At 41.3% G+C, this 144179-nt stretch overlaps 1 protein-coding gene across 4 annotated transcripts; it reads right to left on the reverse strand.

Moving 5' to 3' along the window:
• Positions 1–29658: 29658 nt before the first annotated feature.
• Positions 29659–112901, reverse strand: NETO1 (neuropilin and tolloid like 1). Of its 4 annotated transcripts, none has more exons than XR_012638109.1 (11): positions 111996–112901; positions 105667–105720; positions 103031–103171; positions 95535–95783; positions 59072–59113; positions 58836–58963; positions 51125–51353; positions 35555–35668; positions 32515–33073; positions 31222–31310; positions 29659–30038 (listed from the first exon to the last, which is right to left on the reverse strand). XR_012638109.1 is itself a non-coding variant. In XM_074944717.1 (11 exons), the coding sequence occupies exons 1-10, from the start codon at positions 112021–112023 to the stop codon at positions 31236–31238; spliced, it is 1605 nt and encodes a 534-aa protein (XP_074800818.1). In that variant the 5' UTR covers positions 112024–112901; the 3' UTR covers positions 29659–30038; positions 31222–31235. The 4 variants fall into 4 exon arrangements, 3 of the variants coding, with proteins under 3 accessions (XP_074800818.1, XP_074800817.1, XP_074800819.1); XM_074944717.1 differs by having other exon boundaries at positions 31222–31296; XM_074944716.1 differs by having other exon boundaries at positions 29659–30497; positions 31222–31296.
• Positions 112902–144179: the final 31278 nt, after the last annotated feature.

The raw sequence follows: 144179 nt of genomic DNA on the forward strand, positions 1-144179 counted from the left end.
AGATCTCACCACCTCTGTCTCATCCAAGTTCAAGTCCTTGCAAAGCAGTGGGAAAACAAAAAAAAACCTCACACCATCTGGATCTGATGAAAACAAGACTGATCTGCATGTAGTTTGCATACTGATCACTGGAATAGATACAGGGTTCACATATATTTGCTAGAATAAAAGCCATTAATTTCTTTTGCTGTTGCTTACAGATTTTTTCAATTTACAGATTAAGGACATAGCAATGATTGGTGAGATCACTAGATTCAAGAAACTGCTCACTGAGCAAGGATGTAACAACTGCTGGCTTCAAGACTATCTAGCTCGGGGCGGGCAAATTTTTTGGCCTTTGGGCCATATCCGGTTTCGAAAATTGTATGGAGGGCCGGTTAGAGGAAGGGGGCATGGCCCAGCCCCCAAACCCTATCTGCCGCCCCCCTGCTTCTCGTCCCCTGAAAGCCCCCCTGCCGGGACTCCTGCCCCATCCAACCCCCCCCCCCCCCGTTCCGCCCCCGGAACCCCTGGAGGTTTTTCTGTCATTACAGCCCCCATCCAACCCCCCCTTTCCTTCCTTACTGCCCCCTGGGACCCCTGCACCCATTCAACCCCCCTTCTCCCTGTTCCTGACTGCCCCCAGAACCCTGGCCCCTGACTGCCCACCACCACCCCATCCAACCGCCCTCCTTCCTGACTGCCCCCACAGGACCCAAAAGCAAAAAGCAAAAGTGGATGGGAATCTGGGAGGCAGTGACCATGAGTTGGTTGAGTTCAGGATCCTGACGCAGGGAAGAAAGGTAAGCAGCAGGATACGGACCCTGGACTTCAGGAAAGCAGACTTTGACTCCCTCAGGAAACAGATGGCCAGGATCCCCTGGGGGACTAACATGAAGGGGAAGGGAGTCCAGGAGAGCTGGCTGTATTTCAAGGAATCCCTGTTGAGGTTACAGGGACAAACCATCCGGATGAGTCAAAAGAATAGTAAACATGGCAGGCGACCAGCTTGGCTTAATGGTGAAATCCTAGCGGATCTTAAACATAAAAAAGAAGCTTACAAGAAGTGGAAGGTTGGACATATGACCAGGGAAGAGTATAAAAATATTGCTCGGGCATGTAGGAAAGATATCATGAGGGCCAAATCGCACCTGGAGCTGCAGCTAGCAAGAGATGTCAAGAGTAACAAGAAGGGTTTCTTCAGGTATGTTGGCAACAAGAAGAAAGCCAAGGAAAGTGTGGGCCCCTTACTGAATGAGGGAGGCAACCTAGTGACAGAGGATGTGGAAAAAGCTAATGTACTCAATGCTTTTTTTGCCTCTGTTTTCACTAACAAGGTCAGCTCCCAGACTGCTGCGCTGGGCATCACAAAATGGGGAAGAGATGGCCAGCCCTCTGTGGAGATAGAGGTGGTTAGGGACTATTTAGAAAAGCTGGACGTGCACAAGTCCATGGGGCCGGACGAGTTGCATCCGAGAGTGCTGAAGGAATTGGCGGCTGTGATTGCAGAGCCCTTGGCCATTATCTTTGAAAACTCGTGGCGAACGGGGGAAGTCCCGGATGACTGGAAAAAGGCTAATGTAGTGCCAATCTTTAAAAAAGGGAAGAAGGAGGATCCTGGGAACTACAGGCCAGTCAGCCTCACCTCAGTCCCTGGAAAAATCATGGAGCAGGTCCTCAAAGAATCAATCCTGAAGCACTTACATGAGAGGAAAGTGATCAGGAACAGTCAGCATGGATTCACCAAGGGAAGGTCATGCCTGACTAATCTAATCGCCTTTTATGATGAGATTACTGGTTCTGTGGATGAAGGGAAAGCAGTGGATGTATTGTTTCTTGACTTTAGCAAAGCTTTTGACACGGTCTCCCACAGTATTCTTGTCAGCAAGTTAAGGAAGTATGGGCTGGATGAATGCACTATAAGGTGGGTAGAAAGCTGGCTAGATTGTCGGGCTCAACGGGTGGTGATCAATGGCTCCATGTCTAGTTGGCAGCCGGTGTCAAGTGGAGTCCCCCAGGGGTCAGTCCTGGGGCCGGTTTTGTTCAATATCTTCATAAATGATCTGGAGGATGGTGTGGATTGCACTCTCAGCAAATTTGCGGATGATACTAAACTGGGAGGAGTGGTAGATACGCTGGAGGGGAGGGATAGGATACAGAAGGACCTAGACAAATTGGAGGATTGGGCCAAAAGAAATCTGATGAGGTTCAATAAGGATAAGTGCAGGGTCCTACACTTAGGATGGAAGAATCCAATGCACCGCTACAGACTAGGGACCGAATGGCTAGGCAGCAGTTCTGCGGAAAAGGACCTAGGGTGACAGTGGACGAGAAGCTGGATATGAGTCAGCAGTGTGCCCTTGTTGCCAAGAAGGCCAATGGCATTTTGGGATGTATAAGTAGGGGCATAGCGAGCAGATCGAGGGACGTGATCGTTCCCCTCTATTCGACACTGGTGAGGCCTCATCTGGAGTACTGTGTCCAGTTTTGGGCCCCACACTACAAGAAGGATGTGGATAAATTGGAGAGAGTCCAGCGAAGGGCAACAAAAATGATTAGGGGTCTAGAGCACATGACTTATGAGGAGAGGCTGAGGGAACTGGGATTGTTTAGTCTGCAGAAGAGAAGAATGAGGGGGGATTTGATAGCTGCTTTCAACTACCTGAAAGAGGGTTCTAAAGAGGATGGCTCTAGACTGTTCTCAATGGTAGCAGATGACAGAACGAGGAGTAATGGTCTCAAGTTGCAATGGGGGAGGTTTAGATTGGATATTAGGAAAAACTTTTTCACTAAGAGGGTGGTGAAACACTGGAATGCGTTACCTAGGGAGGTGGTAGAATCTCCTTCCTTAGAGGTTTTTAAGGTCAGGCTTGACAAAGCCCTGGCTGGGATGATTTAACTGGGAATTGGTTCTGCTTCGAGCAGGGGGTTGGACTAGATGACCTTCTGGGGTCCCTTCCAACCCTGATATTCTATGATTCTATGATTCTATGACCCCTGCCCCCATTCAACCCCCCTGTTCCCCACCCTCTGACCACCCCAACCCCTATCCACCCCCCGACCACCCCCCCGAACTCCCCTGCCCTCTATCCAACCCTCCCTGCCCCCTTACCGCGCGGCACAGGGCACCGGGTCAGGCCGGGCTCTGCAGCTGCACTGCCCCAGGAGCTCACAGCCCCACCGCCCAGAGCATTGAGCCGGCGATGCAGTGAGCTGAGGCTGGGGGGGAGGGGGAACAGCAGGGGAGGGGCCGGGGGCTCAGGGGCCGGGCAGGAGGGTCCCGCGGACTGGATGTGGCCCGCAGGCCGTAGTTTGCCCACCTCTGATCTAGCTTGACTAGTGAAATAATGTAGAGTTATTGGGCTTATTGGGAGACCTTCGTCTACAACCCCACTTCTTTCTACTAGCCAAGAATTGTAAGATTCCAATTCCCATGTCACAAGGTTCCCCAGAAATCTAGAACCTCAATGAGTGACACTGCTTTAAATTCAGCCAGTCCAGACCTAATCCAGTCAGGTTTGTCCATGTAGCACAATAAATAGAAAACTTCTCCCAATCAGAATAGTCCAATATTTTTTCCAAGTGGAAACAGTAAAAATTTACCAAGTTGTCAGCCACCTGGAATAGTTCTGCTGGCAGGACTTCACATACACATTGTTGTGCTTGAGAACTAGATAGTGTGGCAGAGGTTAAGAAAACTAACAGCATAGGATTTTAAACGCTTGTCATGCCATAATTAATTTTAATTACTGCATTATCCCTGAAGGATCATACTGAAGGACCAATGCCTCCACAAACTGCAAAGTATAGGTGATCTGTCTCAATCTTATTTTAGGCTAATTTCAAAATTCTTAACACTTATACCAAGGTATCAGCTGCAGCAGTTCTAAAACATTCAATGTTAATAACAAACTTGACACTTTCAGAGCAACAATTAGTGTCTCCCAAGGACCTAGAGAGGTCAATGAACAAGGCCACAACAAATTCAAATACAGCAATATAATTAGGCACTTTGAAAGCATTCAGTAATTACATTCTCATAAAGAACTGGTGTTGCTATCACGTACATAACATAGGTTAATATTCACTCTTGGAATGAAAATATATCATACTACAGCCTGGAGTTGTAGATGGATGAAATGATGCAATGTTGTTACAGTTTAAACCACTAAGGTTGCATAACATTTTGTTTGTTTTTTTCCTGCCCATACCAGAGCAAGACAAATTCATTTAACATGGCTAGATGTACAGCAGATTTTATCAGGTCACATTTTATCAGGTTTCAAAACCATTTCTGGGATCAGTACATGAGAGGAGAAATTCTTCATCTATATCCTCAAACATTTATTACAGAAGATGGGTAGATTTGATTTGAATGCTTACATTTTCTGAAAAAAGAAAAGGAGTACTAGTGGCACCTTAGAGACTAACCAATTTATCTGAGCATAAGCTTTCGTGAGCTACAGCTCACTTCATCGGAATGCATCTGATGAAGTGAGCGGTAGCTCACGAAAGCTTATGCTCAAATAAATTGGTTAGTCTCTAAGGTGCCACAAGTACTCCTTTTCTTTTTGCGAATACAGACTAACACGGCTGCTACTCTGAAACCTACATTTTCTGAGGTTCTTTGAGTTAAAATTGCAGTGGTCTGTATGCGCAAAAGGTGAATAGACAATAACCACTTCACCACTTATTTGCAAGAAAAGAGTTAAACTAACAAACAAATCACACTATGTAATTTAATATAAAAAATTACTCCAGTGACATTGATGTTCCAATACCACTAACCTGGATTTCCCGTTTATACATGTGACAGACATTTCACATAAGATAAAAAGCAGTTGAACTGTGCTTCACCAGTAGATGATTAAGAATTGGTTACAAAACAAAATTTCAAATGAGGGAATGTCCAGAATAAATATCATGGGGGGGTAACAAATGAAACTGCAGAATCAGTACCCGGGCTGTGTCCTGGTGCAGGAACCATTGACGATCTATTCTGTTCTATATAGGTTTTAATATACCATGCTTCTCACAGTAGTATCTGTGCACCGTCCAGTAATGCATTCAGCAACGTGACTGCATATCTGTTACATTATTTGTTCTCTCATCCTCTCCCCAGAAGTAGCTGCATGTGCAGCGCGGTGGAGTGGAGTGTCTTTTTTGGTAGTGTGTCTTTTTATATATATATATACACATATATATATATATATATATATATATATATATATATATATATATATATATACACACATATATATATATATACACACATATATATATATATACACACACACACACACCTGTTGCTATATATTTATGATAGAGAAGGCAAGGTAGAAGAAATGTACCTGCAATTAGAGCAGAAAGTAGTAAGATTTCTGATGGTCCTTAGTGCGGGTCCTTACTTACACTAATAATACACCTGGCTGCACAAGAAAGAAGGAGTTCCTAGATTTCAGTCATGGTCACTCAGCACCAGTGTAGTCAGACAAAGTCATGATTTGCATAAGTGTAGTTCACCCCTGCTTGAAATGGGGAAAGATACACAAGTAGAGCTGGCTGAGTTTTTTCACTCAAATATTTTATCTGAAAAATAAAGTTTTGACATGATTTGTGAATCTAACCCAATTAATTTTGGATGGGAAAAAATTTTTCAGGGCCAGCTTCAGAAGGGTGTGTGTCTCTGTATGCATGTGCACGTGCGCACACGCATACACACACACACACAGTCCTTGTAGCCTTTAGCCCAGTGATTAAGTGAGAGAGCCACATGGTTGAATCTCCACCCCAGTGCAGTAACTTGACCTCAGCTACCCACCCCGGTGAACATTCTGCTCTCAAGCTCTTGTGTTGAAGCTGTTCCGCTTCCCATAAGTACAGTAATATTAATTAGGCCAAAGAGAGAGAATGAGAGTGATTTATAGCCTGGTGATTAAGGCACTCACCTGGGAGGTAGGGTTCAAATTCAAATTCCAATTTTCTGATGAGTGCCTTAATCAAAGTCCATACAGATGCTCTCATTCTCTTTCACATTGTATAAATATTTAAATATGCTTTCGCTTCAACAGAAGTGACTGAGAGTAACTGAATCTACAACAGCTGGTAGCCTGGGGTTTAGGATATGCACCTAAGAGGGGAGAGAGCTGAGTTCAAGTCCCTGCTTGATTCAGACCTGGATCTTCCACATGCTAGGCAAATATCCTGTCATCTAGGCAAAAGGTTACATGGGAATATACACTTCTCCAAATCTAACCACACTTTTCCAATTTGCCAAAAAATTCAAACCTTTTTCTGAACTGAACTGAATATTTTTTCTGATGGCGGGCGGGGAGAGGGGGGGGAAGGCAGGGATTTGCTGGTCAATCAAATTTAAAAAAATCAACAATTCACCCAGCTCTATGCAGAAGTGTATATCTCAGTTTATAGTGGCATTGCCTATCTCAAGTTTGCACCAATGCAGCTGTCCCCGTGTTTTGTCACCAATGCCTGTAACCAGAGCAAATCTCTAGAGTTAATAAGGACTAAGTGAAACGCAAAAGAATTCACACTTGTTCTACAAGGGGGTTAACTCACACCCCATACTGACACACCCATCAAGGGGCAACCAGAATCCCAGCATCTCTGGGGCTAGGGTATCAAGAGCTAGTGCTTAGGGAGCATAAGAGTTCCAGGATGTAGTAGTTGATGCTCTTATATTTGCTTCCCAATAGGTCACAGCAACATTCTTCCTGCATCTCTCCCTCTGTAGTTTCATCTGAAGCCATTGTCCCCAATGCAATGCCGTCTCCCACAGCAGTTGCTACTAGCACCACAATCTGGCTCAAAATGCATTTATCTTGGCTGGCACCAATTTGGAGTAATAATCTCTGGTCTGAAGGGTTTTCAGAAACAAATGAGTGAGTTTAATTAAACAAAGTTTTGAAAACTTTTTTTTAAAAGAAATTCAAGGTTGACAAAAATGTAATCCTATCATTTGCAAAATAGAAGTTTTGTCTGAGAGAAAATGAAATACTGTCGGGGGTGGGGGGGGGAAACAGACAGTTAACATTAATTTGCACTCTATAATTTCATAGAATCATAGACTTTAAAGTCAGAAGGGACCATTATGATCGTCTAGTCTGACCTCCTGTACAACGCAGGCCACAGAATCTCACCCACTCACTCCTGTAACAAACCTCTAACCTGTCTCTGAAGTCCTCAAATCATGATTTAAATATTTTGAGGTGCAGAGAATCCTCCAGCAAGTGACCCGTGCCCCATGCTGCAGAGGAAGGCGAAAACCCCCCAGGGTCTCTGCCAATCTGCCCTCGAGGAAAATTCCTTCCCGACCCCAAATATGGCGATCAGCTAATCATGCCCTGAGCATGTGGGCAAGACTCACCAGCCAGATACCCAGGAAAGAATTCTCTGTAGTAACTCAGATCCCACCCCATCTAACATCCCATCACAGGCCACTGGGCATATCTACCGCTAATAGGTGAAGATCAATTAATTGCCAAAATTAGGCTATCCCATCATATCATCCCTTCCATAAACTTATCAAGTTTTGTCTTGAAGCCAGAGATGTTGTTTGCCCCCACTGCTTCCCTTGGAAGGCTGTTCCAGAACTTCACTCCTCTGATGAGTTTCAGAGTAACAGCCGTGTTAGCTAACAGAAAACCTGGATTTGTGCTGGAAATGGCCCAACTTGATTATCATACACATTGTAAGGAGAGTGATCACTTTAGATAAGCTATTACCAGCTGGAGAGTGGGGTGGGGGGAGGTATTTTTTCATGCTTTGTGTGTATAAAAAGATCTTCTACACTTTCCACAGTATGCATCCGATGAAGTGAGCTGTAGCTCACGAAAGCTTATGCTCAAATAAATTGGTTAGTCTCTAAGGTGCCACAAGTACTCCTTTTCTTTTTACTCCTCTGATGGTTAGAAACCTTCATTTAATTTCAAGTCTAAACTTCTTGATGGCCAGTTTATATCCATTTGTTCTTGTGTCCACATTGGTACTGAGCTTAAATAATTCTTCTCCCTCCGTGGTATTTATCTCTCTGATATATTTATAGAGAGCAATCATCTCTCTCCTCAGCCTTCTTTTAGTTAGGCTAAACAAGCCAAGTTCATTGAGTCTCCTTTCATAAGGAGGTTTTCCATTCCTCAGATCATCCTAGTAGCCCTTCTCTGTACCTGTTCCAGTTTGAATTCATCTTTCTTAAACATGGGAGATCAGAACTTCACACAATGTTCCAGATGAGGTCTCACCAGTGCCTTGTATAATGGTACTAACATCTCCTTATCTCTACTGGAAATACCTCGCCTGATGCATCCCAAGACCGCATTACCTTTTTTCACTGCCATATCACATTGGCGGCTCATAGTCATCCTGTGATCAACCAATACTCCGAGATCCTTCTCTTCCTCTGCTACTTCCAAGTGATGCATCCCCAGTTTATAACAAAAATTCTTGTTATTAATCCCTAGATGCATTACCTTGTACTTTTCACTATTAAATTTCATCCTATTACTATTACTCCAGTTTACAAGGTCATCCAGATCTTCCTGTATGATATCCCGGTCCTTCTCTACATTGGCAATACCTCCCAGCTTTGTGCCATCCAGAAACTTTATTAGCACGTTCCCCCTTTTTGTGCCAAGGTCAGTAATAAAAAGATTAAATAAGATTGGTCCCAAAACCGATCCCCGAGGAACTCCACTAGTAAACTCCTTCCAGCCTGACTGTTCACCTTTCAGCATGACCCATTGTAGTCTCCCTTTTAACCAGTTCCTTATCCACCTTTCAATTTTCATATTGACCCCCATCTTTTCCAATTTAGCTAATAATTCCCCATGTGGAACCGTATCAAATGCCTTACTGAAATGGAGGTAAATTAGATCCACTGTGTTCCCTTTGTCTAAAAAATCTGTTACCTTCTCAAAGAAGGAGATCAGGTTGGTCTGACACAATCTACCTTTTGTAAAACCATGTTGTATTTTGTCCCAATTACCATTGACCTCAAAGTCCTTAACTACTTTCTCCTTCAAAATTTTTTCCAAGATCTTGCATACTACAGATGTCAAACTAACAGGCCTGTAGTTACCCGGATAACTTTTTTTTTCCTTTCTTAAAAATGGGAACTATGTTAGCAATTCTCCAGTCATATGGTAAAACCCCTGAGTTTACAGATTCATTAAGAATTTTTGCTAATGGGCTTAGGGTTTGAAAGATTTAGCCTATCCTCAGTCTACCATACATGGTAAAAACCATAGTTACTTTACCTAAATATTAAATAATATGGCACAGGAGGCTGGACTAGGTCAAGGGTTCTTTTTCTTTCTGAGCGCCCCCACGCTATAAAAATTCCACAACCCACCTGTGCCATACTAACTGTTTTTCTGCATATCCAGTACATTAAAAACCAGGGTCAATATTAGGAGGTAGCAAGCAGGGCACTTGCCTGGGGCCTCATGACACATGGGACCCCGCAACGCTAAGTTCCTCAGGCTTTGGCTTCATCCCTGGGCAGCAGGGCTTGGGCTTGGGCTTTCTGCCCTGGGTCCCAGTAAGTCTAACACCCACCCTGCTCTCTGGTTTATTTTGGAAGACCCCTGAAATTTGCTTGTACCCCACCCCAGGAAACCCCAGACTCCTAGTGGAGAACCATTGGACTAGATGACCACTTTGAGGTCCCTTCCAGCCCTACATTTCTGTGATTCAATAAGAGCCCAAGTTGTCTTACAAATCAACAACACTACTCAGGTGAATATGGCTTCAGGATTCAGGCCCTTATTGGACAAAATGAATGCTGAGAATTCCTAATATATCTGTACTATAGTAAAAATATTGAAACCATATTCAGCAAGAATTTACTTAAAATTAATTAATTCATTGGACTGGGTGCAATCATTGTTACTGGGACTGAAAGCTGGATGAAGGGTAGAAGGACAGGCAATGATGGAAGGATGACAACCATACAAATCTTGGGGGTGTAGCACTCGTTCTGGTTTTATTTAATATATTAATCAGTTATCTGAAAGAAAGATGAAATTACACATTAAGGGTCTGGTCCTACTGCCATTAAAATTAATGGCAAATTCCCCACTGATTTCAATGGGTAGGATCCAGATCTAACGAAACAAACAGACTACTTTAGAGGGAACAATTCCCTTTTTACAGTCTTCCATGCCAGTAGAAAAAGTAATATAAAGGAACTTACAGATGTTAATAATATAGACAGGAAATAAAATGGGGCTCAACCTGGATCAAAGCAAGCAAATATATCTGGGGAGAAATAATTTTTTATGAGGCTTTGCTTAATTAACACTGCTGGAGACTGGACACTACAAAGCAGTTACAGGATATGCAGTAGCAGTTCTAACTAGAGTTGGTCCGATTTTTTTTCTCAAAACACTTTTTTTGATGACAGCTATCATGTTAGTTGAAATAAAAAATGTCAATTTTGATGACCATTCCAGCAGACAAATTCCAACCAAATCAAAAATTCTTTTCAGAAAACTTTTATTTTACGGGATTCTACATTTTCATTTTGACTATTACTGGCATGTTATAACATGACATAATGTAGTGGAAAATCTAATTTTTATTTCAATGTGTAAAATAACTAAGATCAGCTGCTACTTAGTATTGATAAACATTTTTGTCTTTTTTTTTCCAGCTAAAGTAGCCCCTGTTTGTGTTGTAATAAAACAGTTTGACACATTCAGGAGACACTGTGGTCTAGAAAAGACAATACAAATGTTTCAGTCAGTATTAAGAAGCAGCTGACCTTTATAATTTATAGTTTATTTTATGTTTAAAATCAATGACTATTTAAATTATTATACTCGGTCATATTATGACATGTCAGTAGTAATTGTAGATCTGACTCTATTACTGGCATCTTATGAAATAATGAAAAAATAATATAAAATGTGAGGGGGGGGGACAAAATGAATGTTGAAACAAGAATTTAGAATCTCAAAATGATTTTTTATCAAAATCAATTTCTGTTTCAGAAATTCTGATTCAGAGGAAAGTTGGGAAATCTCTTTTCATTCCACTTCAACCTAATTTTAATTTTCAAAATGTCTGTTTCCTGTGAGCGAGAACTTCTGAGGTTTGATCAGTTCCTGCCCCGTTCAAGTGTCTTACCCAGACGTGTATGGATTCCCTGTTGGCAAGAGGTAAGCTCAGACTCAATGGCTCAGAGCCTCAAAGTGATTAGGCACCTTGCTTTAATGCCCTGGGCTAAGTCAAGGACATTTTTGAAGCACATGTAGAATTGTGTGAGACAGGGGAGACCATTCCATTGTGCTTGCAATCCCCACTGCAGATTGACCACCCACCCTTCACATGCCACAGATCCCACTCATTCCTGGCCCTCCAGCCACAAAGGGTATGTCTACACAGGAGAGAAAAACCCACATCTGTCCCATGCCAGCCGACAAGGGCTCACGGGGCTCAGGCTGTGAGGCTGTTTCATTCCTGTGTAGATGTCTGGGCTCAGGCTGGAGCCAAAGCTGTGGATCCCTCCCACCCCACAGGGTCCTGTAGACTGGTCCAAAGACTGACTGCCAGCATCTGTTCTTTACAGCAGGAGGAGTCACCTCTATGATACCTTCATTTTCCCTTCCCCAACAGAACTGTAGCATGCCCCGGGGTTCCCTGGTCCCTCTCCAACTGCTTCTTGTAGTGTCTGAAGTGATGAGTCTCATGACCCAGTGATTTAGATTTAAAGTAGATGTGCTGCCTACACCTACTGTTACTGGTCAGTGCTATGTTACCACCCCATTATCAGCCTTCCTAGCTAAGGGGCTCTTCTCTTATATCTGGATTTGTACCTCTTAGGAATGGCATAGCTGACACAACTGATGCAGTGTTTGGAGCTACCTTAAATGGGGGATATGGCTTTACAGGAGCAGTGAGCTTTTGGAAATATTGCCACCTGAGCACTCATTTTTGTCCCAGTATTGCTTTGGGCATCCAGCACTTGGAGCAAATTTTCAGAGCTAAGCATTACCCATATTTGGCTTTGAAAATGAGTCTGAGCACCCAATACATATGATGCCTCTGATTTTCAAAAGTGCTGAACACCCACACAGCCTATGAACTTCGACTGGTGCTCACTGTCTCTAATATCAAGTTCACTCCACACACCCAAACAAGAAAATCCCCCTCCACTTAAATGCTTCTTGAAGCCAGTCTCAACTGTCATCTGCTAGGTAGCTTTGCTTGACAGCTTTTATAATTAAGTGGGACTGGGTTAGAAAAACCAAACCCAATGACAAAGGAAAATCAATGCTGATTGTATTTAATCTCAGTTTTGTATAACAGATGTTTTCTGAATATTATTGCATTGTAATTGGATAAGTTTTTGTCTGAATAGAATGTGAACAATATCCACAGCAAATGGACTGGTAAATCCTTTTAAGTTATGTTCTTTATCCCAGCAGATGAAATACATTTTGTAATGTCTAGTGTGAAATACCTGAAAATGGATTAAAGCTTTCGTTTGCATCTCTCTGTTCCAACTTCTGCGGGTAGTACCAGTCCAATCACTTGCAGCACTGGCTTGGGAACACTTGAGGTTTTCAGTGAGCGGATGACAGTTTATTGCTTTCTGGCGGATGCAAATTCATATGTTCAATTTAAGGAACCCGTGTGTCCTGGAGGCATGCATAGTGAGTGACAGAATATCAAACTCCAATACTGGTGTGTCTCTGTGGTCTAGCAGTAAAATCCCACTGGATAATACTTTCACTGATTGTAAACAGTATGTAACAGAATGTGTGCCATGGCAGAAAGCTGACAAGTTCCACAGCACTAACGTATGCCCAGAATTTTTAAAGAGATTTCTACAAATTGAAATGCATTAGCATCCACAATGTTTCCAGTATATGAATGATCTATCTGGAGATCTTTGCTCAAACTTTAGTTTTGAGCACAAAATCTTATTTTTAAATAAAAAAATTACTCTCTGCCTCACAATGGCATGTGCAAAATGGTTCAGCGCACAGCACCCTGTGCACTCAGCACAGGTCCCAGGTGTCAGCTGCAGTGTGCATCCAGCCATGACATGTGAGCCCACTAATTAGAAGGTCATTGCATGCACAGCCCATCTGTACCTGCTTAAACATGGTCAGGCTATGACAAGTGTGCCTTGCTTTCCACTGGCCCAGCTTCACAGACTATGCGTTTGGGGATGCCAAAGATAAAAAGGGGGCAGAACCAACTTTTCCCCTTCTGAAATTATATTAATTATTGTGGCCATTGTGGTGACATCCAGGAGCCCCAGTGATGGCCTATGACCCTGTTGTGCTAGGCACTGTGCAAACACAGAACAAATGGATGGCCCCTGCCCTAAAGCGCTTATAATCTGAACTAAGTTTATAGGAATCTGTTTGCTATATGGGCATAAGGGGGCCAATTCTGTGAGGTTCTGAGAACACTTTAGAATGCTCAGCACCTTTCAGAAGGTGTTGTCCACCTCACAGGATTTGGTTTAACTAATCTAACTGGAGAGATTAGAAGCCAACTCGCCATCTGGGCTCAAAATTTATCCCAATTAATTCAATAGGAGTTTTAAAATTATTTCAATAAGATCAGAAGCAGTTCCTTTGTGTGAACATATTGTAGTGTGTGTTCATTACTTACCACATTTTAGTTTTCTCATTCCAAGCCAATATATTGCCTTTCTTCCTCATTCTTCTCTTAGGTTGTGCTACTATCTCTTCCTGCTTCGTTCCTGTAGCCTTGAATTATGAGGTTGTTTTCACACAGGAGAAATACATCTACAGAATAAGGCTAGCAGGCTAAAACTTCAGTATTTTTAGCTGTGTTGCTAAGATTGTGAATGCTCTAGCTGGGTCATATTCCATATTGGGAAGGAACTTTTAAATATATATATTTTTTAATATTCAACATGAAGGTTTACACCTTCCAGCCACATCCAGCACTTGTGTCACTGTCAGAGGCATGGCCCAAACTAGATGGGTTAATTAACTATTTGCCATTGTAGCCACTGTAATGGTATCTGAGGTTCTGTGTATTCTTAAGAGTAAATGAAAATTCTACAAGGTGACTTTAAAGATGTTAAGCTGTGTCTACATTAGATAGTAAGAGGTGTTCCAACTTGGGTTAGCTATCTTGAGATACCCAATTTGATTTTTAATATCTTAGGAAGACCAAGCCTGATCAGGTCTGATTCTCCATTACCCTACACCTTGTGCGGTCATCCACACATGTGCAAATTGAGTTTAAATTACTAGTAAATGGAAAAGTGGGTCTGATCCTAGAAGATGCCAAGCACTTTCTGAGGGCCTTCAACTCCACTGACATCAGTGGGAGTTTAGGGTGCTGAGAAGCTCACTGCATTAGGACCAAAGAGCCTGATCTTGTGCCTGCTGAAGTCAGCTGAAGTCAATGCAAAGTCTCCTGTTGACTTCAGTGGGCACTGGATTCATTTTTCATCAGCAGCACCTTAAGTTGGGTACCTCAATTTAGGGGAAATAAGGGGGATATTACTCTTTTCATTTTGTCATTATGGTCTTTTACATTTTATTAGTGTTCACCTGCTAGTGAATACTATAGTTAAAGCTGCTAAACAATTTTTGGTATGACCCTCTGTTTTCACTTGCTCATAAAAGTTTTTTAAAAAAATATTTGGGGGCTGAAATTTAATATGCTTTCTCCTCAACTGAAAAGTGTTGGCAGGGCAGGCTCCACTGAATGGTGACTACACAAAGTCCATCGGGCCATTTTTGAGAGACTGAAAGTCTATGGATTTCCCAAATTCATTTTTAAAAAAATTGCTAGACATTCCTGCTCCCTACTCCCTCAAGCCACTCCAAACAGACAAATGTTGAAAACTTAAAATAAGATATCTAAGAAGCACATGTTGAGGTTTCTGTCAATCTTTTGATCAAAGCTGATTAGATAAAAAAGTTCTAAGTGACTGAAAAATTATTTCGCCTTTTCACAGTTCTATTCTGTTCTGCATAGGTTCTATAATATCTCAGGCCAGATCCACATACAGACTTACATTGCTATAACAATGTCACTCAAGGGTGTGAAAAATCCACACACCTAAGCAATGTTGTATTGGAAAACCCGGGAGGTGGGTGGGCACAAGCCCACCCACTGCTAAAGGCCCCTCCCCTAGCCTAGCGGGAGGGACCACTGGACCCAGGGACCAACTGATTGCAGGGGACAACAAATGAAAAACAGGGGTCAGAGTGAAGGTCATAGGTTCAAAATGAGGATACCGGATGGGGACACAAAGCAGAGAACACCGGACAGTGCCCACTGCTCCTCAAATCTGTCAAGGGAGCCAGCAGATGCTGCCCAGTGGAACTCTGCCCAGATGCATGAAACTAGAGAGGAACAGAAATAGGCCCCACAGTAGCAGAGCACCCCCTCATCCAACATCCTCCTCCTGGTATTATAGATGGAAACTTTGGCCAGGGCCAAGAGGAGGTTGACGAGGAGGTCTTGCGACTTTGTGGGGCCACGGATAGGGTATGCAAAGAGGAACAAGTGCGAGGAGAAGTGCAGCCAGAACCTCAACAAGAGTTTCTAGAGGAGCCAGAATAGGGGCTGCAACCTGGTGCATTCAAGATAGGTGTAGGCCAGGTTCTCCCTCACTCCGCAAAAGGGGCAGGCCTCGGGTATAGGGGTGAACCATGCCAGGTGCATGCCTGTGCTCATGGCTCCATGAAGGAGCCGCCAACCGATGTCCCTGGCGGTCCGTGGGACTAAGGTGGAATAAAGGCTGGCCCACCGGGGCTCCTCACCCTCTTTAGGTGGAAGATAGTCCCGCCATTTGGTATTGAGGCGAGATGCGAGGGTGAGGAAGTGCAGTGTGTGGAGCACAAGGGTGTACAGATGGTTTCTGGGCGCGGTTCGAAACCAGACCAGCTGCAGGGTATGCAGCCAGCTCGGGATGTGGGAGCGGGGAGGCCGGGGGGGCACGCTGGTGGAACAGGCACCCAAGAAAAATGTCCGGAGGGCCAGGGGTGAGGGGTGGGCGGGGAGCGCCCTCTTACAGGGCTTGCCACAAGAAAACGAGAGAATCGGGTGACAAGGTGGCCTCCACCTCCTGGAGTACGCGCCTACAGGTTGGAAGGGTGGAAAGGGTCTCGCGGAAGACCTGTCGGATGGAGGAAAAAGAGCTGCCGGTCATATCAGAGCCCTCGGAGGTGGCGGAGGAAGGTGTGTGCCAAGTGCTCCACCCCGGACTACTGACACCATAAAGGAGCCTCTGCAGGGCCTGGAGGCAGAAGACATGGACCTGGCTGCGCAGGCAAACCAGGCCCTGTCCTTCCACCTCCAGTGGAAGACTCAGGACCCCTGCGGAGACCCAGTGCAGCCACCGCCCCCCCCTTGTTGAATCCGCCCCCAAGGAGGCCTCTGTGGGAGTTCCCCCATCCCCTTTGCCACCTGTGCCCCCCGCCACCGCTGATACCGGGGCTATTACTGCCCCAGTTGCTGGCAGGGAGGACTCTGGGGCCGTGGGGACTGAATTTACATCCATATTTGAGGAGATCGAGGCCCTGGGTATGACCCCAGTCACCCAGGGGGAGGATGACCCCCCGCCAGCTGGCCTTGATCTGGGCAGTGGCTCAGTTCTGCCGCCCCCTCCTCCTTCTCTCTGCCCCTCACTCCCAGCCGTAGCCCCCGCTCCAGTCCTTGGGGTGCTCCTGGCTCTCTCTAGCTTCCTGTCCATGGATGGCACTTCATCCGAGGCTGCCAAGACCCTAGGGGTGACGGCCGGTGCTGAGCGGTTGGGCCCCAAGCCTGTGGGTGCACCCTCCACCACCCGGAAAGAGCAGTTAGCCTTCCTTCCGGAGGGAGGCCCCACTGAAGTTTCCATTGTGCCTGACACCGTGGCTGCGGGTGACATATTTATCACAGCTCCCGTGCCCAGTGTCAGTGAAGGCCCCCCTCTAACTACCATCCCCTTGGCCCCCAATCCCAGTCAAGAAGAGCCGCACCCGGCAGCCCAGCTGCCGGGGACCATGAACCCACCCTTGTCCCTGCTCCTGCCCCTATTCCTGCTCCTGTCCCAGTCCCAATATCAACCCTTGTCCCTGCTCCCGCCCCTTCTTCTGCCCTAGTCCCTGTCCCTGTTCCTCCCCCTTCCCCTCCACCTCCCATGCTATTGCCACCCCCGAGGTTGTCTCGTTCCCACTCCTTACGGACAACCCTCAGGGGCAGTTTTCATGTCCCCTCTTTCTAAGACTATGGGGGCTGCACTATTCCCTCCATTACCCCGTTCCGTACCAGGGTTGGGGACGGGCCGCCCGGCGCAACTGTGTCAGGGCTCCGCCCCTTGCTTGCCCGTCTCCGCAGGCCACAAGGATCTTTCAGGGGCTCCACCAGAGGACGGCAGCGGGTTGGCTGGCGTCTCCCTTTGTGCTGAGGGAAGAGCTGTGCTGTTTCCTACTGGACACACATGGCTCAAAGGGCAAGGTGCAGCTCGCCCTCCGGCACTGGGGGAAGTTCCATCACATCCTCCAGGCCGTGAAGGCCCTTTTGGGGGAGGGGAGAGGGACCAGGAGGCAGGGCATCACAGCCTACCAGCAGGCCCGCAAGTTCCGCGATGCCCTGATGACCTTTGGGGTCGAACATGGGTTGTTGTGGGGCCCACTGGAGACTGTCGATCACCCTGCCCATGAGGATTCGCCCCAGCCTCCCTATGAAGGACACCATCTTTGCTATATTGAACACCAGGGGTTGTAGCATGAGTCTCCACTGGAGCCAGGTGCTCTCCTTCCTTTGGGAGGGGGGGTACTCTGTGATCTTCGTGCAGGAGATCCACATGGCTCTAGCCATTAAGGAGAGGTAAATACGCTGAAGGGTAGGGATAGGATACAGAGGGACCTAGACAAATTGGAGGATTGGGCCAAAAGAAATCTGATGAGATTCAACAAGGACAAGTGCAGAGTCCTGCACTTAGGACGGAAGAATTCCATGCACCGCTACAGACTAGGGACCAAATGGCTTGGCAGCAGTTCTGCAGAAAAGGACCTAGGGGTTACAGTGGACGAGAAGCTGGATATGAGTCAACAGTGTGCCCTTGTTGCCAAGAAGGCCAATGGCATTTTGGGATGTATAAGTAGGGGCATTGCCAGCAGATTGAGGGACGTGATCGTTCCCCTCTATTCGACATTAGTGAGGCCTCATCTGGAGTACTGTGTCCAGTTTTGGGCCCCACACTACAAGAAGGATGTGGAAAAATTGGAAAGAGTCCAGCGGAGGGCAACAAAAATGATTAGGGGACTGGAACACATGAGTTATGAGGAGAGGCTGAGGGAACTGGGGATGTTTAGTCTGCGGAAGAGAAGAATGAGGGGGGATTTGATAGCTGTTTTCAACTACCTGAAAGGGGGTTCCAAAGAGGATGGCTCTAGACTGTTCTCAGTGGTAGCAGATGACAGAACAAGGAGTAATGGTCTCACGTTGCAGTGGGGGAGATTTAGGTTGGATATTAGGAAAAACTTTTTCACTAGGAGGGTGGTGAAACACTGGAATGCGTTATCTAGGGAGGTGGTGGAATCTCCTTCCCTAGAAGTTTTTAAGGTCAGGCTTGACAAAGCCCTGGCTGGGATGATTTAGTTGGGGATTGGTCCTGCTTTGAGCAGGGGGTTGGACTAGTTGACCTCCTTGAGGTCCCTTCCAACCTTGATATTCTATGATTCTATGATTCACCTTGGTGCTCATTCGGCTGGGGTGGCCACCTTGTTCTCCCCCGAGCTACAGCCCGAGGTGCTGGGGGTAGCCAAGGTCGTGCCGCGTCGCCTGCTCTACGTCTGGGCCTGTGTGGAGGGGTTGATATTAAACCTGGTCAATGTCTGCACCTTGAACGCGGGCCCAGAACAAGTGTGTTTCTATCGGCAGGTGTCAGCTTTCCTTGGCACCCTGGATCCTCATGAGTGCCTAGTTCTGGGTGGAGACTTCAACACCACCCTCGAGGACCAGGACCGGTCAGGAGTCGAGACATCCTAGGCAGCTGTGGGCATCCTCAGGGAGATTGTGGACCATCACTCCCTGGTGGACGTCTGGCACGACCACCACCCGGACAATGATGTCACCTTTACCTATGTTTGGGTGGAGGAGGATCGGTCGCGCCACTCCTGGTTGGACCACATTTATTTTTCACGTTTCCATCTGGCACGAGCCCACGCCTCCGGCTTCCAGCCGGCCCTGTTCCTGGATCACCACTTGGTGACCGTGACAGCCTCTCTCAGTTTGGAGGGGCCGGAGGCCAGCCTATTGACATTTTAACAACAGCTTGATGGACGACATGAGCTTTGTGGCGTCCTTCTGGGAGTTCTGGCTGGCCTGGTGGGGGCAGCAGCGCACCTTTCCCTCGGTGAGGCGGTGGTGGGATGTGGGGAAGGTGTGTGCACGGCTCTTCTGCTGTGACTACACCCGGGGCGCCATCTGGTGGAGGGATGCAGTGATAGGGCAGTTGGAGCGGGAGGTCTTAGATCTAGAGAGGCATCTGGCCTCCAGCCCTGAGGATCCACCCCTCTGCGGAGAAGTGGGAGGAGCTCTGGGCCCTGGAGGACCATCGAGCCTGGGGCGCCTTTGTTAGATCCCGCATCCAGATCACGGCTCTCACTTCTTCTATGCCCTGGAGAAAAGGAGGGGGACCAAAAAGCATGTCACTTGCCTCCTGGTGAAGGACGGTACCCCCTCATGGATCCAGAAGAGATGCGTGGAAGGGCCAGGGCCTTCTACTCTAGCCTTTTCTCCCCAGATCCGACCGATGCCGAAGCCTGCAGGGTGCTCTGGACTGAACTCCTGACGGACAGCGCAGGCGACCGAGACCGGCTGGAGCTGACTCTCTCTCTGGCCGAGCTCTCGGAAGCCCTCTGCCACATCCCCACCAATAAATCTCCAGGCATAGATGAGCTGACAGTGGAGTTCTACCGCGTGGTCTGCGACGTCCTTGGCCCGGACCTTATCATTGTCTGGGCTGAGTCCTTGCATAGCAGGGTCCTCCCTCTTTCATGCAGGCGAGCCATGTTTGCCTTATTGCCAAAGAAGGGGGACCTCCATGACCTACGGAATTGGTGTCCCATCTCGCTCCTCAGCATGGACTACGAGGTCATAGCGAAGGCCATCTCGCTGCGGCTGGAGTCCATGCTGGCGGACGTGGTCCATCCCAACTAGACCTACACCGTCCCGGGCCGGTCCATATTTGATAACTTGTATTTGGTCCGGGACCTTTTGGAGCTGGGGCGTAGGGATGGTCTGTCATTCGCCCTCCTGTCCCTGGACCAGGAGAAGACGTTCAACAGGGTGGACCATGGGTATCTCCTGGGCACCCTGTGAGCATTTGGCTTTGGGCCCCAGTTCGTGGGCTTTCTCCAGGTGCTGTACGCTGACGCGGAGTGTCTGATCAGGCTCAACTGGACCCTGACCGAGCCGGTCAGCTTCAGGCAGGGAGTACTGCAGGGGTGCCCCCTCTTGGGCCAGCTGTATGCTCTGGCGATCGAGCCCTTCCTCCATTTCCTCCGCTGGAGGTTAACGGGATTGGTGCTTTGGGAGCTGGAGCTGTGGCTGATCCTGTCGGCATACACCAATGACGTGCTTCTCGTGGTCCAGGACCCGGACGACCTGGTGCAGGTGGAGGCCTGCCAGTCTGTTTACTCAGCAGCCTCCTCTGCTCAGGTCAACTGGGTCAAGAGCTCTGGCCTGGTGGTCGGGGAAGGGTGGCAGGCAAGCTCCCTCCCATCCGCGTTTCAAGCCATCCGGTGGAGTGTGGGTCCGCTGCTCTATCTTGGCATTTATCTATCCGCCACGCATCCTTCTCTGCTGGAGAACTGGCAGGATTTGGAGGCCAGGGTGGGTGAGCAGCTGCGGAGATGGACAGGACTGTTCCAGTGTCTCTCCCTGTGAGGGAGGGCGCTGGTGCTGAACCAGCTAGTCCTGTCCATGCTCTGGCACCGGCTCAACACCCTGAGCCCGGCCCCGGGGATCCTGGCCAGGCTCCAGAGGATGGCTCTGGAGTTCTTCTGGCCAGGGCTGCACTGGTGGCGTCCTCCAAGATGGAGTTGGAGGGCTGGTTGGCAGGGGCAGGGCCAGGGGACAAGGGTTCTGGGGCACGGGATGGCAAGGGTGGAACAATGGGGAGAAGGGATACCTCCCCCTGGGGAGGGCCCTCTCCCTCAGCCGACAAAGGTCTTGCTGCCCTCTCCTCCACGGTGACAGGGCTGGTGCCCTCCCGGGGTCTTGGGGGTACTGGACATCCTTCCAGGCAGGGCCAGGGGGCAGTCCCTCTGGATGTGCCCCATCGCCTGGCAGAGGAAGCACCGGGCCTCCCCCATCGAATAATGAACCCGGTAATGGGACCCCTGATAGGGCACCAAGAAGGACCCCTTGAGCACCACCCTGCCACATGTCGCCGGCAGCACTTGGATCTGCACCTGCCGGCGGAAGGACAGAACGTGGTGGAGGGTGGGGTTCTTGCAGCCCAGCAGGAGAGGGCTGATGATGGAAATGGGCTTCCCCAGGCAAGGCAGGAGAGGGCAGGCAACAGGGCAACTTTGGGCAAGAAGGGCGGGATGGAGGTCAATACCACCTATATGACCAAGTCCTCCAGAGGTTCTACGGGGACAAACACACCCCCCCACCGCCAGGCCCTTCCTGAGCTGCGGCCTTCGAGGCTAGGAAAAACATAACTTTAACATACATCTTGGAGGCCACCACGATGGCCGTGGGCCCCACCACCTTCGCCAGAGCCCTCACGTATGTTTCAACATGGGGCCAGGCGGACACCAAGAGACAGCGAACGCTGTGCCTCCTGGGCAGCGAGGGGAAGGGACCCCAGCAGCTAGGGATGGTACCAAAGGCGGCAGTCGGGGCAGATGGTGCGGTGGCACACATGGGGGCGGCGGCAACCTGGGCGTGCTCTCTGGGGCCTAGGGATGGAGCACCCCTAGAGCTGGTGGAGGGAACGGCTGGGGAGGAAAGGGCCACTGCAGATGTCGGGGCCATGGCAGGGAAGGCACCCCTGCCAACAGGAGGTTTTGTTTTCTGGGAGGGGCCTTTTCCCTTTTTATTCCCCTGACCCTTTTTACCGGTGGAAGGGGCGGCCATGGCAGCAGTGGAGTCTAGGCTAGTGGTGGCCGAGAGGTCAGCCGCTGGGGCGGGCAGGGGCGGTGGCAAGGGCGGAACCATAGTGTCAGCAGGGGTAGGGGCAGGAGCAGGGGCAGGAGTTGGGGCAGGAACAGGGTCCTCCTCCATGATGGTGAGAGGCCGGAGGAGGCCCTAATATGGGGTGGGCTCACAATGGGCAACTGCTTCTTCCTGCTAAATAATGCGCAAGGGAGGAGGGTCCAGTGGGAGGAGCAGGGGCATGTGGGGGAAGGGGCTAACCACTCCTCCCTGTTAAGCTGTAGGCAGGGAAGGAGGGTGTTCCTAGGGTGGGGTGGGAGAAAGTGACCACTCCTGCCCGCTAGGCTGCAGGCAGGGGAGGAGGGTGCCAACAGGGGCGGAAAAGGGACACCTTTATGGAACAGGGATACCAGCTCCTCTGGCTGCACTGGGAGGGGGAGGGACTACAGTTTCATCAGGAGGGCTGTGAATGGTGGTGGGGGTAACTGAAAAGGACACAAGCGCTTATGGGTGGATCATGGAGTGCACGTAAGGAGAGCTGAACCGGGGGGGGGGGGCAAAGGAGGGCAGGGGGAAAAGGGAAAGCTAGGCAAATCACACATGGGAGCTACAAATAAAAGGGTGGGGCAGGCAACCAAACTGAAACCCAAAGTTTGGGGCAGGGCAGGTAGCAAACACGGAAGGGCCGGGCCTGGAGAGGCAAAACTAACAGAAGGGGAACTCCCAGGGGAACAAAGCAAGTAGTGAGTGGGGCGGGCTGCGGAGGGTGTGGGGAGGCAAACTAGCACAGGCGGGCTGGGGGGCACAGCAAGGAGGGAACCCCACCAGCCAAATACAGACGGGAGGGAGGGAAAGTCCAAGGTGAGGAGACACATGCACCCACGTGCACTTGTGTAACCCAGTCTATTGCTGCTCTCTGCTGCAAACAGTCCCAGGTGGTGAGAGGGGTGAAAGGGAACAGTCCCAGGTGGTGAACTACTAAGCAATGTAGTTACAATTCCCTAACCCTGAGTGTAGACAGCGCTATGTTGGTGAAAGCACTTCTCCTGTCAACATAGGGGAGGTGGCTTAACTACGACGATGGGAGAAGCTCTCCCGTTGACGTAGGAGCATCTTCACTTAAGCGCTACAGTAGAACAGCTGTAACAGTACAGCTGCACTGATGCAGCATTTTAAGTGTGGACCTGCCCTGAGTAGCACCATAATAAACATTTTAATTTTCCCTCTTGAGCCTAAGGGACATAATTTGCTGCTAGAATAATTTGCAAAAGGGATATTTATTTTATAGAAATATACGCAGCAGAAGTCTGCCTTCAAATAAAATTAAATTAAAAAGTCCTGGAGGGAAGGGATAGCTCAGTGGTTTGAGCACTGGTCTGCTAAACCCAGGGTTGTGAGTTCAATCCTTGAGGGGGCCATTTAGGAATCTAGGACAAGAATGGGAGATTGGTCCTACTTTGAGCAGGGGGTTGGACTAGGTGACCTGAGTTCCCTCATGATCTATGAACACAGGGAATCAAATCACAATTTTTAATTTTAGCACCTTTATTTTAAGGTCTCCACAATTATTGCTACCTGATGAAATTTCTCCACTTCCATCTTTCTCAATTGTCAAGATGCATCCATTGTAGGGCTTGTCTAGAGTAGAGTTGTTTTTAAGATGATTGCCAATTAACTCAAATTAACTAATAGTTGTATGTGCTAGTTTGGATACTGCAATATTTCTAAAGCTAATAAGACTATTTCTGTGAGTAAAACATATGATAGTGCCTGTGGACTCAGGGCCTAGACCAATGCTGTATATACCTATATGAAAGCAATCAGATTAGGCTTTGAGTATTTCTCTTGTAGACGAGTCTTTGATATAGGAATTGTTTCATTACTCCCTAGATGCCAAATTTGCCAAGGATTATTAGACAAAACACACCACCAGTGCGTTCCATTGAGATTTTAGTGGAACATCAGAACAAAGGAATGTTTTTTTTTGCGGATGATACTAAACTGGGAGGAGTGGTAGATACGCTGGAGGGGAGGGATAGGATACAGAAGGACCTAGACAAATTGGAGGATTGGGCCAAAAGAAATCTGATGAGGTTCAATAAGGATAAGTGCAGGGTCCTGCACTTAGGATGGAAGAATCCCATGCACCGCTACAGACTAGGGACCGAATGGCTAGGCAGCAGTTCTGCGGAAAAGGACCTAGGGGTGACAGTGGACGAGAAGCTGGATATGAGTCAACAGTGTGCCCTTGTTGCCAAGAAGGCCAATGGCATTTTGGGATGTATAAGTAGGGGCATAGCGAGCAGATCGAGGGACGTGATTGTTCCCCTCTATTCGACACTGGTGAGGCCTCATCTGGAGTACTGTGTCCAGTTTTGGGCCCCACACTACAAGAAGGATGTGGATAAATTGGAGAGAGTCCAGCGAATGGCAACAAAAATGATTAGGGGTCTAGAGCACATGACTTATGAAGAGAGGCTGAGGGAGCTGGGATTGTTTAGTCTGCAGAAGAGAAGAATGAGGGGGGATTTGATAGCTGCTTTCAACTACCTGAAAGGGGGTTCCAAAGAGGATGGCTCTAGACTGTTCTCAATGGTAGCAGATGACAGAACGAGGAGTAATGGTCTCAAGTTGTAATGGGGGAGGTTTAGATTGGATATTAGGAAAAACTTTTTCACTAAGAGGGTGGTGAAACACTGGAATGCGTTACCTAGGGAGGTGGTAGAATCTCCTTCCTTAGAGGTTTTTAAGGTCAGGCTTGACAAAGCCCTGGCTGGGATGATTTAACTGGGAATTGGTCCTGCTTCGAGCAGGGGGTTGGACTAGATGACCTTCTGGGGTCCCTTCCAACCCTGATATTCTATGATTCTATGATTCTATGAATGTGAAAACAAAAATGCGGGAGAGCAAGTAATAACATCTCCCTTGGCACATGAAACACACACAGTGCAGTGGCCTTAGCCCTGAGAGTAAAGAAATTAAATTAATCCAATCAGCTGAAGAGAACTTAATTTGAGTTCAAATACTTAAACAGTAAGGGTAACCTCTTGTTTTGTGTAGCATCAAATTTAATTTTTAAGTATGGTCTATGCAGCGTGTGTGTGTGTGTAAATGTAGGACTGCATACTTCCCTCAATCCACAACAGAACTCCCTCTAATGTCAGTAGGATATTTAAACAAAGATATGGGATAGAATATGGCTTTTATGCAGTAACTAAAACTTTCCATTGCTATCAATATTTGTTCAGTATCTTGGTGCAGCATTCAGCATCACTCAATGAGAAAATATGCTCACCTTAAGGTTACTGCTACCTCTGGTATTGGTCCTCTTCCTTCCCCATTCTCAGGGGAATAGCTAAGCAGGGGGTGCGCCAGTACACCACTTAATTGGTGATTTTACAAGTGAATGGAGAGAGTAGCTCAGTGATACCTTCAGTGACAGTTCAAAGTCCTTCGATATGGAGCAAGGAAATAAAAAAAAAAAAACAATTATGTTTCCTCACTCCCCAATATAAAACTATATTCTGCACCTCACCAAGAGAAGCAAAACAAAGTCATTAACTTGTTTAATCTCTTTATATCCAGACTCAGACATTCTTTTCATTATAAATATCATTGAACTCAAAACAACAGGATCCAGGGCCAGATCTGGGTTTTTGTGGTACTCTTCTGCCAGGGTGTATCATGGTTTGGAAGTGTTTTGGAGGGGTTTTTGTGTGCAATTACAGCTGTTAGATTTGTTCTTCATTTACACAGTAGAATTTAGGGGCTGGAGAAAAATTGGAAGGAACAGACAGGCTGCAGTTTTTACTCAGATTCTTGTGTTAAGGAAACAAAGTTTCCCCTGCAACAATAATGGCAGCAACAATGCTGCTGCTTTTCACTCACATCACAATAGTACATCTAAGCATTCGATTTATAACAGACAGAGGAAGCCCCCCCCCCCCCCCAACAGTCATGCATATGCACTGTCCCTGGTATGGGAGCTCAATAGGTCTGACAAACAATATATTTAAGCAAGTGTTGCAGACATGGACATTGCCAGACTGCGTGGTAGTGCTGAGACATCTTCAACTCCATCTGAACCTTGAGCTCTCTGTGTGCACACAGACCAGGTCTTTTAACTTACCTGAGCAATTTTCCTAGCTACTTAAGTATAGCATAGACAGCATATGTAGTTGTGATGTCCCAAACTCTGGAGCTGAGCAGGTCCCTAGGTGTTTTAAGCCCTGACATGATTGACTTCTGGTGCAAGGGAAGCTTACTGGGTGAGGCTGGCAGTAAGGGCTCTCCCCCAATACTGGAGTCTGAGGATTCCTTTTCCTATCTCTTTTGTCCAGATTTGCAAAGTAGGCTTTCCTCTGCAGCTGCTGGTTCCAATTTGTTGGTGATGATTGCTTGGACATGAGAAAGAAGAGAGTTGGCTTCTCTATGGCTTTGGTAGCTGAGGTTTTGAGGGCCAGCTAACAAATGGGGTTCACCCCTAACGAAGCTGAGCGCTTCACATTAACTGGGCTCCTCTTGCTGAGAAGCAAAATGGTGGGGGGTTTCCCCCTCCTATCCCTGCAGAGAGAACTGGGGGGAGTGGCTGCGTCTTCTAATGCTGCTCGAAGCTGACTCCCTTGCTTCCCCCTCTCCCCTCCCAAGCACTGTGCTGATTTGGGCTAGCTGCCCATGTCTGGGTGTTCTTTACCCCATGTAGGCTATTCTGGGTGTTAGGCTGATTGTCTAGGCATGTCCGTCAGGCTCCTATCCCAGCAACAACTTCTCCCTTTCTCCGCTTCAGCTCCCACTGACAGCCTGGGTCTCAGTCACACAGGCTAGGCAGTTTCAGCTTCCCCAAGCTCAGATCCGGTGCTTCTGTCTGTCTGATATGGGAACTGCTTTTCTCAAGAACCTCAAATGGAATGTGGGTTAACAAATGGGTTTACATTTATTTTTATATATTGTGGTAGCGTCTGTGGGCCCCAGTTATGAATCGGTAGATGCAGTAACATATGAAATTAAAAAGACACAATCCGTGCCTCATAGAACTTACCACCTTATAATATAATGAGAAACAAGAGGTGGAAAACACAAACAGGTCCAAATTTACCATGGTATTGTGATGTTTAGTACAATAAACAGCAATCACAGAATCTTGATTCCCTAGTCATTCTCAATTGTTCTGTAGGCTTCCCATTAGAGGTGAGTTTTAAGAAAGGGTGTGAAGGAGGTTAAGATGGTGGCTTTACAGATTTTTATGGGGAGCTACTGCAAGTGCAAGGTGCAGCATGGGAGAAAGCATGAAGGCACTTGTGGAAATATTGGTCTAATGGATGATGAAGACTGGAATCACTGGCTGAATGAAGATAAGGCCAGATCCACAGCTTGATAATGCATTGCACTTTATACAAAGGGTAAGGTGAAGCAGTAGAATTTTGAGGCGACTCGAGAGAGACAAAATTTCATTTGCTGAGTCAAGAACGGAGGAGGTAGTGGTAGTCAAGATGTAAGATGGCAAAGTCATGAAGGCCTGGAGAGCAAGGGAAGAAAAAATGCTGAAGGAGACAAGGTAATGGTCAGAAAGAGAATTCTAGCACCAGTGGAGAGTGGGCAGGTGAGCTGATCCCAGTTTGTAGGTTGCATGAGTAGGTGAGGGTGAGGAGATAGGCTTAGTAGTCAGATGGGAAATTTCTTTGTACAAAGTTCTTGAATTGCACAATTTTATAAGATCCGTGATAACTCAGAAAACTCTTCATTTTTGCTACCTTAACTGGAAAATTCTTGGGTGTCAACAGGGACCTACCATGTAAAGAGGGACAGAGGCCAAGCAAACATAAAACTAAGGCCTGATCCTTGTTTGCAAGACAGTCATTCTGCAAAGCACAACAAAAGCAGATCTATACACAATTCTGAAATGTTCAATAGTTTCCTTCATGTTGGAGGGTTAGAGAGCATCTTAACACAGTCACTGGTGTGTTAACCAACTTATTACAGGAAATGAGTGACACCTACACATCTTCCCAACACCCTCCAGTAGTTACCCAGCCTATCCTCCCTTCATTGTTCCTCTGCGTGTTCCCCATATCTCCACCTTTCTTCCCTCTACACTTCCTTTTCTCCAGCATCTCCCAACCCTACCCCATCTCAGTTCCACCCACTTAGAGATAACACCCCAAATATATTCATGGATGATGGGATAGTCACACATCTCAGAGCGATTTTTTAAGTTGTCTGAAGAACCAGGGAATCAGATGGAATCCATTTCCACCTTGCTCCTATTTGGATGGCTTACTTTGCAACCATGAGTCCTAGAAACTTGCTTCTTTTGTAGTGACTTCTTTTATTTTAATGAAAGCTGAGATTCTGTGGACTTGGAACACGTTGTTTGGGCCAGAAAAATACATTGAAAGCGGTGACTGGTTGACACTATCACCTAAAAGGAAAAGGAAGTACAAAGCACTACATGCAACAAAAACAAAAACCCCTCAACCCTATCGTCATTCCACTTGGGTATAAAAAAAAAACCACAATGAGAAATAAGCAAGTTGGGTTGAGATCTTCTCTATATTAGAAAAATTGCACTGAGTTAACTAAATTGATTTAATTAAACTAGTGCAAACCTAAAATGTAGACACACACAAATCAGTTTAACCCTTGCTTATATCAGTATAGCGTACATCAGTAAGCTACAGAATTAAGTAAACTGATTTACCCAGAAGTTAAATCAGGTTAAGTGCATTTACATTAGGGTTTTACACCACTTTAACTAGATCAGTTTGAACTCTATTTAGTCAAACAGATGAAACTTTATTAATATAGTCCAGCCCTCAGTCTAGTTCTAAAAGGACAAGTTTCAAGTTCACAAATATCTCCAACGCCACATTTAGCACTCTTGTAAGTATTAGCAGAGAAGCATAGGCAATCTTTCACTGCTGTCGTTTGTGTTGTACTTGTATTGTGGATGTTGTATGTACAGCTGGTTGAAATGTTTTAGACAGAAGTTTTCTGTCAAAAATAGGCAGTTTTGTCAAACATCAAAGGTTTTTGTGGGAAAGTATGGATTTTGATTAAACTTTTGAAGGGAAAAAGGTGAAACATTTTGTTTTGGCAACATCAAAATGTTTCATTTCATTTCATTTTTACTTTTACATAATATGAAAATATTTATATCAATATACTATATCATATTTATATATTATACTTAATATTCCTTGTATATAATATAACCTTTTAATATATTATAAAGGGTGAAATGTTGGAGGGCAGGGGCAATTCTAAACTATTTGTTTGGTTTGATTTTTAGTTCATGAAAGCTGAATATTGAGTATAACCTTGTAGAAACAGGTTTGGTAAATTTCTGTGTAAGGTTGTTTTGCTTCAGTGAATGAAAACATTATCTTAAAACTCAAGGTAAGAAATTATTATACATTGTTTTATGTATCTTTATATAAAAAGTTACAAGTAGCAAGCATATGACACAAAGAAATGGAACAGTAACAACAGTAATTGTGAATGCATGCTTTTTACAATGTATCTAATAAAAGGGATTTTTGCCAACTCAAATAGTCAGTAACATACATGCAGATTATTTTCTCAGTGGTCAAATTCAGTCATTTTGCTAGATGCATATCCAACAAACATTTCTATTGAAGTGATTATGAATGGCTAAATACCTGATTTCAATAAATTGTTCCTGAAATTGGGTATCTTACTTCGTAACTTTAATTTAAAAAGAGGAAAAAAACAAAAAGAAAAATGACCAATTATGATAATAATTAGAGTCTTATTGCCATCTAGTAATTTTACTCAATACAGTTTGCTGAACTTTATCATGATATGAGAATAGGTGGTCAGAGAGTCCATAAAACCTCTAGCTGGTGTTTCCATGGTCCATAGTTTCACATTTCATTGTAGCATGTTCAAAATCACTCAGGAGCGCACTATTCTCAAGCAGTCTATATAATGAAAACAATGTACATATAACAAAAGTTCAATGTAAATTCATCTTCTTTCACATATCACACAATAGACAAGCTGATAAAGACATAAAATGTATCAACTGAAATAATACTAACATAAAAAATAAAGCTAGGATAGTTTCAGCCAGGAACTAATTTCTTCTTCAAGTTTCCAGTAAATCTCAAAATGTATTTAAAAACTAAGGAGCACTTTGTGGCCAGCAACCAAATTACAAAAGAAACATGTTATTGTGCAATGGGAATATCTTGCTGAGGAAGTAAGAAACGTCTGTAACTCTTAAGTTTGGACAGAGGCAGTGGAATGAAATTTAGAAATATATCCCCTTTTTTTCCAGACAGTTGAAATAATTCACTCTAGATTTTTCTTTTCATAGTCCCCATGTTTGCATAAATAGTTCTTCTCTGAAAACAAAACACTGTTAAAATATTTTCTCCCTATAAAGGAAAATATAGGTAGACAAATATATTTATCTACATAAAAAACATTAAAGCATTTACACTTTCTCCCTACAAAATAGATATAAACATCTGTATAACAATTGTATAAATAACATATGTGTATAGCCTATGATCTAGCTGTAACTTCTTTATGAAAGTTGAGATGATATTTATTCAGATAAATGGTGGTGGTAATAAATTAATTTCAAATGAACAAGTAAAATGACAAGTAAATGATTTGTAAATGGTAAATATTAAAATGACACTACTAACTCCCAAAACTTGAATGATTCAAATGAATTGACAACAGGTTGCTTCATATCTTCATAACTAAAATAAGTTAGGCTGCCAGGTTTTACATGCTGTATCACATGATAGGACTTTTAAAACGTAATTTTCATAAATGAAACATGAAACACCACATCCATGCAAAGCATCTGTCTTTATAGTGTGTTAAAATGCAGATCACATTTAGCAGTGGGATGTTACAAAGCTATCAAGTATAAGGATTTTAATAGATTTAATGTTTAGTTTATATCGTTAAAGAAGTCATCTGCAATTTTAAATTCTCTCTATATATAGATATTCAAAACTGACTCTATATACAAAGACTTTAGCTAGCTAGCATATATCTTGAAAACTATCAAACTTTTTCAAATAAAACAACATATAATGAAATGCAACAGATGGTGCATGTGGCATTCATGTAATGTTTACTTACCTTGAATTTGCCTTTTAGACCCTAGTTGTGTTGTACTCAGACTCATGTTTGCTTAGAGACCCAATGAGGCAGAACCTGGAATGTTATGGCTATTTCATTCAACATAATAATGTTTGCATAGAAGAAAAGAAATATATGCATACACACACTTAATAAAAAGTATATATCTTGCTAATTTGATCAATTTGTACCAATAGCATCAAGCCATTTACACTGACATGCAGCTAGATTAAAAAAACTGATGAGTTTTTCAGAGACTTAGCTAGCTTAAATGTGTGCACACACAAACACACACACACACACACACACACACACACCAACCAACCAACCAACCATGTAGGGCATATAAAACACAAAAGCACAACAATAATATATGCACGGCAAAACACAAATACATATAAAAAGTTTCTGAGTGCTCTTTTCCAAATAAGTCATTCATAGGTGTTTCTGTTTTCCTTTTTTTTACTTGTAAACTTTTAATCATTCTTATTTACAGGCATTCAAGATGCAATACACAGTAAAAATAGCTTTTGTATTTAAAAAATGCCAGACTTTACTTTTTTTCATGGATTAGAAAGTCTCTTCTCAACAACATTTTTATATGTAAATATATAAGAATATTCTATAAGTACTGAAATGCCTCATTTTAAAAGAGAGAGAGAGAGAGAGAGAGAGAGAGAGAGAGAGATTAATGACAAGCAGTGATCTCATGGTTAATAACAGAACAAATATTGTAATATTTTGAAAATATTTCATTCAATTTGCAGAAAACAGTGTTTCATAAGAAAGGGGGTTTCCTTATCTCTGAAGTGTGTTTTGCATTGGTCTGTCATGCACCAAAATAGGTCAATACTCCCCCTTTTTACTAATTTGGACTTTATTGTTTTCATGGATTATGGGACAATACTCAAGGCCACCTCTTAGCTATAAGGAAACCACATGCATGTAGCTCTTTCAAAAAACTAGACTTGATCACAAACTTCTTTGGGTTTAGTAAAAATTGTGCCCACTCTTAGTTGAGGGGTGTGTGTGAGAGTGTGTGTGACTGTAAAAGAAAGAAAGAATGAAAGAATAAATGAATGAACAGGGGTGAGGGGCTTCAGGAAGGGAGAAGGTGGAGATAGAGAGAGGGAAAGAAAAAGAGAGAGAGGAGAGAGAGAAAGACAGGAGAAAATATTATGGCCAAACCTACAAATAAAAAGAAATGTATAAAAAAATGAGGAAAACAAGAATATTTTAGGGGCAATCAAGTCCTTATGCAATAGTCTTCATCAAAAATCTATTGATACTGACCGCTGGACAGCTTTATCATGTCTTGACAGCCTGTGACTTGTAGTTGGTACCTCTTCAATTTCATCTATCTCACACGCATCTGCAGCATCTTGTGAGTAGCTATGCTTCATGACAAGAATATTTCTCCTGTTCATGGGCTGGATGAGGGGCTTTACAGGCTGGGGTTGTATTTCTGTCAAGATAGAAGCATCTCTTGTGCTGAGGTTACTACGGCTGCCCTTAGTGCTAGACAGTTGTGATCCACAGTGATGGTCATGAATGCATTTTGAAGATGATCTCCGCAGTTTATGATAATTTTCAAAGTCATCTGCAACATCCGCAAGGTCAGCTGCAGCCCCTGTCCCTCTAAGAGTACATAACTCATAATGAGGAGGCTCAAACACCTCCTGGAATACTGTTTGATCAAAGTCTGTTTTCCTTTGGACAAATTTTTTACGAGGTTGTTTGATCTGTACTATAACAGAGATAATAAGGAGGATGATCACAATGCAAGAGGTCACCCCAATTACAGTCCCACTGGTATTGGTAAGTTGGTCCAAAATGTTAGCCTTTCTTTTTTCTGTGTAAAGAAGAAAAGCACAGCATTAATATCCAATTAAAAAATAAACACAGCCATGACTGTTTTGATGCTTAGCATAACATTGTTTCTATTCTGTGTTTGAGTTTACAGAAGCAATTTTGTAAAAACAAATAAACAATGGTATTAATAAAAGATAGAGCAATCATATACCAATACCACAACCTTTCCCATTTGCCAAGTGATAATCAGAACGTAATCAAACTCAAAGATATGAAAGGCTAGTTTAGTTTTTAAACACTGTCTATAGTTTCATCCCCAAATCCCATTGTATTGCAAAACAAATCATGAGTCTGCTACACAACACTTCTGTTTTACTTCCATCTCCCCTCACTAGATATATGAGATTGGGAAAGGAGATCAATGAAAGCAGGACTAGTTTATGCGGATTTAAAAATAAATATTTCTTTGCATTTGGAACTCATCTGAACTCCTAATATTATTGAGCTGAGCTGATGGTATTCAAAGATTGAGCTGAATCAGGAGAAAACGGAGGAGCTATTCAAAATAAGGTTTCCAGGAAAAATCCTCTATCAGCCTTTATTTATTTTATTTCCTAGAACCATGTTAATGAATATGATTCTTCAGAACACCACTGGCTTCAACTCAAAGGTTGATCCTACACACTACCCATACCTTTCTATGGGCTGCCAAGTGCCAATCTCGCCCATTGTTAATATAGGGAAGAAAGAGAAATTCTCCCTGCCTGCTAAAATATCTGTCCCAGCATTAAAAAGGTTCAGTGAACTCTCAGAAAGAGAATTTAATGTCATCTCCCTCTTCTATGTAGTTCTCTGTGGTTTGCTTCCTAATTTACAGGTGCCTGGGTGGGCTGATGGTGGCACTCAATGGGAGCTGAAAGAGTTCAGCACCTCTCAATAACAGGAACTTTAGGTACATGACTTTCAATGGGAAATTGTGAATAATGTTTAACTTTTAATTCAGCCTCATTTCTACTGTCAGTCTAATGCATAACAGATTGGTGTTACTTCAAAATCAAAGGCATTCACAACGAATCAGTGACACCCACTGCTTGGCCTGCAGGCACCTTTTCTTGTGGCCTTCATGGTATTTAAAGTGATGCTTCACTCCCCATTGGACTGCTACTGGAGATTGGTTCCCGGGTCCTCCAACCAACTGATGAAGACCTGGCAGCAGCACCAGATTCAAAAAGCAGCAGCACTGCAATCAGCCTATTTGTTTGCTGGAGCCAGCAAATCTATTTCTCTAGTAAGAAATATAATGGGAAATAAATAAAAAATATGCCTTAGAGGTAATGGTACAGCTTCAGCACGGCACTTAAACGAGGGTAGATGAGATTCATTCTAGAAATTAAAAGGGAGGAGTGGGTCCCCCCCCCTTTTTTTTTTAATTTATGAAGAAAAAAGAAAAACGATATAGCTTTCCCTCAACTGTAAGCCTAGCTTCTGCAAGGAATATTACTCATTTTAAGTGCTTCATTGTGTTTGTTGCCGGTATGAGTTCATTTACATTTTATTTTCTTTCCCTGCTTGTCAGAGGATTTTACAGACTTCAGTGGACTTATAAGCTGACTGTTAAGCCACCCTCATTTTTTCCCCTTGATTGGTTCCTAAATTTGGCTTATCTCATGTTTGCAGGATCAAATCTGCAGTGGCAGAATAAGCAAATGGTGTCCACAGCCTCAAAGGAGAGTTAGTTAAATCATCTGAAGAAAACAAATGCTGAATTTTTCAAAAGTAAAGGGAATCTGACATAGGCCACTTGGAAACCAGTGCCACCACCTGATCAAGAGTGCCAGTCTGTCTCCACGACACAGACGTCATGCCTGCTTTCCTGTATCTATTCTTTACATTTCAACTTGACTGGGAGATTATACATGGATTTGGCTGCTTGATACAGAATTACTCCTGCTGTGCCTGGGGTTTCAGTGCTGCTGTTGTTAGCAACAGGCATCACAACTGGAAAAACTGATTTCAAACATGATAAGGGATGCTTTTCCCCTACTTCCCCAGCCATCCACACTGATGTCAAAGTAGCTAGTGATAGCCTAAAGCTTTCTTTCTCCTCCTCACCCACTTCATAAAAGGGCAAATAATGTTTATGCCCCACCTCCTGCCCCACTACTGTAAAGGTATCTATGACATGGACTCCAAAGTTGAGTAACAGGCTAAACCTCACATATACATGCAAGAAAGCAGGGGACACAGAGCCCAAGAAATCAGAGAGCCAGCCAATGGGTCATAACCTATACAACCAAGTCAAAAGCAAAGCAAAATGGCAACATTTTAGGCAAGTTCACCAGTGTTTCCATCCCTTTTCTTTCTCTCAGTTGGCTGCTGTATACTGCCCCTTATTTGCTCTGGCTTGAAGCCTTAACCCATAGGTCTGGCACATAGGTTAATAAGTCACTGAGAATAATCATGCTGTTCTCTACATAGTTAACTATCTTGACAATTCCAGTTCCATATACCTATAAATTACCTTTACAGTGGTTCTCATCCCAAGGATACACACAGTTCTGGAGTCCATTGCAGACCAATGTATTATTAATACACATATTACTATGGCAAAAAAACGAGTTGGCTTCACAGGGGGCTAAAAACAAAAAGAAGGAAAACCAATATTAAGCAGTAAATCACTGACCTTCCAGTATTAAGAACACCTAGGAATGATCATAGAATATCAGGGTTGGAAGGGACCTCAGGAGATCATCTAGTTCAACTCCCTGCTCAAAGCAGGACCAAACCCCAATTTTTTCCCCAGATCCCTAAATAGCCCCCTCAAGGACTGAACTCACAACCCTGGGTTTAGCAGGCCAATCCTCAAACCACTGAGCTACCCCTCCCCCATGCTGTAATGTTAAACAGCAATTAGCTATATGACAGAGGATCCTCAGAAGCAGTAATTCTTTATTATACTAGTCGCACTACTCAGCTCTCAAGTCACACACAGCCTACTAATCTGGGGCACAGGATTTCTCTCATGTTTAACATGGATCGGACTATTGCCCAATTTTTTTTTATTCTAAGAAATATTTCTGTTTAGAATGTGTAGAAACTCAGTTCTAGATACAATACTGGTGTCAATGAATTAAGAGATTGATCTACCTATGTACTTATTTGACTCATATTACCAGCATCTGAACATAGACATTCCACAGGAGATAAAATACCCTGAATGATAAGAAAGGAGAACTACAAGGCAAATTCACCCTTCTGATAACACATGTACAAAGATTACAAAGCTCTATGAGCCAGGAGTAGTGCATAGTTCCCCAAAGGTGCATAGGCTGGTGAAATCAAGTCAATATTACTACTAAAGCCTCAGGATGAAATTTGATCTGAAGGCCATATACTATCAGTCTGCACATGCAAAATCAGTGCCATCAATAGAAATTGTACATGCTTATCAATGAACTATGTTGTTCAACTGCTGAAAGTCCTCGGGTATTAGGCTGGTAAGAATTTTCCTTCAAAATGCTTTAAAATGGTAACATTAAAAAATGTTTAATGCTACATATATTGTGTCATTTCAGTAACACTCCTTTTATTAAAAAGAAGACATTCAAAGAACTATTCAGCATTTTTTAATGGCAACTGTTTAGTTATATCAGAGTAAAACCAATATAAACACACTGGTTTCAGCAAATGTTTGTGCTTACATAACATCGAAATCATTTGCTTAAAAAACCTGAAAGTTGTTAAATGATCTAATCATGTTGATTAATCTGAAAGGATTGTGATGGGCACAATAATGACTTTAGAAGTCAACTGCTGTTCTCGTGACAGCATGTGTCCTATTTTTTTTTTAAGTAGGACTTACGGTCACACACATGCTTGGCATTGAGACAGACGTATTTTAGAGCAGTTGCAGATTTACAAACTCAGAACAGTACAAAGGATTTATACTGTGGAACTTCATGGCTTCCTATATCACACAAAAAGAAATCCACTATTTAAAAAGTGCCTAACTGCAGATTTCCATAATTGACTGTCACGGCTTCTTCAGAGCTGTTACAGTCTGTTAAGCAAATAATAAATGTTATCACAACTTGTACATTTCCCAAAAAATACAGTCACCCAATAGAACATAATAGCTATAATGTGTATTTTCAATTTTAGCACATACACCAAAAGCCACTTAATTAGCCAAGCAGATTGAAATGACTCCAACAGAGCAGGTATGCTCCATCAGCTAAATAATATGCCTTTTAAAAAAGAATAAATATTTATCTGTCTGATCACTAATATGTATTTCTGTGATAGCACCTTAATGTTTTAAAAGGTCCTTCATGTTTACCCTCAGACTTTCCCTTCCTTGTTTTCATCATTGTATTGCTCTTTAAAAAAGCCAACCCTATAAATTGGTAGAGTTAAATGTATAATACATGTCAAAGTACAGCTGGGTGAAAACTTGGCCTATTTGGCTTACAGGGTCTCCAGAGGTTGGGGGATCTATTCTTCTGTTTGAATCTTTGACGGTTCCACCCCAACGACCATTTGAGTTTGGAATTTAAACACCACATTTCAAAACCAAAGTTCAGCTAAGCTGAAATGGCTGGATTTCACCTGGCTTCCACAGAAAACCAACAGACCGGAGCAGCTTTGCTAACATCTCAGCTCAGTTTGCTCAAAAGGCTGGGGAAAACTTCCCCAACCTTGCCATGGCCCCAAGCTGATTTTAAGTTTGTTACAAGAAGGTTGATCTTCTGAATTAGACAGAAACATCACAATAGCTGATCGTCAGGCTTGAGAGCAGCAAGAGAGAGAGACTGTGTTACAGTAGCACATGCCTGCTGGTAGGGATGCACACCTAGCAGCAGATATGTGCTACCTCCGCAGTCTCTCTCTCTCTCTCTCTGCTGCTAACCGTTGTTGTGGAGCCACTTGGCGGTGAGGGCTGGTGGAGACACCATGTTATGTCGAACACTTGCCTCCATATGAGATATTACTGCACTTGTACATTATAACATCAGCCAGAGATCCCAATCAGAATAAGGCACCCTGTTGTACTGTGAGCTGTACACTGTATATATACAAAGACAATCTCTGCTTCTAAGAGCTTGTGCTCCAAGGGAAAAAAATTCACACAAGAGAAGTCTGAGCAGCCAGTCATGCTGAGGTGTGTGGATATATGGCAAGGAGGAAGTAGAACACTGGGAAAGGGGACCAAAAAAAGAATAGATGGGGAGAGAAGAAAACAGAAAGGGAAAGGAGAGACAGTAAGAAGTTTGAAACAACAAATTAGAATAATCAAAACCTGTGGTGAGAAAGGAACAGAGAAACTAGTCTCAGAGCATGGAGAGAAAGGTCTGAAGCAGCATTCTGTCCCTGAGGGTGTAGAGACACTTAGACACCTATGTCTTTGTTCTGGCCTTAGTAAATCCTAGCTGTTGTGGTCCTAAGCACCAGAGAGGAGACTAATGATGGAAAATCAACCCCCATAAGGGAAATATGAGGAGCGGTTTGAAGGAAGAACAGTATGTCACAATGCACAGAAATAGAGGCAGATCCAAATGTGAGAATGTGGGGGAGGTGGACGGAGGGCAGGGGGAAGATAAAGACTACCAGGAGGAGATAAAAGCAGCATTAAGGGGTGAGAGGAGAGCATGGGGTACAACAGAAAAAAAGCTAGGTAGAAGTGGCGGCGAAAAGAGGTGAGAAACATGGAGGCTAGAAATGAATAGGTTACAGTTGTCAAGGGATAGACAAGACAAGCCTCAGCGTTCTCAGCAATAAGAAAGAGGAAGGTAAGGAAGAAAGTGTGGTTTAGAGAAGTGGCAGCAGATTTTAGAAAAAGCAGCAGAGCCTGGATATGTGGGGGGAAGGATAGTGAGGGATTAGAGGACATCAACATTAGAAACTTTCATGACAGGGAGGGTGGAGGAATTCTCAATTTTGAGAAAGGTGGTAGAAGATAGTTTTAGAGGAAAGAAAAATTCACTTTTTAATATATGTAAGGTTGACATAGTGGGACACTCAAAGGGACATTTAGGAGATATGGAAGTGGATGAGATCACCCAGGGAAAAAGTGAAAAAGGAATAGATCATGGACAGAATCCTGAGGGATGTCAACTGAAGTGAGGATGGAAGAAATGAAGAACCACTAAAGCAGGAGTAGGACAGAGTTTCATGACAGGGGTTAGTTCATGGTGTTGAAGGTAACAGAGAGATCTAGAAGGAGGAGTATGTAGAAGAGACCTTTAAACTGGACAGAAAGGACATCATTAGTGATGGCCCTACTGAGGGCAGTTTCAGAAAAGCAGCAAGGGTGATGAACAGGTTAGAGGCTTTCAAGGTGAAGGTGGGACTTCGGTGTATCGAGAACCGATATGTTAAGAAGCTTAAAAGTGAAATGGAGGAGGAACTGAGCAAGGGTTTCTTAAAGGCAGAGGAGACAAGAACAAACAAAGGAAAAGAGAAAGGAGTAAGAGGTTGAGAATAAAAGAAAGAAAAGCTGAGTGATGGAACTCTGGAGGAAGGAGGAAGCAGGTGGAGGATAGGTCATGGGGCTAAATGTATAGAGAAGCAGGACAGCTTCAGAGCCAGTCTGGGTGAAGATGAACATAGTAACAGCAATCAGAAACCCAAATGTAACAAACTCATAAATCTAAAAAATAAGAATATACACCATGTTTTAGATGTTTAAATTAGTTTGCTCCTCCTCTGCTCCCCTGAACCTTTGGGAAGGGGTAAAACAATAAATTAACCTTTGGGATTTTTTAATTAGCGGTTCTTGTGGGAGCAAAGGATGGGCTCTAGCAACACTGAGGGCATATCAGTGCCCCAGTTCACAGGGGAAGTTGCTCCAGAGCAACTTCTGCATTTTAAAGAGACACAACAGAGGAGTTTCTGACGCTCACTACTCCAGAATGTGGGCATCTCAGTCATTCCAGAAAGTAACAGAGTGGACTAGGGATGACTAGTGAAGAGATTTAGCTGGTCATTAGCGTCCCCTGAAGAACATGGCACAGAAGACAGAATGAAGATGGCATCAGGTAGAGTGGGATGGTTGATTATAGGGTTTGGTGGGATGTCTAAAAGTTTCAGAAATTGACCATGAAAAAGATCAGAGTTCAGGTTGTGTCACTAATGTTAGGGGAAATTTTAAATTCAGGACTAAGGTTTATTGCTCACAAAAAGTAGCTTTTTATATCACTGGCTATAGCTAAGTGCAATGTGAGAAAACATAGCACACACTTCTCCACACACCTCTGAAAATGCTCCTGCAAAACGCTTGCTATTCCAGACTGGAGCCTCTCTCAGCAAACGTCCAAGTTAGGTGTAATTTCATTACCATTCAAGAGTTTCATTTGGGAACTAGACTGACATACCCACACTCATTTTTCCCCTGCATCTCAGAGCAGATTTAGATAAAGATCCCAGAAGGAGACTGAACTAGAAGTTCGTAATGTACACTCATTCAGCACAATGACCAAACTATAACACAACCCATCATAGAATCATAGAATATCAGGGTTGGAAGGGACCTCAGGAGGTCATCTAGTCCAACCCCCTGCTCAAAGCAGGACCGATCCCCGACTAAATCATCCCAGCCAGGGCTTTGTCAAGCCTGACCTTAAAAACCTCTAAGGGAGGAGATTCCACCACCTCCCTAGGTAACGCATTCCAGTGTTTCACCACCCTCCTAGTGAAAAAGTTTTTCCTAATATCCAACCTAAATCTCCCCCACTGCAACTTGAGACCATTACTCCTTGTTCTGTCATCTGCTACCACTGAGAACAGTCTAGAGCCATCCTCTTTGGAACCCCCTTTCAGGTAGTTGAAAGCAGCTATCAAATCCCCCCTCATTCTTCTCTTCCGCAGACTAAACATCCCCAGTTCCCTCAGCCTCTCCTCATAACTCATGTGTTCCAGTCCCCTAATCATTTTTGTTGCCCTCCGCTGGACTCTTTCCAATTTTTCCACACCCTTCTTGTAGTGTGGGGCCCAAAACTGGACACAGTACTCCAGATGAGGCCTCACCAATGTCGAATAGAGGGGAACGATCACGTCCCTCGATCTGCTGGCAGTGCCCCTACTTATACATCCCAAAATGCCATTGGCCTTCTTGGCAACAAGGGCACACTGTTGACTCATATCCAGCTTCTCGTCCACTGTAACCCTAGGTCCTTTTCTTCAGAACTGCTGCCGAGCCATTCGGTCCCTAGTCTGTAGCGGTGCATTGGGTTCTTCCGTTCTAAGTGCAGGACCCTGCACTTATCCTTGTTGAACCTCATCAGATTTCTTTTGGCCCAATCCTCCAATTTGTCTAGGTCCCTCTGTATCCTATCCCTACCCTCCAGCATATCTACCACTCTTCCCAGTTTAGTGTCATCTGCAAACTTGCTGAGGGTGCAATCCATACCATCCTCCAGATCATTTATGAACATATTGAACAAAACCGGCCCCAGGACCGACCCCTGGGGCACTCCACTTGATACCGGCTGCCAACTAGACATGGAGCCATTGATCACTACCCGACAATCTAGCCAGCTTTCTATTCACCTTATAGTCCATTCATCCAGCCCATACTTCATATTAGCTAACTTGCTCTATTTTTCTTTTATAACTTTAAATCTTTACAATTTTAACTCAAAACATAAGAAAATTCTAGTTTTAAATAGTCCATATCAAATTAATGCACCAGTTAAAGGCAGTTTTTAAAACCATCTAATACTTTTTCCAACTGCCATTTGAATTGCTGCCCAATCATTGAAGCATTATTTCATGACAGTGTATGCCATGTTACAAACACAGAGAATCTTTGCTTTCTGCTTGATTCACATTCTCTAAGCTATTGAAAATGTTGGACACAAGATGGTGCACTAAGACCAGAGGATCTAAAAACACATTCAGCGCTCAGAATATGAAGTAAATGGGTGATCTCACGGAAAGAAAAAAAAAACTGTTTCTTCTTACAGCACACGTTAGGGACAATGACTAAAACCCCAATATATAAAAGATACCCTGAAAGCCTACCATTTGGGGGCACTCATCTGCAAAGTTCGACATCCAACTTCTAATCTCTGCTCCAAATCAGGCACCACCTCCTTCTGTTTTGTAAATGGAGCCTAAGTCCCCTTGTGAATCTACTCTGATGTTTTCCCCAAAAAACTATTCAGTAAATTTGTGTCAAATTCTTAAATAATTTTAGTCAACATCAAACTGCACTTTTCAGCAAATAAACCAATTGTCCAAAATTTTTTGCACAGCTCTAATTGAGAGTTATTCCATATGCCCAAATTATATAATACAAAACAAACGAAAGCAGTATTTTTTTATTTGTTCAAAGTCTAATTTGCTGCTTTTACCTATAGAAAAGGTAAAGTAAAGCAAACAGTCCTCTCAGCAAGCAGCAAGAAACATTTTATATATAGTTCAAGCAACTATGATTCAGGAATAGCCCAAACCTCTACTACAACCCCCAAAAGGGTATATGATACACACACATTTATATGCAGTATATTTGATGTCTGTGTATAATATGAGTGAAATATACTATTATTTACCTTCACCAAATTTCTGTAAGCTTACATGGCTATTCTAAAAAACAAACACTATTATACAGCAGTGTCAAAATATTTGTATAAGGTCAAATCCCAACTTGTCATTGAGCTGGTGAGGCCAGAGCTTCACAACCCAGCTGAGCTCAGTTACCATGGAATGGTTAGTGAATTCTCAGAGGCATGCCCTCTTCAGGAACAGCAATGGAGTAGCTCTTCCCCGTCCTCCCCCTGCCACATCTCTTTCCCTAGGATATTTCTTCACTACACAGTTAACCCAGACTCTTACCTGTTTTCTACCCCAAACCTCCCTCCTAACCATCCACACAGAAAAGCCTCTGACTCAGGTTTGGAGGTGATTTCATACCGGGCCAGCTGTGGGGGTGTGGGTTAGAATCTGTGCTCTGTTTAAACTCAGGCTGGAACCCACCCACTAGGTGATGAGGATGCAGGTGAAATCACTCAAGAGCCGATGGTCATCCAGCACCTTTATACAATTCTCCTGAAGGGTAGACCAACTAGTTCTCTTGCAATGGATAATTGACTGGAAAAGAATCAAAGATTCTTAACACAAAGAACCATGGGATATTCCCTGAGACTGTGTGTAGAATGAATGTAGAAATAATGAGGACACACTAATAAGGGTAGGGTTTTGCCATGGGGATGCCCATACTCAGGTACTCAAAGCAAGGTGTTGATCACCAGTGTGATCTCTGCAATGAAGATGAAACACCAGAAGCTGAGCTAGTGACTCTATCCTCCACGACAACACATAGCAGTGAGGGTGTTGGGAAGTGAGTTCACACTTCACACAATCCCCCTGAGCGTCAAATAAGTCACAGCACTGTGAGCAAGATATTTACATTTAGCCAACGGCTCAGTTGGGACTGTTTATTCCCCACTCCTCCTTACTGAAGAACAAGGACTTTCTTTTTACAAGATCATGAGAAGTGACATCTTTCAGGTATTCTTCCCACCATCCTTGAAACAGTGAGAAAAGATTTTTCCTTCAAATACTGGAGAAAAAATGCTATACATCTTCCACTTCATTTATGCCATTAAAAATGTTAAAATAGCACACACTACAATACACTTGTTATTAATCATGAAGGTGGCATAATGTGTACTTTCCTTTCCTAACATTAATGACAGCATAGTACCAAAAAACAAACAAAAAGAACCAACCCACCCAACACCTTCATTGCCATTAGGAACTTGTCAATAACAATATTTTACTTAATGCTATTCTGTCTTGTTTATGGCTACCCTGAAGCACATTTGGTCAGTTTACATATTATTTTATTATTGGTTTTATAGTACCCCTCAGAGCCCCAGTCAGGGACCAGGACCCCATTGTGCTAAGTAACGTACAAATACAGGACAGAAATACTGTGTCTGCCCCAAAGAGCTTACAATTTAAGTAAATGGGAATTTTGCTAAGGGTTAGCAGTAGATACACACCAGTATTAAGGGTTTTTTAAATTTAATTTAATTTCTAACTGTTTGATTAACATTAAATAATGTGGATTATGGTCAAGATTCTGCCACTCTTAAATGATAGGTCAAGTATCAACTTTGGTGGCATAAATGGGCCCAAAGAATCAAAGGTGTTAACATGACTCTGTACAACACTTTTAAACAAGAATCAGGGTTTGGTATAGAAGACCTCAGCCTGCTTAGTGCCATGGCAAACACATCATGACAAATCCTTTTAACCCTTTAATAAAGATCAGAAAAAGAAGAAAAAACAGTTAAAACCATCGAAATGTAAAGTATTAACTAAGGTTTTCATCTTAACAACATCCCTTATTCCCTATCCCTCTTGTTATGGAGAAATTTTAAAAGGAAACCCTGCTAATCATTTTAGATGGTGTTAAAGATGATAACTTTATTTTGGGGATGGGTGGGAGAGAGAGATGAAGTTATTTGAGATGGAATGGAGATGTTGTTATTCTTGCTGTTGTTAAAGTTCAGTCCAAGTTTCCAGAAGACAAAACAAACACAAAGGGAAGAGAAAAGACAGTAAATGCAGCTTTTGTCTCTGGTGTTGACCCATTTTCAACATTACTACTAGAAAGCCGGAGGCACAGCACTCAGCCTTAACAGCCACTCCAGGGCCTGGAAAACTTGTACTCGCATCAGGCTATTTAGAGCATTGCTTTTAGCTGCCTCTTTTTTTTTACAGGCTTTCAGAAATGTTGCAAAATATACAGTCTTGGCTGGCTAAACCAGACTCTTATTAGACAGAAGGCAAAAGGAGAAAGATGGGAAAGAGAAGAAATTAGATAAGGAAGGAAAAGGACACATGGAGGTGGGGGAGCAACAAAGTCTCACATCCCAGATGCTGTTTGCGATTTAGCAAGAGCTAGTGGTGTCATCTGGGCCCCTCTTTCTGACTCACTTGGGTCAGGACATCCCTCAGGATTAGGGTGAGGAAGGTCCAACATTTTTACAGTGTATCTTGGGGTCCCAGGAAATCGCAGAAGTGGCAGCCATGATGGTGAAGCTCAATCTTTTCCCATATTTCAGTCAGCAATTGTTGCATTAGCTTTCACCAATTTTTCTTCCAAGTCTCCTTTTTGGAGAATCACAAAAGGGATTGATGGGTGGAATAGGTCATCTTCCCTTTCTTTTGTCCACCCATTAGGCCTATTTTCTAACACACCAATTTTGGTTCATTGACTTCCAGTCCCACATTTGTCTTGTGTACCAGGCAGGATTAACATAGTCCTTGAATTATATCAGTAGGCCTTTTTGTTTAGACTAATTCAGTCTGTCTCTGTTTTGCACCTTTTCCCACCAACATTTATCATCCCTAAAGGGCCAACAAAATGTCCCTAAAGGGCTAAAAATCAGTTGAGAATCAGCGTGGCAAAGGGTGTCCCAAATATTCCCTCTTTCTCCTACTATGCTAGCGGGAAGGAGTGAGAGTAGCATGAGTTCTGTCTATTTACCACTAAGTTCTTCATGGCAGAGACTTTTCCTTACTATGTATATGTACAGTGCTTAACACACGGTTGGTTATGAACTAACATAATAAACATAACAAATAATAGAGTCCCTACACTGTCTCAATCCCATTGGAGGATTGCCTTTACACTAGACAATCCTCTTTGGGCAGGCTAATTTGGCTGGAAGGATGGATTTAGCTGGTAGCACTGTGCAAGTAAATCTAGTCCTATATTCTACAAATCAGAATATGTTTGGGTTTAGAGAAGGAAACTAGGAAGAATCGTAGAGCCTCCTTTAAGACAGCCAAGCATAATAGGACTTCTAAAAGGCTCAGTGCAATCTTTTTTTAAACTGAGGATGGTGATAAAGGGAGGTAAAAGAATGATATTTTCTGATGGGGGTTGGATGAAGGAGATTCCCTTATTGGCAAGCATGTCCAGTGCACTCAGGATTATGGATAGAGGGATGAAGTACTAATAAATAGCTGTCAGAAGTGATAAAATGAGCATCTTGTCTGTTGTGCATACAGAGGGATTTTGGGTTATCCATATATCCAGGTTCTGAGAGTCTGCTTTTAGGTTAAAGCGCAGGTGTGGCTTTTCCGAAGCAAAGCTCACTGAAGGGGCTATAGCTCTATACTATACTATAGATAGTATGTCTGTCATTAATCAGGCTGGAGATCACTGTCAAGAGTTAAGGTAGGTGAAGTGAACAGTTAGTAAGTGGGGAAGGAAACACCTATAATATTTATAAGGATAGTTCAGGGAAGAATAATTTTTCAAGTCTCATCTGAACGTAAAACAAACAGCTTTTTTTTCTTTGTTGCCCTTTCCTTACGCTCCTGTTATTCTGATTTTAAATATAAATTAAAATTCATATTTAAAGTATGCTGCAGTCGCTGACTATCACATATAGGAATTATTAAGTACTATTGGGGCATGGTAAAAGGGCATTTTAAAATGAAGTTGTATTTTGAAAGAACACAAAATGGGATTGGACCATAGCCAGATGAATTGAACAGACAGAGCTTAAATGGACAAAATGATATTTGATACAGCTGATGATTCTACTCACTGAATACTGAGTTAATACTGATGTGTTAAGAGTCTCTGCTACTATTTCCATCATATTAGAATCAGTCACTGAGTTTTGTTGGTACAATCAATTTAGACTCACTTTGTATGATACTGTTGCCCTTACTTCCGACACTAGTGTCCAATTGTGATACCATTGTCATTCCTCTGCAGAGCAATAGCAAATGTCCAGGTTCTTGCAGGACAGCTTCCCACTGGAGGAGAAACCAGTGATGCAGAGTTTGGGAATATTCTAAAGCATAAACTTGTTTTAGTTACACATATACACCAGTCCTGGAACACAGGTACTTAAACAGCATTCAGGCAAAGCCTTCTTTCAGATTTCTCTACCTAGAATTAATGCCCAGTTCCCAGGGAGATACTGTGCCTAAAGAATGGATTCTACTGAGAAACTGAGGCAGAAAGCAAATTCTCCTGCTAGTTGCAAACCATCAGGACCACTGTCACGACACAAAGCCTTGCATAACAAAAACTAATACCATCATAGAATGTGTTCCAAAGCGTGAACATTGCACTCTAAGAAATGGAACTTGGAAGCTTTGTGTAACAGTGCCACTTGGTGACACCTATCACAATATGTAAGAACATTCTACTTTGCCACTCTTTCATAATTGTATTTTGTCTATGCACATGTGAAATAAATACTACTAATAATGCGAAACCCTTACTAAACTCCACTCCGAATACCACCATGGACATTTCAGAGCCCAGTTCAACAAGGCGGGAGGAGGAGGAGCAGCAAAGTGGGAGCGAGGGTGCTGAGATGGAGCACTCCAGACAGGAAGGTTGAGTATGATAACAGGACATACACAAATCTGTGATTGTACCATTCCCCACCCCACCCCCTTTCCCTTTCTGTTTCCCAAGCAGTTGTGTTTCTTTTCAATAAATGGATTTTTTGGCTTTGAAAACATTCTTTATTATTGCATAAAGTAAAAGATACCTTCTCCCAGGAAAGAAACAGGCACTGCAAGTCAGCGTAGCAAACACAGATTCCTACTAACATTGGATCCACTGCACTTCAGTCCCGTGCAGGGCACCAGACATTACTGGTGGCTTTCAGCCTCAAATTGCTCCCTCAAGGCAACCCTAATCCTTGTAGCCCCGCGCTGGGCCCCTCTAATAGCCCTGTTCTCTGGCTGTTCAAATTCAGCCTCCAGGTGTTGAACCTCCGATTTCCATGCCTGAGTGAATTGTTCACCCTTCCCTTCACAAATGTTACGGAGGGTACAGCACACGGATATAACCGCGGGGATGCTGTCATCGGCCAGGTCCAGCTTCCCATACAGAGAATGCCAGTGGCCCTTTAAACGGCCAAAAGCACAATCCACAATCTTTCTGCACCGGCTCAGCCTGTTGTCGAACCGCTCCTTGCTGCTGTCAAGGCTCCCTGTGTAGGGTTTCATGAGCCACGGCATTAAAGGGTAAGCGGGGTCTCCAAGGATCACAATGGGCATTTCGACTTCCCCTATGGTGATCTTCTGGTCTGGGAAAAAAGTCCCGGCTTGCAGCTTCCTGAACAGGCCAGTGTTGCGAAAGATGCATGCGTCATGCACCTTTCCGGGCCAGCCTGCGTTAATGTCAATGAAAGACCCAAGGTGATCCACAAGCACCTGGAGAACCATAGAGAAATACCGCTTCTGATTAACGTACTCGGAGGCTAAGTGGGCTGGTGCCAGAATTGGAATATGTGTGCCATCTATTGCCCCTCCACAGTTAGGGAAACACATTTGTGCAAAGCCATCCACAATGTCACGCACGTTACCCGGAGTCACGGTTCTTCTGAGCAGGATGTGATTAATGGCCCTGCAAAGTTGCAACAACATGATTCCAACGGTCGACTTCCCCACTCCAAACTGGTTAGCGACCGATCGGTAGCTGTCTGGAGTTGCCAGCTTCAAGACTTCAATAGCCACCCGCTTCTCCACCGTCAGGGCAGCTCTCAATCTCGTGTCCTTGTGCCGCAGGGTGGGGCGAGCTCCTCACACAGTCCCATGAAAGTGGCTTTTCTCATCCGAAAGTTCCGCAGCCACTGATCGTCCTCCCAGACTTGCATGAAGATGTGATCCCACCACTCAGTGTTTGTTTTCCGAGTCCAAAAGCACCGTTCCATGGTGAGCATGTCTGTGAATGCCACAAGCAAACTCGTGTCATATGCGTTACTCGAGTCGACATTATCGTCGGAGCCCTCATTGTCACTTTGGATCATAAGGAATAACTCGACTGCCAAATGTGATGTGCTGGCAAGACTTGCCAGCATACTCCTTAGCAGTTCGGGCTCCATTCCCGCAGACCAAAAGGGAAGACAGAGCGCGCAGTACAAAAAACGTTGAAAGATGGCGCCAAATGTGGACGGAAGCACAGGGATTGCTGGGATGCAAACCGATGCATCATGGGGCTTTGAGACAGGGCCCAGAATGCCCCACACCCCCCACCCCCTTCCCACAAGCCACAGCGCCAGAATGGGAAGAGGTGCTCTGTGGGATAGCTGCCCATAATGCACCGCTCCCAATGCTGCTGCAAGTGCCACAAATGTGGCCATGCCAGTGCGCTTGTTCCTGTCAGTGTGGACAGACTGCAGCGTTTTCCCTACTGAGCTCTCCGAAGGCTGGCTTAAATCAAAGCGCTCGACATCTGCAAGTGTAGCCATGCCCTCATATATCTGCGTTAACTTTGAACTCAGACACACAGCAATAATCTTCTATGTACATAATCATCTCTGGACAACTGATGTGGTAGATGCTTCTGATGGCAGAATTTAGCCTTTAATGTGTGCTAAGATTTTAACATGTCAGTGACAGTTTAGAGGAAATTAACCAGTTAATGTGACATGGAAAAATTTTCAACTGTCCTGCCAGAATATGGTTTAACACATGATGTTTATTATAAAGCGGCTACTCACCAGCTGTTGTTGGATATGTTTTGGTTTCGGGGGGGGTGGAGGGGGTTTGGCTGAATAACGTTTACAGAACTGTTTCCAGGTTTCATGGAATACAAATTTTAAAAAATAGTTTTCCATGGATATGATTGAATTTTGAATTTCAAAGCCTCGTAAACATATATTTGCTCAAATCTTGGTCATAAGTTGATGATCGTATGCATTACTCTTTGGTTCTTTAGAAGCAGTGAATCCTCAATGCCTATTTCTCGGATTCTAAGGTAACAGAGAAAGATTTTTTTTTTCTTTTTTCCAATCAATCAGACTTTGAATATTCAAGACTTCTCCAGACAAGGAAACAAAGCAAAAAACAGTATAATCTCAACAGAGGATTCTCTCTATATTTTACACACAGGCTTGATTTATAGACAAGAGAAACACAAACTACCCTTAAGGCTGCAATGTGAGAGAACTGTGACAAACATAGTTGCAGGTCAGTAGAGCGTCAAGAATATTTAATCAGAGTCAAACTAAGGAATTACAAAGGCTCACCTCTACAGAATCATTGCTTCATCATAGCATACATACAGAATGCAGATGAAGAATGTATTTGATGGGATTATGCACACATTCTAGTCACTGATGGCATTCTGGTAAACCAAATCTTTTTATTTGTGGAACTCTGTCTATCTGGCTACAAGTTATTGCTATTGCCTATATTTGTGTTACCTACCCCTTCCTCCCCAGGACACTTATTACTTACTTCACTGTACTGTACATCAGATGCGAGATGCATAGCACTGAAGATTATATGTTTAAATATAACAATAATCATTGTTCATAAATAAATAAAAAACATATAGTCCTTTCCTAAAAAACAACCATGTTATTTTCATTAAACAAAAACATATGCTTTTATCACAACTGGTTTAAATTAATCATTTTTGGCAGCTGGCAGTGTTGACTGTATTTTCCTCTTACTCTGAGTGCAGGAGTTGTTGCTGTTTTTAGTCTACAGATTAAACAAGAGGTTGCCAAAAATGAATATTATTCAAATTTAGGTTTTTGTATCTTTTATAAACCATAACTTCATGTAAAGTTTCTGGATAACTTCTATGGTTACTAAAAAATTAAATAAAAGAATTTAAACCATCATCCCTTACTTAACAGGATATGATGTACCTGCTTATTAATATACACACATCATCTAGTGATAAAATAATCATATTGCAGTTCTCCAGTGCCCTTCATCTTAATATCTCAAAGCACTTTGTAAACAGTCAGTAATTAGGCCTCACAGAAACCTCTGTTCAGTTTGATCACCCTCACCTTAAATAAATGGAAACTGAGGTGGACAGAGGTTAAGAGACTTGCTCGAGGTCATAGAACAATTGAGTGTTAGAACTGATATCCAGACCTTCTGCTTCCCAGTCCTGTCGTCTAACCACTGTCTCACAAATCATCACACAGTGTAACATATGAAATAAAAACCTGGCTTGCGATTTTAATAGCTTGTTAAGGAACTTCTTTCAGTTCTTACTCTGTATGAAGAAAGTGTCATTAACAGTTTATGAGACTTGTATCATTTGACATATTGAAAGATAGAGTGCTTAGAGTCTTACGTTCTTGGAAAGATGTGAAGAGCATCTGGAATCGGCTGTTTCGACTGCCTTCGTCTGCCCACATGCGGATTACCCCAAGACCTGTACGCAGCATCACATCATTAGCAACAGTGCTACAAAATTTAGCTTTTAAATCCTCCACTGAGCTACTTCCATCATAGACAGCCACAAAATTCCTTTTGCATTCATTTGAATTCTGCATTTCATAGTCCAAGAATCGTAAATAGATCTACAAAAGAACAACAACAACAAAATAACTGTATAAACCAAAATAGGAACAAGAACAATTAAACAGCACTTTTCCCTGTGGTGAAAAATAGACACTTGAACTATAATCAGATCACCATCTTTTTGCTTTTAGAGGTGACAAAACACAGGCCACTTTTATTGTTTTTACATCAATACACTAACTGAGTACTGTTTATTCTTCATCACATTTTGCCTTGTTCTAAAGTCTAGTCCAAAGGAGGTCCAAATGCTTCTTTTCTTCCCTATTCTGAGACCCCGAGCTTCCAATTTAAACTCCTAAATGTATCCCTTTTAGGAGAAGCAAGTGTGTCCTCTAATCACCCAGCCTGATGACAGGTCAGAAACTTCTTCCTGTACTGACACAATATTGCTCAATTACTCACCCAGCCAGAAGAATAATAAGGCAAATACTTGCAGCTCCCTCCAGACAGTCAATGTGTGTCATCCTTGTGACATGGCTAAGCTCCACTGACTCAGGAAGTGAGAATCGAGAAGCCATTCAGAACCCAAACTTTAATCTCTTCATGTTTCCTCAAGCAGTCTGGCCACCATCTCGGTCTTTATCAACAAAGCCCTTATCATTAAGTCAAAGGGATGAAACCAACCGTGTTTCAGAGAAATTAAGCTAAAACCCTATGAGACTTTAATAAAAAAAAAATATTTTTTTCTGGAATTTTAAGCCATCTTATCAAATGTAACTAAAATAATCATCCTGGCTAGAGAATCCAGTAAAACAGTTTATTCATTTTAAGGAAAACTTATTCTCCATTAAAATCTATATGACCTCCAATAGAGGAAGCCATATTACTGATTTGAGAGCCTTTCCTAATAAATTAAAGCAAAATCAAACATACCAGTGTTACAGAAAGTAAATCAGAGGTTAGGCAGGCACATGATATACAATTAGACCATAAAGGATAAGCAGCACACCTTAGGAAAATATTGAAGAAAGTTAAATTACAGAGAAAAAAAATCAATCAATCTATACATCTATACATGTATTTGAACCCAATGATTGAATGTATCCCAAAGCTGCACCTTTACTTCGAAAGAAAAAACAAAAATAAAACCCCATCCAACTGACGTAGCAATCAGCATTACTTCTCTCTCCAATGAACTTTCTGCACAAAAAAATCTTGACTTCAAATAGTTCTTCCCATGAAAAGACAGAAGGGGAAGAGCACGACCTCTCTATTTTTGTGGCTTTGAGAAAGTATATAAGCACAACTCCTCCCAGATAATATGGAGGAATCTACACTCATGTTTCAAAACTCCTACTGCTTAGAATGAATGGACACTATTGAACAGCCTGCCACTTCACAGTGTATATTTCCAAATTACCTATTAATTTTTTAGATACAGTATTGAATCCATTGGTACTTTTTTATCCCTGACAAGTAGTCTCTCTTTAGAGAATGCTATTAATAGGATTTGTGATAATCAAGCCAGAGCATGAAAATAGGGTTGCTTGATTTCATTATGTTCACCTAGTCCTTATTTTAATAATATTGTGCATTATTTTTTATTTACATAGTATGTTTCACCCCAGGTTTTAAAGATGGTTTACAAACATTAATTGAAAGCCACAACACTCTTGTGAATGTGAACATTCTCATTTTACAAATGAGGAAACCGGGTCACAGAGCAGGTAAGTGACCAAAGTAACAGTGTATCAGTAGCAGAACTATGAGCCAGAAATCCTGACCTCCAATCCCATTCTCTAGCTACTAGCTCAAGTTCTTTCCCAGTGGATGTACTGGAGTAGTCATACACTGATGAGCATGACTGAGAGGGTTGTGTTCCAACCAAATTGCTCTAATGTGATTTTTACTCCTGAACAGTTAGTGGATTTTATAAGAAACCATAAGTTGAAGAGACTTAATTTGTGTTGATCTATAAAAGTGGAACACTTTGCTTTTATCCATAAACTCTTCTGTCTGCAAAATGTTATTTCATTGAGTTCTATCTACAGTACTGTACTTGCATGTAACACACACAATTAAGAGTTGAAGTTGACAGAAGAATTATTACATTGCTCTTTTTCGTGTGTTGTCAAACTTTCCTCACCGTACTGACCTTTTTAAAGGCACATTGTCTTGGGGACCACCTCTGCTATCACTCATGAGTATATATAATTCATCCCTGGGGCATCTATAGCAATTACTTACATGGCAAAGTAGAAAATAGGAGCTATTTATGTATAATAAGTGTATTTTTTAAAAGTTAATCTGTGTTTTGCTTTTACTGTCACCTCCCTTACTATCTGTTCTGTTCTTCTCTCTTTCCCCGGCTACCTTCTCCTGCACATGAATGCTGCCCAAACACCTCATCCTCTTCTCCCTCTGGTCCTCAACTTCTTCATTCTCCTCCTACTTCCTCCCTCACCCCAACTACCCCAGATGTTCCTCTGTTACTGACAGCTGGTTTCTCTAGTCCCATAGGAGATTCCAGTCCTCACAGTAGCTCCTAATTCCTCTCCTCCACTTCTTAAATAGCATTAGCCCCTGATACAGACTACTTTGTATCCAGTAGTCTTTTACAAGCTCCAGGCTTCTCTTTGCTGGGAAGATTCGGCATATCTGTAGGAGGAGCTGGAAACAAGCAAGAGAGTCTCCAACAAGCACTCAGCCAGATCTCTACAGGCCACCAGCAGATGACTGTGAATTCTAGGCAATTACTTTTCTTTTAAAGGGCCAGATTGTGAGTGTCTCCTGGCATTCCTGTGGAGCAGGGAGAGGCAAACAGGAATATTTCCTCCTCCTTGCATCGTTGTGCAGGGCCTCTCCACAGTAGCAGCCCATATGCTCGGGGAAGCATATGCCCCTGCCAAAGCAAGACTCTGAAAAAAGGGGTGGGTGGGAAAGACAGGGTCATGACACTTCTGTACTGATGGCTCATATGCTGTGGAGTACAATCTGTCACATTCTACTGAATAGAGCAGATTGCTCATTCCCTGTGCGCAAGGAGAAGCACAACAGACATTGAAGCAAATCCCCGCCCCCCAGTGCTCGTCCTGCACTGGTGCAGCTCTGCATAACATCCTGCGCTAGATGGAGACGTAAATGTTTATCTTACTTTCCTATGCTCCTTAGATGGGCACTATGGTTACAAGTTATGGTAAAGGGGGATGGCGGAATACATGGCTTTTTCTGAGGTCAGCCCCAACATCATACCGTGATCTGGCATTTGTGACAAGCAGTGTCACCCACATCCTCTCCTGGGGACTGCAACCAGTGTTTTACCAATATACCAGTTCTCGAGAAAGTGCGGAGTATGGATCTACTCTCACAAGTGGATCTCTGATAGGGAACCCCAGAGGGCCTTCACCACTTCATTGAAGTTAATTACTATATTTATACCCCAACTGCACTCTCCACAAGGAAGGAGCATTTGAAAGTATGGCTGAATCTTTCATGCCAACTACACTCCCATTCCAAAAAACACACAAATGCATTATTCTAAAAGCTGAATAATAATAGTAAGACTAGTTTAGGAGTAACAGCTTTCATTCCTGACAAAATAAATCCAGGGCAATTTTCATCACTTTTACTTAATACCATTCTCACACTATATTGTAACACTGGGCGCAATTTATTCATCCATTCACTATAGGCATTCACTTCACACATTCCTCTTTATTTCTGCAGGCTTCTGTTTTGAAGACCTCCGGTGGTCTACCACCCTTTAATCTTATAAAACAGTAGCCTATTTCTGAAAGTAGGTTAATATGACAGCAGACAAGGAACAAACAGGATGATAATGTGGATTTTCACCTCTCCGTTGTTTGCAAACAAGCCAACAGTCTGAAGTTCATAAATAAAATATATTTGTTTCCTAGTCCCAATTCTATTTTCAGTCACAGGACTTCAGCTCTGGCATTACCTGGGAGCACAGTTTGGTATAGTAAATATAGATTTGTCAGAACTCAGCATTGATGCATTGGATTCAAATAATTAGCGTAAACCTGTGTGTCAAGCGTGCAAAAGAAAGAGAGCCGCTCCAGAACCAAAATGTAGATTTGTACATTCAAGCCAAGGAAGACCTGATCCTGTCAGTTTCCATGTACTCACAACTCTCAGTGATCGTCACAGGAGTTGAGTGCATTCAGAACGTCACACAAGGAAACCAAGCCTTGATCCAAAGCGTATTGAAATCAATCAGTGCCTTTCATTTGACTTCAGTTGGGTTTGGATCAGTCCCACAATGCTTCACAAGATCAAAGACCTAATTCAGTGCATTACTAAAAATTGAATCACAATTAAAAGGACTCTGACAAGTTGGTATCTGGTCAGCTTAAAAAAAAAAAAAAGAGCTAAAAGTAATCTCAGGTACTATACCTGCTCCTTCATGCCTCTGCCAATTTGTGTAGTTTTATCATTATATATTCCTATATTTCTCTAACCTGATGATGTGTGAAACACCCACACAAATAGTGGAAGCTGACTAGCAAACTGATTATGCTGGAAGAAAGAGTAAAACTGACTGTGCTAATTCACAACGCTCATGATCGAAAACCCAAGTCAGCAGCAAGATTTTTACTGAACTTTGGGTCAGGCTTAAAGTGATCCAACTTAAAATGAGAGCATTTTTTCTAATTTCATTTATTCTGATTTTAAGTGCTATTTGTAATGCCAGTGCATAAGAGACTTTCACACAAAAGTTAACTGAGTCCTTTAAAATAAATGTAAGGCCTGTTCTAGCCCTCATTCAGGTCTTTGGGAGTTTTGCCACCGATTTCAATGTGGAATAACTGAGTTGCTAGTATTTGAAGTAAGCACTTGCACATGACCATATTCAGCATTAGGAGGTCTTTCTTATTTAACTATATCACATACTATAAAGTAGAAACATAACCACGGTATCTTCTTTTTCCACATTTATGTCAGAAAATTTCAATGAAACCCTTTTCTTCAAACCACCAATTCCACGTTATATTGGGGGGGGATGGGGAGCAAAGGACCAGCACCGTTTTAGAGCATTCGTTTTTACAGAGCTTTGAGATGCCGCTGCAAATGCCAATGCTATTACCAACAAAAATGATAAAGCTTCTCTGCAGCTGTGGCATATATAATTTATATCCGCTGATCTCATTGTGGTTTAAATAATTGTCTCGTCACCTTTCAGGTTTGTATTTTTATCATAATAATGAAAAACGAAATGCTGGTTAAATTGTACTATTTTTTATTTAGCTTTGAAATTAACAAAAAGCTCTGACTGACTATATTAAAGGAAAAGAAAGATTGTAAACTATGAATAATATATAACTTCAGTAAAACAGTCAGATTATAATCTCTTCATTGTGAATCACTTTTGATGAGTTCTTCTTTTTTAATCATTCACCAAAAGTTTGAGCTGACAATGTGATTGATGAGGCAGGTTAGGAAAAGCTTCAAACCACTTCCCAGAATAACTGCCTTAATATTTGTGTGCAAAAAATCAGTTCTTTATAAGGCACCAAAACAAAGCACATAATAAAGAAAGGATTTGTTCAACTGCCAAGAATAATGTGTGTGAAAGAAAAGCTCCTTTCGCTCTAGATCTGACTTCAAAATCCTGTTCACCTGGACCCCTGCTGCAGCTAATTCCCCTGGTGCCTAGGTGGTGTAGGTAGGCCTATGCCACCCTCCTGTGCAGCTCCTGAAATAGGAGCATATCAAGGATGAGGAGGGGTGCGTGGCTGGTGCACTTTGCATTCTGGCTATTCTGAACTGTGGAACACAACAAAGACATCTGTGCAAAGCTGTTATAAATCAGAGCAGCACTGGGCGCTGCCCTAACTTATTCTACAGGCTATGCCAGCTCCAAAAGCAGCCCAGAATTAGGGAAGCACAAATGTTGGGTTTTTTGCTGATACACCTATCAATAACTAATTTTGCAGTATGGTGCAATAATCGTTTTCAGTCTACACATTCAACATCGGTCATAGCTCTTTATTCTAGCAGAGAATGGGAATCCCGTCTATTTAGTGGAAAGCCTGTATTTATATTGCAATTATATGAAAGTAATCTAATAAATAGGAGCTTAAAGTAGGTATTTGCAATAATCCTGTTCTATCCTTTGCCACACAACATTCCACATTTCCTTCAAACTTTCATTGAATAGAGAAATGCTGCCACAAATCTGTCATCTAATGTTATGTAACTCTCAGGCACCTTTTCCTTTTGGGTACTGAATGCCAAAATGTTATAAAAGATAGGCACATTCTGTTCATTCTGCTCTGTAATAACACACAAAATGATGTATCACCCAGCTTTCTAAAGTTGGTGTGCACACAGACTCTAGTTTGCAAAGCCTGTACTCTGAGGCAGTTCTGCCGAGGGGGTAGTGCCCTCACGTCACTGGTAAAAAACATTTTTTGAACATCAACTGCTGCACTGCCTTTAGAAAATGTGTGTGGAAATAGGTAAGGAGCGCAAAGTTATTCCACTCCGGAAGAGAGGAGAAATGGTGTGCTATCCATCTGTAATTAATCCAAGTGTTCATTGCAGAGTAAAGCTGCAAAAAATAATGTATTTTTCACTTGGTGGCTGAAATAAAAAACCAAAAAAAAAATGTTTCTGGTCAAACCCTAACTGAAATTTTTATTACTATTTTGTTTCATTTTAATCATTTTTTAAAAATAAAACTAGCTAAATTTCAAAATGAAACATTGGCTTGAAACTAGAGAGTCAAGATGTTTCATTTCAAAAACATTAAAATGAAGCATTTTGACTGAAAAAAAGTCATCAAAACTATCAGTTGAATTCAATCTAAATTTCTGAATATTTTTGTTGATCTCAAACTGGGTGAAGAAACCATTTATCTGAAAAAATTTGCCCAGCTTTACTGAGCTGGCCCTGGACAAATGAGACACTATAATAAAACCAAAGAAGGGAACGATTAGATTAAGGGGAAATATCCCTTTGCTATATTCTATTGAAGAAACAATGACAAAAACTTTGACAGCTACAGAGGAAAAATAAGAATGGGGAGTCTATTCATCAATGGGACGCTCTCAGAAGTATAGGGCCCAGATTAAAGATATATGAATTTACCGTGGCTCTGTTTTCACTAATTTCCAGGATGACAAACAGAAGATGATACTATTGGATTTGGCAATATTTTTTAAACATTTCATATACTGGACACATGATCTTAGTGTCAACATAAAGATGGGGAGTAAAATATGGAAAATAAAGGGATACATCACCTCACAGTTAACTAGATTTGCTGATTCTTTGAAGCTCAGAGCAAAGATGTGTTGGAGAAAATTACCCATTATGCTGCCCACATTGTTATTTATAGCAAATGAAGGTTACTGTGACAGCAAGGTGATACATCACATTCCAACACTGAAGAAAAATAATAGTTTAAAAGTTCAACACTGCAAAATTGCTAAGCAAAACTCGTGTGTACAAAAAAAATACACCATATTTGTATTCTTAAATTAAGTGCCAAATCAGTGAGTAGATGCAGGACTGACCTTGGATCGTGGTGGTGCTCGGATGTACCATTTACAGTCAACTGCCTCCATATCAGAAGCTTTTCCTTCCTTCACAATTTGCACAGATTCCACAATTCCTTCAGGTCCTCCCATCTCAAACTCACAAACTGAATAACAAAATACCACAAAAATGAAACCTGAACAGCAAGCAAAAAATATTTTCTACAGCAGAAGGCAAAGGCCTCCAAGTTTTATGAAATATCTATCATACCAACCTGGCAATGGTTTCAAAACTCCCAGGTCCTTAAAGTCCGGATCTTAAAAATTTAGAAAGGAGAAAATCAATATTCAATATTTTTGTTATAACATTTAGTTGAGTAGAATATTACAAGCAATTGTGGGAGAATATCTATACACTTATTTCCCAGAAATTTTTAAAGACCACAGCAACAATTGATAATGCAAAACATGTTGCCATTTTACTATTAAGCTCTTTTTATTTTCCATTATGAAAATCTGCTACGGTCATAATTGTCTTTGTCTCCATCCCTATTTCTTATTAGTGAACACAAAAGATGTTTTCAGGGCAAGCGCACCAGACAGCCATCCCTTTGGTGTTTTGATGCAGCAAGCTAATGCAAGTGGTTATCTTTCCAGACATTGCACACTGGATCCCCTTGTCTACTTCACAAACCCTTGCACGGCATGGTTACTATGGCTAGAGGAACTTACACTGCAGTTCATGATATCTGAATGGTCTGCAACCCCAGTTGATAGTTGAGCCACTGTCATTGTCAAAAATCAGCCTCGTGGATGTTAATAACAATACCAGTTTTCCAGGGGATACGAGTGAACAAATTTAATGAATATAATGCAGCTTGCTGTTTTAGTGCATACACACACACACACCTATCTTTAATTTCTGAGATACGTTGTACCCTATTTATAGCCAAGCGCGTGACTTACGTGAAACGAGATTGGTCTCAGCTCTGTGCCCTAGTAGACAAGTGTCCACATTATACAAATCAGCATTTCACAAGGTTTGGCACAGTCTGAAGACACTGTTCAAGAGAAGCCCAGAACTGAAATGTGAAAGGGACTAAAATATTTCAAGAAAGGATGATCTCTTGAGATTAGATTAGTCATTGTTCAGGAATCACAGTGTATCACATCATCATTCTCCTTGACATGCATATTCCAGCTTCCAACAGGTTGTCTCTTTATCTTCATGAGAAAGAAAACAAGGGAAACAAAGGTGCTGGTCTTGATATTTTTGTCAAAATTCATAAGATTTGGTCTCCCCAGATTGGTGACAAATACATATGACACATACTTTGTCACAACTTCTCCTGGACTTTTTAGAATTCTGAGCCACCTTTTCCCCAGACTTCACTGGGATAGTTCAAGATATAAGCCATGATAGAGTTTGGTCCAGTGCATCTATGTATTCAATAGATTTTATTTTATTGTCTCAGAAGTAGGTCACTGTATCAAAAGCCTAAAAGCATGAAAAAAATTCTTCAGAAATATGGAAATGCTGCACAATTTATGCAATGCCATCTCAACCAGGACTAGTCAATGCAAGGAGAAGAAGAACAAGAAAGAATGTTCAGTTTATTGAATCGGTTATGATATATTGGCTTTAAAAATTAAATCCGTAAAATCACCCTGTGACACTATGTGTCTATACACTTTAGTGTGCATTTATGTTCTTTGCAATTATCTGTTGTTGTTTCAGAATATAGGTCTTAGTTAAATGCCCACAAACTAAAGGGACTGCAGATATATCTGAGCAGACAATCAGCATTAATTGTTAAGCAGAAGACATTTTAAAAAACAACCCTAAATTTAATTAAATATACCAGTTAATGAATTTAGATACCAATACCTATAACTGAAAGCAAGACATTTATATAATTGGAATCTATTTAATTTAACTACAAACTCAAATTAACATCCAAACCACAGAATCCTACATACAATGCAGCCATTCAGTTTTCTCTAACAGTTGGTTTAAACCTTCATGGGCTGGATTCTCAGGTCTGCTGAGGCAACTTTAAGGCCACTTTGTGTTGCTTATGTGGTGCACTGTGCCAGGAGAAAGGCAGTAGAGAGTTCTTCCTGTACCAGTTAACTCTTGAGTGGTAGAGGTGGCTCTGTCACCTGCTGCTCCAGATGCCCCGTCACAACGTAAGGGGGGGAAGGGGGAGATGATGTAGGTGGGAGAGTGCCTGACAAAAATGAACTCTGCTGCACAAATCCTTGTAGGCATAAGTTACGGCTGCCCCAATGCACAAACATCTCGCTTCAGGGCTGAGATGCTCTGAATCACAGAGCCACAACAACGTCCCCATAGCCCCTATCTCAGATGGAGTGGAGACTCAGGCGCAAGCTGTTTTATTCATTTTAATCTATAAGGCGGGGGGCGGGAATTTGGAATATTCATAATAAGATTTAAATAAGTTGGGGCAGTACAAGTGCAAGGCCTCATCAATTTCTTGTCTTCAGTTAGCAACAGGGAGCACCTTCATACCCACACATACACCCTCCTTGAAGGTTGCCACAGCTTCTCCGAGAAGGAGGGTCATTCTGGTCATGTGTTATGTTTGCTGAGGATAGGGGACATGCCCTTCAAGGCCTCTCTTGCCCCCTCCCCAGAGTCTCTGGACATTTCCAGAGACTTTTACACTGGGGGAAAGAGGCAGGAATGTGGCAAGTGGTGATAGCTTCCTAAGAACAAAGTATTGAATGAAGGAATAGAAAATATACTCTGACGAACTAGGAAACAAAGGTTTCAATCTATAAGCCCTTGACAGGAGCAGAATTGGAAGAATTCTTGTACTTTGAATAAAAATCTAGTGAAGATTTCCAAGCTGGAAGATATTTTTTGTTTCCTTTTTTTTCCAAACTGAACTTCTGAAGTGGAAGACAATAGCACAGATCTAAATGCACCAAGATAAAGTGGGACACATCTGCTGTAGTTTCTTGGTGTAAAACTCACTTCACATCCTATTTCACTAGATGACCTTCACCTGTGTAACTCGTTCTTTCTTTCAAGTGGCTTGTAGATTTTAAGGCCAGAAGGGACCATAAGGATCATCTAGCCTGATCTGCTGCATAACACAGGCCCAGTAATCTCACCTAGTAATTCTTGTATCAAGTCCAATCAGAGCCAGAGTACAGGCTCACTTGGTCCAACAGGATGTTAATTAACTAATGTGGAAGTTCCTTGGGCTTGATTTTCAGAGTTGCTGGAGACCTCTATCTCCCATTGACGTCTACTGGGGATGTGGCTGCTCAGGACTTTTGAAAACCTGTCCTTCTGAAGCTTTTCTGTAGCACAATAATGAGGTTGGATTTTGAGACTAAAGAAAAACTAAGGTGCCCAGATGCTACTCCACATAGGCTCCATAAAATATAAATATTGGATACACAAATACATAATAAATAAATAAAGCAACAATCTAGAATAGAAGTTATACATTATAGATGAGGCTGAATTTGAACCATGTTCAAACAGTTTGTTATTTGAATAACACATAGCTAGGCGATTTGTTTGTTTTTGAAATAATATAACGCTAAATGGTTTATTTTAGAAGGCTGCTGTTTATGATTTTAAAAAAACAGATGGTGCATGTTTTATTATTAGTTCTGCTCAGTCATAGTAAAGCAGTGCAGAACCTTTGTTAAGTTATTTATATACTGGGTGGCTAAATCTTCTGATTGGTGACAAACATCCTGTTGCTAGCAGCTGGAGGAAACAATGGGCAAATCCAGGAGGATCTACAAGGCAGCAAAACAGGATAGGATAGAGGAACCTCTAAGGGAAATTGGAGTGCATCAGAAAGTCTCTGGAGGGAATCTCCAGAAGGGGCAGATGCCTTGCAATCTCTATAAAGATAGCATGGAGAAAAGCATGAAGAATTTCCATGGGAGGGTGCAGGAATACATTTGAATCTATAAATGGAAAGTTTTGTAGCATATTTGGTTTGCTTTTAAAAAGATCATATTGAGTATTTACAGGAGCAACAAAGGTCTCTGAAAGGAATGAGAGATGTCAAGGCATCTTTAAAGTGGATGGTGTTGCAGCCCATTTCACAATTAATGGAATTCCTAAAAATCAAATACATATAAAACTCACTGGAAAGACTCTGAGAAGCAGAAGTACAGCAGAGGCTTCTTATGAGAGAGTAAAGGAGTGCATTGGGATGTTTACAGTGGGTTGCAGGAAAACAGGAAAGATGTGGGAGTTCACTGGGATCCATAAAGAGAGGGCAGGGGTTATCTATGGCATTTGTAAAAATGGATGACATCTCTTACATAAGGGGAGTATGAGAGCACTGGGGATCTCAATAGGAAACAGGGGAAGAGAACATTAAAGGTGTTTCCACGGGCAGGAGCTTATCAAGGATCACTATAGTGGGCATGTCAGTTAATTCTTCAAAAAAGTAAATCAACATCATCATTTTTTCCAGACAGTTTAAGCAAACTGTAGCCCCCCCGTGCAGCTATATAGCCCCACACAAGCACACCCATTAGCCCATTGAAGGTCACTGCAGCCTGGCCAATAACTAAACTACCTAGTTAATGTTTTGGTCAGACAACTTACGAAGTAATGCCTGATTCACTTTTTCTTACTCATAACAAAATAAATCTGGGGCCAAATCCTGTGCGGTGCTGAGCGTTTTCAACTGGCACTGACTTCAGTGAATGTCAAGCACCCTTAGCACTTCACAAGAGTGTTATAAATTAGCAACTTCACACAGTTTCAAACTTCACATGCTTATACCAAGAAGACATGATGGACAACGCTGTTATTTACTTATTATTTAAACATATATGTAGCAAATTGTGCAACAAAAATGTACAATTACTATAACGTTGCAATATGTAAGCAAAACAAACTCTCCAAAACATGTTCAAAATAATTCTGCACCAACTCAACATTCTGGAAAAAAAAGTACAAAATATGCCCAATATTACTTCTCAGTGGACACACAACACAGATTCCATAATGTCTACTGTAGATATTTCTCCATTGTGCTGAACTAAAACCAAAGTTTCACATAACACACACCACTTCAAAGGAGACATCACTCATGACAACAAACAGCATAATACCAGATTCCATGTTGCATACACATTTGGAAAACAAGCATATTTCACATTGCAGCACAGATGTCACAGACTTTCCAAATTCAAAAACAAACATTTGGTATATATTCTGGAATTTGTGTAACTGAATGCTTTATGTTAATGTAGGATGTATTTGGAACATGTGTTGGGAGAAAGTAGAAACTATTTTGCAACTGCATTGTGGAATGTATCTTGCTTTTATTTCTACATTCTTTCCAATAAGAAAGCAACACAACTGGCTTCTTAAATGCTTGGAAACTATGAAATTTAAATACAAGGAATGTTAGCAATAAGCCAGGCCAATGGCTTGGAGTTAGAAGGGTGTGGTCGTACATGAGATTGTGTTGCTCAGACATCTTATGAAATACCTGGTTCATCATCTCTTATTTGTAAAACTCTAGGGACAAGTGTCCTTAACTCCCATTGACTTCAGTGTGAACAGTTTGGTTCTGTTCACATAGTGACTAGCGCCCTTCTGATAATCAGGGTATGGAAGACAGCTTCCTGCTTATCTTATGTGGCTGGGGAGGAGGGCGCTAAACACAGATGAATGGTCTGGTTAATATGAAATTGAGAAGCTACTTTAGGTAGAAACTTAGAGTGTGGTCATAATGAGACCTTGTCCTTGAAGAACATTGTGATGGCTACCAAGAAAGCAGTCTTCATAAACAGATGCAGCAATTCACACACATCTAATGGCTCGAAAGGATGTTTCGTAAGGCAACTAAGAATAAGATTCAAATCCCATATTGGAATAGGTTCTCTAATCTGTGGGAAAAGATTATCAATCCTCAGAGTAATCTTGATATTGTGGGGGGAGTAAAAACGGAAAAGCCATCAATAAGATCAGGAAAGGCTGTTATAGCTGCCAAGTGAACCTGATAGCAGACCTGAATTTTTTTTTAATTTCAGCAGATAGTTTAGGATGGTGGGAAGAGAAGAATGAACAGGAGAAATCTGTCAACTGGTACACCAAAGTTGATATCTCCTTCACTTCAGAAGATGAGTATATCTCAGACCCTTTGCTGTTTAACACAACCTGTTGCACCTCTATTGAACAGGAAGCGTCAATCATCAATTTGCAGAACTTCCAGATTTGGGTGAAGTGTCTGTCTGGCATGCTGAAGCAACAAATGGCAAATGACTAGAAGTTTCATTGGTGGATGAGAAACAATTCACATGAGGTAGGGATATAAACTTGTCTCAACCAAGTTGGTGCAATTAAAATGACCTTGGCTTTGTCCAGCTTGATCTTGTACTTTCAAGAGTAATGGAATTGGTGGATATGTGTAAAGAAGGCCATTTGTCCATAAAATAAGGAGGCATCCCCCAATAATTGAGAGTCCCATCTTGAGAAATAAATGCACTGTGTGTTGATGGCAGCAGCAAAGAGGTCCACTTTGGGAAACCCCTATGATTGAAATATGTTGCTGAAGATCCATGAGTCCAACTCACATTTGAAATTCTATTAGAAATGTCTGCTGAGGTAGTTGGCCATGTTACAAGGAGGTAGCAAGTAGAGATGAAGATCTGGTTGGCTACACACCAATTCCAGAGAATTTTATTGCCTTAGCACAAAGCAAGAAGGAGCAAGTGCTGCCCTGGCAATTGATGCAGAACATGCAGGCCACATTGTCTCTCATGACCTTGATGGACTTGGCTGTGATCAGTGGGAGGAAATGAGTGCAAGCATTTTGGACTGATCTCAGTTCTAAAAGACTGCTGTGAAGATAAAGCTTTTGTGGAGATCATTTGTCCTAGATAGTGTGTGACCCTAGATGTGCAGTGCATCCTAATAGGTATGTGTTCAAAATTATAATGATGGTAGGAGAAGCCATAATGAAAGGGACTACCACACAAACCTTGGAGAGGTCTTTCACCAGTTGAGTGAGTCCAGAACCTGACAGGGAAAGTTGCTAGTCCAGATTGGGATTCTTGGTTGATAAATTGAAGCTGTAACTGAAGCAGCACTGAAGATGTAACCTGTCATGTTGGGTTACGAAGGTACAAGCTGCCATAGGACTGAATAGTTGGAGACAATTTCTTGCTAAGGTTTGAGGACTTATCTGAATCCTTGAAATTGGATTTTTTAGGGGCAGGAATCTGTCACACAATCCAGTGAAACTCCTATCAAATCTATCTGGTGTACTGGTGTCAAAGCGGACTTTTCAAGATGGAGTCAAATATCTAAACTGTGGAACAAAGACCTTGTAATTTGTATTGCCAATAGGACCTCTTAGTAAGATTGACTCCTAAGTAGCCAATTGTTGAGATAAGAGAAGACAATTATCCCTAGTTGACCTAGGTGGGCAGCTACAACTGCCGTGATCTTTGAGAATACCTTTGGGGCAGAGAAGAGGCCAAAAGGGAGCACACGATACTAGAATGGTTGACTATAAAATGAAGAAACTTTATGAGAGGAGTGAATCACAACATGAAAATATGCATCCTGAAGATTGAGATGTGCAAACAAACCCTGGAATCCAGAAAGGGAAACATACCTGCAAGAGTCACCATCCTGAATTTCTGCTGTTCCACATAATTGTTTAGATGACTAAGATCTAATATTGGTCTCCATTCCCCATGCTTTTTTGGGGAACAGAAAGTACCTCGAATAGAAACCCTACCCCTGTACTGGGCTGGAACTGGTTTTGTGACTCCTAAGTGTAGAAAAGAGGCAACTTCCTGTGTCAGCAACTGATCATGAGATGGGTTCCTGAAAAAGGATGAGGGGGGTGGCAAGGAGGGATGGAAGTGAAATGGATGGAATAACCAGATGTTATGACCGTCAAAACCCGTTTATCAGATGTTATTCTCTCGCATGCAGGTTGGAAATGGGAAAGATGGTATCCAAAGAAGGGGAAGGAAAGTGGAATGGTGCAGCAATAGATTCCTGGAGGGTGGATGGTTTGGACTCTTGACCAAGTCATCAAAACTAGCATTTAGATTATGTGGATGGCTGAGATGAAGTAGTCGTTACAGAAGCTGACTTCCTTTTTTTTTTCTTTTTTTTAATATTGTGGTCTCTTAGATGATAGTTCAGTTGGTCTACAGAAACTAGAGGAAAGAGCTAGGTGAGATCTCTATGCTGTTTGAGATCTGCTAAATTCTTTTATTTGCATAAAATAGGTGTATAAATCCTGAGGCATTTAAACATGGGCCTCAAATACTTCAAAATATGAAGAAAGTGGTCCGTAGAATCCCAAAACAATTGGGATCATCAGAGTACTCTGCACCTCCCTAGGGAAGCTGGACAACTAGAGCCAGGATGCTTTCTGCATCATTGCCATAGTGGAAGTGGACTAGGCTGCAGTATTGGCTTCATCTAAGGAGGCCTGCACAGATATCCTTGCTAAGATTTGCCCTTCATTTTTGATGACCTTATTGTTGACAGCACTCCTTTGGCAAAAGTTCAATGAAGATGTTGAATTTATTCTAATTCAGATCGTCGTATTCGTACATAAGCACTTGTTTGCTATTCTGAATTGCATCATTGCAGAACAGTGACTCTTGTGACCAAAGTGATCAAGTTGCTTTTGGTCTTTTGCTGTAAGGGGTAGATGTTGTGTTATGCATCCACTGTGTTTATTAACCACTTCTACAACCAGAGAATTTGGTGTCACATGTTAAAAAAAAATCTCAGATTCCTTGGCCAGAACATAATGTTTTTTGTTGGCACACTTACAAGTTGGAGGTGCCACAGCTGGAGTCTTCCAGATAGTTTTAGCAGGCTCTGGTAAAGCTTCATTTACAGGAAGGGCCATATGTGCAGAAGCTGAAGTATGTAAAATCTCAGGAGCTAATGATAACAGTCCTGGACCTCCTCCAGAGGAATCTGAAGCATATCACTGATGCCCTTCATCAGCTCCTGGAATTCTCTAAAGTTGTTTACTATGGAAGGTGGTCGAGGCATTACAGCCTCATCTGACAATGATGGAGAAATATCTGTGTGAGGAGTTGCATCCTTTTCAGTTCTTCCCTCTTACTCCTCAAAGTGCTCCTCCACTGGTTCTGGTAGGTGAGGTGGGAGTGAAGTATGAGGAGAATGGGTCTGCCTATGATCCCTGCAAAAATGACTGGGGGCCCTTAGAAATTGCTGACACTGTATGGCCCAGAAGTCCCAAAAGGCTACTGGGGGGCCCACCCAGAAAAGGAGGTGGCATCCACTGCTGGTCATACCATATAGACAGAAAATGAGGTTGTCTTCCCTACATTCTCTCAGAATACGTATGAGGGTGATCTCCCACAACATAGACAAGAAATCCCTGAACCAAAATCTGTGAGTCTGAGGAGTCTTCCTCAACATATTCCAGGGGAGGTGATCACTATTCACCCTGGATGGTTGAAATCGATGAAGTAGTGGGTCTGAATGAAAAACGTGGAGGTAGTGACTCAGAAGTCCTTGGTGCAGAAAGGTGTTTGAGTACCAGTAAATAATGGAGACTCTCAGCTCCTTCAGCACAAGATTTTTTGAATACTAAATTCCTCCTAAACCAATGGTGCATAGACAGGAGTTGAATGTGATTCTGTGGACTCTGACTTTGGTACTGACACAGGGACCTGTGTGGAATGCTTTGAAGATATGGGCACCAAATGCTTCCAACCAGAATCAGACTCCAGTATAGAAGTCTGGGGTACTGACATAGATACTTAGGTATGCATGGTGTAGCTCTCTTTGAGGTATAGTGCATGCTTTTATGGGCATGAGAACTCAAAGTAGAAGTGGTCCTTGGTACCAAATCTCACTTTATAGAAACACGGCTCATAGAAGTAGCTTTAAATGGCTTCCCAGTTCCAGAATGACTTGGACCCTCAATAGTACTTCCTTGGACCTGAGGTTTCTGGAGCTTTCTTTGGAGTTGGTGACCGAGGCTCCTGTACCTTCTTTCCAGTACCTGTCCACTTTTGTGGGGCTCTCAGTACCAGAGACACAGATGAAGCCACATCCCCCAAGGCTTTTGGTGACCAAGGCTCTGAAGTAAATAAAATACTAAGTACAGAGTTCCTTGAGGCGCTCAGTGACTGGGAGCCAGAGGTAGAAAGGACACTAAATGTGCTCAGTGGCCATGGTACAGGAGGGTTTTCGGAGCCTGGGTCAGAAGCTGGTCATATGGCTTGCTCCATCATCAAGAACCTTATCTCCCTAGTTTTACAAGATCTGCTCTTGAATGAGGAACAGATCTTACACTTAGGTGCTATATGCATGTCTCATAAACTTCGGAGACGGCAAGAATGTCCTTCACTCACTGGAACAGCCTCCCAGCAGGAAAGACAATGTTTAAATCCTGAGGATCCCAGCTTACCCCAGAGAGTAAAAGCCCAGAATAACCCCCTTAAACAGAGAAGAACAATCAAAAGGAAAACACCAACAACAAACTCCATCTATCGCAACTAAACTAAGCTAAACTATACTCTGAAAATTTGAAGTGGGTATGCTTGAGTCACTATTTCAGGCTACAGGTGGTTGAGGGTGGTTCTCCTGACCTACCCTATATATCTTCAGTATGGGCCATGAGGATGTGGAGAGTGCATGTGCAGGACAAACGGGCACTGCTACTGAAAATCACTGATCAAAGGCGCAGCAGGGCACATAATCGTAACGAAACTACTCAAGGAAGAGCTGTAACTTACTGCAGTTGCTAGTTGGATTGTCACTTGCATATAAACAAAAACTGAACCAATTTGTTATTCATTTTTAAAAGATACGTAAACCATATCATCTAGTTTCTACATGTAAAAACAGCAGGCTGCTAATGATAAATAAGGAAACCATTTCATTTGACTCATTAAATCATAAGTTAAAAATAAGCATTTTATTTTGCCCTGATTGAAAAACTGAAAAGCAGTAAGTATTCTAGTTTATATCAAGCAGCTGGTAACAAATTTCAGTACTTACATGTACTTGGCTATCATGGAACTTAGAGAGAGCAGATCTTATGCACAAATGCACATAGTACACTAAACAGGGACTCAATGGATTTAAAAGCCATGGTAGCTAGGACTAGCACTTAGTTCTTTTGAAAATTATGGAGTGAGATTACTCTTAAATTATTTCCAAAAATTTAATCTGTTCTGCACTCTCCAATGGAAGTATCATAATACTCCTGTGTAAAATCACAGAGCTTGCACAATTCAGTATAGATAGTAGGATTATTTTACGATATTTCATGTGGTTTTGTCACTTGGCATTTGAGGATACAAAAAAATACTGCCGTAAAACTGACGACAAACTCAAAACATTTTAAGGGACAACTGAAAGCATGTTAAAGAAATCTCAGAAGCAATTCAAATATAGTAGAAGAGACCTGAAAAGAAAACATCTCTTTTGTGAATTGTACAAATAAGGGGACTGAGCTGTACTATAAGAAAGAGAAAAAGCTCCTGTAAGTGAAGCAACAGCCCACCCACCCACTAAATTAAACACATCACCACCTCAATCTAAATTCCAGTGGTTATTGGTGTGGGATGTTTTAAAGGGAATTTGTTCTAATGGCTCTTTTCAGTTGTACAGTCATACTTCAATTCAAAGAAATATCCCTACATGTTAGTTTATGGTACCAGGAAATCTTCAAAAGAAAGAATGTTGTGCTTTTACTAAGAATTCATCCGAGAGTACTTATGGAACTACCTGAACCAATCTCGTTGGCAGAGATTACAGAAACTACCTGCCCTCCATGTGAGGTCCCAGAGCGCTCGAGAATGGCAAATATAGTACCTATCTTTAAAATGGGGAACAAAGAGCATCTGGTGAATGATAGACCAGTCAGCCTACATTGATACTTGGAAAGACACTGGAACAAATTATTAAAAACAAAGAAACTGTGAGCACCTTGAGGATAATAGCTTTATAAAGAATAGCCAGTATGGGATTGTCAAGAACAATTCATGCCAAACCAACTTAACTTTCTTCTTTGACAAGGTTACTGGCCTAGTGGATGTGGGGAAGCAGCAGACATGACATATCTTGATTTTAGTAAGGCTTTTGACACCATCCTACATTACATTCTCATAACAAACTACGGAAATGTGATCTAGATGAAATCACTATAAGGTGTGTGCAAAAGTGATTGAAAAATTGTACTAAGAAAAGTAATTATCAATGGTTTGCGGTCAGACTGGGAGGGCATATCTACTGGGGTCCCATAGGGGTCAATCCTGTGTCCAGTACTTATCAATATTTTCATTAACAATTTGGATAATGAAGCGACGAGCATGTGAATAAAATTTACACATGACATCAAGCTGGGAGTAGCTGCAAGCACTTTGGAAGACTGAGGGTGAGAATTCAAAACAACCTTGACAAATTAGCGCATTGGTCTAAATTCAACAAAATGAAATTCAATAAAGACAAGTGTAAAGTCCTACACTTAGGAAGGAAAAATCAAATGCACAACCACAAAATGGGGAATAACTAGTTGAGCAGTAGTATTGCTTAAAAGGAACTGGAGATTACAGTGGATCATAAACTGTATGAGTCAACAATGTGATGCAGTTGCAAAAAAAACTAATATTCTGCGGTGCATGAACAGCAGAGTCTTATATAAGACACGGATGTAACAGGCCCACTCTACTCACCACTTGTGAGGCTTTAGCTGGAGTATTGTGCTCCAATTCTGGGTGCCACAATTTAGGAAAGATGTGAACTAATTAGAGAGAGTCAAGAGGAGAGCAACAAAAATAATAAAAGGTTTAGAAAACCTGGCCTATGAGGAAAGATTAAAAAAATGGGCATGTTTAGTCTTGAGAAAAGAAGACTGAGGAGGGAGGACCTGGTAACAGTCTTCAAATATGTTAAGGGCTTCTATAAAGAGGACTGCGATCAACTGTTCTCCACGTCTACTGAGGGTAGGACAAGAAGTAATGGGCTTAATCTGTAGCAAGAGAGATTTAGGTTAGATATTAGGAAAAACATTCTAACTTTTGAGTAGTTAAGATTTGGAATAGGGTTCCAAGGGTGGAATCTCCATCACTGGAGGTTTTTAAGAAAGAGGTTGGACAAACACCTTTCAGGTATAAAGAAAAGGAGTACTTGTGGCACCTTAGAGACTAACCAATTTATTTGAGCATAAGCTTTCGTGAGCTACAGCTCACTTCATCGGATGCATTCAGTGGAAAATACAGTGAGGAGATTTATATACACACAGAACATGAAAAAATGGGTGTTACCATACACACTGTAAGGAGAGTGATCACTTAAGATGAGCTATTAGCAGCAGGAGAGTGGGGCGGGGGAGGGAAAACCTTTTGTAGTGATAATCAAGGTGGGCCATTTTCAGCAGTTGACAAGAACGTCTGAGGAACGGGGAGGAGGGGGGAAAATAAACATAGGGAAATAGTTTTATTTTGTGTAATGACTCATCCACTCCCAGTCTCTATTCAAGCCTAAGTTAATTGTATCCAGTTTGCAAATTAATTCCAATTCAGCAGTCTCTCGTTGGAGTCTGTTTTTGAAGTTTTTTTGTTGAAGAATTGCCACTTTTAGGTCTGTAATCGAGTGACCAGAGAGATTGAAGTGTTCTCCGACTGGTTTATGAATGTTATAATTCTTGACATCTGATTTGTGTCCATTTATACTTTTACGTAGAGACTGTCCAGTTTGACCAATGTACATGGCAGAGGGGCATTGCTGGCACATGATGGCATATATCACATTGGTAGATGTGCAGGTGAACGAGCCTCTGATAGTGTGGCAGATGTGATTAGGCCCTATGATAGTGTCCCCTGAATAGATATGTGGACACAGTTGGCAACGGGCTTTGTTGCAAGGATAGGTTCCTGGGTTAGTGGTTTTGTTGTGTGGTTGCTGGTGAGTATTTGCTTCAGGTTGGGGGGCTGTCTGTAAACAAGGACAGCCTTTCAGGTATAGTCTCTGTTGACTAGGTCCAGCCTCAGCAGAAGGGGCTGTACGTGATGACCTCTCGAGATCCCTTCCAGCCTAACATTTCTCTGATTCTCTTCAATAGAAACCCTGGAAAACTTCTAAAATCATTACAGCTGGTAATAACCGTATACTGGTATTTAATCTTTGTTTTCTGTGTACTGTGTCTAAGATCCCTGCTGTATGCTGGCCAAGTGGAAGTAGCTTCTAAAGGAAAGAGACACACTCCCGACACTTTCACATGGATATCTTAATTTTGTCTTACTTTTTTGGGTGTTTGTAGTGTCATTGAACTGAGAGTACAAAGTTTCTCTTTGTGTATGGGAAGCAAAACAAAAGAATGCTGAAAAGTCCTGTGAAAATTGAAATGATTTGACATGTTATGTGACAAATTAAGCTTCATTAACAGAAACACAGCCCATTACTTGTGAATGAGAAATATGAAACAGTTATTTTTTAAAAGACTGAAGTGATGCCTTATATATTTATTTCATTATATTTCTTATGAAATTTTCAAAATAGCTCCAACTTTCAATTTAAAAATGAGCTTTTAAACTTTAAAAATAAAATTGTTGGCCTCAGTTTGATTTCTGTGTCTCACCTTGCTTGATCTTGACCCACTTTTATCATCAAAAACTGAATCACATTGTGCCCTGACGTACATCTTGTACAACTCCACTGACTTCAATGGAATTGTACAGTCTGAGTCAGGCAGCATTCAGTCTTATACATATAGGTTGCTGTTTTTTTTATTCTTGGTCCTTTGATATTGATGTTTCTAAAGGAAAAAATTGAATGGTATGAAAAAAAATATTTCTTCTAGCCAACTCCTCAACTCTGTTTATTTGACCATAAGGGTACATAAGCCCCAAACAGCCCCTAACGCAGTTATATGTTAGGCTGACCTACTCAGGCCATTGAGTCAGTTCCATGGGGACCAAGTGCAGAATGGATTACAGGGACAGTAAGATCATGCCCTAAGCTCAGCTCTTGAGGGGAATCGAGAGGGACCAAGTCTGGGTCCCCAACATTAAATCAAGACCAAAAATATTACCTGGGTGGGGATTCCTTGGGCGATATAAAAATTATAACTTCTATTACCATAACACTCAGAGGCTCCAGTCAGGGATCAGATCCTCTAACGCTACCCACAGTACAAACACATGGAAAGATGGCCCCATGCCCCAAAATGTGGGGCCATGTGCCCTTTCATCTTCTGATCTACTGACCAGGTGTTATCTGTCAGCCTTAATGAGCCCAGGACTTTGCTCTACTTCAAAGATCTGTACATTTACACTACAGCAGCACAGCTACGGCACTGCAGCTGTGCCTCTTTAGCATAGATGCTTCCTACACAGGCAGAAGGGAGCTTTCCATCAATGTAGGGATGTGTAGGGAGATAAAAGGAAGAATTCTTCCATTGACGTAGCTGTGCCTACAGTGGAGATTGGTCATCCTATGTTACGCAGGGTGTGAACATTTTTCCCAATCCTGAGTGAAGTAGCAAGTCAACTAAAGTTTTAGGTGTAAATCAGGTTGAGCCAATAGATCACTCTTGGGACCGTACAGACCATTTCTCTCCCTGAACAGCATCAACAGGGGAGCAAGCCACACATGTGTGAATACTGGGGAAGCACTGAATATACTGAGTGTCTCCTCAAGATAATATCCCATTGGTCAGGTGTCCTGGAGTAATGGACTCTGAACCTGGCCTAGGAGAGTGTTGGACAACCCCCAAAGGCCTTATACAGCCATATCTGAATGGCGTTAACCCTTCAGGATGGAGGATGTTATAGACTATGGCTGAACTATGTAACTGCAGCCATTCTAATAACACAAAAGTAACAGGGCTCAGGATTTGGCTCATTCACTTTTTAGGCTTCCCTAAGAAAAGTGGCATGGTTGGGGTGGGAATAGTGGTTCATTGATGCCTACATATCCAGCACAACAGGCATCCTACAGTACAGAGATAGATGGCACAGGGTAGGCTGCCATAGCCAGCTGTTAGGCATTGCTTCTCTAAGATGGATCAGTTTACCCAGGAGTTCTGCTGAAGTCTAGCATATACGGCTGGTAGCAGTACATAGGTCAATTGGACTGACAGCGGGGCACTTGCCCTAGCCTATAGATCGGATTCCCAGGGACACACTTTGGCACATGAGCTACATCCAGCCTCATAGCAAATTACTGAGGTTGTTGAGGGGATCCTGCCTGGTTACCCTATTGGAAGGAAAAGGCTGTCTCCCAATTGTGCTTTACAGGAAAGGATTTAAACTTTGGATAACATTAATGAGAACCTATAAACAGCACAAGCCATAAATTCATCACAATCTCTAATTCCTTTGAAGGGCTACATATGAACATAATTAACCCATTGTAAGAGTTTACAATAGCCAAGTATATTTACGAATATCTGGGTGGATTCAAATAGCGCTTCCTAACCTGGTGCTGGCCCCGTAATGAGACCCAATCCCAGAAGGGACAAACTGAGGTGCCAGCGTGATGTTTCCAGGTCATGCTCCAGTGCCATGTTATGTGGAATAAGAGCAGCTTCATGCCAACGACAAGCTCTGTGGTAAAAAGGGAGCCTCAAGGGGAATTGAGAGATTTCACCTAGCTTCTCAGCTTGAATTGGGGCACCTCACAGTTTTCCTCCTGTACTTTAACAGGAACACTCATGCACTATTTCCCTAAGTCTCCACAAATGCAGACACCAGCTTTGAATGTCCCCTTGTTCTCATCCCAATTTCGTACCTAGGAGGCATAGCAGAGCAGCCAACAAGGAACATTTGATCTGAAGTGAAGGGTCCAATTGAATAGGACTGCAAGGGATCCCAAATGTGTATGAACCCCCCTGATGACAATATTTGCATTAAAGGTATGTATATTTGCCTCATCTTATGGCAGTACAATATACAGCTCAGTAGATTAAAATAGACATATTGCTCCTGAAAGTCGGACCAAGAGAGGTGGTGAAGATTCCATAACTCCTACAGACCTTTGGACTCAAAGGCACTCTAAGAAATATTCATAGGCAAGAAAATACTTGTTAATTATTTCAGTGTCTAACGATGTTGGATTTTAAAAAGTGACAGTACGTACTCCACAGTAGAACCCTCTTATAACAAAGTTATTTCATACTCCCAAAAACCAGCATCACAGGACGTGCAGCTTTACACTCCATCAGGAATAGAAATCTGCACATACACAACACTGAAGAGTTCTGGACGGTCATTCTACTTCACTGAGATGTAAATTCTCTCCTGCCAAACACAATATCTTAGTGGAAGAGACGAATCGTTATTCAACTCCTTGAGTTCATCTCTAGTTCTCAACACATGTGCCCCTTGCAGGTTGCGGGAGGAAGGTTTAGCCAGCCCATACAGTGAGCTACAAGTGCAGCTTCAAGAGCTGTGGACTGAAGAATATGCAGAGGAAAAGAAGCCCATCCTCATAGACCCCAGAAAATCTGCAGGGAAACCCAGATCCTCTGCACTGCTGTGCCCCTGGCAATACAGCGTTCTCAGAAGCCATGCTGCCATTGACTCTCTCCCCTGTTGTGTCATTGGTCACTACCCATTCTGCTACTGTATCAATTTCTGCTTTAAATCATTTGGTGATTGAGAGCACCCTGCAACAGCAGCTCTCTAGCATATCTCCCCAAAGCTTACAAAGCCCCAGTAAGAGAAGGAGAGCACAGAACTATAAAGAGAGAGATCTGCCAGGAATTTTTTTGACAAAATGCCGTTTCATTGAAAAGTGCCAATTTGTCAAAATAAACTTTTTGCAAGAAAGGGTCCATTTCAACAAATTGTCTGACTTGAAAAAAATATGAAAAAGTTTCCAAATTCATTTAGACATTTTCTAAATGAAAAGTTGTGCTATTTTGGTTCAGAATTACTTTTTATTTCGGAATGTAACTTAATTTACATACATTTACAAAGGGTTAAAAAGAAAAAAGCCATAATTAATAGAAAATATTTCATAATTATCAAAATGAAACATGATCACCTCAGCAATCGCCACAGCTTAAGATGAGACATTGGACTGGTGGGCCACAGCTCTGAGGTGGCACCGTGCATTCTCTCTCTCTCTCTCTCTCTCTCTCAGATGCTTGGCTGGATGGTTCTCGCTCACATGAGCAAGGTCACACTGATCACCATATGTGGGCTTGGGAAGGAATTTCCCCCCAGGTCAGACTGGCAGTGATCTTGAGGCTTCTTAACCTTCTTCTGTAGTGTGTGAGTGCAGGTCACTTACCAGGATTATCTGGGTATATCTAATGTAAGCATTTCCCTGCCTTTGCAGGAGGCCTTGAGCACTGGTGCACCTTAGTCCCTCCTATTCTCTGCCTGTGGCCCATAATAATCTAGACTCCTGAGGGCTGAAATACTTTGGCGTAATTTCAGTTGCTGGGTTTAACATGTAGCTGTTTGGTGGTGTTGGTGGCCTGTGACATACAAAAGATCAGACTAGATGATCTGGCCTTAAACTCTATGACTCTATTTTGATTGATCCACATTGTTTTTGTGTTTTGTTTCAGTTTGTCAGTTAACAACTTCTTTTGAGATTGACTTTTCGCCAAGTTCAGGATGGGAATGTTTTCTGAAATGTCAAAAATTCTCATGGAACAGGAACACCATTCCCTTTCCCCTCCCAGCCCTACATCTGAGGCATTTTTACTCCTTTCTACTCTCATTAGCTTCTTTTGATGTTCAGCACAATAGAGGAGCAACTGGCACTGGGAATATTTTTACCTCATTCCAGTTCATGGCAACAAGGTATTTCTCTTTAACTCTTATCTTCCAGTAGATTGTGTAATTCATCTTAAATCTGCTCAAATACTTCGTATGAACTTTACTTTTGAGAATGCAAAACAAAATATAACATCAAAGCAGATTAACGCTATTTGGGGAGGGTGGCATTAACCTCCTCCTTCCCAATAATTATGACCTTTAAAAGTGTGATTTTTTTCATCAGAATTTTGTAAAACAGAGTATTGGAGATACAGAACACCTTAAAATAGTTAAGTCCAAAGCAGACTGCAAAGAGTTACAAAGGGGTCTCACAAAACTGGGTGATTGGGCAGCAAAATGGCAGATGAAATTCCATGCTGAAAAATGCAAAGCAATGCACATTGAAAAACATAATCCCAATTATACAAATAAAATAATAGGGTCTAAATGAGCTGTTACCACTAAGAAAGAGTCATTGTGGATAGTTCTGTGAAAACACCCACTCAATATGCAGCGTCAGTCAAAAAAGGGAACAGAATGTTGGGAATCATTAAGAAAGGGATAGATAAAAAGACAGAAAATATCATATTGCCTCTATTTAAATCCATGGTACATCCACAGGTTGAATACTGCGTGCAGATGTGGTTGCCCCATCTAAAAAAAAGATATATTGGAATTGGAAAAGGCACAGAAAAGGGCAATAAAATGATTAGGGGAATAGAACAGGAGAAATTAATAAAACTGGGACTTTTTAGCTTGGAAAAGAGACGACTGAAGGAGAATATGATAGCGGTCTATAAAATCATGATGGTGTGAAGAAAGTAAATAAGGAAGTTTTATTTACTCCTCAGGACACAAGAATTAGGGGTCACCGAATGAAATTAATAGACAGCAGGTTTAAAAGCAAACAAAAGGAAAAAGAAAAGGAGTACTTGTGGCACCTTAGAGACTAACCAATTTATTTGAGCATAAGATTTTGTGAGCTACAGCTCACTTCATGCATCCGATGAAGTGAGCTGTAGCTCACGAAAGCTTATGCTCAAATAAATTGGTTAGTCTCTAAGGTGCCACAAGTCCTCCTTTTCTTTTTGTTGATACAGACTAACACGACTGCTACTCTGAAACAAAAGGAAGTATTTCTTCACACAACACACAGTCAACCTGTGGAACTCTTTGCCAGAGGATCTTGCAAAAGCCAAGATTATAACAGGATTCAAAAAAGAACTAGATATTGTTCATGGAGGATAGGGACATCAGTGGTTATTAGAGATTGTGTCCCTAGTCTCTCTTTGGTGGAAGCTGAAAATGGGCAACAGGGGATGGACCACTTGATAATTGCCCTGTTCTATTAATTCCCTCTGATTCAGTGTGGCCGTTCTTATGTTCTTATGATCAGATACGTGGCTATCCAGGATTTTATGAGTTGATTGTACATATGCTCATTTTGGCCACTTGTAATCCATGGGAATAGTTTAGAAAGAACTCATAATTATCTTAGAATGGATGATCTATCTCTATGGTCAGTGTTGTTACCCCTATTTTACAGATGGGGAAACTGAGGCACGGGGTGGGATGTGACTTGCCCAAAAAACACCCAGAAAGCAATGGCCCAGACAGGAATAGAATCCAGGTCCCCCAAATCCCAGTCCAGTGGTCTATCCACTAGTCCACACTTCCTCCCAAAAGCACCCTTTCTACTTCAACTGAAGGTGAATCTCTTTGCCCTTAGCAATGCAGAGTAATTATGACACACAGTTGAACAATTTTAGTTAAATCCAGTGGGTTCACCTACACATTAGCCAGTTTATTACAATACAGCTTAATGTTTGGTTAACTATCTGGAACTGAAATTTTCTAAATTCAGGCAATACAATCTCTATCATTATATAACATACACAGTGTCAGCTTTCACAATACTGGAACAAAGGGATATATGTTAAATTAAAAAGCAACAATTTTAAAAACAGAAAAAGGAAATACTTTATCTAACATGTGGAATTATTTCCATAAATCATCAAGGCCAAGCACTTAGCAGTATTTTATAATATTTGATATTTATATGAAAAATAACATCCACATTTCCTCTAGAAGGAACAAAATGAGATGTAAGAGATGTAAACCCTCATTTCATAGGATATAATGCAACTAGTAACTGCTTCAGAGTTCGGAAGATTCTTCTCCTATGGAAAAGTTCTTCCAATTGTTTTCATCTTATGGTTTCTTTCCTCTACAGCATCTAACACACTAGCCACTGTCACAAAAAAGATGCTGGGTTAGATGGGCCTTTCATTTGTCTGGTATAGTTATCCCTACTGCATAGCCCACTATGTATTTTGCTAAAATAAAAATCACACATAGCACAAATTGGCTGCTGCTTAAGCAATAGATAAATAATAAAACAAACAAACAACAATGTATGTAGCTCCCATTAGTACCAGTGGAAGATGTACGCTTGTACAAACAGTGAAATAGACCTATAGTATAACTTCATATAGCTGCATTAAAAAACAAACAAACAAGAAGGTGGATTTTAAATTGAGAGTTCTTCAACCTTTTCATTCTGCAGACCACTTTGTTAGACAGACAACATCCCCTGTACCTCACAGCCCTTCCAAGAAACCAGTACCCACAATGCCTGGTTCTCAAACTGTTTCCTTTGAGGACCTCCACAGATGCCTCTGTGGACCACTGGAGCCCCATAAAACACAATTTGAGAAACTTGTGTTCTAAACATTAAAAAAGTAAAAACAAAACATCCTAATTATCTAAAAAGAGTCTCCTTTTTTTTCTTTTCTTTTTTTTTTTTTTAAGTAGCTTGCCTATATTTCAAATTTGATTGCCACATTCTTTGGGATAATGGTAGGGGGGTAGACAATTATTTTTTACAATTGAACTGTTGTAGTGTTCTCTCTCTCTATTGCAAACTGTTGGCCTAGGGGGTTGATCTTGCTGCTGCTGAATCGGAATTTTTATATCAGTTTCAACAGGAGTAGGATTGGGACCATAATCTAACCTGGATTTAGAAATCCTGATTTCATTGCTTGGTTGGTGTAATAAACCTACAGCTGAAAATGGAAACTGACATTTCATTTCAGTTCCATTTGCAAACACCATAAAATGGCAATTGTGGGACAATATTGTCATTTGGAAAAAATGGCATCCATAATTTTTTTGGATACTCTTCATCAACTATTATATCTATATAATTTGCCTGTCTAATCCACTACTTTAAATTTAGTAAAGTAGTGGATTAGACAGGCAAATTATCTGCTATTTGGTAGTGTTTACAAGGAAACTGAGGAAGGAAGCCCATTTTCATTTTCAGCATCAGGTCAAACATTCTAGTCCATCAGTGCGCTCAGGAGTTTTAAGTGTAGGTCAGCAGCTTATTCAGTGGGAAGGCAATAAATTAAATTTCACTCAACGAGATCAGGATTTTGGCTGCCAAACAACAGGATTTTTTCCTAACTTGATCTAAAGGACCACAGTAATAGTTTCACATTTAAATAAAACATTTAATTTAAAAACACTTCACAAACTGTTGATCCATACATAAAACATCATTGTGATACAGCCAACAAGCACACCGCAGGCTATGTTTATGCTAAATATTGTTATGGTATTAGAACCTATGATTCCAGAGAATCATAGCCAAACCTGGTTTTTAAACTACTAGGTCACCCTCAACCCAGTACACATTTCATATACATTATAATTACAATGTCTTATTTCAAAACTACTTTATACTAAAGTTTACGGTCAGTGCCAGTAATAACAATTTGCCTAATCCCTATAATGAAATCTATATATGACTTCTAGAACAAAAAACTTTTCCAGACAACTGTCCTCTGTTCCCTTTTTTAATGTTCATGTATCGGAGAGAAAACAACTACAGTAGAGAAAGAGGGTAGTGGCGGGGAAATACAAGTAGTAAAAGTATCATACAATCTTTTATTAACCCACATACTGCAACCAGCAGATCTGATAACATTGCCTCTGGAGCTTCAACTACTAGATAACATCTGGCAAATGATGTTTGTAAGTCCTGTTACACAACATCTTCTGGCTTTTCAATGTCATCTAGGGGACTGATATGTGACTAGAAAAACACATTTTACACTGCTTGCTTTTGTCATGTTAGTAAGGATTTTTAATAATAAAAGTGCAAGGGTGATTTTTTTTTAATATTAGTTCTTTAAGATTCCTTGGCAGTACAATTTTTATAATCTTGTCCAGGAATTAAAAACCGTTAATGCAAGGCCACAGTAGGTATTAGATCTAGTCTTTCACTATCAATGTATTCACATAATCTTGCTAAATCTTTAACATGTAATGACTTCTGAAGCAGTCTTTTTAAAATGCTGGTCAGGAACATTTTGTAAATTGCTTATATCTTTGAAATTTTTATAGGAATTTCATCCCCTTAGGATGTCTTTCTGAGTTGTTTGGTAGCAAGAGCTCTTATTAACCTAAACATTGCAATATTTCTTCTAGCCTACTACATATTTTAGCTTGTAAACTACAGCTCACCAAAGCTTAATTCTCAACAAATGAATTCCAGCACAAATATGCAAGACACTCCTTCCCTTTGAATAGCAGACCATGATTATGAAAACAGTGCAAGTTCACATAATTAAGTCCAGTCATCAGAGCCTGACACTCTCAATTTAAAGAGGAAGCAAAAATATTTGTTGTATTGATTATGCTTTGCATTTTTAACATTAAATGGCTCTCTAAGGGAAGGACTAATGCTGTTGACAGTTATATTACAGGTTTTATTTGCATACCACTGGCATATTCTGAATGAAAGGTTCTGTATTAATAGCTATAGCAATGTATTATACAAATACAATTGTCAATTCACTTTTCAGTCATATTGGAAGGACCACTCATACAACAATTGATGAGCAGTAAGCACATAAAATGGGTTTGTAGCTAAACAAACAGTTTTTTTCATTCATCCATCCCTTCTGGGCTCTGTGTTCTTTTTCTTTTTAAAGAAAAGCGTTTCCTGAGCCAAATTCAAAGCTGGCATAAATGGGCACCATTCCATTATTGCCAAGGGGGTTGCATCTACCTTGCAAGCAGTAAACATATCGTTGAGAGCTTTATACTTTGTCACAATGATCCGTGAAACTTTATAAAACTCACAATTGTATTAACATATTAACTGCTTTTTGAATTATTTTACCAAACTTTTATATTTCAACAGTAAAAGATGCAGGACAAAATGCAACTTGACTGAAAGTAGGTCCAACTCAATTGCTGACAATGGACTTGCACTTACTTACATCAGAGAAGAATTTGGCCAACCTGCTTGTCTGGAAATCTGCACAAGGCACTTTGCACCCATGACTTTAATTAGAAGAACTACAGAAAAGCTGGAGGAAGGCATTAAGAAGGCATGAGGAAATCTGCATGCCGGATGCAATAACCACCAGTCCCAGTTCTGATGTTAGCTTTAAATACCTGGGTGTATTTTTGGCCTTTAAAAATTAAATTTCTACTTTTATTTTTTGTTTAAAATTTAGAATGTGTAATTACTAGTATATAATAAAGATTTTTGTGTAACCAAAAGGTTCAAATGAAAAAATAAAACTTACACAAACATAGAAGCATAAAAGATATAGATGAAAAATAATTAGAGAAAGGACCATGTCTTCCTAGATGTCTGTACAATGCTGAGCACAGGAACTATGCTTAGTATGTAGTAAATTATGAATAAATAAATGATAGATAATAAGTCATCTAGCCAGCCCCTTCTAAATGAAGGATTGTTCCTTGCAGTTCAATATACTCAGGTGCTTTATCCATTCCTGTTTTAAATATCTCAATTGGCAATGCAATGTTATTCCAAGAAATACCATAGCTAGGGAAAGAATATAAAAGTCTACAACAAAGCTTATTTTATATTCAGTTCACAAAATTCCAGTAGCAGGGAAAATAAATAAATACAAATTGTTGCTGTAATGAGTATCACTTAATTTTACAAATAATAAAAGCTGATGTACTAACTGTGTTTAGGACTAAAAAAAACCCAAAAACTAAGACAACAAATAAAGAATTTAGCCGACCAATGAATTTAGCTATAAAAACAGTTGCTGTAAATGCCACCTATTTGCACATAGAGAACACAGACAATTCTGAGATCTCTTTCAAAGGCTACGATTTCTAGAAGAAGGATAGCATGTGAAGACAGACAAAGCAGTAACTCTGGTGATTCATGCACCAAGAAAATTCAATTTGCTCTCTCATACACAGAATAAACTGAACATGAGAATATGGAAAAGCTGGGGATTAAATGATTAAGTAGAACAAGACTGCATTAATGTATGGTTGTGAATGAAAAGGCAAATATAGTATGGATATGTATCAATCCATGTGATTTGAATAAAGCCGTAAAACAAATTATTTGATGGAAACTGTTCAAGAAATGGTAGCCAAGTTTTCAGATACAAAAAATATTTTCAGAATTTGGGCCTTAATTTAGTCATTTGTCCTATTCAGCAAAGCACTGAAACCAATGTGCTAAATCTCAGTGACTTCAGTGGGAGTTAGGCACATGCCTAATTTTAAGCACATGCTCAAGTGCTTGCTAAATCACAGTCAGATTTAGTTACTTGGTTGTTTTAAGCTTAAGTGAATGCTCCTTGGTATTATCCCCAGGCATATAAAAAAGTCTTTCTAGACTGTGTCATTGATTTTCTGATTTGCAACACGGGTCTCAAAGGGCATAGTGAAGAATTTCAGCAAATTTTGCTAAGAGCAAAATAATGACACCAAACAAACTAATAGTTAAAAAAATCATTGTACTGAATGTAATTTGAGCAAAGATGTTTTAATTAGAGCTGGCTATGAAACTGTTTTCCTCTCCTGAGAAAATTTTCAAGATTTTATTTTTTTTCCTGTTCCACATTGGGATGAAAAACTGAGACCTTTTGAAATTTTAGTGAAAAACCAGAGAGAGAAAGTCATCCATCCCAGAATAGGCAATATTCCAGTGGTTAGTGTGCTCAGCTGGGATGTGATACACTTAAGATCAAGTTCCTACTCTGCTTGATTTGGAGTCTAGACCTGAAATTGAGCCTCCCACATCCCAACTGAGTGCGAGGCTCTTGACTTTTCTGGGGGTCGGTGCCTCTCTCAGACAGGAAATTACATATTAGGCCTGGAAAACCTCCCAACAGAAGTTTTATTGAAAAGGACCTTTTCCTGCAAAAAAGTTTTGTTTTTGACTAATTAGAATTTTCTGATCAAAAGCAGTAATGTCAACAAATTTCAGACTATGTCTAGTCTTAATTTTATAACCCAGATTAACAAAAAGCAATTTTTGAAATACCAACACTTCCTCATGTTAAAAAGGTCTTCAGATATTTTCAGGAACAAAAAAAAATGATCTGCCAAAATTAATTTCAAAGCCACTTATAGCCAATAAATACTTAAGCGAAACAGTGGGAAATGACATTGCCTGGCATTAGGAAGACATACTATAAAAGGATGTCAGACTCTAGGACACTGCACTGAGGCGATGTCTGTTGTGTCATCCTGGTATTTGGTACTTGACCCTTGCATGAAAATGCAGTGAATTACTGATGTCATATTAACAGGTACATCTTGCTAGCTACACCAGGATTTGAGAGAGCTGTGTCTGGACAAAGGGAACTAGGGTCGGGGGCTGGGGGGAGAGAAAGGGGAAACACATTCTTAAACTTAATTGAACTTAGTTTTGGACCACAAACACTGAAATATACTCATCACAAAGGTATGTTTGTTTAATGGTACCATAGCAGGGCAAACTTAAGGCTGTCTGGATGCCTTAACTATACATTTCCATACTCAAAATACACGGCACTGGTGAGACTTCATCTGGATTACTGTGGGCAATTCTGGTCTCCCACTTTTAAAAAAGATAAATTCAAACTGGAACAGGTGCAGAGAGCACTACTAGGATGATCAGAGGAATCGAGAGGCTACCTTACAAGAGGTGATTTAAGGAACTTGGCTTGTTTAGCCTCACCAAAGGCTGAGGGGAGATATGATTGCTCTCTATAAATACAAAAGATGAATCAACACCAGGGAGGGAGAGGAATTGTTTAAGGGCCAATGTTGGCACTAGAACAAACTGATATAAACTGGCCTTCAATAAGTTTAGGTTTGAAAATTAGACAAAGGTTCCTAACCACCAGAGGAGTGGAGTTCTGGAACAGCCTTCCAAAGGGAGTAATGAGGTCAACAAAATCTAACTTGTTTCAAGACAGACCGTGATAAGTTTATGGAGGGGATGGTAGGATGATTTCCTAAAATGGCATATGATCCATCTGCAACTACTATTAGCAAGTGTCTCCAGCTGCCAGAGATGGGACGCTAGACGGTGAAGACTCTAAGTTACTACAGATAATTTTTTCCCAGTCATCTGGCTGGTGAGTCTCACCCACAAACTCAGGGTCTAACTGACTGCCATATTTGGGATTGGGAAGAAATTTTACTCCAGGTCAGATTGGCAGAACCCTTGGAGGTTTTCACCTTCCTCTACAGCATGGGGTGCTGGTTGCTTGCTGGTTTGAATTTGAGTAAATGACGGATTCTCTGTAACTTGAAGTCTTTAAATCAAGATTTGAGGACTTCAGTAACTCAGCCAGAGGTTATGGGTCTATTACAGCAGTGGGTGGGTGAGGTTCTGTGGCCTGTGATGTGCAGGAGGTCAGACTAGATGATCATGATGGTCCCTTCTGGCCTTAAAGTCTAGGAGCCTATGTTTCGCTCTCTTTTAGATTTAACTTAAAAGGTTTGAATTTTCTTGGTTAGTAATACTTGTGTTTGGGACAATAACATCCCTGTACATTTTTTACCCTCAAGTTACTAAGATGTACTCTCAACCTTAACTCCCTGCTCGTAATATATATTAAGTTTGAGTATGTCTCAGTAATTTCTAGTTGGATATATTTATAGAGAGAGAAGGCTTGGCGAGAGGAAGGATAAATTGTACTTTGACCCTCATAGAGGAATTATGTGGTTAAATATATTAAAGATTGTGAGGTTCTTATATACTGTGGCAATGGGTAGATATGAGAAAGAGAGAAACATGATATATATCGAAATCTCTTACCAGCCATTTAAAGGTTTGTTTAAAAATGGTTTGGGGCAAATCCTGGTGCTCCTGAAGTCCATGTAAAAGTTTTTGTGAATATGATTTGGTCTTTGTCTTTAGTACCATGGGAACTCAAATGTAGTACTGAAGTTGAAAGAATTACATTTAGTGGATATTTCAACAGGTCGGTAGGCAGAGCCACACTAGTATCATTAGTGAGACTGATGAATAGGATATTCATGTGATGAGGCACATACCTATTATTGCTTCCAAATTTAGTTGTGTTTCATATTGAAACAGAGAGCCCATTTTGAAGAAAGGTTTTTGCAAGGATCCCAAAAAGAGCTAAATCACATTGACAGTAACTGAGCCAACATAGGCAATTTAATGAATAAATTAGTGAGGACAATATTTTGATAAAAGGAGAAAGCTGAACAAAAATGCTCACTAGCAGTTATCTAAATATTGAAAATGTAAGCAAAGGGCAAGAGATGCCCTGGGATGAGTGCTCACATAACTATATGTAACCGTTTTCTTAAATCATGCACACTGTAGGGTCATGAAATCCCAGAGAAAGTGTATCAAAGCTTAGAAGACAAATCTGAATTTGACAAACACTATTAATTGATTACTACAATAAATTCATGGGCATTTCAACACTATCAAACAACTAGGGTGGCAATTGCCTTTATAAAAGTCACTATGAACAGGATGTAGAAAGTCAGAAATTTTGACTGCTGGTAAAAGACTCCAATTGTCAGGTGTGGAGTTTTAGAAATTTTCTAAGTCTCACCACAGTTTGCACACATCACGTCCTTCTCAAAATAAGTAATCGGAACGCCAGAATAGCTATTCAAAGTGAAACATTTGTCAAAGAAAGCTAATCATGTCAATAAGGAGCCATAGCTATCCCTGTTAGATCTTAAAAATTGTCATAGTTTCAAGGTAACTACACCTGTATTTCCCCCTCCATGTTTCACCAAGGGCACCCACTTTAGGCTCCTTGGACAGAGACACACATGTCTCACTCCCTCCTGACTGGGGACTTTAAGGTTGCACAGCTCCCCGCCTTACACTCTGATACCTCAGCAAGCCAGATTGCCAAAAAAAAGGCCAGCACCTGTGCTTTGCTTTTTCTTTGAGGGCTAAGACCAGTTATAAGTTACCACACAGCTCTTTCTAATGAAGAACAGTAATTCCTAAGACAAAGAATTACAGAGAAAACAATAAAATCCCTACATGCATTCTAAAAAGCTCACTAGAGGTCACCTTAACTCCAACCTGGTAGGTTTTAGTCCTCCATAACCGTGTTTTCAGTGCTTACAAGTTCATCCCTCTTAAATCCAGAACCAGAACTTAGAGTGGGCAGATCAGTCATTTCTTTATACTGCTTGGGTCTTTGATCTTAGCCTTCTGTAACAGGTAATCAACAATGACCCTCTCTTCTGGGCATGGTTTCAAAAGGCTGGGTACTTGCATAACCACAGTTGGGGAAGTTGCATGAACCTCCCCTGGGATTCCCCAGAAAAATCCACTTAACACTTATTGTTCCAAAAGTCCATACTTGTCCGGCACATTTTCTGTGTAGTCTTTTGAACTCCCAGGTCCCACATCTATCATATCTCCCACCTTGAAGGGTTACATACAATCCTGACACAATAACACCTAAACTTAATTCAAAAAGATCTTTGTAGCATATTGCAGGAGATTATGTGTCTGTCACATACATCAACAGAAGAACAGATGATAATGGAAACATGAACAAAGTCTTTATGTCCCACAAGACCTCAGCTATTCAGACCTAAGCAAATACCGGATTTACAAATATAACTGGAAGAAAGGCAAGGAGATTAAAAAAAAATTCTTTGGCAGGCATACAAAACCACTGTCTTCTAAATGGACAGCCTGACAACCAGTCCATAAGAAAATTGAGGGCAACAGCTTAAAAGGAGCAAGAGATATTACCCTCCTCTGCTCCTGCAGAAGGGCCACAATCATATGCGTAGAAAATAGACTGTCAGAAGTACAAGGGCAATTGTCAAGCCTTACTTGGAGCCTTTGCAGCATCTGAGATATCTGTTGATACAGGACATCATACTGAAAACTGAACTTCTTAAAGAAGAGATAAGTGGGGGAGGGAAAAAGAACTGCCTGAGTTCCAGGAGAATCATTGCAGACATCCACATCACCAAGTGTAGAATTACCATAGACCACAGCAGTGCCAGGATGAAACAACAACATAATCATCCTGGAATAGTGCTGGTAAGGGCTATTAGAAAAAAGAAAAACTTGCCAGACATGGGAGTGATGTGAACTGTAACCGACTAAGTGACTTTGAAAAGTATTCAGAATCTATTAACCAAATATACGTTAGGTTAAAAGTATTGTCTTAGAAGAAATAAAGTAACTTTTAAAAAAGGGGAAGGGGAGATGTCAGGAATGAAAATAGCTAGTTACTACAGTGGGAGTGACTATACTAATACACATGTTAAGCCTCGGAAAATACTCATTAAGAACTAGGTGTTTTCAGAAGCCTGAAAAAACAGACTGCCCAGGCTTCCCATACAGTTCATGCTAAACCATTCTTAATTGCTTAGAAAACATTAGTGGCAAAATGAGAGTCAATGAGAAGGCACAGCACAGGAGAGACATGGTTTTAAAACAGAAATGGCCAACCCACAACATTAAGCTGTGTCTCCAGATTTACAAACTTACCACAAGCTCCTGAGCGGTTCAAATCTGGGGTTTAGCTTCAGGCCCACCTCTAGTTTGAAACTGTACTTAGCTATTATGCACTTTACCGACATTCATGCAGCAGGATGAAAGTGCTGACCCTTCCCCTCCCTGTATCTCCTTCCCCCCGCCAATAAAATAAAATAAAATAAAAAAATAGGGAAGCAGTTATTATGTGGTCAATATTTTGAAACAGTGACAGAACACTGCTGTACCCACACAGCTCATTCTATAAATTGGATGTTTTTAAACATGACACCAGATGTTTTTTCAGATGTATTTCTGAGTTCATGCAAGAGTTATTCTCTTTTGAAGTGTCAGACTGCTGATCTGAGGAACGGGGATACTATTCCTTTGTAAGTAACACCTAGCAACATGGTAGTATGGTTTCATATATTCGGCCAAACTCTACTCTATTTCCTAACTCTGGGAAAAGTTGGGTATCATATGAATCTTAACAGAAAAATGGCCCATCTAATCTACTGTCCTGTCTTCCAACAGTGGCAGATGCCAGATGTTTCAGAGGGAATGATCAGAACAAGGCGATTACTGAGTGATCCATCCCTTCCTGTCCAGTTCCAGTATTCAGGACTCAAAGGCTTAGAGGCATCCAGAGCATAAGGTTACACCCCTGACTGTCTTGGCTAATAGCCATTGATAGCCCTATCCCCCGTGAACTAATAGAATTCATTTTTGAACCCAGTTATACTTGTTGCCTTTCTCTGTACCTTTTCCAATTTTAATATAGCCCTTTTCAGATAGGGCGACCAGAACTGCACACAGTGTTCAAGGGTGGGTGTACCATGCATTTATTTAGAGGCATTATGGTATTTTCTGTCTTATTTTCTGTCTATCCTTTTCCTAATGGTTCCTTACTTTGTTAGCTTTTTTGACTGCCACTGCACACTGAGTGGATATTTTAAGAAAACTATCAATGATGATGCAAGAATCCTGCCCCTGCTTCACACAAGGGTGAAATTCTACTGAAGATTGAATTTTGCCATTGACTTAAATGAGACCAGGATTTCACCCAAGGTACAGAGTGAGGTCTGGTGTCTAAGACTACTTTGCTGTAACTTGACATTTGCTGTAGCTTTTCTTAGCACTGGAGTCACCGCCACAACGTATTTAGCCTTGGCCTAGAGAACAGTGTGAGAACTATAATTCCATACTGGCGGTAGGGAGGGGGGCATTGGGGCAAGAAACTGAGATGTTGGAAGGTTAGGTTGGTGAAATTAACTATATTATAGTGTCAGGAAGGCTGCAGATCTCATAGAGGCTTTGTCTATACTAGGAAATTGCATTGTGTTATAACAGGTGTTAGCTAACTAATTGTTCATTGTAGACAACAATAGTCAGTTAACGTCATGCTATTAATGTGTCTTAATGTAGTAAAGTTTTCTAAACAAGACGAGCCCAAAGAGGTGCATGTGTGCACACCTGGAATGCAGCCACAGCAGCTCCAAGGTCGGGATGGAGAATGGGCCTGTGTGGTACAGCTGAACACAGAGGACGGATGAGAGAGAATTTCAGAAAAGGTTTCAGAGTAACAGCCTTAGAGTAACAGGTTTAGAGACTGGGAGTGGCTAAGTCATTATGCAAGGTAACCTATTTCCCCTTGTTTTTTCCTACCCCCCCCCAAGACGTTCTTGTTAAACCCTGGATTTGTGCTGGAAATGGCCCACCTTGATTACCATACACATTGTAAGGAGAGTGGTCACTTTAGATAAGCTATTACCAACAGGAGAGTGGGTTTGTGTGTGGGGGGGTGGGGGGGGGGGAGAAAACCTGGATTTGTGCTGGAAATGTCCCAACTTGATTATCATACACATTGTAAGGAGAGTGATCACTTTAGATAAGCTATTACCAGCAGGAGAGTGGGGTGGGGGGAGGTATTTTTTCATGCTTTGTGTGTATAAAAAGATCTTCTACACTTTCCACAGTATGCATCCGATGAAGTGAGCTGTAGCTCACGAAAGCTTATGCTCAAATAAATTGGTTAGTCTCTAAGGTGCCACAAGTACTCCTTTTCTTTTTGCGAATTTCAGAAAAGTATACTACAGGGAAGGAGGAAAAGGCTCTGATAGTACAACAGGAGCCATAGATGGGAGGAGTCAGTGATTGTCTGACCATGTTAAAATACCACCCTTTAAGAAATCAGCGGGTAGTCTGTACAGGGTGATCCTCCCTGGCATACGCACAAGTTGAGACACCTTTCCAGCCAACATGGTTTAAGATCAAAATGTGCCAGACAACAGCAGCTTCAAAATGCTCAGGGCTCTAAAAATGGAGTACATATATTATTCCGTTTTCATGAAAATTTTGCAAACAAAAAAACATTTTAAAAAGTAAAAACACTGGTTTGTGGATTAGGAAGAACTCCACAGATTCACAGAGCTCCATGTAGGCCTCAACTAAAGCAGCTAGAGAATTAAAAAATAAAATTGGAAGGGTGGTCAATGGGTACAGTTATTTAAAAAAATATACCTTACACATCTCAGAATGCTTCAACGTTTGTATAATCATCTTGCATTCTCAAGTATTTAATCATAAAACATTTAACAAAAAATCGGTGTAACTATTTTTTTCAGCCCAAATAGCTGAAATTTCAAAAGTAAAAAACAAAGAAATGACTTCATGAATCCACATTTTGCTTTACTACTATTTTTTAGAAAAGATTTATTTGCAAAGTTCAGTCATTTGAAATAGTTCTCCCAGTTATTAGTGAGAAAGAGATAGGTACGTTTGTGTGTACCCAATCATATTTGTAGTGTGTTTGTTTCTGAGTTTATTCATTCTGAAAGTTTTACATTATACTTGTAATTTCAGAGTATAAATTAGAAGAAAATAGCTACAGTTCCATTTAAATAGTATGACAATGGTCTCATTTGTCACGAGATGCCAGAATACCCTGTCCCCACACAAACCCCGCCCCACAACTGTTAATGAATAAAATCCACAAGAGACTTCTGAAGTTTGCACTGGAACCTTTACATTAAATAGATACAGCAGAGTCTGTGTGCAAAATTTTAGGTTTCCAAATACCTCCTGGGCAGCTCTCTCTCTTGAATCAAAGCAGTTGAAGACAGGAAAGGTCCAATACTTGCAAATAATTAATCTATCCCTCTGCCAGGATTGTTCTACACCATTTCCTTTCTAGTACTTCATCCAACCTAGATTTAAAATATCTCAACTAATGGGGCTTCTTAATTTCCCCTGACTAATAGATTTTACCATTAGGAAGTTTGTTTGTCCTGATATTCAGCCTTATTTCTCTTTCCTTAGCTTCATCCCTTTTGGCCTAGTTATACACCCTTTAGACAACGTAAAGGATTCCTCTCCCTCCTCATGCATACAACTTTCAAGTAATTATAAACAGTTGTGTTTTCTGTTGAGTCATTATTTAGCCAAGTTATACACATTCTTTCTTTCAATCTTTCTTTATAAATCAGTATCTCCGTTATAATTACCTTTGGTTTAGTTCTCTAAATGCCCCTCAAATTTGTCTGCATTGTTTTGGTACTGAGATGCCCAGCACTGAATGCAGTATTCTAGAGGCAATCCAGACGCAAAGAGGAATTTTAGTCTCCCATTATCACGTGAAGCCTCTGCATTGAAAGCTCTGATTGTATCTATTGCATTTGCCACCAAACCATAATGCAAGTTCCAATCTAATTTTCTGTCCATTATAACCCTTACATCTCTTTATGTATCAATGTTTTCCAAGTGTCTCTCTGTTTAAATCACTTTGTTTTCTGCTGATTTGCTCGCAAGCCTTGTTGTCAGTTTTCCCTTGATCCTTACTTTGTAAAAAAAAAAAAAAAAAGTGAGTATCAGAGACAGTTATGGCCCAGGATGAGTATAATTTCAGTGACATTAAAGGGTCAGGTGTTCAATTTACAGAGGCACATGAGCCAGCCACTCCTCCCTTTGCTCCTCTTTAACACTCCCCTTGGGATTGTCAGTTTTATGGCCAGGCTGCCAATTGCCTCTCCCCACACCCCACCCACACATTTAGGCTACAGATCTTGAGAAATCCAGCCCTGATCCCGCACACACAAACCTCGGAAGTGGGGAAGAGGAGAAAAATCACCTTTAATGGAAGCCAGACCTTTGCAGAGTATTATCCCATCCTCATCACCTCTCCAAGTTGGTAATAGAGGACCTATGATCCTCATCCGTATGTCTCCTGTGTTCCTGATGAGCTTCTCTCTACTTCCCCTCCTCAATCCCAGTCCTCCAGCTAACAACATGAGGAAGACCTGATATATATATATAATCATCCAGAGATGTACCTTTGCCTTTACCTAGGAAGACAGGAGTGGGAACCCCTACATCCCACTCTTTTTTAAGTTATAACTGGCTATGGATCTAACTATCGCTGACCTTCACAATACACAAATCAAAGGTAAGGAAGACGACAACACTACTCTGAATTGTGTCTGGGTGAATTATACTTTTATTTATGGCCTGTATTCCTAGACTCACTTATTTTTTTCCAAGTCCTCATATAGGATGCTTTCAAAAAAGAGCTATTCCACCTGAAGTCTGGAGTAATTTATGCTGCTACAGCAATTTACTGGCATTGATCTTGAGTCAGAAAAAAACTCACATCAGTGGAAGAGGAATGAGGAATAGAACATGGTAGCAGAAATTGTTTTTTTCAGTTGGGAAGTTTTTAGATGGAATAAGTTGTGGATTGTGCTAACACCGTCCATTTCGACCAAAGCACCATAGCTCCTTTGAAATATGAGGGATATGGAGATCTAGAATTAAGTACTTTTTCTGAGGCAGGGAGGTGAGGGAATATCGTGAAGCCCACAGAGCCTCTGTTACTGACAGATCACAGCTAATCCAATTTTTAAGAGGTAAGCACATGTGGCTCTTCAGTAAAATTTCACCCAAGGAATATTGTTCTGTCCATTCACAATTGTTTATAGAAAAACAAAGTATATATATGCCCACCAGCTTACTGAAGAATTTCCCACAGACATCAATAAGAAGTTCTCCTATTGTATATGTGAAATGCATGTCCGACCTATAGGTACACTTTCCCCTTCAAGAGACAATATCCTTCAGCTTAATATCTAGTTGAAACCCAATTGTTAATTTTATGTTATCTCTTGTACTTGTTTCAGATAAATAAAGCTGTGTAGAGCCCTTTGAGGTTAATTCCTGCTTGCTTTAGTTACACATAGGTAGTCCTATTAACTTCTGTGGTACCACTGGAATAAGGAAGCAAGCAGGATTTGTGTCTGACTGATTTTTGCTCATGTTCTAAAAGAACATTACTGTACCCAATACAAGTTAACTGAAACATTGGTTACATAATTGACAAAATTGCATAAATAATTACAAGTACAACCCCTCTGAGCAAGCTATATTAAAATATGAGTCATTGCTCTGTATGTCAGAGACCCTATAGAATGCCATGAAATCCTCAAGACTGCAGTGTAGTGCTACTGAAGCCAAAAATAAAATAAATAACTTTTTTATTGTAATGATCTGAGGAAACATTTAGCTGGAAGTATGACTAGAAATTTTGATTTTACTCTAATAAATTAAACAGACAAATTGATAAAGAAAGTGTAATTGTACAACTGCAAATGAGATTTGGAAACATCTTTCACTGGAACACTTAGCTGAACACATTATTCTTTGGATCTCAAACTTCCTTTTGGAATGCATGCAGCAGTTTGCCAGTTATCTCCCCTAATGAGCACAGGTATAGGATAGTCCCTCCCTAATAGAGCAAAGCGAAAAAGCAGTGATGTAATTTTCTGAGAATTCCTTTTTTAATTATTATTAAAATACTTTTTATTGCTGATCACTTTGAAGGAAAAACTACACAGCGTAACAATCAAATATAAACTGTATACTTCCTGATAAAGGATTTTAAATGATTTCCTAGAATAGAACTCTGTTGAAAACAATGTGTTTTTACAATTACACAAGTCCCTCCGCTCAATATGTGAAAAAAGCTGGGTGTGTTGTGCAAAATGGATAAACAAACTGGGCATCAGGAGCTTAAACTAAAAAATATATTTTCTTTGAAATTAAAATATATTCCCATTAAAAATATTGAAGTGCTGCACAATTCTACATTACTACCACAGCAAGCTGTAAAAATCAAAACTTTTGCCAAAAGTGTAACACTTTGTACTCACCAGGTGTGAAATTATATCGAGCAGAAAAACCCATAGATTCCAGCTCACCATCAGCAAAAAATTTAATCCACAGGAATCTGCCACTAGATTTTATCATAGGTGGATTTTGCTGTCCACAGAAACGTCCAATGATTGGGGAAAAGCCAAAAGGTCCATCTCGCACTTCAATGTGATCAAATTTACACTCCCAAGAAGGCTCTACAGAATATTTTTCATCAAAGTGTAGCTCAATACATTGTCTAGGGGCAGCTAGAGGGGGAAAGAAAACAAAATTTGTGCAGTTAAAAACTTGCTAATTTTTTTACTTTCAGAATTTTGATAAATTTATACATTCTAGTTTCTCGATACACTATTACCTTTTTTTCTTAATCAATGGTTCTGGTCAGTATCTGAAAATTATGACATCTTCAGTAGCCTAACTAAATTTCACTACATTAACTCACATACCTATTCTTACCCTATGAAAAAGCATTTCCAACACTATTTCTTAAGTAAGCTAAGAAAACCATCTATGTCAAAAAGCAAAATATGATTTCGCAATAGTTGGTTCACAGAGAAGTTCTGAAGGAATCCAATTAATGGGTGAAAATCTCTCCTCAGACATCTTAAGGAAGATATACTTTTCTTCAGTGCTTATGAAGATGAGGAATTCCTTCTTCAGAACTAGAGTATGACACTAAGGACAAATTCTGTCTCCAGATGCACTGAAGTCAATGAGAGGCCTGTGTATAAATCCTACAACAAAATTTGGCCTTAAATAATTTTACCATCTTACTGGAAACATAACATTAAATACGGGGAAACATCATTTATGAAACCACCCAAAGAACAAGTAAAATTAATTTCCTTAATTAAAGAACAAACAATATGCTACTGGAAACCTTGAAGATACTTTAAAATGATCACTTAATCAAAGATTTGACTACTAAAGAGATACTAAATTCAGAGATTTTTATGGCCAGTGGGGATCCTGTATAACAAAGACAAGAGAATTTCACCCAGTAATTTGCACATGAAGTCCAATAGATTGTGGTTGAACTACAGCATTTTCTTAATCGTCAGTGCCACTGAAGACAAGGATCTGGCTCTGGGTGGGCCCTCCACTTTTGCTTCTGGGAGCATGACATTAATTTCATGTATTGTTTGTTTTTAATTAAACTGCCTGTGTTAGAAAACCCTATCTCTCCATCACGCCAATACACCCTACGAGAAATCTTGCCAGTGATGATTCATAGTCAAACAAATGCTTGACCAAACGTTGCTTGATTTCCACGGATTATTAAATGTATTGTGAGAAACACTGCAAAGAGGATTCTGACTTACACTAAGACCTTTTTATACCACTTTGTCATTGATAAGTAAATTACACTGCCAGAGTGGCGTAAAAGGTAAGTGAGAATCAGACCTGAAGTCCTGACTCCGTTGAAACTCCCATTGGCATCTGCTGGACTAAGGAGTGCAAAATTTAGTTCATTCTGTACAACAGCATTCTGAACCTTCTATCAATATTGGTTTTAGGATTTGAATATTGCTACTGTTTATTTTCCTTTCCTTATATTTATATTTAAACTGAGTTGAGAGTGTTTTGCCTATGTGAGTATGTAGCTCTGAGAAGAGGTTGTGCAGGGCCCCATTGCCTCCTGGGGTGTTCAGGGCGGGATTGTGCTTGCCCTGAGCTCTCCTGTGTACAGAACATGCACCGGCTGCTCTGAGGCGGTAACGTCTACTACTCCTATTATGCCTAGCCTACTAGACAGCCCAGTACAGAGAAGAACAGAGCTTTCAGCCTCACCCTCTCTGTTTGGGATGCAGCACTTTGTGCTCCCGCAACTGTAAGGACTGTGATTATCCCTAATCCTTGCAGAGGGTATCCCAAGATAGGAAGGGGTCCCAGGCCCTACCCCATTCTCCTATCCAGACACACAAAGGCCAAGAACAATTTGGCCCCTAAACTGCATTGCCTTTTTTGAATACTGTGTTTACACTTAAAGATCAAAGTTTCAAGCTGACTACATCTCATCTGAGCAACAAAGTGATCCAAATGTTCCTGAAAATATCTATGCATGACTGAAAAAGCCACAGCTCAAATCCTCGCTTCTGGTTAAATACTGAATACACAAGAGTATGATTTCTACCAAACCTCCTCTTTGCTTATAACAAGCAAGTTTTCTATGAGGCCCTTCCTGTGCCCTAGCTTACTGCACAGCAACACAGTTATGCTCTCAAGCAGGCCCACCACAACTATTAGATTATACTTTCCTTCACAGTGTACAGGAAAATGTACTCGTTACTGGGAGGGTCAATCCTGAAATCCTCACTCATGTGTAAAGTCCACTGATGGCCATAGAAATTTGGCCTATAGTTACAGTTTAGGCAAAGGATGTGAGTAAAAACATTGCTGGTGTCTCATCAAATCTTAAAAATCTTCTTTATTAAGCTTCTAATTATTTTTCTTCTGAGACTTTAATACCATGGAAAGACTGCTTAATGCTTGAATGTCTTGTCACCTTTTTAATTTAATTAGCTTCCACAAGTGCTGTCTTTAGATTTTACATTTGCTGGGGAAAAAAAGACATTGGTTGCTAACTAGTTTTAACAGTTGCAGCAAAACTCACACAATTAAGGTTTTAATTCTGAGCAGCCTGTAAGTCTGTGTAACTAACAGCTAAAGTTAAGAAAAAAAATTCTGTTTCATTTAGCAGACTGTTTGGAAATGAGACAATGATCTAAACATCTACCTCTCAGAAATGTGAGTTGCTGCAGGACTAATGGATTTGCTTAAATCCTTGGTATCTCCAGTTGTTCAGATCCTTTTACTTGTTTTGGATAATAAATTATAAAAACATGAAACTCCATGAAATATACTATGTAAATCCACTTATACTGTTACTCAAGCAGACAGTTTTTTTAATATAGTGAAATATGACAGCCCTACAAGATTTATATACAGAGAAAGAGTATACAAGAAACTTAATGATCATTGGGAAAACATGGATGGCCTTCAAGAGATCTACCATTCATTTTGTATAGATTATAAAGGAAACAGGCAGGCAATATTAACACCCAAAATATATATAAATTGGAAGATTTAATGGACAGCTCTTCTCAAGTTCATAAAGATGATCCCAGGCACTCCCTCCTTATATTTATAAATATGCATTTAATTGGAGAATAATTATTGAATTGATCTAAATATGCAAGTAACAAGATTCTACACATCTAGCACAAAAGTTGAAATATATTTTATAATTTTTGGCTGTGTCATTCTCAGAATATATTTAACACAAGTAAAAGCCTTAGCTCTTGAAGGTGCTCCATGTGCACAATTCCTATTGAAATCAATGGGACAAATTCATTGCTGGCAAAAGCAAGTGCAGTTACTGGAGTTAACCCTGAATATGCCAGCGGTGAATTTTGTCCAGCAGAAGTTGTGCATGTGTGATGCACGTGCAGGATCTGTCCCAATATTAAATTAAAAAGCACACAACTTTCTTTGCCCACTGAAAAAGGCAAGACCACACCCATATTAACAGATTTTATGGCCAAATGGGACTGGTCTTATCTTCTAGTCAGATTTCCATAACACAGGTCATAGAACCTCATGCAGGAATTCCTGCATCGAGCCCATAATTTCTGGTTGATCTAGAACATATCTTTTAGAAAACATCCAATCTTGATTTAAAGATTTCTAGCAATGGAGAAACCGCCACATCCCTAGTCGTTCCAATGGTTAATTATCCTGACTGTTAGAATAATTACATCTTATTTCTAGTCTGAATTTGCGTAGCTTCAGCTTCTGGCTGTTGGCTCTTGTTACATCTTTGAAGGCTAGATTAAAGAACCATCTGCTAACAGAATCCCCTCCCTCCCCCCATTTAGGTACTTTAGACGATGATCATAGCACCTATTGTGGACACCTATTCTTTATTAAAGCAATTTTAAAATGCTAAAAGAGTGGCATACATTTAACATGAGCTACAATATTTTGAAACTATTTTATAGCAAAATAAAATACTATTTCAGTACGACAGAACAAATTCTGAAGCTCTTACTCTGTCCCATTAAAGTCAGTGGAAATTTTGCCTCAGTAGGGACTTCAGGATTTGTGCTATTATTGTTTTTATTGCCCTATTGTGTGTTTTCATTATATTATATTGGAACTGAAAGAATACTTTTAAATATATTATTCTGTGAAACTCATTGTCACAGGTTACATAAAATAGGATAACAATGTATAAGGCATATAAAGGCTTTGAATACAAAGGCGTAAACCATATACAGAGATAGAAATTAGCTTTAAACTTCCCCCATGTGCACCTTATTCCTTGCTATTCATTATAGGGATTCTAGCACTGTTGTCTGAAGTTTCTGGTAGTTGCTGCTGTTGAAGACAAGATACCAAATTTGATGGATCAGTGGTCTGATCTAGTATGGGAATTCTACGTTACTATGTCCTATTTGTTAAGTTTGAGAGAGACTTCCACAGAATAACAGGTTTCAGAGTAGTAGCCATGTTAGTCTGTATCCACAAAAAGAAAAAGGAGTACTTGCGGCACCTTAGAGACTAACAAATTTATTTGAGCATAAGCTTTCGTGAGCTGTAGCTCACGAAAGCTTATGCTCAAATAAATTTGTTAGTCTCTAAGGTGCCGCAAGTACTCCTTTTCTTTTTCCACAGAATAGACAGTCACATCTTTATGATGTGGGTTAAATGGCATTATCAAATTTATCAGTCATTCATCCTTCATTTAAAATACACACATATCCATTATTCGCAGTGTTTTTGTAACCATGCTGGTCCCAGGATATTAGAGACAAAATTAAAAGATATTACCTTGTCCACCTTGTCTCTAATATGTACTGTATGTAACTTTAACTGTTCTTATCCATATCAGTGTCTAATCTTTGTTTTGAAAACCCTCAACCTCAATATCTTGTGACAATGATATTTAAAAGTATTCTTTCAATTTCTTTGACAGTCATACTTATGTCTTGTAAAAAAAGGAACACCCAATTTATTTTTTCTGTGCCTTTATTTTAGAGAGCTCTATCCTGTCCCCATTTGTTTGTTTCTTCTGTAAGCAATTATAATTTTTTCAGTTTCTCTTATTATGAAACTTTACCACACCTCTATTCATTGTGGTGCCCACCAGTTGACCTGTTCTTGTCCTGCCTCTTTCTTTATTTTTGAGAGAGAGAGAGAGAGAGAGAGAGACCAGGACTGACCACAGCATTGAAGGGGAGAGCTTACAATCATATTCCATAATGTCATCATAAGGCTTCAGCAATTTTTTTTAATCTCATTCCATGTACATCCTAATATTCAAGTTTTTGTTTGTTTTTAAATAAAAACCAGCAGTTGCTCATTAAGCAGAGAACTTAAGTGTGCTGTATACAAGAACACCTAGGTTTGTGTTTTGTTAGTTAGCTACCACTAATTTATAACACAGTAATGTGTAGGAGTTCAAATTATTCCTTACAATGCAATGTACAGCGTATCTGTCAACATAGAATTTCATCTGCATCTTGCAACCTATTTGCCTATCTTAGTTATAGGCTTCTCAAATTCCACACATATTTCTGCAATTTTGACTGTCCTAAATCATTTTACGTAAACTGCATATTTTGTCACAGTACTGTCCACTCCCATTTTTCAGATCATTCATGAATATATTCAAACAACAATAGCCGATCCTTTGGGTACCCCATTGTTCAGAGAAAAAAAAATAGTCTTGTGGTAAGGCACCAGACTAGAGCTTTGTTCTCATCTCTTCCACAAGCTTCCTCTGTAACTCTGAGAAATATCACTGTGCCTCCATTCATCTCCTGTCCAATGGGGATAAGAAACCTCAAAAGAATGTTATGAGGATACATTCATTAATGTGTGCAAGAAGCTCAGATTCTAGGAGCATAAGTATCACAGTAACGGAAATAAGTTAAATAACCTTTTCATGTTCAAAACTGACCTGCTCTTGTGTTTTTCTCTTATCCAATTTCTAATTCCTGACAGAATTTAACCTATTACCTCATGACTGCTTAGTTTCCTTAACAGATTCTTGAGCAGGAAGAATTCTAGTTGACTGGAGAAGCCCGGTTTTCCTTTATAGAAGTCATGCTTGTTTGTCCCCATATCATATTCATCTTGCCATTTTATAATTCTCTCTAATTCTTGTTTTAATCAATTTCCCTGGTAAAGTAAAGCTCAGTAGTCTGGAGCTCCCAAGACCCTCTCTACGACCTGGTTTAAGAAGAGTTCTATGAAAACTCGAAAGCTTGTCTCTTACATCAACAGGAGTTGGGCCAATAAAAGATATTACCTCCCGCACCTTGTCTCACTTATTTTTCAAATATAAAAAGATGGATACAACATTTGCTGCCCTTCAGTCTCCTGGTATAGTAGCAGATTTTTATAAGATAGCATACTGTTAGCAACTCTGGGCCAAATTTTTAAAAGTATTTAGGTGCCTAAATCTGCGGACAGGTGCCTAACCCCATTGAAATCAATGGTATCCTAGGTGGTTTTGAAAATCCCACTAGACACCTATCTGCATCTAAGTACATTTATATATCTGGTCCTCAGTTACTTCATTCTTATCTAATGTTTCTATCTATCTAGATAGGCATAGAACCATTATCACTGGAGCAGCTTGATTGCCTTCCCAACTCTTACATGAATTGCATCTTGTCCTTATGACTTGTTAGTTTGTTCCTGCACCCACCTTTTTTGACACTGTAAACTCTGACAGTACCTCAATCTTTATTACCTTCCCCAGACCTCATCTTTTCAAGCATCTCCTCAATGTTCATCAATCTGTGCTGCAAAGGAAAGAAATCATGTAGCTTGTGTGTAATGTCCTTAATTGCTTTCTTTGAAGCTTCCTGCTTCTACTGTACTTACATAATTTCTTAGTAGTTTTAATATCTTTGGCTCTTCATTCTTCTAAATCCCATTTTACCTGCCATAGGGTATAGTCCTTTTTATTGGAATCACTTTAATTTTATTATTAATTCTTTTTTAATTACAGACTCTTGTTTGGGTTGAATAAGCTCCATTCACACACACACTTTTTTGTTCAGCTGCACTGGGTTGGTTTTGAATCTTGCCTTCTTGCTTCCCTTTTTATGCATACCTTCTAGGATTCAGTTATAGTATGTTTAAGAAGCTTCCATGATGCTTTTTTATTCTAGGGTTTTTTACTTGTTCTCTTTTTTTAAAAAATCCTTTAAAAAGTTTAATGTTATGGTACCAATTTTAGATACAGTCAGTTCCCCAAGTGAGTTTACATAATTACAAGTACCTTTCCCACAAAGCAATCATTTAAGATGTCAAGAAATTGCTTCTCTAAATCCTGTCTCCCATTTGACCAAACTATCAGACATATTTTCCAATATTTAGAATCACCATACACAAATTCCCAGGACACATATGAGATGAAAGACATTATTTGTGAGAAACCCAGTTAATCTCAGAAGAATGGGAGTCACTGGCTGGTCACCTTCTATAATGTAGATGCACTCTCTGTCAGGAGGATACTTGTTGGGGTAATTGGGAGAAGTGAAGATGCCTCCTTCTGCATATTTTGTCCAAGTTCCACACTGTACTGGTTTCTGCCCTTCTGAAGTGGTTTGCTTTTCTGCTTAAAACAGGGGGAGGGGGGAAATCACATCACACAAAATATTTAGTACACGTAACTATTTAAGATAATAAGTCCCTATTAAGGGTCTAAACCTATTTACATTGAAGCCAATGGGAGTTTTAGCATTGACTTCAATGGGAACAGGGTTGGGTTCCAGGGCCTGAATAGGTAGTCTTTTTAAATGTCAAACGATTAAAAAAATTAATCGTGATTAATTGCATTGTTAAACAATAAGATAATACTATTTATCCAAATATTTTGGATATTTTCCACATTTTCAAACATTGATTTCAGTTAGAGCACATAATACAAAGTGTACCATGATTACTTTATATTTATTTTTATTATAAATATTTGCACTGTAAAAATAAAATCATATTTTTCAATTCCTCTAATACAAGTATTGTAGTGCAATCTCTTTATCATGAAAGTTGAACTTATGTAGAATTACGTACAAAAAATAACTGCATTCAAAAAATAAAACTATGTAAAACTTTAGAGCCAACGAGTCCAGCCAGTCCTACTTCTTGTTCAGCCAATCACTCAGACAAACAAGTTTGGTTACACTTGCAGAAGATAATGCTACCCACTTCTTGTTTACACTTTCTCATGAAAATGAGAAGAGGTTTTCAGGTGGCTCTGTTGTAGCCGGTGTCACAAGATATTTACATGCCATATGCACTAAAGATTCATATGTTCCTTCATACTTCAACCACCGTTCCAGAGGACATGCGTCCATGCTGATGATGGGTTCTGCTCGATAACTATCCAAAGCAGTGCAGACAAACACATGTTCATTTACATCTTCTCAGTCAGATGCCACCAGCAGCAGGTTGATTTTCTTTTTTGGTGGTTCAGCTTCTGTAGTTTCTGAAACCGAGTTGTTGCTCTTTTAAGACTTCCGAAAGCATGCTCCACACCCTGTCCTGATCAGATTTTGGAAGGCACTTCAGATTCTTAGCTACAGCACTTGACCTATCTTTAGAAATCTCACATTGGTACCTTCTTTGCGTTTTGTCAAATCTGCAGTGAAAGTGTTCTTAAAATGAAGATGTGCTGAGTCATCATCTGAGGCTGCTATAACATGAAATATATGGCAGGATGCAGGTAAAACACAGAGCAGTAGGCATACAATTCTCCCCGAAAGAGTTCAGTCACAAATTTTATTACACTTTTTTTTAAAACGAGTGCTATCAGCATGGAAGCATGTCCTCTGGAATGGTGGCTAAAGCATGAAGAGGCATACAAATGTTTAGCGTATCTGGCATGTAAATACCTTGCTATGTCTGCTACAAAAGTGCCATGTGAACATCTGTTCTCACTTTCAGATGAGACTGTAAACAAGAGACAGGCAGAATTATCTCCTGCAAAAGTAAACAAACTTGCTTGTCTGAGCAATTGGCTGAACAAATAGGACTGAGTCGACTTGTAGGCTCTAAAGCTTTACAGTGTTTTGGTTTTGAGTGCAGTAACCAAAAATTTAAAAAAAAAAAATCTACATTTATAAATTACACTTTCACGATACAGAGATTGCACTACAGTATTTCTGTGAGGTGAATTGAAAAATGCTATTTCTTTTGTTTATCATTTTTACAGTGCAAGTATTTGTAATGAACATAATATAAAGTGGCACCTTAAAAACTAACAGATTTATTTGGGCATAAGCTTCCCTGGGTATAAAACCCACTTCTTCAGAAGCATGGAGTGAAAATTACAGATACAGGCATAAATGTACTGGCACAAGAAGAGAAGGGAGTTACCTTACAAGTGAAGAACCAGTGTTGACAAGGCCAATTCAGTCAGGATGGAGGTGGTCCACTCCCAAAAATTGATGAGGAGGTGTCAATAGCAAGAGAGGGAAAATTGCTTTTGTAGTGAGCCAGCCACTCACAGTCCCTAGTCAAGCCCAAATTAAAGGTGTTAAGTTTGCAAATGAATTGTAGCTCTGTAGTTTCTCTTTGAAGTCTGTTTTTTAAAGTTTTTTCTGTTGAAGGATGGCTACTTTTAAATCTATTATTGAATGTCCAGGGAGACTGAAGTGTTGTCCTACTGGCTTTTGTATGTTACCATTCCTGATGTCTGATTTGTGTCCATTTATTGGACTCTTCATTGTTTTTTGTGGCTACAAACTAACATGGATACCCCTCTGATAATATAAAGTGAGTACTGGTACACTTTGTATTCGATGTTGTAACTGAAATCAATATATTTGAAAATGTAGAAAAACAATTTTAATTGCTATTCATTTTTTTGAGTTAATCGCGTGAGTTAACTGTGATTAATCGACAACGCTAGTCCTTACTCAGAATAACCTCCCATTGCAAGATCAGGCACTGGATCATCTAATGCTATCTGCAAATTTATAAAATAAGTTATATTTGAATTTTCATCAGTTCACTTTATTGATGCAAAAAATACATACAAGTACATTATGAAATATTTAAATATCTAAACAGGTGTCCAGAAATTGAGACTATACCCCATAAATAACATACCTGTTCCTTTTTTTGTTGCCCCAGACAGATGTAGGATGATTAGACTTGCTACAACTGAAAGACAAAAATACATTAGGTACAACATGAGGTTAGTGCCCGCAATTAAAGCAACTGTAACAACCTATCTCAATATAATACAATTTAAAGATATCCACAGTACAATAACAGACGGTTTTGTGGTGGCATTATAACATTCTTTTAAAAATATGTCTATTTGCAACTGGGTTCACCCTCCTTCACTCCCCACCCCTCTTTTCAATATTAAAATAAGACACTGGGCTGCCAATATTTTTTTTTTTTGTATGTTCATGATCTGGGATCAATAAAAAGTCAAGTGACTGCTACAAACACAGTGAGCAGAAAGATTGCTATAAAGGGTTGGTGGCACAAGTCTTATTTCAAATCTGCTTTGTTGTGGCATAAAGACAGGTTTGGCCTTATGGTGGGCGATATGGGTGACTGCCCAGGGCACCGTGGTCAAGAGGCAAGGATTATGGTGCAGGCCTGGAGTGCGAGACCACGGAAGGGAGATCAAGGCCATGGGGAGGTAGCAGGGCCCGGGGATGCCAAAAGACAAGGTCTCCCAGGGCACCATTTTCCCTAAGGCCAGCCATGCATAAAGAACTTTTGAAAACTAATGTGGTTGTGCAAGAAGGAGAAATCTTTTTTTCACATCACGACCAAAAGCATCTGCAAAGTCCCACTTACAGGAACTGTTCTGTGGGGAGGGGTGGTAGATCTGGTTTATTTGAACTTTCTTACATGAGGCAATTGTTTCTTGCTGTGAGGAATTCACAACTTCTTTTGCAGATAAAATTAGCTGAATCTGGACCAAAATATCTGCACCCATAGCAGCGGATCAAATCTGGTGAGAACCAGTGAAGTCTTTCTTTGCTTCAGTTCAAGCTGCTGATGCTTCTTGAGTTTCTGGAATTTGCAGCCTGGGAGTTAAATCCATGGCACTTTAGACTGGGGAAGACTAGTAAGGAGATACTGTGGCCATTATCAGAAACACTTTCTCTTTTCAGAAAAGCAAGGGGACAGTTTCTTTAAAGGTGGTTGTTAGACCTTTGCTCAAGAAATCATTTCTTGATGTTGACAGTTTCTATAGTTATCACCTTGTCTTGGATCATGTGCAGGGGAATGTGACTCAACAAGAGAGTAGAGAAGAGCTCCAGCAGTACCTGTTTTGCTCAGGTCTTTTCCGCCCTAGTGCATTTGGTATTCATAGAATCATAGAAGATTAGGGTTGGAAGAGACCTCAGGAGGTCATCTAGTCCAACCAGCTGCTCAAAGCTCAAACCCCAGTTAAATCATCCCAGTCAGGGCTTTGTCAAGCTGGGCCTTAGAAACCTCTAAGGATGGAGATTCCACCACTTCTCTAGATAACCCATTCCAGTGCTTCCCCACCTTCCTAGTGAAATAGTTTTTCCTAATTTTCAACCTAGACCTCCCCCACTGCAACTTGAGACCATTCCTCCTTGTTCTGTCATCTGCCACCACTGAACAGCCTCTTTGGAACCCTCCTTCAGATAGTTGAAGGCTGCTATCAAATCCCCCCTCACTGTTCTCTTCTACAGACTAAAAAGCCCAGTTCCCTCAGCCTCTCCTCATAAGTCATGTGCCCCATCCCCCTAATCATTTTTGTTGCCCTCTGCTGGACTCTCTCCAATTTGTCCACATCCTTTGTGTGTGTGTGTGGGGGGAGGGGGGCGGCAAAACTGGATGCAATACTTCAGATATGGCCTCACCAGCGCTGAATAGAGGAGAATAATCACTTCCCTCAATCTGCTGGCAATGTTCCTACTAATGCAGCCCAATATGCCGTTAGCCTTCTTGTCTAACTGTAATCCCCAGGTCCTTTTCTGCAGAACTGCCACTTAGCTAGTCGGTCCCCAACCCATAGCACTGCATGGGATTCTTCCATCCTAAGTGCAGGACTCTGCACTTGTCCTTGTTGAACATCATTAGATTTCTTTTAGCCCAATCTTTCACTTTGTGTAGGTCGCTCTGGACCCTGTCCCTACACTCCAGCGTATCTACCTCTCCCCGCAGCTTAGTGTCATCCGTGAACTTGCTGAGTGTACAATCCATCCCATCATCCAGATCATTAATGACGATGTTGAACAAAATCAGCCCCAGGACAGACCCCTAAGGCTCTCCGCTTGATAATGGCTGCCAATTAGACATCAAGCCATTGATCACTACCCATTGATTCCGAAGATCTAGCAAGCTTTCTATCCACGTTATAGTCCATTCATCCAATCCATAATTCTTTAACTTACTGGCAAGAATACTGTGGGAGACTGTATCAAAAGCTTTGCTGAAGTCAAGATATATTACATCCACCACTTTCCCCATATCCATAGAGCCAGGTATCTCATCCTAGAAGGCAATCAGGTTGGTAAGGCATGACTTGCGCTTGGTGAATCCACATTGACTTTTCCCGATCACCTTCCTTTCCTCCAAGTGCTTCAAAATGGATTCCTTGAGGACCTTCTCCATGATTTTTCCAGGGACTGAGGTGAAGCCGACTGGTTTGTAGTTCCCCGGATTCTCCTTCTTCACTTTTTTTAGCCTGGGCACCATATAAAGACTGCACAGGTTCTTTTTCCAATTATTAATCAGGATGGATACTCAATCTTGATTATTTTAGATCTATCAGCGGCTATTGATACTGCTGACCATGAGAATGTGTTGATATATTCACGGATCACAGCAAACCTAAATAGGGTTGCCTTTGAATAGTTTCCTTCCTTTTTGTCCTGATAGCACTGGGAAATTGCCATCTACATCAATAACCCTTTCATACAGAGTTCCACACTGTTTTCTGTTTTGTCACTTTTTGTGCTCAATGTGTAAATGAAACCATTAGGACAGTTGGAGAGAAAATATAGTCTGTGGTGCTTTCAGTATCCTGATAACACCCAAATCTGTATTTCTAGGTCTTCCGACCCGAGCCTTGCAGAGGTTTGTGGCAAAGTTTTATCTCAAAGAAAGAAAGAAAGACTGAAGTGATGAAAAAACAATGCACTGGGAGCATATCCACCATTACTTTTCCAGTCCAGCTGTCTTGTTGGATCCCCAGCTGCTACTGGATATGCAAGTAGAAGTTGCAAATGGTGTAAAGCATTCTTAAATTTACACTTATCTGAAAAAAAGCTGCAATTTTCTTGCTATGGATCTCTTCAGTCATCCATGGCCTTACTGCAACATGTTGTACATATTTGAACATGTAGTCTCATCTCAGAATCTGAAACTAGTGTGGAATGCAGCTGCTCATTCACTAAAGCTGTGTTCCATGCAGGAAGCACATTGCAATTGTGCCTATGATCTCCATTGGTTGCCAGCTAATTTATGGATAGTGTAAGATGCTGGTTTAGACTTACAATATGAAGCTAACTGCAGAGGCTCTCTCTTTCTGTCCTCATGAATCCATGGCAATTTCAATCTGAGGTACTCAAGCTAGTAGCTCTATGGATAAAATGGGAGGAATCCGCTAGCAGGACATTCACGTGAGGGGGGCCAACTCCTTAAAATTTCCCTCCCTCTATCTGCCAGAACCTAGATTTGGTGAACTCCAGATCATGCTACAGAGTGTTCCCGTTTCCCCTGGCTTTCCTGGGGTGAAGACCAAGTATTGCCTGACAGTGAGGGTTGAATGGAATGTGTGTAAATGTCTTTTTCTGCTGGGACAGTTTGTATGTTATTTATTTATTACTGTTTTAATTCTAAGTGTATATATTCTGAGACTCTGGAGCTGTGCATTTTCTAAATGTGAATAACATAGCATTTCAAAGACCTGTGCTCTGCAAAGAGAATGGGAATCACTGATGAGTCAATGGAGAGGGATTATGATCTTCCACCCCAGCTCCCAATCTAGTAAACCTTTTAGCTCTCTCAGAAGACACTGATTATTAGATAATTAACAAACACCACCTTATCCTTATATAGCATCTTTCATTGGAGGCCCTCAACACACTTTTAAATATTAACATCCCCACTCTACAGATTTAGGAACTGAGGCACAGAGAAGCCAGGTGAAGGGTCCCAGCGACATTTCAGCAAAGATGAGAGGAGAATCCAGGTCACTTAAACCCAGCTTTCAGTTCTAACCACTAGAAACAATGCTTTTTAATTAAATTACCTACATTGCTGCAAAATGGAGAGCTATGCTTACAACTTGGCATGATGGTATTGATGATAAACAGTAAAAAATAATCTTGGAATAAAATATAATAAAGAAACAAGAAAAGCTTAAGGATACTCTGCTTAATCCTGATATATTGTATCCAACACAGCTGTACTGTTCAAGTGAAATACTTGTTCCCTTTACTTTTAATAGAGTAATTTGGATTGGGGGCTTTAAAGCATAAAAAATACTTATATTGCCACAAAATCCCACTTCTTTCTTCAGTGCTTAAAGAATTATGGAAATTTACCCCTTAAATTTCAAGGCAAAGACTCGATAATATATTTCTGTCAAACAGATAAATGTTAACCAGTGGAGAAATTTCTCAAGATGAATATGCTTATCTGTCAATGGGTTAAATTTACTGGATTACAAACACAGTATTTTGCATATTAAATCAACTGTAAAACCTGATGCCTTCCCCTTTTCCTCCCCTCTTATTATAGGACAAATACAATCTTTCCCATATTTAAAAAAAGCCAAAAGAAGAGCCTGATCCTGCTATCTTTACTCAGACAAAACTGCTAGTCAGGGAGCTTTACTGAAAGGAAGACACCAATATCAGCAATCATGGAGGTTTAGGGATTTTTTTAAAGCAGGATCCCACCTAATTTCTAGTTGATCTCCCCTCCTCCCCCCATTCCTCATCATCTAGCCGAATTGTAATTAGGCTTATTAGTGCTCCTCTGATTATGGACCTGTGCATATTTCTATTACACATCCATATTTGAAGAGGCTTATCATTTGGCCATAACAGTTGCTTAAGAATGTAACTTGACATGTAAGGTCTAACCCAGTAAAGAATTTTGAAAACAAGTTCTAAAAAATATTGCTATTTTACAAGCTAGCTGTATCTTTAAAGGATATTCTTTCAGAGTAGTTTAAACTACCAACCCTTCACACCTTCTCTTTTCTTGGGGAGGGGGTAGAAAATGACAATTTCCGGACCACCCATATTCATATCATGCAATAGACCCCATTGATATTTTCACACAAGAACTCGTGTTTCAAATGGCCTCGGTCCTGAGGCTTTTGTTTGTTTTCCACCCGTCCGGTTTAGCGAGTACATCTCCTGGCGCTCCTTACTATTCCTGTTTGGACAGGTGATTATTACGGAACGCGAACCATTGTCAATGCGCAACTCACAGCATTCACGTAACTATGCTCTACAAGAGTAACATGAACTGCTGCTAAAGCTGAGCGGATTTTGGATGGAGAACGCCGCAGCGTTAGAATAGCTTCATAACCAAGACCAAGCCACCAGGGCTTTTGATTGCTTCCCATTGATCACTTCAAATCAATAGAGAACACATACTAGCATCCAGAATAGACCGCCCCCAACACTGAAAATCGCATGTAAGGGTCTGATGGGGAAAAAAAAAGTAAATTCCGAGTTGTGACTGACACTCTGTCCTTTAATCCACCACATTGTGTTAAATGATTTTGATTACCATGGGCCAAACGTAGATCTCTGTGACACCGGCGATAATCCGGAGTAATGCCGATGAATGCATCTGATGAAGTGAGCTGTAGCTCACCAAAGCTTATGCTCAAATAAATTGGTTAGTCTCTAAGGTGCCACAAGTACTCCTTTTCTTTTTGCGAATGCAGACTAACACCGCTGCTACTCTGAAAGATGCCATCAATGGAGCTATTCTGGATTAACATCGGTGTGATTTAGGAGAAGAGCAGAATTTAGTTCCGTGTCTGAAGATCCCTCGGGTCTGTCATTTGAGGGTTCAAACCCAAGCCCCAGAGTTAACCCGGGTTAGAATCCCACAAGCAAGGAGATGGAATTCCGAACAGTCCCTGCAGCACCCTTTAGCTGCTAGTTTTGCATCCCCACTGGTTACTTTGAAAGCTTCTCTCTCTCTCTCTCTCTCTCTAATTACAGGTATACTCAGTCCTCCCTATCATCACCACAAACTCAACAAACAAGGGCATGTGTCACTGCAAACGCCAGACTATATCTCCGTCTTTCGTGCACCTCTTGCAATTATACTGCGGGGGGGGGGGGGGGGTATACCCGTGCCTTGAAGCTGGGAGCCTCCCAGTATTAACCGTCTCCACCTGTGCTGTTGGAAGAAGGAAGAATAGTTGCCCTGCGAAGCAGAGCGGCTTCAGGAAAGATACTTACTGTGAAACAAACTGCGCCCATGGATCATGTCTGTTCCTTACGCAAGGGGCTTCGATCTCCACTAATTCCATTTAGATACGGGAGGACTTCCAGTGGTGGGGAGAGGATGGAGTAGGAAAACTGAAGCCCACACACTCAGCGAAGGGTAGCAGCAGCCCTTCCTCTCCCTCCTCCTCGCCTTCAAACAATCACCGCCGTCTCAACCCCATCACATCAGAGCGATCATCATCATCACCACCCTCATCTTTGAATCATATCAAAAGCAGCAGCCGCTGAGTACGACAGGGAGTCTGCATAACTGGCGGCGACGGGCCAGAGAGAAAGAGACCGGAGGACAAGCACCTGGCAAAGAGCACATCAAAAGGGGGCCAGGAAAGAGGCCGGGGCAACGAGTAGGGGGGGTCGCTCGCACAACCCTCCCCCCTAATCACCAGTTTCATACAAAACCAAAAGCCGGTCGAAGCATTTCCTGTAGGATTTCAAGCCCAACGTTTCCCAGACCTTTGGGTTCTTTTGATGCATTGAAGGAAGGATTAATGGGTCCGTCATCAGCTCCCTGGGCTTGGTCCTCTGAAGGGGTGGGGTGGAGGGAGGGAGCCCAAAGGGGAGGGGGCAGGAAGATTTACCAAACAGGAGATTTAGTCATATTTGTGGGCACTGCAATCCTTATTAGAGAAGAAATCCTTTAAAATCGAACAAATCCATTTTTGCAAAACCCTCTCTCTGCGTGTTGCATAGTGTCAAGCAGCAGCGGCAAGCGGCTGAAAGCACATTGCACCGGCTCAAATCCTCCCGGCGATGGATGGAGAGGCAGAGAGAGAGATGGATGTACGTAGAGAGAGATCCCCTCACTCCTACAGTCCAGGGCGAAGAACAGAAGAAAATCCCGGAGATTCTTCCATTCATTCCACGGCGGGGGGGGGGGGGGTGTTGCTGTAGATTGTTGAATGGGGGGGGGGGAGGGAGGGTTTTTCCTCCTTCACTTTATGTCCTAAAGAAAATGTTCATTGTTCCTCACCCCACCAACTGCATCTGTCAAAAGGAAACAAGACACTTTCCCTCTTTGAGCTGAGCCTTCCCCCATTTACTTACACACAAACACACACAGAGAGAGAGACACACACAGAGGCAGGCAGCAATAAAAGTTTAGCGGTTAATCCTTCGGCTGCAGATACGATCGCCTCTTCCAATCAATCCACAGACAGGCAGGGAAATCTTTCACCCTCCCTCCCCAGCGTCCTCCCCAGCCAGCTCTCAGCCCAACACAGATGGCAGAGGAATACTGGGGAAAAGGGGGGAGAGAGAGAGAAGGGGAAAATCTAGAGGAGAAGAGGACGACTCAGGAAGGCGGAAAGAAAGAGAAATGAAAATGCAAGGGGGCGGGGGGAGGAACTGCAGTCTCCTCCCCCGCTCCTGGTCCTGCCAGCAGCGGCAAGCTCCCACCGCAGCAGCCCTAGGTTAAGTCCGCAACGTCGGCTCCTTCTCCACAGGGACCTCCAGTCTGCACCCGTTGCCTCCTCCCTGGCACCCTCAAGACACCGGCGCAGGAGGAAATGGAGGAGGGAACAAAGGCGGAGGCGAGGGGGGCAATGGGAAAGAGAAAGAACCGCTGTGTTTGCCCCAAGTGAGAAAGGATGGGGGTGTTCCCACCCCTGGTCCTGCTGCTCCCACGCCTGCTGCGCCGGCTCCCCAGCACCTGCTGCCGCAGCAGCGAAGCTGAGGCACGGAAAGAGAGCCTGTATCACCTCCTTCTCCCTCCCTCTGGGCTTGGGGCGAGGAAGAGGGAACTGAACAGACTGCAAGGGAGGGAAAGTCCTGACCACAGCATAGCCAGGATCAGATAGAAAACCCCCAACTCTCTTTTCCAGGCTGCCAAAGGCGGGGGGGGGGGGGGGGATAGACCGAATGCAATAAGCAAAAGCCCCAGTTCTCCGTACCTCAAGCTCATTCCATCTGCAAAGAGAAAAAAGTGTTTACCCCCCTGCCTTGAGGGAAAGCAGATAGAGAGGCAATAACTAAACACACTGAGGTTCGGCTTGGCAGGGTGGAGTGGGGGAGGGGGAGGTCACTCATTAATATTAATTAAATGTAAACGTCATGTCTCCAACCGATGCAAATTTGCTGGTGCTTCTAAAATGCCCCCTGAAGATTGATTTTGCACTTCGGTTTTGCAAGCAGCCCTTCAAAAGAACGTGGGTGGCTACTGCCCCAAATCAGTTGCCTCCCAGATTTTCTGGGGAGGCTTTAACGCAACCTCTGTAGTGTAATGACTAATGCGTGATCGTGCAGAGTTAATTGTCCTTAAATGGCTGCACACGTTGCGGGGTAAATAGATGATCAGGTGCTGATGCGTGATATACAGACTTGGCTCCTTTACAAAAAAATGCCTTATCTTTTTGTAAAGCAGGTCTCTGTGTTACCTTTAGGACACCCTTGAATCGCACAGCTGTTAAGCCCAAAAAGTGGATGACAAGAAAACTTGATTTTTCAGCAAACCAGCCTGGATTTGTCAAAGATCCTCTTTTCCCCTTTCATATTTCCAATTGTCCTGTGGATCCTCTGCTGTGTAACCTGGAGCAGGAAAGTATCTGCCATAGAGAGTTAAATATGCAGTCTGTCAGCTCCAGCTCCATACACACGAAGAGTGTGAAATAATCTTGGACGATGGGATTCGCACATCAGTCCATCCATTTTGCCTGACTTTATGTAGTTTACAATCCTGCTGGGTGAGGAGGACACAGCAGCGGGCTACTTGTATTAAGGAATACAGAGGAAACAAGATTGGCAAGGAGACTGTTCGCTTGATCCTCCCTAGGTTTTTCTGTTTCTCGCCTTACTAGAGGCAAAAATCAAGACGGCAGTTGTTACTCTTAATAAATTGGTTACACTCGCCTTCTCTGCTCGCTCGCTCTCCCCAGTCAAAAAGAACCTCCTCATCTGCGGTATATTTGAGAGGTAGCTGAGGATCAACTTCCATCATGCAGATGTGCAGAGTCTTGCTTTCTGAGACAAGCAACATGTAGCGCAATTGAAAAGGGAGGGCTTGGAAACATACTGTAATACGGTTGTTTATAATCAGATTGGCCGCATCTCCTGCAGGGCAATGCAGCCATCCATATGGCTAAGTTTCAAGCTATAATTATTTACAAAAGGTTAAGGTATAAGTAGACACAAAACAGCTGATTTTGCTGTTCTGGGAAAATGTGCTGTGTCACATTTTACAACGCTAAGCTTCCATATTCTCCCCCTTGCTAGATGCATTCTTTGTGTTGCCATACAGGTGTTGGTTGCTTTAAAGATCCCTTAGCTTCTTGATCTGTGCAACTGTTTGAGAGTACCATCACAATATTACTGTTTACATAGCACCTGGTGTGGATGCTGGGAAGTGTGAGAAAAAAGTTACAGGTCCCTGCTCCCAAGGAGCTTTTAGAGGGAAGGCACAGAACAAATATAGAATGGCATGTGTTCATTTTAGCCAGAACACTGTTCAGAATAGCTGGGTTTTGGAAATTAACAGCACTGAAGTGACAGTCATAGTATCCCTAAGCTACTATGGGCTACCTTATGGTAGGATTTTCATTTCAGGAATTCTGTGATCAGGTTAAATGTCACATACTACTTATTTTATTGTTTCTACAAACAGGTTTAGAAAAATTGAAGCTGTTAGAGGAAAAAGTATATGTGGAAGCTAGCCACAAATCAGTTTCTGCTGGAGGATTCATTTTAGATAGCCTTGGCAGGTGTAAACCTCAAGCCACTACAGTAATCTTCACCTTTTAATTTCCGCTCTGGGGTGGTTGTATGTTTTTTCTAAGATTTTGCAGATTATAGCTGCAAAACCTATTATGTATATGTACATAATCAGTGTAGGGAAGGTGGTAGATTTACTGGGCCAGCATAAACCTTTCACTACACAAGCTTTTATTTATATGGGTAAATAGTTTACATAATAAATGCCTAATGTATTTATATTAGCCTCTATCTGGCCAGCCTATCAAGTTTCAGCTGCAAACTGAAAAAGGGAGGCTTCCCATTTAATGAAATGGTTTTGAAAAAACAGTGGTGACTATAGTATATTTTAATTCTTCCCAGGGGCAACTCAGTGTGGGCTAGAATCCTGTATACCTTTCACTGTCAAAACGCCATTAATTTAAAATGGAAAATTTCCCCTTAATAAGGTCATCTGAACACATTAGGGTATAACTAAATTTCAGGGGAGTTGTATTACTTAAGATTAAAATCTTACTTATCAAAATGAACAATATGCACAAAGTGTACCTTCTTGGTTCACACAGGTACCTAGGGAGGTGGTGGAATCTCCTTCCTTAGAAGTTTTTAAGGTCAGGCTTGACAAAGCTGTGGCTGGGATGATTTAGTTGGGGATTGGTCCTGCTTTGAGCAGGGGGTTGGACTAGATGACCTCCTGAGGTCCCTTCCAACCCTGATATTCTATGATTCTATGGTTTAATGTGCATATAACTCAAAATGTTGTTCTCTGTTATTATAACTATACATCACATAATTCCATTATACCACAGCCTGGCTGGAAGCCTCTCTCCCTGAACCTTCCTATTGATTTTAAATGGGTGCTTGAGTGGAGCTACAAGATGAGGCCCTTTTAAGTACTGAGGCCCAAATCCAGAAAAGGATTTAAAGTGCCTAACTCCCACTTCAGGAATCCAAGTCCAAAACATAGGTGTCACTGAGATCCTCAAAATCTGTGCTCAGATGACACCTAACTGTGAAGGCACCTAAAATTCCTCAGTATCTACATTTTTTGCTAAAAAATTCCCCTATTTCTGCTATTGGTCATGCGTAGAACACCTCAGTCTAGGTGTCCAAGCATTTATCTCAGAGCTAAGTCCCAGCAGATTCTGAAACTAGGTGTTATCCTACCTTTTTCACCTCTGGGGCCTGATCCAGAAAGTACTCTCAGAGCATGTATAAACATCACAAATGACCAGAAGGGAGGGAGGCAGGCAGCCTCCCATATAGCCTTTAGTTCACTGGTTACAGAACTCACCAGGCTGTGGGATAGCCCAGTTCAATTCCCCCTCTTCCTGAGGAGAAGGGATTTGAACATGGGTTTCCCCACTTACATCCCTTTATGGATGTGGGCCTGACTATGTGTGGAGGGGAGAGAGAAGAAAAAAAAGCTGGGTAAAATAGTTGGAAACCTTGATTTTAAAAAAATAGCTAGACTATAAGTTGAAATGGAAAAATACATTAATGATGCCAGACTATCACCCATTGGTCTATTTCTTCCACAAACAACTTTACAGTTCCTTCCATGCTGTTCTTCATGTAGCAGATGCCCACCACAAATGAATCCAAAGAGCCAATTTCCCATCCTCCTTCAAATCCCTTTTCAAGACTCAGTTCTGCCATGAAGTCTATGGTAAATTGCCCACTTACACTGGCTAGACAGTTGATCAGAAATTATTCATATAATTACATTTTTAAAACATTAAAAAAAGAACATTAAAGTTGAAAAGTCAAACATTCATTTAAAAGTTATTAAATGCCAGAATTAAAGGTTTCCTTAGTCCTGCCAGTTTGCTCATATGAATTATGACATAGTCCTTAAATACATAACAGGTACTATTTTTAAACACAGGACCCCCACCTTATTCAGTGCACGTATAAAACAGTGCTATATAAACAAAGTGACAGCAGTAGTAGGTTGTCATCCTCTGTGGGTCAGCCACTAGAGGGAGTTGAGGCACACATTTTGCCAGGGAGATTCACTGCTCTTTGCAGGCAGAAGAATCCTGAGTTCTACTGTAGGTTTTGAGGGGCGCGAACGTCAGTGGTTAGACGCTTCTGCCCCTGTTTTCCCCAAGCCTGCCCCCTTCTGCTTCTTGTGCCTCCAGCCTGTCCTTCTCCCAGACCCTCTCTCCAACCCCAGTACCAGTTTATCCAGTCATCCCTTTCACTGGCCCTCACCCTAGTCCACTGCCCCTCTATATTGCCCCAGGCTCATCCTCCAAGTTTTCCCTACATCCTCTTGTTCCAGTTTCCCTGATTGCTACTCTTCCACCCCTCAAGCCTGGCTCTTCACCTTCTACATTCCACTCAGGCAGCCTCCTCCTTCTCCATTCTGATTGGGTGACAGCAGCAGGAGCCCTGGACACAGAGGAGAGATATGTTAAGAGCAGGGAGACTATGTCCTTGGAACCACAGGAGCTCCTGGTAGCCAGGAGAAAATTGCAAGGAAAGTTGCGCTCAGTCTATATGGACCTGGAATAGAGCATGCTCTGTTCAGATAGAATCTTCAGAAAATTTAGCTGCCAAACTCCAACAAGTCTCTCCTAAACTTGTGCAAACAGATATTCAGAGGCTCAGGACTTGGCCAGATTTTCAGGAAATTGGCAAAACACATTCCTGAAGCCAGGGCAGCCAAGCCCCTCATCCCTGCCAAATTACCACAGAGGCTTTCCCCAATCTCATTCTGAGAGCCCAGTAACCATTTTTGCTGAAAATTTCCAGAAGTTTTCATCTTTCAGCATACACCCGATATGGAAAATTTCAACCCAAATAGATGAAGTCTGGCAAAGTTATAAGCAATTGAAAACAGGGTCTGATAATGGAAAGTGTCATGGAACCTTATCTTCAGCATTGCTATCTGCATCACCTATAATAAAAATCTCTTCTCTGATTCAATAATACGTGCACATCATTTGTCCCTGTAAACATGATTTGTCCCAATCAATGTTACCCTTATCCTTCCCTCCCCACGTGCAACTTCTTCCATTTGTTTGTTACACCCACTTTTTATGTCTTATCCTCATTTAAACCTCACCTCTGCACCTCAGTCTGTGCAGTCCAATTCTCAGGTTCACATGGGCAAGGGTCTGCCCAGGTGGATCAGCTTGCAGGATAGAAGCCTTAGACTTTCTGGGGCAGGCACTGTCTTTTATTAGGTGCATAGCATTTAAGACAATCCCAAAATAATCCGCATTTGAAGTAGAAATAGAAAAATAATACTGAAAGTTAAGTTTGTTCTGTGGTGACTATAGAAGTATTTTGTGAACTATGGGAAACAAGTTTCAGAGTAGCAGCCGTGTTAGTCTGTATTCGCAAAAAGAAAAGGAGTACTTGTGGCACCTTAGAGACTAACCAATCTATTTGAGCATAAGCTTTCGTGAGCTACAGCTCACTTCATCGGATGCATGCAGTGGAAAATACAGTGAGGAGATTTATATACACACAGAACATGAAAAAATGGGTGTTATCATACACACTGTAAAGAGAGTGATCACTTAAGATGAGCTATTACCAGCAGGAGAGTGGGGGCGGGGGCGGGGAGAGAAAACCTTTTGTAGTGATAATCAAGGTGGGCCATTTCCAGCAGTTAACAAGAACATCTGAGGAACAGTGGGGGAGTGGGGGTGGCATAAACATGGGGAAATAGTTTTACTTTGTGTAATGACTCATCCACTCCCAGTCTCTATTCAAGCATAAGTTAATTGTATCCAGTTTGCAAATTAATTCCAATTCAGCAGTCTCTCATTGGAGTCTGTTTTTGAAGTTTTTTTGTTGAAGAATTGCAACTTTTAGGTCTGTAATCGAGTGACCAGAGAGATTGAAGTGTTCTCCGACTGGTTTATGAATGTTATAATTCTTGACATCTGATTTGTGTCCATTTATACTTTTACGTAGAGACTGTCCAGTTTGACCAAAGCACATGGCAGAGGGGCATTGCTGGCACATGATGGCATATATCACATTGGTAGATGTGCAGGTGAACAAGCCTCTTACAGTGGGTATGACAACACCCATTTTTTCATATTCTGTGTGTATATAAATCTCCTCACTGTATTTTCCACTGAATGCATCCGATGAAGTGAGTTGTAGCTCACGAAAGCTTATGCTCAAATAAATTGGTTAGTCTCTAAGGTGCCACAAGTACTCCTTTTCTTTTTATGGGAAACAAGTAAGTTACAAGATTGAGCAAACATTTACTTATTTTTATAGTGATAAGAATTGATACAATATTTTCTGGGGGGAAATGATATGTTCAGTAGTATTTCTTGCAAAGATTTTCATCCTCCCCATAAAAAATAAAAATGAAAAGATATTTAGCATCAGTTATGGATAGTATTTAATTCAAGATGCATATGTGGTCATATTGTATTTGTGAAGGTATGTTTGAATTTTACTATATTCTAACTAACACTTGAGTAATAATACTACATGCTTTGTGAATTTAGGAAACAGTGAAATATAACAGCCAAAACAATCTTAATTTGGACTGCGATAGAAGCAGCAACAAGGAAAAATTTTAATATATTCCGTTCTTACTACAATTAAGTCCCTTCTGAAAGAGGGAATGTAGTGAGGTTGAGACTCACCAGTGCAGCACCTTCTGCTGGTCATCTTGGGAATTAGCTATTTCCAGTCTTAGGAGAGCCCTTTGCAGGCCAGTGTTTCGCCTACGGCAGGCATCCGTGTCCCTCCCGGACCCCGGTGCCCTTTACTCTGGGCTTCTGCCCCAACAATACCCCCACACTCTGGGTCTTCCCTCCCTGGGGAACCCCCAACCGTCTAAACCCACCTTGCCTCAGTGGCTACTACCAGTCATCATCTAACCCCTGCTCACGGGGGGCAGACTGCAGTGTAAAGACCACTCATCGTTAGCAAGGGGTTAGGACCAGCTGCCTCTGCCTATTCCCAGGCTGCCCCTCTGCAGCCCCAGTACCTTTCTGGGTCTTTACCAAGGCCTGCAGCCTGGGAGTTTACCAGGCTGGGGCTCCCCAGCTCCCTTTGCCTTTGCTCTTCCACAGCACTGCTCTTGCTCTTAGACAGCTAGCCCTTCCCACTAGAGTGAGACTCTCCCTTCTGGCCCACAGCCCTCTTATAAGGGCCAGCTGTGGCCTGATTGGGGTGTGGCCCCAGTTGTTCTTAACCCCTTTTCCTAGCCGCAGCCCTCTCCAGGGGTGCTCTTACTACTGGCTCCCCCAGGCAGCCCTATCCCAGGCGATCCTCAGTACATTCACGTATCCGGGCGGAGTTCCTCTGGGCGGTGTCCACCGACTCCCTTGATGCCTTTGAGGAGCGGTGGGCGCTGTCCAAGGTTCTCTGCTCGGTGACCCCGTCCGGTTCCCTCCGTCTGACCCTTTGATTGAGGGGAAGAGTGAGAGACCCCAGTCCCAGCCGTCGCCGCTGTGGATACCATCATCACTTTCACCTAGGAGGGGTCCTATCACACGTGGTGTACGTCCCCCTACCCCCAAACCGCCCACCCCGCAGCCGTGCCCATCTTGTCGGGCACTCTCAGGAGAGGAATAATCAGTGACAATGGGCCTGGCACTAGGTAACTCGAGGGGGTGGAAGACCACGAGTGTCGAGGAAGCCCCCCTCCTCTGGGCCCAGGCTAGCCTGAACACTTCTCCCTCCTGAAGGCTGCTGTGTTATACCTTGTGTTTGCTTTTGTTTTGTTGCATAGTTTGCTTTATCCTTTTTGATGATTCCTAGTAAGTGTTACACAAATAAAATTCTTTTCTGCTTCAAAAAAAAAAAAAAAAGCCCTATCCCACGGCTGTTTTAACCCCTTCAGGGTCGGAGCGGGGTGACCACCCCGCTACAGGGAACTTAATTTGTTCTGTTGATGAAGGTATTAGTGGCTGTTTGAAGGTGGCGTAATGGCACCTTATGTAATAAAGTATAGCTTGAAAATTCTCTCCTACTCCCCATTTTACAGCACATTTGTGATTTTTAAAGTAACACAAGCATTAAGTGAGGAGAACAAGAGGAATTACAAGGAATCACTTCTATGATAGATAAAACCTAAAGCACTTCTCTCAAGTTGCTTATTCATAACAAAACCTTCCCAAGACAATGCTCCAAATCATGAACCATACACTCAATATCTGAAAACAACCATGGTAAATAGGACATATGCTTTGCAGTAGAAATTTGATATGTCAATATGTAATATTTATTTAAAAACTGCATCTGTTTGTATTACACAAGCTCTAGTACTCATTAACTCTGAGCACAATGCTACTTTTGCTCTAAGTGTGGGCAAGGGTTTTGCCAAAGAAACAAAACATTTTACATTTTTGGTCTTTTGATGAAAACCCTAAAAAAAATATCAACTTCCAAAGAAAACCAAACTTCCATTTTTTTTAAAGCAGGGAAAAAAAAAAGATTTCCTAACCTGCTATAGTTGCAACACATAAAATGTGTACTGGGACATCAGCATCTCTCTTAAAAGGTTCAAACTAAATGAACTCATCATAGAATCAGAGGATAGAAGGGACCTCAAGAGGTCATCTTGTCCAGTCCCCTGCACTCATGGCAGGACTAAGTACTATCTATATCATCCCTGATAGATGTTTGTTTAAACTCTTCTTAAACATCTCCAATGATGGAGATTCCACAACCTCCCTAGGCAATTTATTCCAGTGCATAACCACACAGAGAGTTAGGAAATTTTTCCTAATGTCCAACCTAAACCTCCCTTGCTGCAATTTAAGCTCATTGCTTCTTGTCCTATTCTCAGAGGTTAAGAAGAACAATTTTTCTCTCTCCTCCTTGTAACAACCTCTTATATACTTGAAAACTGTTATCATGTCCCCTCTTAGTCTTCTCGTTTCCAGACTAAACAAACACATTTTTTTCAATCTTCCCTCATAGGTCATGTTTTGTAGACCTTTAATCATTTTTGTTGCTCTTCTCTGGACTTTCTCCAATTTGTCCACATCTTTCCTAAAATGTGGCGTCCAGAACTAGACACAATTCTCCAGTTGAGGCCTAATCAGCGTGAAGTAGAGCAGAAGAATTACTTCTCATGTCTTGCTTACAACACTCCTGCTAATACATCCCAGAATGATGTTCGCTTTTCTTGCAACAGTATTACACTGTTGACTCATAATTAGCTTGTGATCCACTATGACCCCCAGATCCCTATCTGCAGTACTCCTTCCTAGGCGGTCATTTCCCATTTTCTGTGTGTGCACTTATTTTTCCTTCCTAAATGAAGTACTTTGCATTTGTCCTTATTGAATTTCATCCTATTTACTTCAGACCATTTCTCCAGTTTGTCCAGGTCATTTTAAATTTTAATCCTATCCTCCAAAGCCCTTGCAACCCCTCCCAGCTTGGTATTCTCCGCAAACTTTATAAGTGTACTCTGTATACAATTATCAAAATCATTGATGAAGATATTGAATAGAACCGGACCCAGAACTGATCCCTGATGGATCCCACTCATTATGCCCTTCCCACATGTCTGTGAACCGCTGATAATTACTCTCTGGGAATGGTTTTCCAACCAGTTTTGCACCCACCTTATAGTAGCTCCATCTAGGCATTTCCCTAATTTGTTTATGAGAAGGTCATACGAGATGATATCAAAAGCTTTACTAAAGTCAAGCTATACCATGTCTACGATGTCCCCCCCATCCACAAGGCTTGTTACCCTGTCAAAGAAAGCTATCAGGTAGCATTGACACAATTTGTTCTTGCTTGAAAAATCCATGCTGATATTTACTCATCACCTTATTATCTTCCAGATCAGTGGTTCCCAAACTTGTTCCGCCACTTGTGCAGGGAAAGACCCGGGTGGGCCGGGCCGGTTTGTTTACCTGCCACGTCCGCAGGTTCAGCCTATCGCGGCTCCCAGTGGCCGTGGTTCGCCACTCCAGGCCAATGGGAGCTGCTGGAAGCGGTGCGGGCTGAGGGACGTACTGGCCACCACTTCCAGCAGCTCCCATTGGCCTGGAGCGATGAACCGGGAGCCGCAATTGGCCGAACCTGTGGAAGCAGCAGGTAAACAAACCGGCCCGGCCCACCGGGGGCTTTCCCTGCACAAATGGCGGAACAAGTTTGGGAACCACTGTTCTAGATGTTTGCAAATTGATTGCTTAATTATTTGCTCCATTATCTTTCCAGGTACAGAAGTTAAGATGACTGGTCTGTAATTCCCAGGGTTTTCCTTATTTCCCTTTCTATAGATTGGCACTATATTTGCCCTTTTCCACTTATCTGGAATCTCTCTCGTCTTCAAAGATAATCACTAATGGCTCAGATACCTCCTCAGTCAGCTCCTTGAGTAGACTAGGATGCATTTCATCAGGCCCTGGTGACTTGTCTAAGTAATTTTTTCACTTGTTCTTTTCCTATTTGAGCCTCTGATCCTACCACATTTTAACTGACATTCACTATGTTAGACGTCCAATCACTACCAACCTTCTATCATTAACAGGGCAGAAAAGTTCTGCTGAATGTGGGATCAACATACAGCAGTGCTTGTTTCTGATGACGAGTCAGTAGATTTAGGTCTTCATGTTCAAATTATGGGGGACCCTTTAATCACGGTAGTTAACATGTAACGAATCTTTAATAAATATGTTTGGGTAAAAAGTAATGGTATTGTAAAATGCAAGGTCAAATGTGTGTTTGTTCCCTTCTGATGGTTATATTATGTAATTTCATAAAAACCTAAAATGCTGCATCATTTATAGTCTCAGGTACTACGCGGAGACTATAAATAGTTGATAACTGCTTCTCCAACACCTGTGTAATAACTTTATGCTTAAACCTACTTCCCACACTTTACTGGAGTATGATAAATGAAAATAAATATTTTCAAAAAATCCTCACATCACCTTTTTAAGGAAGGAAAATAACTATTGTTACTTCCCCAATTGAAGCACAGAGCAGTTAATCACAACCTCATGATGAGACAGTGACACAATCAATCAATAACAGAACTCATTGGTACTTGAGTTTCAGCTCTATGGTGCTCCTAATCTGAGACATCCTTAACAAAGGCATCTTAATCTGTAAAGATTCACTTTATGAAACAGCACTAACATAAGTGACAGGTTTCAGAGTAACAGCCGTGTTAGTCTGTATTCGCAAAAAGAAAAGGAGTACTTGTGGCACCTTAAAAAAAATGAAAGTGAAAAAAATGAATGCATCCGATGAAGTGAGATGTAGCTCATGGAAGCTTATGCTCAAATAAATTTGTTAGTCTCTAAGGTGCCACAAGTCCTCCTTTTCTTTTTACTAACATAAGTGTAGCACATGCACACAAACCCTAGATCTAATTTTATTCATATTGGAATTGTTCTTACCTTCTGCAATGAGGACTCTACAACAAGCGCTGAAAATTACATTTCCATCTATTTATGAGTTACATCAGTTCAAATATGAAGATATAACAAAGCAGAACATATTGGAGGAGCTCATTTTCATATTTGCATAACTCCAAAAAGCATATATGAAAATGAGCTCCTGCATACATTTTGCTCAAACTTTTTTAAAAAGTCACATCTGGGTGATACCAGCTGAGGAAAGTATCAAAGCAATGTGTTTAGCAAAATTATAAAGAGAATAAAACTGGAGAGCTGGGATGGAAATTTTGGTCTGGATTCTCTATTAAATCTGTCCCCTTTCCATGTTTTTTAGGAGATGTAAAGTGTCTGGGAATTGGCCAAAGATAGCCAAAAGAGAATTCCCATGAAATAGGAGAACTCCTAGCTGGGGTAAGTGTGCCGGCTCTGGGCCTGCTCTCCCCCACCGTCTGGAGTTGGGGAATGCCAAGCAGGAGTCTGGCACAGAAGAGAATATGCTTCTATAATTCACATTTAACTACAGCGTGCAGTATTTACAGTAACTAAACAGAGTATTATTTTGTCTATCTGTCTTTGAGATGTGAATGAAAAGTGGCTTATGGCCTAACTATGTAAGTTTCAAAAACTAACACAATATACAGGATATTACATTTTAATAACTTACTACATACATTACCTGATCCAACTGTGCTTACTATCGACACAACTCATTACAGCCTTGCTTGCATTCCAGTTCCAGTGGGTACATTTGTCTGAAAAAAATGCCAAATGTCAAGTGGTGGTTGGAACTGGAAATTTTGTTTTAAAAAATAATGTGTTGTAACTAGAGACAAAGGATTTACAGTAAAATTACCTGTTCTGTCCTATACCTTAGGGCAAAACTTACTATTCAATTAAGGGTACAGTAGAATCTCAGAGTTACGAACACTTTGGGAACGGAGGTTGTTTGTGCTCAAATGTTCATAACTCTGAACAAAATGTTATGCTTGTTCTTTCAAAAGTTTACAACCGAACAATGACTTAATACAGCTTTTGAAACTGGAGAAAAAAATCCTGCTTTTAACCATCTTAATTTAAATGAAACAAGCACAGAAACAGATTCCTTAACAATTTTTTTAAAACTTTCCCTTTATTTTTTAATAGTTTACATTTAACACTGTACCGTACAGTATTTGCTCTCTGCTCCTCCCCCTTTGTCTCTGCTGCCTGATTGCAAACTTCTGGTTCCAAATGAGGTGTGCAGTTGACGGGTCACTTCGTAATTCCGGTGCTCGTAACTGAGGTTCTACTGTACACAGTTTTTTCCACTGTTGCTTATTACACAATCTCTTTAGCCTTTGACAAAAAAACCCACCTCTTTTTATTAAGATAAACTACACTGATATAACTAACTCATATTACATAATCCTAAAAGCAGTTAATTGGAAAATTCAACTAATTTTTATTTCATCAGTTTTCTGGGGGGAATATCTTAATTACATTTTCCAGGGGATTGTTAATAGGATTTTATTTAAATTTTAGAACAAATACTTTTCCCTCACTCTGGGGAGAAAAGTTAGGTCCTTTTTATTATTTTAAATAAAATAGACTGTTCATAGTATCATATGGTAGATAGAGGTCTGTGGAAATCGTGTGGCACTGCTAAAAACTTCAACCTTCAGACACAGTAAATGGGACAGTGATAGACAAAACATCCCACTGATTCTTGAATTCAAATTAGTTACCGGTAAACACCTGAAAAACACTAATTTCTACACATATTGCTGTAGGCACTAGTTTGTACTCTTAACTCTAGGACAAAAGAAGTTTGAATGCTGCATGTTATTTAATTTTTTTTTCTGCACCTAGAGTTGCACCATTATGTGACAAAGCTAATGTAACAGGATGGTATACCAGTAAGTATGTTGAAACAATTGTCAATGAGGAAGGGTTCTATTCATGTGTTGAACTGGTTGCATATCTTTGGTTAATTTTTCAGCTGGTATGTATCAGTACAGTTCCATTGAGCTTAATGGAGATGCACTAATTTACATCAGCTAAGGTGCTGGCTTCACTGCTAATTTCCAGACTAACATCTACTTTAGACTTGAGGTTTGGTTTTGTTGAAAAAAGGGGCAGGGAAGAAAGAGGGAGAAGAATAGAAGGAAAGAATGCAGAAAGGAATTTAGGTGCCTAAATCCAAAATTTAGATCTTCAAAACTCCTGCTCAGCCTCTGCCTAACCCTGTAGGCACCTAACATCTCTGGGCACCTAAGTTTTGCTGGTGAAGTCCCCTAAGCACCTATATTTCTGTTGCTGGGCATGTGCAGAGCTATCTATGTCCTGACACCAGGGCACGTAGTTCAGGCCTAAGACCTGGTGGAATCCTCGAACTATGCCTTCCCCTGCCTATCTTGCCTACAGAGCCCAATCCAGTAGGTGTATTCTGAGCAAGCCTAATGTATTGGACTTTGCACAAAACAAGGCCAAAGGAGATGGTGTCCCCCATAAATCTTTAGCCCACTGTTTGGTGCACTCACATAGGATATGGGAGATCCGGGTTCAAATCTCCTCTCTGCCTGGTGTGGAATAAGGATTTGAACTTAGGTCACCCACCTCCCAGGTGAGTGCCCTAACCACAAGGTATTCTGGGGATGTTGAAGCTGTTCTACTTTGTATAAATGAATTAAATGGTTATTGAGGCAGAGCATGTGAGCATGATTCTCTAGCCTGATGGTTAGGGAACTCACCTAGAAAGTGGGAGAACCAAGTTCAGGTCCCCATTCCAATGGCTTTATTTATACAAAGTGGAACAGCTTCAATAGGAGAGATTGAGACCCCTCTTGCATACCAGAATATCCCATAGCCCAGTAGTCAGGACACTCAGCTGGCTGGTAGGAGACTTAGGTTCAGAGTCCCTGCACCACAGCAGGCAGAGAGGGATTTGAATGTAGGTCTTCCAAATCCCAGGTGAGTGCTCTAACCACTGGGCTAAAGGTTATCATGGGAATACCTGCTCCTCCTCCATTTTTTGCAAGAAAGGCCTTAGGCACCTAATTCTTGGAAAGGGTTAACAGCTATGAATATCAAGTAGAGATAGGAACCTCAGTCCAGCCTGGATTTAGGCACCTACATTCTGCAGAGAGGTGGAGCCTCACCCCTCTTCTCAGCATTTTCTTTCTATTGGCTAGCTTAGGCAGCTCTCCACTCAGCTTGCTGAGCTTTGTACAAGACATTTTTAGGTGCCCATCCCTCCCCAGGCATTATATTGGGAGACCTGGAAGTCTAACTTGGGATCGTGGATTCCACTAGGTTTCAGGGTGCCTAAACATTAGGCATGACAATGCTGGGTTTAAATCTCCTTTGTGGATAAAGCCCTGGGAGTCTTTCCATTGACTTTCCCTGTGAGACTGCTAAGGATTGTGTCACCAAATAATGAATGCAGCACCAAGCCTTTAGATTTCTACTCAAGAAAGGGAGATTCAAAAATCCACAAGCAGAGTGACCATGTAGAGTGGGGGGGGGGAAGGGGGGCTCCACACAGGCTGTGTGCTGCACAGTTGTCCCTTGAGCTTTCAGAGGCTAGCACTGAGGTTAACAATGGAGGTAGACCAAGAGAGATCCACCATGTTCATGTTTACCAAGCAAATGATGGGGTTGCTACAAGTGGGACCAGACCCAGCAAAATAGGTACAAAATAGGACTAGAGGGAAGCTTCACGCTGTAACTCTGAACTCTTGCATTTGGTTGCAGGGGAAGGGGGAATAGATTTCATATCCCTATCTCCACTGCACTGAAAAAGTGTAAAAGCCTTTTCACACTGGCTTTACCCTGGTGAAATGAATTTCACCCTAAGTGACAGCAGTTTGTGCTAGGAACAAAATATGCGGGAAAGTTCGCAGACAGACCAGATGCAAACTAGTGACACAAAATATTGCAATAGTTTTTCCCATTAAGAAGAGGTTTAGTTTTAAGCTGTTACAGAATTGTATATGTTGAAAGGATTTTTTTCAAGCAACAGCCTAGAAAGCAAGCTTCTTAATTAAAGCAGATGTTTACCTTGTTCTGCATACAAGAGGCTTTTAGGAAATTGATATCAAACACAGTGCTCTGAACATAACTTATATTTTCCAGAAACAAAATGTTTGACAATTTTATTGTGGTTGCAATCTCTCCAAGATGTTAACTATACATATAATTCTTTTATGAATATTGTCTACATGAACGAGTAGTTACATGATTAAACCTTTTCATAAAGTTTCATTTAAAATGCTTGCTTTGATATACAGCTGCTATAATCAGTCTCTGTACAACAGTAAATTTGGTTATAAAAGCTCCTTTTGTAGCACATATTTTCTGTAAAATGCAAACTGCTTGGTCTGTGGAAGGATAATCAGCTGTATTTCAAGTCCTTGTTGGAGAAAAAATTATTAACATTTGGTCACGAATGTTAAAATTAGTTTTGATTTCTATCTTTTGAACAACCTTTCACTCAGAGCTCACATATGAAAATTCCACAGAGGTTTTCATGTTTAAGATGAATACTACGTATTTGTACATGACAATTATAGTTCAGCTTACTCAATATATTCTGCATCAGCTCTCTAAAAATGAACAGCCTCCTGTTCAGATATTCAGTTGCAAAACTGCCAAACACTGTGTTAGTAAAACAGAGAGGCAATTCAAGAAGTAATTAATTCTAAGGCTCAGAGTAAACTGCTATTTTAATTAAAAGAACACTAAATACTAAAGTCCTGCTGCTCTCTACTTACAGCCCGAGAAAACCCATTTAAGGAGTAGTCTATGTTTCTTTTTTTAAAACAAAACAAACACACACACACACACAAAATGTCCCAGAACCTCATGCTTACAAGCCAGAAGTACTCAACTAAATTCAAAGAAAAATTCTAAAGATAGAAGAGAAAATAAGTGTAGAGCATAGACCTGAACATCTTATCACTGAATTCAATGGGAATCGAGAGGATCAGGCACAACGTTTCTTAATTATGCTATGGGATTCTCTCATTAATCTCCTTCCAACTCACTATGAGCAAATCAATTGGTATATAGCCCTTCCCTTCAGGCCATTCACTCTACAGGAGGAATTAGTCCCCAATTGTGAAATTCTACTAATTGCTTCTTTACAAGTTCACAGACGGGGTAAAAGATAGGACAAGTCTTCCCTAGAAGCAGTGAGTTAAAATGATCTCCATCCTGTTTAAATTACAACTGCTTCAGGTTACTCAAAGTGTAAGTTACACATCAGTAAGGGTGTCTGCATCCAAGGGAGTCTGAATGTGAGGGGGGAATAAGTTTCTCCAATTGGCTAGAGGGCTCCATCTTATCTCAGTTATTTATACCTAAATTACCTCTCAATTGGACTATAGCAATGCAGTATACCTGGATACGAAGCCTTCAGTGCGTAGAAAACTCCAACTGGTGCAGAACACTGCAGCACATCCCCTCAGCAAGAGAGGCAAACATGAATGCAGCAGACCTGTTCTCTGCTCTCTACACAGGCTTCCCCTGGAATCTCAAATCAAATTCAAGGTCTCTGTCTCTATCTTCCAAGTTCTCAATGGCCTGGGCCCAGGATATCTAAACAAATGAGAAACTCTGGATGAAGACAGTGGTTGATAATTTTACCTCTCTAGTACAATGGGACATTCTACAATATGAGTAAAGCGCATCTATATGGGAGACAGATATTTCTTGGGGGTCAGTCAGAACGGTGGAGTGAACTGCCACAGGAACTAAGCACCACCACAAATCTCACTATCTGCTGCTCCAAGTGGAAGCTGCATATGTGACCTGCCTTCGCAAACAGAGCAATGTGGGTGCACATATATATATGTGTTATATATACATATATATATATATATATATATATATTCTAAAACAAAAAACTGCACTGCACACACCAGAGAGGAGGAGAGAACAAACACATGTCAGATGTTAGTCCATTGCTTGATGTACGACTCACTGGAAAGCATTGTGGGTACATGTACACATGGCTGACCAGGTCAGCTGACTTAGGCTAGTGTGCCTCAGGCTGTCAGGCTGTAAAATTGCTCTGTAGACTTTGGGGCTCAGGCTGGATCCTGAACTCATGGAATTGCACGAGGGGCAGAGCCCAGATTCTGGGGTCCAGCTTGAGCACAAACCTCCACACTGCAATTTTTAGCTCCGCAGACTGAGTCAGCTGACCCAACCAGCTGCAGTTGTGCCCTGGGACTTTTATTCAGATACTATAGTGACCAGTACAGTATAACAATCTGTATAGGATATACATAAACCTATGTTAACAGACTTTTAAGGTTGCAAAGTCAAGCATTCAAAATTTAGGAAATGCCAGAAGTAAAGTTACCTCTGAAACTGTAATTTGCTCCCTTTCTGTGTATGTAGTATGATACAGTCTTTAATTACATAATCACCTTTTTCCCCCAACACAGGAAAAATGCATACTGGGAAAACACATTTCAACATGTGGTATCATATTGGCACCCACATGCTTCATCAGCAGGGTTGGACCATTTAGATCCACTGTAAAGGCCTCTAACACTTGCGCTAACATAGTAACAGATGGCAGTAATAGGTTGTTATCCTTTATGTGGACCAACAGTAGAGGGATATGGCACACTTTTCTAGTGAAGTTCAGAGATATTTATTGACAGCGGAGTTGGTCAGACTTGGGGGTCTTGAGTTCCATTCCAGGCTATGGAGGAGAACATGCAGATTCTTCTGCCCATTCCTCTCAAGCTTGATACCTTCTGTCCTGGCTGTTTCAACAGGTCCCTGTCCTAGTCCTGTCTCTACTTACTTCTCACCCCACTCCCATTCTCCCCAGGCTTCTTCTCCCAGTCCCAGGTTTTTTGCCCAACAAATCCTAGTTTGAACCCCTCCAGATGCCCAGACCCACCTATTCCCAGCCCTAGACTTCTCCTCTCTCTCTCCCCTAGTCTCCTTCCCAAGTCAATCCCAGTTCCCTCCCCCACTCATTCTCCAGTTTTCAGTTGCCCAATTTCCTCACATTCTCTGTCCCCACTGATTCCCAGTCCCTCTCTCCCTCCATGGGCTTCTCATCCAATCTCAGTGTCCTCACCAGACTTAGAAACTTGTCCCAGTCTCTTCACCCAGTCAGTCCCAGCTCTCCCCCTACACATTGGCTCCTTGGTGGGGGGTGGAGTAATTCTGCAGGTTCCAAACTTGAGTGTTTCAGGGTTACTAAAAATCAAAATGACAGTGTTGGGTGGAGGAGGAAAAAGTGCTTGGGATGAAATTTTGAATATCTCTGAATGGATACACATCACACAATGTACCAGAAATGGTGAAAGCATTTTTTTAGCTTTGATCTAACATTAGGATGCTTCAAAGACACCATAAAAGGAAAGCTTGAATGAGGCTGAATAATCATTTCCTCATTATGTATATAAGCAGAGAAGCACAAAATGGCCAGAATACTTAAAGTTGCAGAATCCTGGCATGCATCATAAAAGATCCCAAACTGAGGAAACTGCATGCCAAGATGGACTGGCTGAGCTGTCAGCTTATCCACCTGCTGAAATGCAGCCTAAAGAAACAATATTCAGATCTTCCACACAGCAGGACCAGTCAGTTGATTGCATGGTTACCAGACTCCACAAGTAGATGAAATTATTATTTGAAGACCTGATGACTAAAATGAGGACTTTTCCCCTGGCTGCACATACTGAGGGTAGGAGGGGGAAAATACATCTGGGGAGAGCCATTCTGATACTATAAAATTATTACCATCACTATGTTAACTAAAACAAGCCTTCTCCTCTGACCTTGAGGTAATGACTGGTTACTAATTAGTCTTCTTTGCTTTGCATCTACAGTCCACCATTCTAGGGCAGGTGTTTCATTGCAGTTTCCCTCTGTATTCTGTAGTGGTTTGAAAAATGAGAGAATAAGACATACATATACTGTATATGGCCAAATGCTGATGTGGGAAAAAAGCACGATGCAGTAGCATGATGTTGGAGGTACTAATCCAGAGTATTCTAAGGTATAACAAAATCGTGTGCAAAAAAAATAGACTACTCTCTGCAGAATACCCTCAAGCAAAATATAGTCCCATTCCTACAGGAAGAAAAAAAAGCACAATGCTTCTCCAGAAGTAGTCAAAGAGACAGGCAAGAGTTCATTTACCAATTTCAACAGCTCACATGAGCCATGGAATCTCTCACCTAGTATTGAATGATATTGGTGGTGAGAATAAAAGCTCCTGAGGAACAGTAGAATATTGACAAAGAAAGTAGGAAAAACAGTAACCACCAAATGGTCTGAAGCTACATAAAATTTGCCAGTGATGCATTAACTTTGAAGGGGGGAAATATTATTCAAGTTGGTCAAGAATATATAATGGGATGGATATCAGGACTTGGGTCTGTTAGGACCTACAATAAGGAACCACTTTATTTTCCAATATGTTATGAATCATCAAGGTTGAAAATCAATGCCTCTGGAAAGCTGGCATAGAATCTTTTCTCTAGTTCTAAGGGTCTGCAAGTAGAGCAGACCACAGAGTCAGGTTCCAGGTTACAAGAAACTTTCAAAAAAATATTCATTCTGAATTGGACTAAAACTAAAACCTGAATACATGTGTCACTCTATAGCCTGGTGGATAGGTTGCTAGGAGTTCAGTTGGTGCCTGATTCAGAGCAGAATTTTTCATCCAGAAAACTCTATCAGGCAGAGCATAGCACTGAACCTGGGTTTCCCATAGCCCAGGTCAGTACCCTAATCACCCAGGTATGGGGAGCACACATTTTTCTTATGTTCCCTTCACAGCAAAAGTTTTATGGAAACTGATACATCACCGTGAAACATTTTGGCTTTGATAAAGCAGCATTTTATTAAAATTTCATCTGACCGAAAATGTTCCAGCCAGCTCTAAGAGATAATTGGTGAGACTGAGAGATCATGATTATGTCATTCTGATTTCTCTCTTGCCTTTCCTCTCAAATGTGATCCTATTCTATCAAATTTTTGTGGCTATTCTCTGAAGATCTGTAAAGGTTACAACCCATACTGCAAGTTAAGCTAGCTGTAAACTTTCTTTGCTAGACTCATTTTGGATAAATCTCTGTGTAAATTTAGGATGCAGAATAACTAAGGAGGCCATTTGGTGTTTGCCAGATGGATAATTGCAGTCTGAAGAGGAAAGCAACATTAAACTAATGCAGAGGAAAAATGTTATATCCAGTAAATGAAACACATCTGTAAAAATTATTTGAAACTCCATGATGAGAGATAATTTTCCCCCAACAGGTTTCATTTGGGAAACTCAATGTACCAAATCCTTGCCCAAGCAGCACCCTTGATGTGGTGATCTCAGTAGCTCCTTGATCTATATAGGGTTGTGCTGCAGGAGTATAGATTATATGTCCATCTAACACTCCTCTCCGTCGTCTACTTTTGTCCAATGTAAAGGAGGAGTCAGTAACTAAGGACACTAAATGGGTATCATGATCAAGAATGGTGTCCTTGTAATATTTCAGAGATCACTGAGGAAGGTTTTAGGATAACTTATTTAGCTAATCAGTAAAAAATTATGAAGTAAGCAATACTTTTGCTGAATAAAAATAGATGTATATGGACTAATAAAGAACGCCTTTTTAAAAGTGTTGTAGCCTCACCCTCTTGCTTTTTTACTCCATGCATACTCTAAGCATCTAAGTTATTCTTCAAGCTTCCTTTTAACCTTGTGCTGTAGACATTGCAACTTACAGCACTGCTATTTCTAAGCTAGGATGACTATTGTTCCTGAAAACCAGAGTAGTCCCCATTGGTTTTACAACAGCAAGTATTCTGACCTTGTATTTATAGCTCCCTGTGGATTGGCCACATGAGCGAGTCACTGACCATCTGAAATGGTGAGACAGACAGCAGGTTGTCTATGCATGTATGCCCCTTACAGATAAGCCAGGCATATCCTATGCCAACACCCTGCTGGGACGGGTTCCCCCCTGAGGTGCCACTGAGTCCCCAGACCCACCAGCCTGGGCTCCCTCTCACACTGTACTGCTATGACATGCTACAAAGCCCTCCATTCTGCACTTTCACCAGCATACATACAGGTAGGGGCCACCAAGCTGCAGTTCCAAGCAGGCTCTCTGACCAGCACCTGCATGGGAAGGCTACTCCCAGCTCCTCAGGCATGCACCCCATCTGGAGTATAAACCCAAAGTTATACAGTCTTGCACTATACAGGAAACTGTACAGCATAAGCTCACAAAGTCACCCCGTCCCTCAATGTGGAGAGAAATATGCAACAGACTTTTGCCTCTGAGTTATGATTCCCACACACTTCACTTCCACTCTCTGGTTTAGATAAAGCAAAAACAAGTTTATTAACTGCAAAAGAAGATAGATTTTAAGTGATGATAAGTGATACCAAAGAGATCAAAGCAGATTACTTTTTTATTTATTTGCTAGGTAAACTAAGCTTAATATACTAATTAGATTGGATATGAATAGCAGACCAGATTCTCACCCTAAGAGATGATACAAGCAGGCTGTAGATTCTTAAGGGGCAAACTGCAATGCTTTACAGCTTGGAATCCCCAGGTGTTTCATTCACAGGCTACAAATCCCTTTAGCCTGGGTCCAGCACTTCCACCTGTTCAGTCTTTGTTCCTCAGGTGTTTCCAGGAGTCTTCTTGTGTGGGGAGTGAAGAACATCAGATGTCACTCCCTGCTTTATATAACTTTTGCATATGGCAGGAACCCTTTGTTCCCAAACCTTGGTTCCCAGACCAGGCTGTAGAAAAATACTGACATCCCAAGATGGAGTCTAAAAACATGTGGTCTCATCACATGTCCTTGTAGAGTCACAGCAGCCATTACTCAGAGGCTGCCTGTAGCATTCTCAGGAAGGCACCCCAGGTGGGAGATAAGTTTCTCCTAAGGTCTATTGTTTTTTCCTAATGGCCAATTGCCCTGGATAGGCCCTTCCCCACCCACTATCTAGACCGAAAGCATCTTGTCTTGTGGGCGTTACCCAGGTGTAACTGCATTTGAAATACAGATACTTAGTCAATATTCACAACTTCAGATACAAAAATGATATATGCATACAAATACGATAATCATATTCGGCAAATCATAACTTTTCCAATGACACCTCACTTGACTTATCTTGCATAAAATACATTATAATTATGTCATAAATCATAATAATATCAGTGAAGAATATGGGGTACAGTGTCACACCTGCATTCCCAATACACATCCTCAGGGCCTTCCAGTGAGCCTACCTGAATTGCACAAGTCCTTGAGCCAACTATCCCTTATAGAGAGAGTCAATTTCATGGGGGAAGTAGAGGGAGGGAGGTTGTCTGCCCAGGCACAAGTCTCTGATGCCCAGTGTAATCATCTGCTGCACGCTCTCACTGTCTAATCTCCCTAATCTCTTCTGCTTTCAGTCACTTAGGCTCATTGCATTTTCACTGCAGTCAACTTCAGCAGAATTTCAGTGACTGAAAATTCAGTCACCCTGTTTCTAGCCACATTGCAATAGCTAAAAAAAAGAGGAGTACTTTTGGCGTCACCTTAGAGACTAACAAATTTATTTGGGCATAAGCTTTCGTGGGCTAAAACCCACTTCATCGGATGCGTGCAGTGGAAAATACAGTAGGAAGATATAGATACATAGAGAACATGAAAAAATGGGTGTTGCCATACCAACTGTAACAAGACCAATTAATTAAGGTGGGCTATTATCAGCAGGAGGGAAAAAAACCCCAACCTTTTGTAGTGATAATCACGATGGCCCATTTCAAACAGTTGACAGGAAGGTGTGAGTAACGGGGTGGGGGGAGTTAGCATGGGGAAATAGTTTTTACTTTGTGTAATGACCCATCCAGACCCAGTCTTCATTTAAGCCTAATTTAATGATGTTCAGTTTGCAAATTAATTCCAATTCTGCAGTTTCTCGTTGGAGTCTGTTTTTGAAGTTTTTTTGGTGGAGAATTGCGACTTTTAGGTCTGACATTGAGTGACCAGGGAGGTTGAAGTGTTCTCCGACTGGTTTTTGAATGTTAGAATTCTTGATGTCTGATTTGTGTCCACTTATTCTTTTGCATAGAGATTGTCCGGTTTGGCCAATAGCTGTTTCACCATTCTGTACAGCTGAAATATGGCAAACCTACCCTATCTTTTTCAGCTGTAATTGACAATGTCGTGGTTTTGTTAGCTAAATGCCTATTCTGGCCCAGAAGTTAATGGCAAAATTTGTATTGACTTTAGTAGGAGAGTAGCATTGGTCTCTTGGGGTATGTCTAAACAGCACACTAAGTCCAGGCTCTGTGACAAGTTTCAGGCCAAGCCCCCCTTCTGTAGAGACACTAATCAGTTTGACTTGGGTCAGCAAGCACTGTGGACTCAGGTCCTAGGACTTTGCTAGGGGGGAGTCAGAGCCCAAGTCCTATTGTGACTCGGGTCCAAGATCTGTCATTTTGCTATGTGGATGCAGTTCAAGCCACAGAGCCGAGTCAGAATGGCTATGTAACACAGCCTGGATGTGTAGTACAGCTGTGAGACTCAGGTTGAGCAATAATAAACACAGGTTTAATAATGTGGTGTGAATGCTCAAGCAAAGGCTTGGAAACAGAGTCCACAAGATCAGGTCCCATCGCTCTGGGCTTCAGTATGCTGTGTCGATAGATCCTTGGTGTGTGCACTCAGCACTGTTTAGCTGAAAGCATGCTTTGTTTAGTGTAGAAATTCAGCCTTTTGGGAAAAAGATTTAGTTGCTACATCAAATGTCTGCCACAATCTGATTTCAGGAACAGAATTTATCAGAGCAATCAAATATAAATCTAACCAGGAGACACTGGCACACACCGTCACTGCTGCTGTTGATCACTTTCTTATTTCTATTTAGGCCTTTGGCAACTGGTACCAATCTAATGTTGCTGCTTCTGTGTTCTGTAAATTTGGCATATAGCTCAAATGACAATTTAATGGTCTCTCTTTCACTGGCATATTCATATTTACCATTCATTTTAGCTTTTTCCCCAGGATATTTTACTAATTAAAATGGCAGACTGTTGTTCTGTCTACACTAAGACAATTTGTTTTTCTTGCATAAGTAGCCATTTTTTATAGTTTTTTCACGATAGTATGGAACATCTGCTATTGTTTTTTACTAGACACCTCATTCCTGATTCAGAATCATCCAGCTTTGAAGTGAGCTTCAATTCGCCTCTCACCAGAGCTATAGCAGAAGTTCATGTTATGAGTGAATTTCTCTCCTCCAAGCAGATATAAGAGAACCCAGAAAGCATTAGAAGAAGGTTACAAAATAATAAAGCTCAGCCACCGCATTGCATTTTGAAATGATATTTTCAGTGTAGTTTCCTATTATACACTTATTTGATAATCGGATATTACAGTGAATAGATTCTGAATTGTCCCCAAAAGTTGCATTAACCTCTATCCTTCTAGAACTCTACAGCCCTTACAATCTTTTGAGAGGCTTTCATATGTGATGAAATCACTTTATAATTTATAAAACCAGGACAATATATTCTTCTACACAGCAGAACATTTATTTGGGAGAAAAAAAAATGGTTAAAAAAAAAATCTGAGTCTTCACCAGCATTATGTTTCAATGAATTTTCAGCTCCTTGTCTGTTCCATAAGTGATGTGTCATCCATCTGTAAGCAAGGCCTTTGCTTCATCAAGAGCTTGACTTCATTACAAAGTACAAAAAAGTATAATTTTCCTTTTTTACCCCCTCTCCTTCAGCTATTTTATGGATATTTTTAATGGTGAATTATTTAGCATGTCTTAGAAATTATGGTTAGTTACATTTTATTAATAATTTTTGAATTATTCTAGGAATCTAATATAGTGGAGTACAATGGTTTTTTTATAGTTTATTGATGGCATAGAATTTCTGTACTTAGCTTTTATGTAGTGAAGCTCACAGTGCAGACACCTTAAACCTACAAGTAGAACATGCAGAGGTCATCTCTAAAAAGTAAGATAAGTTACTTAATAACTGGTGTTCTTTCAGAATGTTTTCAGTCTATATTCAAACTCCCTGCCTATCATCCCCACTTTAACTGAGTCTCAGCTAAGAATTCCTGAATTAGTGAAAGAAGCTAAAGGACAACTTATTTTATCTGCATGAGAGAGGTGGTGAAGAGGTGGGAGTGGTGATTGGCCCCAGTGGATCCTGCTATCTAAAAGATTCTGGAAACACAGCAGCAACCAACTTAGTGAGAACTTAAAAGGGTATGACAGAATGGGTTTAAGGAAATTCTTGCTCCTAATGATGGTTGTTATGGATCAGATGAAAATCATGGGGTAGAAGCAAAGAGGTAAGTGGGGTAAGATGGTGGGACAACTAACTTCATCAGATTTTCTTAGGAATTGTCTACACAGTGCAAGAATGTGTACAATAAGGGTGTGATTTCTAAAGGTGCACTAATGTGCTGCACATTAATTGGGTCATATAGACCCTGCTGGTGCACACTAAAAATTCCCTAATGTGCTTTAACACACTACTGTTAAACACACTAGAGACTTTTAGTGAGCACCAGCAGGAACTGTGTGGGCCAAATAACCCACAACACATTAACGTGCTTTAGAAATCATGCATTACCACACTGTGTAGGCAGACCCTTAATGTCCAAAGTTGGTTTTGACAGATAAAACCTGGCCCTGGGATTCAGTAATGTGTGCATTACTAAAACAAACTATGTTAGCTGTTGCTTAAGACATTTTGAATGCAGTCCTTTTGTTCAGTCAAGGTGCACTCTATGTAGGACCTTGGGATAGGACAATGCCACCCTTATGGCTACCACTGATCCTGGGGCTGTTTGGAGGTAGTTTGCTCTTCAGCACAATTTAGAATAGACTCAGGACTTTACACCATTTTAAAGCTAGGATTCCAAGCTTTCAGATTGTAAATGATATGGGTTCTCGCTCTAAAAGTCTGACATAGTGTTCCTTAAACCCATGTCATTTAGAAGAGGGGTAACCTGCAATAAATGATTATAAGGCTCAATGTTCCAAGAAGCACCAGGGCTATAAACAAACTTATGTACAACAGTGGAAATTGGGATATCCACCTTTCCAATGATGTATACAATTAAGTTAATTCTGAAGGTTCACAACATAACTTAAAATGGTCACTGGTACTTCATATCAGGTAAAAAATATAGGTCATTTACTAGACAGATCAGGATGCTTTCAGTAAACCAAGTGGCCTGAACCAGTGTGTCTGAGGTGCATTATCTTCAGACAGAGGTGGTACTTTGAAAAATTAATCAACTGGCAAAGGCCTTGCTTACAGATGGATGACAATTCACTTATGGAACAGGCAAGGAGCTGAAATTCATTGAAATATAATGCTGGTGAAGACTCAGATTTTTTTTTTTAAACCAATTTTTTTTCTCCCAAATAAATGTTCTTGTCTATATGTTTCAGTAAAGGTGAATCCAGTGATTGGCAGATTACTGGTAGATGTATATTCATTCACAGAGAACTAATACCCTAAAATACAGCCTACCCTGATTATCATGCATGCAATGGATTTCATTAATGTTAAGAACTTTTCAGTTAATTCAAGTTATATTGGATTTAGTAAAATCACAATGATTGATTGATGAGGTTCACCAGTGGTCAACTAGGGTATGTTCAAGTGAAAACTGAGACTTGGATTCATGTCCTCTGCTGACATTGCACTTAAGTAGCACAGAGGTATTTCTCTATTTAAAGGTACTACACTCTGGTTTAAATCAAACTCAAGCCCAGCTATACTTGGCAATAATAATGTAGTTGTCAGAGTATCCCCTGACAAACTGACCCCATGGCAGCTGATTACAAAGAAGTCATGGTAGAGGAGCAAATTGGATTTCATCCCAAAACAAAAAAAGGTTCCTTTTTTCTGTCCTTCACAGTTGTGGTGCTGTGGGGGTTATGAAGAATTAGCTTCCTCTATTAGGGAAGTATTTTTGCTTTTAATTCAAGCCATGTAAATTTCACACAATTACTACTCTGATTGGTGCAGTATAAATATTGAGGAAATAGAAATTAATAGCTAAAATTCTGCACAAATTGGAAATTGGAAATAGGGAAAGAGCCAGAATTTTGACTCCTCCAGCCTGCAAGAAATAGCCATTTTAAAAGTGGATAGTAGGCTAGCCTCAGAACTATAGAAGCCCCTGTGGTACTGTGCACACCGTACACATAGAGGTGTCATACTTGTGCATTAGTCTGTACTGGAATGCATCTAGTTCCAAGGGTCTGTTCTCCACAATACACACAAGAGTAAATGTGCTGCTCCCCACGCCCTGTCTCACTCTGCTTCTGTGGAACCAGAACAGTTTCACTGTGTTCATGCCCTCTGCATCTACTGTGCAGGGACTGCTTACAGTGTCAGTGCTTGCATCAGGGAGTACAAAGACCTCACAAGGCTGTAGTTCTTCTGATAGGCCAGAGGCCAACAGGATCAAGGGGCCTTACTCCCCCCCCCCACAAAAAAACACATGCACCTCTCCCCTCCCCCCAGGAGAGCTGCCTGGAACCAGATGGGAATGAGCATGGATTCATCTCTGAAGGTAGTACAATAGCTATACTCCTTCTGTGCTTCACAGGGTATTGGGTTCTGGCTAGATGCAACATTTGAGCACTAAGATGATGAGAAGAAATTATCATTCATTAGTCTGTCAGAGATCCCTCCATGAGTGCAGGGCAGATATGCCCCATACTCTGTGTGAGCTCTTTCTAAGGTACCTAGGTATCAAATACAATAATTAATATTGTCATAGAGTTATCCAAAGTGGACTTTATAAGATGCTGAATCTAAAAGAGAATGCTCAGTTATTAGAGGGAGGCTTTTTGCAAGGGAAGGTGAGCATCTTGTAGAGTGGTATAAAATGACAAGGGTTTTCAGTACTTTCTCCTCCAGTATGTCATTCCATAGTTAAAGGCTTAAAATGAGAATGCCTTAACTCTGGATCTGTAGTGCATGAGTGTATTCTTTCAGAGGAACATAGGTAGGTGTCTTGGTGGACCATGAAATATACACAGCTTGTTTTGTCCAGACCCCAGCCAATAGAAGAGCTAAAGATCAAGTATGGCTTTGATTTGGTAGCTGAAACAAAATGGGAATATGGAAGATGCAGAGCTCTTGTGTGATGTATTCTTGACTTTTCTCCATCTAAGGAAGCAAGTCATTGCGGTCTGCATAAGCCAGAGGCTCCTTGATGTCTTCACCCTTTGCATTATATATAGTGAATTACAATTGCCTAATCCAGAGGTGCCAAGCACCTGGGTCATTGTGGATAGATCCTTATTGAAGATAAAATGACAATTTTCTGGTAAGATGAAGAGAAAAATTGTTTTACTACTGTCACTACCTATATATTGAGGATTGGCATGAACCCCAGTAAGACTCTGAGGCTTCATCAGTTGCTAAACAGACAAAAGTTGCCTTCAGTCCCTGGAATCATAAACAGGGCAATCTCAGGTAGGAGTAGAGAGGTTATGGGTATGCCCCAGCAGCATGGGAATAACTACTAGTGCAATGCTATGTCCAGTTCTGGTGTCCACAGTGAAAGAAGAACATTGACAAATTAGAGATGGTTCAGAGAAGAGCTCTGAGAATGATTAAAGAATTGGAAAACATGCCTTATACAATATGCTCAAGGAGGTTAAATCTATTTAGCTTAATAAAGAGAAGAAAGAAGGTTAAGGTGTGACTTGATTACAGTGTATAAGTACCTACCTGTTCCCCATGTATTTGAGCTCTTCAAATCAGGCAGATAAAGATATAACAAAAGCCAATAGTTGGAAGTTGAAGCTAGAAAACTTCAGACTGAAAATCAAACATAATTTTTTAACAGTGAGGATAATTATCCATTGGAACAATTTACCAAAGGTTGTGATGAATTCTCAGTCACTGGCCATTTTAAACCAAGATTGGATGTTTTTCTAAGAGATATGCTCAGGTTCAAATATGGATTATTTTGAGGACATTTGATGGCCTACACAAGAGGTCAGACCAGTTAATCACAAAAAAGTCACTTCTATCCTTGGAATCTACGAATGGAAGGAGAGGTCAGTGTTCTGGGGACCTTCACAAAAATGCGTCCCTCTCTTTCTACCAGCAACACTTCAGTCTTCTCTTTTTTCAGTTTGAGAGCTTAAATCCGGCAGACATTGCCATGGTAGTGATAATCCAAAATACTTTATTAAGAAAGCTGCTGGGGCATACCCAATGACTACAAACTAGCATTGTGGGCTTCTTTTTCCTAGTACACAGTTGCTCAAGAGCCCATAGAGGTTCTACAGTTATAGCTACAGATTCTGAAGGATGATATTGACACTTAACCTGGGAAGGACTGCAGAATTTCTCTCCTTCAGCTGCACTATTGGGCTCTATCTGTATCATCTGGGAAGGAGATTGCCCATACCAAGTATGCCTCTGAAGACTCTGCTTAGATGAGGGTAAATTCGTGCCCCCTGCAGGGTCACCCATCTTTAGGAATGCTTTGAATATGGGTGTAGCCACACAGCTCCCAAAACTCACCAGAAGAAGATGGAACAAAAAGGTAAGGAGAGGGAGGCCTGGGAGATGGAGATAGCTAGCTAGGGAGTCACTGTTTGTCAGCAGCAAGCTCATTTGCAAGCATTTGCAACCTGAGCTAATGTTCTCCAATAGAATGGAAGCTAAGCCCATCCAGATTTGGGACAGATTCTTATTTCTATGTAGCTTATTCCAGTACAGTATGCACTTGGCATTACATGTAGATAAAATCCTAACACAAAATACTAAGTTACATTCGTGTCAATACAGGAGCTCAATACTGTACGAGTTTATCCATAGTAGTAATGATTACTTGCACCACTAAGAGTTTGCAGGACTGGGGTATTTTGCACCTTTATGTGGGCACATGTGTGTTGCAGAAGGATTCAGACACTGGAACTATTAAGTCAGTCCCCAAACAAAAAATCCAACTTGCTAGCAACTGACACAAGGGACCAAGAATTCAAGAGTATCAGCCCCACCACTGTTATATAAAATGAAAGATCCATTACTATCCATAATAGTAGCATTTATATGCTATTCCTTCGCTC

The sequence above is a fragment of the Natator depressus genome, chromosome 2, assembly GCF_965152275.1.
Source record: "Natator depressus isolate rNatDep1 chromosome 2, rNatDep2.hap1, whole genome shotgun sequence".
NCBI lineage: Eukaryota > Metazoa > Chordata > Testudines > Cheloniidae > Natator > Natator depressus.

Bases quoted from the DNA above. Each gene is read 5' to 3' on its own strand.
- NETO1 (XM_074944717.1), bottom strand. From the start codon at position 112,023: ATGATCCATGGGCGCAGTTTGTTTCACA. The intron at 33,074-35,554 runs GTAATTTATAGG...TTCTTTACACAG, and splicing joins GGATGAGAACCACTGTAAAG to AAAAAAGAAAGGCTAACATT. The intron at 31,297-32,514 runs GTCAGTATCAAT...ATAACATTCCAG, and splicing joins CATGATAAAGCTGTCCAGCG to GTTCTGCCTCATTGGGTCTC.